At 40.4% G+C, this 144,179-nt stretch overlaps 1 long non-coding RNA gene across 1 annotated transcript; it reads right to left on the bottom strand.

Annotated features, from left to right (window-relative positions):
* Positions 1–3,024: 3,024 nt before the first annotated feature.
* On the bottom strand, positions 3,025–114,805 carry LOC132407571 (uncharacterized). The gene is made up of 8 exons (XR_009516516.1): positions 114,795–114,805; positions 112,464–113,037; positions 96,752–96,873; positions 82,132–82,220; positions 65,613–65,716; positions 61,465–61,500; positions 56,498–56,538; positions 3,025–3,132 (listed from the first exon to the last, which is right to left on the bottom strand). It is a non-coding gene; the product is annotated as an uncharacterized LOC132407571 (long non-coding RNA).
* Between the last annotated feature and the right edge of the window lie 29,374 nt (positions 114,806–144,179).

Raw genomic sequence — 144,179 nt, forward strand, 5'->3', positions numbered from 1 at the left:
ATTGCATTTAGTTTATTCAAATAATCTGTACAGACTTCCTTTGGAACTTTCTATACAAATTGTGGCAACCCTAAATAGGTCATTTACATGATACATTCAGGAATGACAGCTTTAAAATCACAATTATCATTCTCCAAATATACTCCAAGGTACATACCTTGACTTATAAAATTACTTCAATTCTTACACTGTTAAGCATCTAAATCTTGATATTCTCTATCCAACGTCGTGTGAACACTTCAACCAGGAATGATTGAAATGGTTCAAAAATGTGGTTCACTACCACCTTTTGAGAGGTCAGTGAGGGTTGGCCAAGAAATGTTGACCTTGTCAACAATGCTTACAACTTGGAAAACAACTTATGCAATGTCAACATTGGAATTCTTGCACAAATTGCTTCTGTCAGCTCCTTTCCTTGGATCATTAACATAATTTATTTTTTGATTCATTCATGGGGTGTGACCGTCTGGCAAGGATGGTGGATCTGGGAATTCTGCAGCTATGTCTGTAACTAAGAATGCTTGCCACTTTATGCCAAAGCTGCAGGGAACAAAACAGATTGTCAAATCTAATTTAGCTAACCAATCTCTGTGCTGGACAACCAATAATCAGAATATATATATATATAATATTAGAGAAATAATTAGGCTCAATGAGATTTAGAGACTTAGAATCATACAGCTTGCCCAACAAGCCCACAGCCCCAATTACACCCATGTAACTAATTAACCTATAAACCCATATGTTTTTGGAATGTGGGAGGACCTGGAACAAACAGAGGAAACCCATGTGTTCATGGGGAGAAAGTGCAAACTTCTTATAAACAGGGGCAGGAATTGAACCTGGGTTACTGGCACTTCAGTAGCATTATGCTAACCATTATGATACCATATCACCTCTTGAGTTGAATCAATAAATAGTGCATTAATATGCTTTATCCTGAACTATCCCATCTAAAGGAGTGGCTTTGTAGGAGTAAAGAGACAATTGGCTGACAAATGAGTAAATAAATTATGTTTTTATACTATATACTGAGAAGTTACAGGTTATTTATGAAAATTATCAGCTAAAATTCACGACTTCATAGAACATAAAACTACACTGGCTACGAATTCTATTCCACAGAATAATGTGCTTTTGCAGTTAATGGTGCTTTGTTGCACGAAGCAAGATGTGGAAGAAGCCATCGATCAAAATTGTACGCCTCAGGCAACCTGCTGCAAAATGTGAATTCTCTGACCTTAAGCAAGAACTAAAAATGCAGATCATTGCTGGATATATATCAAAGTAACTTTGATGATTTGGTCCTTGGAAAAGGGTATTGAACTATGCGGGCTGTTTAAGATCGCTGTCACTTTCAGAGACCAGAACAAATGAAGTAGAAAGACAACAAGAAACTGCTACAAGTATTACCCAAGTAGAAAATGATCACCAGGACAGAACTTTTTTGCTTAAAACCTCCCGAGAACATCTGCCATAATCAGCAAGATAGACAGAACTCAAGACTGAGCTTTTATTGTGGCTGTTAACCCAACAAAGCAGGATGCATTATACACTTCAGGGGAACCATGTACTGTCCATCATTGCAAACTCAAACTACTGTAAAAAAAAATGTCATTTGGCAAATCAGTGCATTCTCACTTATCAAGGTTTATAGTGAGTGTTGAAGCCAAGACAGTGACCTGCAACAGTTTTCACAATCCATAATACACATTTGTTATTCAATACATTTGTCAGAGTAGTCAGCCGCTGGTTGAAGCAAATTTTTTCAAACTGTGAATCTGTGTACTTGTCAATAGAAGTGTCAATGCAAAAGGTGAATAATCCTCCAACATTATCACCCTACTCCAAAACAACAAGAATATGTCAGGAGACACAAGAGACTGTAGATACTGGAATTTGGAGTAAAAAAAACCAAAACACTGGAGGAATTCAGTGGTCAGTCAGCATCTGTGGAGGAAAATGGACAGTCAGCATTTCTTAGCAAGACCATGTATCGGGATATTTTCTTATGAATTTGACCATACTGGAAATCATAAATGATATTCACATTTAAGGCTGATATTCTGACTTCTCTCAAGTCCCAGGTGACAGTAATAATCTTTTGTGTTTTAGTATGGCTGTCTACATTAGGGGGAGGGGAGATTTGATACAGGTTTATAAAATTATGAGAGGCATAGACAGAGTCAGTATCTTTTTCCTCAGGGTTGAAATGTCTAGTACTAAATGACATGTATTTAAGATGACAAAGGCAAAGTTCAAAAGAGATGTGCGGGACATGTTTTTTATACAGCGGTGTGGGTACCTAAAATGTGCTGGCAGGGATAGTAGTGGTGGCTGATACAATAATGGCCTTTAAGAACTTTTTGATAGGCACCTAAATGTGCAGAGAAAGGATAGATACAGACTTTATACAGACAGAAGTGATTGGCTTAATTTGGTATCATTACAAGAATTAGAATAATACACAATATCATGGACTAAATGATCTATTCCTGAGCTGTACTGTTCTATGTTCTACTTTGGTGTGATCCTATAGTCTTGCTATCTAGTAAACATTCGCTTCTGAAACCCTTCATCAGAACTTCTGATCTTTGTCACTTCTGATAAAGGCTTTTGACCAGTCAGATTGAATTTTTCTCCTTCCACAAATGCTGTCAAACTTGCTGAGCTCTTCACGCACTTTCTGTTTCATTTCAAATAATAAAAGAATAATTCTATTTCAGCCACAAAATTTTGTGAATTTTAGAAATATTCATACTATATATTGTGTATGTGTATCATGCAACAAATGAAGACAAACACAGACAGTGAAAGAAGATGCATAATAATAATTTTGAAAAAACATTAAGATACAGCTATTGCCACTGTGTATATAAATTACTTGGCAAGAGCCAGTGACAGCTTTCAAAGACCCATTTGTGAAACATCATGCTGTGTGCTTCACCAGATTATATCCATAATCTCATTACAAAAACTAATCGAGTCAGAATCAACAATACCGAATCAAACAACTACACAGACCCCAAGTTATGGGGGAGGAGAGGGGCTGCACTTCCCGAAGACCACCTGTATGCAAGGTGTCACATAATGCAACGTCACATCATCTGCACATGCATCAAAGAATGAGAGCTGAAAGAAAAGATAGATTTCATATGAGTAAATTTTACTCATCTCAGATCTTCCGTTGGTAGTGATTTACAAATTCCACAAGCATGAATTTCCATTTTACAACCTGCATACTAAAATAAGAGCAAGTAAAAAAAAAATGAAAAAATTACTCAACAGTGACCGTTCGAAGATCTTTAACTGACTTAGATTGAGATCATATATCAGTTGTGTCAATATTACCCCATTGCTCTGGAGGGTTCCCATTTCCTTCTGATAAGTAATCTCTTACATAATTTAAAGATATTGGAAAGATGTAAATTTGGGATGACATTTTAATGCAACTGAAGTGTGTGATCATTGCAACTTTTTCAATACCAACATGACTCCCCCATTGCATCAGGCTTAATGATATGCATTACCTAAAACTCCTCCACAGTAGATGCACAAACAATTATATCGGTGAATTCTACACCCACAATCCAGCACCCTCCCATTGCTGCCGGGGATTGAATTGACACATTGTTATTAGATTCATCCTTGCATTTCAGTAGGTGCTACATTTGGGGTGTTCCTTTCAACAGAATACTAAGAGTGCCCAGGACAGCTTTAGGGAGCGGTGACTCAGAAAGTTAGCATCCATTATTAAGGACCTCCAGCACCGAGGGCAGGTCCTTTTCTCATTGTTACCATCAGGTAGGAGGTACAGAAGCCTGAAGGCACACACTCAGTGATTCAGGAACAGCTTCTTTCCCTCTGCCATCCGATTTCAAATGGACATTGAATCTTTGGACACTATCTCACTTTTTCTCAATATACAATATTTCTGTTTTTGCACATTTAAAAAAATCTATTCAATATATGTAATATAGTTACATGTTTATTTTGTATTATTTTAAAATTTTTATTTATTAAGCATTGCATTGAACTGCTGCTACGAAGTTAACAAATTTCACATCACATGCCGGTGATAATAAACCTGATTCTTACTCTGATTCCTCTCTTCAAAACTTTGGCATGAGCAGCAGAAATCCAATCAGAGACTATTTTTTTTATTTTGTATCATATTTTGTTTTCCACTTCCGAAGTTGAAAACCCTTTCAAATTTTAGACAAGTTCCTATGAAATTCAGATGTACAATACAGTGGGGATTCAAGAGAGATATACAGGCCAAAATGCTTAACAGTTCATTGAGTGGTTTCAGGCTGAAGGTAAACTTTTTTCTTGACGGGATCAAGACATTTATCTCAATGGTCTTTACTGCAAAAGCATTTTGAAAGTTCCACTATAAATTGTGCATGAATTTCTAAATTGATGTGGCTTTATTCAGGAAAATCTAAAAGATGATCTATTATATATTGCAGCTACCTTGGGAACTTCTAACTGACTTGACTCAGAATAAAAGGCCAACAGTTTGAAACGTCTGTTCCTACATGTTGCCAACGATTTGTATTATCCATCTATTGCAGTGGTTTTCTTATCTCCTTCCTCTTAACTGAATGCTCCAATCAGCTGGAGCCGAGAGCAGAAGATGGGAGTTTACGTGCTATTGAAGTAATGTGTTTTACTTGGCTTTGTTTGAGTATTCCTGGAGATATACTTGAAAACAGAACACAGACTTGAAATGCATGAATGATCACACTTGAGCACAAAGCCAAATAAAACTGACAAACTGTTTTCTGCCCCAAGGTAACCATTCTATTCACTCTATGACAAAGTTTTATCAGGATAGTATATTGCTGTCTTCTTCCTGAATACCCTTTTAATTAGTGCTCCATTTTTCACCAACTGCAATATAAAGCTAATTCCTGTAACAAAACTGTCAAGGGTTTATCTCCAGCAACGTTTCAGTGATTCAGGAATTCACTGCCAGATCTGACTTGACCACAAATTGCACCCTACAGTTTACTGACAAAACTGTGCAGAATTATAGAATTATATATTAATACCCACCTCTTACCTCCATGGGAACTCTTATTTCAACTCCTTTCTGCTGTCTCCTCCATATCATCTTCACCAACTGGGAGGAGTTCATGGGGTCTTTAACAATTTGAGCGAAGCCGTCCTATCAGGTGCCTTTAGCACCGCACAGCATTCCCCATGTCCAGATAACCAAACTCATGCATTAGGTGGTTTTCCACTCTTATTATAGATATCCCTTTTAACTGACCTTTTATCTTCTCATCCTGACTTCTCTTATTCCTTGATTGAGTCATGGAGTCACACAGCACAGAATCTCCAGAAACACAGTCCCTATTCCCAGCTGGTCCATGCAGACCAAAATGCCTATCCATTTGCCTATGTTTGACCCATATCTCTCAGAACCTTTCCTAACAATGTACCAAGAATCTTTTTAATGTTGTCAATGTACTTGCCTTAACCATTTCCTTTGGCAGATATCCAGACCATCGTTGAGTGAAAGAAAATTGCCTCCTCAGCTTCCCCTTAAATTTCTCACCTGTCACCTTAAATCTATGTATTCTAGTTCCTTAATTCTTCAATCTGGGAAAAAGACTGTGTATATTCAGGCTATAAATACTTCTCATACTTTTATACACCTCCTTAAAATCAAGGTATCATCCCACTTGTCTGCATTGGGCCCCCATTCCTCTAAGCTTTTCCTATCCTTGAACTTGTGTTAAGATGGCACCAAGCTGCGCCCTTCAACCGGGTTCAGATTTAGTTGTTGCCTACTTTTTAGTTTGGTAGGGATAGTTTCAGGACAGAGAGGAGAGTTAGGTGTTATGTTAGGTTTAGGGACAGAGATAAGGGGAAGTCAGAGGTCAGAGAAGGGTTAGAGAGAGGGATGTGAAGGAGTTAGGGGTTAGGCCTTCATTCTGTGTACTGTGTTTGAAGGCCAGCTACGTGGACATCACTATTGTACACTGCACTTGCAGGCCAGCAGAATGAACATGGAATGAAGGACATTTAGAATCTCTGCACCTGCTCTGTGCTTGATGGCCAGTGATGAGAACAATGACATAGGTCATCTGTGGATGCCGGCCTGTACCAGATTCAGATGGTTCGACGCAAGCAGGAGGTATGCGGAGGCTCGAGGGCTGTCAGTCAGCACACCCGGAGCTCAGAGTTTTGGGTTCCATTATTAGCTAGTCTGGAATTTGATATCAAAAATCAAAAACCGAAAGTCGATCAGAAGTCTGGAAGTTGAAGCATGACGGCGAAACCCTGGAGACTGGAGACCTGTTCTGGAGTTGAAGGTCTGTCTGTGTATATGGATGGATGGGAGCAGAAGGAGTGAGGAAACAGACTTGTTTTTCTTTGTTGTTTTGTTGCTTGATGTGTTCTGTATTGTTCTGCTGAGCATTGTGGGTATGCTATGTTGGCACCAGAAAGTGTGATGACACTTGCAGGCTATCCCCAGCACACCCTTAGGAGTGTTGACAGTTAACATAAACAACACGGTATGTTTTGATGGACATGTGATAAATAAATCTGAATCTTAATCCCTTCAAATGTCTTTTTTCAGGTCCTCTCCTTTCAGCTGAGTCCTCCATTTCTATTTTCACTTTCTCCCTAAAGTTTATGAACATAAAAGGCAGAATCTACAGTAAGACAAAGTTCTCCATCTGTTTTGAAGTGTTTAGCCAGGATGACTACACAACTCAGTTCAGTTCAGTTCAGTTTCAGTTTATTGTCATTTAGAAACCACAAATGTAATGCAGTTAAAAAATGAGACAACATTCCTCCAGAATGATATCACAAAAGCACATGACAAAACAGACTACACCAGAACATCTGTATAAGGTCTGGTAATCCCCAAATCCAGAGTCCGGAGAGGCTGCTGCATATTAATATCGTGCTATCATCTTAGAGCATTCCCCAGAAAGGAGCTCCAAATCTACCAGACAAAACAAGACTACCCAGACACACCAAGTCAAGAGACCAACTCTACCACCCAATAAATCAAAAACTAAAGCTACAAGACCTACACAAACCACATAGTTACATATAGTTATAGTTAACATATAGTTTCAGCAGTGCAGCCAATACCATAATTGATAAAAAAAAAGACCATGGGCACAGTAAAAATAGTCCAAAGATGTTAAAAGACTATAAGTTCGAAATAAATCACCAGACAGTTTCCACAGGTTCTCAGGGTCCCGATAGACTCGTCATCCCGCGCAAGCGGCAGAAGGGAGTACCCCTGCTATGGACCTCCACAGCGCCGGACTCAGCCTCGCAGACTCAGCACACAATGGAAGCGCCCCGACCACAGCAGACTCCGAATCCGTCAGACCTCTGAGCCTCCGACCATCCCCTCCAGCATAGCCTCTCTTAGCACCATCCTCTGCTGAGCGCACTACGGCGCCCCCACCAATGGTCACTGGCAGTGTGACCCTAAGGACTGGTGGCCTGTTCTTCTCAGCAGAGACCCGGACCTCACAACAGCAGCAGCAACAAAGAAGGCCTTCCTGGAGATTTCCAGATGTTCCTCTGTGCTCCCACGTCCATTTTTCATCAGATTAGGATTGTGCACAGCACCCCGCTCAACAAATAACAGATATCAGCTCCGGAGTGGCCGCTGCAAACTGCGTCGCACCGCCTTCTGCCAGTGGCAGAACCATTCATGAGGTTACAGCACAACAGACCAGTACAAGTTCTGTCTCCATTTAAAAAAATACTTTGTCAGCCAGTAAGCTGTATTACCTGGTTTAGCACCTGTCAAACCTCTAGAATTCAGAAATATCCAAACATGATTAAAATCATGAATGAGATCTGATAGACATATAAAGCATAAATATTTCCTTTGAAGCCTAAGGAAATTTGACATGTTTCCATTGAGCCTCACTGATATCTAGAGGTATGTCATTGAAAGCATCCGATCTGGAAGCATCGGAGCTTGGTATGACAATCAGTGTACCCGAGACTGCAGACAGTTGTGGACACTGCTCAGTCCATTATGAAAACCAATCACCATCCATAGAATCTGCCTGCTTCCTGCAGCCAGCATAATCAAAGACACCTCCCACTTGGACATTTCCTCTACTCCATCCTTCCATCTGGCAGAAGATACAAAAGCTTGAAAACATGTACCATCAATCTTCAGAACAGACTATCCCACTGTCATAAGACCTGTGAACAGACATCTCTGATTTTAAGGATGAACTATTTACCTCATGATCTATCTCATCTTTGCCCTTGCAACTCATTGTCAACCCCCACTGCACTTACTCTATAACTGAACAACAGTAACACTATATTCTGCATTCTGTTTTTCCTTCTCCCTTTTACAATCTCAAAGCCCTAATTTCCCCCGTCTCCCCTTCCCTCTTCTTTCATTAGCCTCCAGCTCCCCTTTTACCTCTTCTCTTCTCCACACTCGCCTATCATCTCCTTCTGGTGCCCCTCCTCCTTCCTTTCCTTTCACGGTCGACTATCATTTCCTATCATATTCCTTCTTTTTTAGTAGGCTTGACACTGTAATGGCATTTCACAGATCTCTGTAAAATATCCCTCAGACAAATGCAGCTCATTCAGAACGCTGCTGCTAAAGTCTTCACTAAAACCAAGAAAGTAGAACACATCACTCCAGTTCTCAGATCACTACACTGGCTTCCTGTCCATCAGCGGATTGACTTTAAAACATTACTACTGGTTATAAAGCACTGCTGCAATGCGAAGACCTTTACCCCTTGGATGCAAGAATAGTTATGGTGTTAGAGTGTCATTCATGTGTATTTGGAGAAGATATTGAATTTCAACCTGATGGTCCCAAGGGGAAATAATGGTCTGGTGCTAAAACACATCTTGGACTCCTGCTGCATTATGAACCTTCCCGAGCTATCAGGTGGTACGTGGCAGTCTGCTTTCTGTCCCCAGTGTCAAAGCTGAGCATGGTGAAGCAGTTTTTAGTCCTTTTGCTCCACGTATCTGGAATAACCTTCCAAACAATCTAAAGTCTGCCCCAACTTTTAGATCTTTTAAATCAAGGCTTAAGACTTTTTTTTTCACTGTAGCTTTTAATTAGAATCTCCTGTACTGTAGCTTTTTTTAATCATATCTATTTTTTTTGTGATCTGATTCTCTTATATGTTGTCTCAAAGTTGATGTTTGATTTTTATATCTTGTTCTATATAAAGCACTTTGAATGACCTCATGTTTGAAAAATGCTAAACGAATAAACTTGATTGCTTGTTTCTCCGGCATGTTACCTTTTCTACCCATCACCTCCCAACTTCTTATTTCATCCCTACCTCCCCTCATACCCTGCCTCATTTATCACCTTCTAACTTGTACTCCTTCCTTCTCCCCTCCATCTTTCTATTCTGCTTTCTTGCCCCTTTCTTTCCAGTACTGATGAAGGGTCTTGGCCCAAAGTGCCGACTGCTTATTCACTTCCATTGAAATTAACTGACCTGCTGAGTCCCTCCAGCATTTGTAGGTGTTACCTCAAAGTGCTTATGATCTATATAGATGGCTTGCAAAACTCACTTAATTACTGTATCTTGGTACATGTGACAATAATAACCCAATGCCAATATTATTAAAAAACATTTTAAACAACTAAAACATGAAAATTGTTAACTACTTATACTTAGTTTGCTTCCACACAACAATTGCTCTCCTTTGAAATGCATGGAGTCACTCTTGTGCTGGCCGATCTCAATGACCGCAGTTTCAGCAGGCAGAAGTTTTCACCCTAATGTTGTGATATTGAGACAAGGGTCAGTCTTTCCAATGGAATCTCAAGGAATGCAGTCAAGATACAATCAACAAAGACTACTCAGCAAGCTAGGAACTGATTCATATTCATCCATATGTTTCCTGGAAACTTTTGATTGACTTCTTCCAGTCAGATTTTGGCATCTCTCACCATATCAAGTTGTATTTACTTAAAGTCATGGCTAACAACTTAATGTGGCAGAGGAAAAAGTAAAATTACCTTGTCAACTTGGCTGGAACCTTCTATAATTTGACCAAACCATTCTTCATGTTCAAGTGTAATTGTCATTCAATGGTACAAATGTATACAGCTAAGCAAAACAATAGTCCTCTGGGCCAAGGTTCAAAACACAGGAGCTATAGTCACACACAGCACAAAATACACATACAATAACACCTACAGTCACAAAATAATATTATCACAAGTCCTTGAGTGGCATGACGTCGACTAAATGGTACATGGGATGCTGTCCTGAAGCCACATTTCTACAAGACAAGTGCACATAAGTAACTTTCACCAGCCCTACAACCTTCAGAGATGCAGTGCTGTGCAAAAGTCTTAAGGCACGTATATATAGATAGGGTGCCTAAGACTTTTGCACTGTACTGTATTAATTATATGCATTGCACTGTACTGCTGCTTCAAAAAAATAACAAATTTCATGATATATGTGATAATAAACTTGATTCTGATATGCATCTCTATTGTGGACTGAGAGTGGGAAGAGGTCAGGGAGAGGGGAATCGTGGTTGGGGAAATGGGAAGGGAGAGGAGAGGGAACAGGAAGCACAAGAGTGACATTTCGTAATGATCAATAAACCAATTGTTTGAAATCAAATGACCTTGCCAGGTTTCTCAGGATAGACTGGGTCTGCACCCCGCCACCCCGCCCCGGCACTCCTTCTCTGCCATCTGCTCCACAATCCTTCTGTGATGTCCACCCTCGCCATTCCCAACATCTTCTGCTCCTACCTGATTTGCAAACTTGCTCTCCACTCCACGTTGAAAAATACAGTACCATGCTAAAGTCTTAGGCACCCTAGCAACATACATGTTCCTAAGACTTTGCACAATACTGTACCTCCACATCCCCAAAGCCTCTTCTCTATACCCAGCTTACTTGCATCACATTAGGTAACACTCTCTTTATCCAAATGTCCTGAAATCCTAACAGTCTACCATAAAACTTCGCACCTCTTTAAATCCTAGTTCTCTTGCCAAGCATTTGATCATGTGGCTAGATATCAAATCATGTTTGCCAACTCTCCTGTAAAATGCCATGAGATATTTACAATACAGAGGTGATTATAGAAGTAGATGTTACTATTGTCACAAATTTCAGCTCTACATTACTCTGATTTTATTTTGCTGCTCTTTTCATGAACTTAATATTGACTGGTTAGAGTCGTAATGTAGGGTAGTTTAGAAGGAGCATATTTGAAACTACAATATTTTCCATTCTAAACTAATTTTCATTTTTTACTGTGCCTATACACACAAGGTTATTTGAAATGAAATAATCAGTTTTGCATCACTTCACTTTGTGATTATACAATTCAATGAAAACTGATTCCTTATCATGTTCCATTGATGCGGTAATATATACTACAAAAACATCAGAGTCTGGAGCAATGCCAGCACTTCTATAGGAATATTTTAATCATGTTTGCATTATGTGTGGTTCTCTCCGTAATGCACTTCATTCTCGAACAGTATTCAGGCAATTCCTAAAATGGCCCTTTTGAAAAGGTAGGAGATCTATAATTTTTTTCTGCAAATGAAAATATTTCCCTTCAAGGCAAGCACGTAAGAAGGAGATATTCTATTCCACTTTCTCCGGGGATTGTTATATGGGATATTAAGGAACATATTGTTTCATTCCCTCCTCTTCTCTTGATATTAATGAGTTTTGAATGTCTATATATACTCACACTGAACGTGTTTTTAGCTGTGTTAATGGATTCTTTGACCAGGTTTTCTATTCCCTAATCGAATGGTCTTGAAAATTGTTGCATAAGATCAATATAACTCAAATACATTGCATTTATCAACCTCCTTTGCTCTGTGTTGTCCAATAGGCATAACAAAAGAATCAGGAACATATTACTGCATCATAATATGGAATTCAGTATAAGTAAATGTTAAAGTTAAGAATCATTAATATGTCTAATGCACCCATCAACAATTTGGGAAATGTGGGAGGCTTGGCATTTTCGCATAATATACACATAAAGAAGGAAAATACAGCGCAGTATTCAGACTAACAGCAAAAATTACTTTACAGCATAAGTTACTATTCAAACCTTTGCCTCAATACACCCAGAGTAAAGTTAATGGATTAGAATTTTCCATGCGAATTCTGAGAGAAATTCTGGTAAATGCCATTAAAATGCATGAAAATGTTATTTTACAGTAGTTATGACCAATTAGGAGACAACATGTCTACTTTCAACCATTACTATTCTGTAAAGGTGCAATGTTTATCCCCAAGCATATGTCTTCTCTTCCACATAATATTTATTGAGACAAAATACCATACAAGATTGCCATCCACTATGTTGAGACATATAACATGTGACAGAGCATGTGAAGGCTATTCAGCCTTCTGGTTCATTCCACCATCAATTAAAATCATGGCTAATCTTGGTATAACCTCAACTCCATGTTCTCATATGTGTCCAGTAACCTTTCATCCCTTATTTATCAAGAATATAATAAGTTCTGCCTTAACAATGGACAAAGATGTCACTTACTTTGCTTAGTGAAGAATTTCTAAGGACTTATGACATTCTAAGAGAAAAATAAATCACTTTGTATCTGTTCTAAATTGGTGTATTATTTCTTTTATAAAACATTGACAGTATATATCAGTAATCTAAGAATTAACTATAGTAGATTATATTTGAGTATTTCTAACCAGATGCTTCACTAGGTTGACAAAAATTCTTTGATGTTCTGTCTGGGGTTCACCTGAATTGGTAAAAGATTCACAGATATTCTCAATATTCCTGGATTTCAGTGCTTTAAAAGGGATAGAGAGGGGGGAAAGGGGAACAGGGGTGGCATTACTGGTCAGGGATACTATTACAGCTACAGAAAGGGTGGGTAATGGAGCAGGATCCTCTTTTGAGTAAGTATGGGTAGAAATCAGGAACAGGAAGGGAGCAATTACTCTATTGGGAGTAGTCTATAGGCCTCCTGGTAGCAGCAGAAATACCGAGGAGCAGATTGGGAGGCAGATTTTGGAAAGGTGCAAAAATAACAGGGCTGTTATCATGGGTGACTTTAACTTCCCTAATATTGATTGGCACCTGATTAGTTCCAATTGTCTAGATGGGGCAGAGTTTGTCAGGTGAGTCCAGGGTGGATTCCTGACACAGTGCGTTGACAGGCCGACTAAGGGGAATGCCATACTAGATCTAGTATTAGGTAATGAACCGGGTCAGGTCACAGATCTGTCAGTGGGTGAGCATCTGGGGGACAGTGACCACCGCTCCCTGGCCTTTAACATTATCATGGAATCAGAGAGGACAGGAAAATTTTTAATTGGGGAAGGGCAGATTATGAGGTTATAAGGCTAGAACTTGCAGGTGTGAATTGGGATGATGTTTTTGCAGGGAAATGTACTATGGACACGTGGTCGATGTTTAGGGATCTCTTGGAGGATGTTAGGGATGAATTTTTCCCAGTGAGGAAGATAAAGAATGGTAGGGTGAAGGAACCATGGGTGACAAGTGAGGTGGAAAATCTAGTCAGGTGGAAGAAGGCAGCATATGTGAGGATAAAGAAGCAAGGATCAGATGAGTCTATTGAGGAATGTAGGGGAGCAAGAAAGGAGCTTAAGAAGAGGCTGAGGAGAGCAAGAAGGGGGCATGAGAAGGGCTTGGTGAGCAGGATAAAGGAAAACCTCCAAGGCATTCTTCAATTATGTGAAGAACAAAAGGTTGACAGGAGTGAAGATAGGACCGATTAGAGATAAAGATGGGAAGATGTGCCTGGAGGCTGTGGAAGTGAGCGAGGTCCGCAATGAATACTTCTCTTTGGTATTCACCACCGAGAGGGAACTTGATGATGGTGAGGACAACATGAGTGAGGTTGATGTTCTGGAGCATGTTGATATTAAGGGAGAAGAAGTGTTGGAGTTGTTAAAATACATTGGGATGGATAAGTCCCCGGGGCCCAACAGCATATTCCCCAAGCTGCTCCATGAGGAGAGGGAGAGATTGCTGAGCCTCTGGCTAGGGTCTTTATGTCCTCGTTGTCCACGGGAATGGTACCGGAGGATTGGAGGGAGGCGAATGTTGTCCCCTTGTTCAAAAAAGGTAGTAGGGATAGTCCGGGTAATTATAGACCAGTGAGCCTTACTTCTGTGGTGGGAAAGCTGTTGGAAAAGATTCTTAGAGATAGGATCTGTGGGCATTTAGAGAATCATGGACTGATCAGGGACAGTCAGCATGGCTTTGTGAAGGGCAGATCTTGTCTAACAAGCCCGATAGAGTTCTTTGAGGAGGTGACCAGACATATAGATGAGGGTAATGCAGTGGATGTGATCTACATTGATTTTAATAAGGCACTTGATAAGGTACCACACGGTAGGTTTATTCAGAACGTCAGAAGGCATGGGATGCAGGGAAGTATGGTCAGATGGATTCAGAACTGGCTTGCCTGCAAAATGCAGAGGGTTGTGGTGGAGGGAATACATTCAGATTGGAGGGTTGTGACTAGTAGTGTTCCACAAGGATCGGTTCTGGGACCTCTATTTTTTGTGGTTTTTATTAACGACCTGGATGTGGGGGTAGAAGGGTGGGTTGGCAAGTTTGCAAACGATACAAAGGTTGGTGGTGTTTTGGATAGTGTTGAGGATTGTCGATGATTGCAGGGAGACATTGATAGGATGCAGAAGTGGGCTGAGAAGTGGTAGATGGAGTTCAACCCGGAGAAGTGTGAGGTAGTACACTTTGGAAGGACAAACTCCATGGCAGAGTACACAGTAAATAACAGGATACTTGGGAGTGTGGAGGAGCAGAGTGATCTGGGGGTAAATCCCTGAAAGTTGCCTCACAGGTAGATAGGGTAGTTAAGAAAGCTTATGGAGAGTTAGCTTTCATAAGTCAAGGGACAGATTTTAAGAGTCGCAGGGTAAAGATGCAGCTCTATAAAACTCTGGTTAGGCCACACTTGGAGTACTGCGTCCAGTTCTGGTCGCCTCACTATTGGAAGAATGTAGAAGCATTGGAAAGGATGTTGCCTGGTTTAGAGATTATGCTTTGTGATCAGAGATTAAGGGAGCTAGGGCTTTACTCTCTGGAGAGAAGGAGGATGAGAGGAGACATGATAGAGGTATACAAGATATTAAGAGGAATAGATAAAGTGGACAGCCAGTGCCTCTTCCCCAGGGCACCACTGCTCAATACGAGAGGACATGGCTTTAAGGTAAGGGGGGGGGGGGGGAGTTCAAAGGTGATATTAGAGGAAGGTTTTTTACTTAGAGAGTGGTTGGTGCGTGAAATGCACTGCCTGAGTCAGTGGTGGAGGCAGATACACTAGTGAAATTTAATAGACTACTAGACACGTATATGGAGAATTTAAGGTGGAGGGTTTTGTGGAAGGCAGGGTTTAAGGGTCAGCACTACATTGGTGGCTGAATGGCCTGTACTGTGCTGTATTGTTCTTTGTTCTTATATCAACACACTTATGTAGTGCAGATACAATAATGTATATCCTTTGAGCTTCCTATGGCTATTACTAAAACTAGTGAAATTAATTCCCCAAAGGAATGAGTTCCAACATAGTTTGAACTATTGAATCATAGAAAGAAACGGCAAAGAAACAGGTCCTTCAGACCATCAATTCCATATTAACCTGTGTATTCGCATTTATGTTAATCCCATGATAATCAAATTGTTTGTTTTCCAAATCCTCCACATTCCATTTAACACCCACTCCTCCAGATTCTATGCATTATCTACAAACTGGGAGCAATTTGCAGAGCAGACTGGATGGACCAAATAGCCTAATTCTGCTCCAATACCTCATGGTCTTATGGTCTAACTTACAGTGGTCAATTACCCTCCCAAACTACCTGATATTGTGCTGTGGAGAAAAAAGAAAGCCCATCAGGAAAAACGCACAGAAAAAAGGAAAAATGTGCAAACTTCCACTTGGACAGCACCTGAGGTTAGGATTGAACCCAGGTCCCAGGAACTGTGAGGCAATGGTTCTACCAGCTGTATCACTGTGGTGCTTTTAAACCATTCTCTAAATCCAATAAAAAAGTTGAATTTATTTCAATCTCTTCCTTTATTTTGCTGGAATACTCCAAGTTCCATTTAGTGCTCTGTGACTTTAACCACATCGTTATGATCATCAGAATGTCTTGACTGGCAAATCAGTCAGTGTACTGTATATCCTGAGTAAGTACCCGGCGCTATGAAAGCAGGATTAAACAATGTTTGAGTTCTGGCCAAAATCCAATCGTCCACTTGTTCAATTCTGACCTTGTCAAAGGCTTTCTGAATTCTTGCTTCTCTATTATGTCTATATTGAAATATCTTCCATTATGGGATGTGTCTCACAGGATGCATCTCTCTGGCCAGTGAAGACTGGGGCAAGCTTGTATTTCTTACACACAAAGAAAAGATAATGCACTAAATAAAGTAGATTAAAACCTCAATGGTTTTCTAGCCAAGTGTGCACATCTATTATTTTTATCATTGTATTTATTTTTTCTCTCTTTTTAAGTTCATCATTTGTCCTATTTGCTGTTCATTGATAATATTTCACAGTGCATTTCTGATCAGTCACAGGGCCCTACGACCATAGCTTCCTCTCACATTTCCATAATTATATTGAAACAAACATGACTCTCAGAGATTTTAATATCATGGCAGACCTACCGCCACTCATCAGCTTTCTGTGAATTGAAAGCAATCACTTAATTGCAAGCAGCCCTATAAGGAGGATTGGAGGATTGGGATTAATTGAATTGCTCTTTCCACAAGCATGATAGGTGAAAGACCTCCTACTATGGTTCTGTGATGATGCCACACAGAAAATTTGTGGTGCAATTCATTTATGCATTGTATAATGCCTCTTAGTGTTCTAACCTCTGAGTATATCATCTCAACTATACTTTATGATCACCACTTGATGTCCTTATCAAGCTGAAGTCAATGAAAGACTCTAAGAATTAGCTGGGAAATTATAGGTCACCGGGCCTGATATCAGTTGTGGCTAAACTATTAGAACATATTCAAAGGGACAGGATATATACAAATATATTTGGATAGTCAGGACATGATGAGAGATATTCAACATGCCTTTGGTGCAATAACTTGCATCTAACAAATCTTGCAGAATTTTTTGAGGAGATTACCAGGAAAATTGATGAAGAAAGCATAGTGGACATTTTCTACTTAGACTATCACAAGGCCTTTGACAAATTCCCATTTGGGAGACTGGTCAAGAAGGTTCATTCACTTAGAATTCAGGGTGATGTAGTAAATTAGAATCAACATTGGGGAAAACAGTGTGTGGGAGTAGATGGCTGATTCTCTGACTGGAAGCCTGTGATTAGCGGTATGCCACAAGGATTTGTGTTGGGTTCGTTGATGATGGTAATATATATCAATAACCTGATTGATAATATGTTAAACTAGATTTGTAAATTTTTGGATAACACCAGGACTGGGGAGCATAGTTATCAATGAGCAAAGTTATTAAAGCTTGCAGCGGGATCTGGACCAGATGGAAAGGTTGATTAAAAAATGGCAGATGGACTTTTATGCAGACAAGTACAGGGTGTTGCAATTTCGGAGGACATACACAGTGAATGGTACGGTTTGAATAGCGTGATAGAACAGAGGGATGTGGGAATACAGATCCGTAATTCCTTGAAAGAGGTATCATAGTTAGATAGGGCTGTATTGAGAGCCTTTGGCATATTGGCCTGCATATATCATAGTACTGAGTACTGGAGTTTCAATATTATTTTGAAGTTTTATAAGGCATGGGTGCACCCTAATTTGGAAAATAGTATAACATTTCTGTTCGCTTGCCTTCAGAAAAAGTATCAATTAGTTTGAAATGATACAGAAAATAAATTCAAGAATGTTGCTGAGAGTTGAAGATCTGAGTGAAATGGATGAGTTGAATAGATTTGATTTTATTCTCTGGAGCATAGGAAACTAACAGGAAATATGATAGAGATTTATAAAATTACGAGGGGCTTGACAGGATAAATGCAATCAGGCTATATCCACTGAGGTTGGGTGAGACAACAACTAGAAGTCTTGGGTTAAGGGTGAAAAATTAAATTGAGCATAAGGCAGAAATTGATATGTCCTTTAATGGTGAGGAGGTTAAGGGTTATTGGGAGAAAATGAGAGAATGGAATTGAAAAAAAAATCAGCAATGACTGAATGGCAGAGCATACTCAATAGGAAAAACAAGACCATAAGACTTAGGATCAGAATTAAGCCACTTAGCCCATTGACTCTGTTCCACCATGGCTGAACCAATTTTCCTGTCAGCCCCAATCTCCTACCTTTTCCCCTTATCCCTTCATGCCCTGACCAATCAAGAATAAAATGGCTCATTGTGATCTGAAGGCGAGATCTTGTAGCCTTGCAGTTTTATAATTATTTTCTAGTCAGCATATATACAAATATAACCACAGGGATTCAAGCAAGTCATGAAATAAAGCAATTGCAATATTTACATTCTGGCTGAATGAAATCCCTGTATCCCAAACATACTAAAATGCAGGTACATGCAAGCACACGAGAGATGGAAACAATTAAGCAGCAGATTTAAAAAGCCAACGTGATTTTTAATGTTATTTTTTGTCCAAATTTAGGAATGAACAGCACTGTGACACAGCTCTGAAGGTCTCATTCTGGCACAATCATAAATATTTCTCAATAATATGACTAACAATGATGCTGCAGACATCCAAGGAGTTATTGATGGGTTTACCCTGGTGATTGGAATACATGCAGCAGGAATTCCTGCATAAAATTCCCAAATGGAAAGAAACAGGAATATACAGGCAGTGTGTTCGAAGTAACAATCTGTCACGTGATTCTCAATCGTCTCATATTTTATCAGTAAAATGTGTCTTGTTACTAAATTATTGCATCACAAGACAGGTTTTCATTAATAAAAAGTCAGGTTCACATGAACAATGACACTGGACAAAGTGAGTTAAATTATAGCAAATTGGGTTTATTGGTATTGTAGGGTAATGTAATTGGTGGAAATTTACATAATTCACTGCTATTGACATTGAGTTGGAGTTCACTTTAAGAGGCTGGTCTTATGGCCTGATGTACTTACATAAGGTACTTTTACTGTGCATGGTATTCAGTGTTTGGAATTCAATAAATGAGTTGTTATGTTTTTTTTTAAATTAAACTCCTCTGCTATCTTTATTTGCAAAAACATGCAGTATCACATGATGAAATTCATCAAATTTGCTGCAACTAGTGTCATTGCTCTGTAGAACCAAGTTTTCCAAGGTTTCCTGGATGACCTCGTTAACACACCCAAACTCTCTTTGTTAACACAAATCGGTCACCAAAGACATATAGGACTATTGGTGATGGAAGTGCAAACTTTACAAGATCACTTCAATGTGTAGGTGCTTGGAGTTCAAGATCAGCTATTGCCCTTCTTCTCAAGAATGCTTTGCCCCAAGAGCGGGGGTCAGCAACCCGCGGCTCCGGAGCCACATGTGGCTCTTTTACGTCTGTGCTGCGGCTCCCTGTTGCTTTGGGAAATAATTGGTTGTGGCGACCCTTTTCCTGGCACATCCGAACCGACTCACAATTAGATAGCCTACGGGGGTTTGCGAGCACAGAGCTTTGGAGCCTCTGCGCCATGGGGGGGCAGGTTGAGGGAGGCTTAAAAGTGAGGCTGAAGATTTCGAATAAAGTTTTTTCCTTCGACTGCAGTTACCGACTCCGTGTCGTAATTTTAGCGCTGCGTGTAGCACACCGCTACATGGTCAGTATTTAATTAAAATGTATTTTATGTTAGTTTGTTAGTTTTTGAAATGTAAATCTAAATTTGAAGATTATGGTGATCTTGTACAATCTAAATAAGACTTTGTGGCGACCCATTTCCTGACACATCCGAACCGGCTCACAATTAGCCAGCGTTCAGGCTAAGGGAGATAGCCTACGGGGGTTTGTGAGTACGTGTCTTTTGCAGCATCCGCGCCCATGGGGGGCGGGTTGAGGGAGGCTTAAAAGCAAGGCTGTTTAGTTCGAATAAAGCTATCTTTGACTGCAGTTTACTGACTGCGTGTAGCAACCGCTACAACGTGTTTTTATCGCTGGCTGTCCAGAGGGGAGGTGCTGAAACGCTTTGTCGCGTGTCTGGAAGAAGTGAAAACTTTCCTGGGCAGCAAAGGGCTCACCTTTCCTGAGCTGGAACAGCCAGAGTGGCTGGAAAAGCTACACTTCATGGTAGACATAACAGCGCACCTGAACACGCTGAACACAGCTCTTCAACGGGGTAAGGGCGTACAGCCCTGCACATGTTGGAGGATGTTTTGGCATTCGAGCGCAAGTTGACGTTGCTTGCCAGAGATTTACAGAAAGGCACATTGTCTCACTTCCCCAATTTGAGAGAGTTCAAAAAAGGTCACGACATGATAAATTCGGAGTATTTACATTGGGCAATCATCGCAATGCAAACATCATTTGGGAAACGCTTCTGTGAGTTCAGAGAGGAAAAAAACACATTATCCTTCCTGGTCACTCCCCTAAGCATCGATCCATCCCTACTGAATACGACTGCATTGTCAGGTGTGAGTCAACCTGAACAAGGATGATAAATATTTTAATTGCCTATTATTTTACGTATATTCATATGCTTTCATTGTTCAGTGAAATAGTCCTTTTATTTTTCAGGTTGACAGCTGGCTGACGTTATTTTTGGTTTGCTGCTGGCGGCAAATTTAAGTTTGGCGTTTTTCATAAATACAAGAAGGACTCAAATAGACGTTGAGTATTTTACTTAAAAGTAACCTTCAACCCAACGTCTTTTTTTCGGAGGTCAACATGTTTTTGTTGCATGCAGAAATGTAATTTCGTTTTCTCTACAGGAGTTCATCAATTTCATAAATGCAACACATTATAGTTTGTTTATACATAGCATAAAGGCAAAACAAAACGTTGTATGCAGTGTTATTTCATTTTAAATGTCAAACGGGTTTTGCGGCTCCCAGTGTTTTCTTTTCTTTGGGAAACGGGTCCAAGTGGCTCTTTCAGTGGTAAAGGTTGCTGACCCCTGCCCAAGAGATTTAACATAGCCAAATACAAGCAGCATCAAAGGATAAGAGAGTGAGGAAATTAAACAGAGAAGAGGCTGCTTGTAAGAAAGGGATCTCTGTTTGCATGTAGGTTAAGGTGCTGAAGGAGAAAGTTGAACGTTGGCTTGAAAACATAATAACTCTCTTCCTCCTCATTATTCAATATACTTTAACTTCTTGTAAGTTGCTGTAAATATAGCCTTTCACTAACTGGTATCATTCTTATTTCCTTTCATTACACTTTATTTGCATGTAGGCTGCAAATGCTAGAATTGGGAGTGAAATAAAACAAGTTGCTGGAGGGACTGTAGAGACAAAGGGTTAGTTGACATTCCAGGTTGACAAAGGTTGAGACCCTGCATCAGGACATATTATTTGCATATAGGAATCTACAACATCTTTTCTCATACTGGGTGTGATCATGCTGATAGCCAGATGGCAGGTCTGTATTTGCATCCTGATCTCACAGACCTGGGGGAAGTCATGAATGGCTGCATTCTGATCTCTTGCTCTTTTGATAGAACCACTCTGATGACAAAATGAGCAAAGAACTTTTCACTGGCCCTAAATACCTCTAACAATTGATGACCTTTAGAAACCATAGAAAAGTATTTAGCTGATTTAATATAAACATTAATTTAAAAGTAATAATCAAACTCTCAGCTTTATTGGTTGACTCTGTGGTTAAGAAAGCATACGGTGCATTGGCCTTCGTCAATCATGGGATTGAGTTTAGGAGCCAAGAGGTAATGTTGTAGCTATATAGGACCCTGGTCAGACACCACTTGGAGTACTGTGCTCAGTTCTGGTTGCCTCACTCCAGGAAAAATGTGGAAACCGTAGAAAGGGTGCAGAGGAGATTTACAAGGATGTTGCCTGGATTGGGGAGCATGCCTTATGTGAATAGGTTGAGTGAACTCAGCCTTTTTTCCTTGGAGTGATGGAGGATGAGAGGTGACCTGATAGAGGTGTATAAAATGATGAGAGGCATTGATCATGTGGATAGTCAGAGGCTTTTTTCTCAGGGTGCAAATGGCTAGCATGAGAAGGCACAGTTTTAAGGTGCTTGGAAGCAGGTACAGAGGAGATGTCAGGGGTAAGTTTTTTTACACAGAGAGTGCTGAGTGCGTGGAATGGGCTGCTAGTGACAGTGGTGGAGGCGGATACGATAGGGTATTTTAAGAGACTCCTGGACAGGTACATGGAGCTCAGAAAAATAGAGGGCTATGGGTAACCTAGGTACTTTCTAAGGTAAAAACATGTTCTGCACAGCTTTGTGAGCTGAAGGGCCTGTATAGTGCTGTAGTTTTCTATGTTTCTATGTTTCTATCAGTCTCAACATACTTTCTATTTGAAAGGAGCACAATAAACATAAATGCAGCTGAATCTTTTTTTTCCACTTTAAATTAATTAATATTAATATTTTAATTGATTTACAAACCTTAATGTTCTAAGTGAATGATATTTTTATATTACTTTTTAAATTTTTTTAAAACACTTGTTTGTTTCTACATTTCTCTGATAATTCAAATTACTTAAGCTATGCCAGCAAAGCTTGGAGGGAAGGGGCCCACTTGTGTTGCCTGATACCTATTTACCACTGAAAATCTGGCCTGTTTCACTGAATGGCTGTAGTGTGACTATCATTATGATCCATACAGCTGTAGGGTGCTGCAGAAGACAAGCCTAGTATTCAGGATGAGTCCAGAATGTTCAGACCCCATATCAGGTCTGTCAGTGTTATCCTACACACAGGCTGAGTCCAATTATTTTAGAAAAGACCATAAGAACATGAGACCATCGCACACAGGAGCAGAATTAGACCATTTGGGCTAGTGAGTATGCTCCACCATTCCATCACAGCTGATTTATTAAATGTCTCAACCCCATTCTCCTGCCTTTTCCATGTAAACTTTGACACCCTGACTAAGCACGGTGTTATATACACTCAAAGTGATTTGGCCTCCACAGCAGTCTATAGCAATAAATTTCTCACATTCATTACCTTCTAGCTGAAGAAACTTCCCCTCATCTCTGTTCTAAAAGTGCCCCTCTATTCTGAGGCTGTGTCCTCTGTCCTAGATTCCCCACTATGGGAAACATCTCCACATTTACCCTTTCTAAGCCTTACAATATCTGGTAGGTTTCAATGAGATCCCACCCTCCTTTTTCTGAACCCTTGCAAGCACAGACCTAGAGCCATCAATCGTTCTTCATAAGCTAACCCCTTTATTCCCAGAATCATTCTTCTAAACATCCTTGGGACCTTCTCCAATGTGAACACATCTTTTCTTAGATAAGGGGCCCAAAACTCCTCCTTCCAAGTGTGGTCTGTCCAATGGCTAATAAAGCCTTAGAATTACACCCTTGCTTGTGTATTCAAGCCCTCTCAAAATGAAAGGTAGCATTGTATTTGCCTTCCTTACCACCAAATCAACCTGCAAGTTCATCTTCAGGATCCTGAAGGTTAACTTGCAGCTTGAGTTGATGGTTAGGAAAGCAAATGCAATGTTAACATTCATTTGAGTATAGGAAGCACAATGTGCACAATGCCTAAGAGAAGCAAATATCAGCCTTTACTTTAGAAAACACTAACATCAAAAGCCTTATACTTTCAAGCAGTAAATCAATAGCTATTTATTATCCTCAAGCATGCAATGAAACAGTAACTCAGTACAAGAAAGTGCTTGCAACAGAATTATACACTCACTGTGACCCCTCTACCTTTTCTCAATAAATATTCTCGCAACCTGCAGCAGTAAAATATATAATCTTGTTACTGCCTTATTGTTGTGTATAGGTTTTCCCTTAGCGCAATTTGCCTGCTGTGTTCAGTGTTTCATCACAGCCTCGTATGGAGATACCATTGTTTTTGTTTGGAAAAGTCTACAAACAGTAGTGGATACATCCCAGGTAAAGCCCACCCCATCACTGAGTGCATCTACAAGAAGCATGGTCGCAGGAAAGCAGCGTCCATCGTTTACGAAGCCCACCATGACGGTGAGAGCCCATCATGCTTTCTTATTGCTGCTGACACTAGGAAGGAGGTACAGGAGCCTTAGGTCTGAAAACAACAGGTTAAGGAACAGTTAATATCCCTCAACCATTAGGATCCTGAATCAGAATGGATAACTTCACTTACCCGAACACAGAGCCGAGTCCACAACCTATGGATTCAGTATCAAGAAATCTTCAACTCATGTTTTCACTATAATTTATTACTTACTTACTTATCTATTATTATTATTATTATTATTATTATTATTATTATTATTATTATTATTATTATTATTATTTTGTTTTTCTGTTTATCCTTTTTCCAGTTTGGTTGTTTGTCTGCCTTTATCTGTGTATGGTTTTTCATTGAGTCTATTGTGTTTCTTTGTATTTACTGTTAATGTCTGTAAAAAAATTGAATTTTGGAGTAGTATATGATGGCATACATGTATGCAGATAATGAATTTACTTTGAACTTTGAAGAAATCATTAAAAAATTTCTTTATGCTTAAGTAATATTGATGATGTGAATTGCAATATGATTATTTCTGTCTTTATTAAGGCTTAATTCCAATATTTCAAAAGCATGAGAACTTAAAAGAACACAAGAACAAAGAAACCTTATACTTTATGTTTCTCACAGAACTGCTAAGAACAGGTATCAGTTTTGGAGTCCATTGAGGTTCTTATTTTATATAGTGATAAGGTAGAGGAGGATAAACACATTTAATGTGCAGAGGAAAGATGCCAGTCATTTGACCTTGGAGCTGGATGTAACCATATAACTATATAACAATTACAGCACAGAAACAGGCCATCTTGGCGCTTCTAGTCTGTGCTGAATGCTTACTCTCACCTAATCCCACTTACCTGCACTCAGCCCATAACTCTCCATTGCTTTCCTGTCCATGTACCTATCCAATTTTTTTTTAAATGACAAAATTGAACCTGCCTCTACCACTTCTACTGGAAGCTCGTTCCACATAGCTACCACGCTCTGAGTAAAGAAGTTTCCCCTCATGTTACCCCTTAACTCTCATGTTACCCCTTAACTCTCAACTCATGTCCTCTTGTTTGAATCTCTCCTACTCTCAATGGAAAAAGCCTATCCACATCAATTCTATCTATCCTCCTCATAATTTTAAATACCTCTATCAAGTCCCCCCTCAACCTTCTACGCTCCAAAGATGTAGTATGATGAGAAAAGATGGCCGGAGTCAGCCCAGAGATACAGCAAAAAAAACACAAAAATATCACCTACAGTGTATAAAGAGACTGTGGAAATTAAAAAGGAATTGCCTTGAGGACATTGAAAATTTAATAAAAGCAAGCCATGAGGATGGTCGCAGTTTCTGTGGCAGAACGGGGAAGATTAATGACAAGGGAAAGTGGTGAATATCACTTCTGGCAACAGATTCACTATTTATCCAAATGCCAGTTCCTACTTTTACAGTATGTATGATAACATGAGGATCAGGGTAAACCACTGTGGAGTTTCTTTTGTGGCTGTAAAACTGACAATTCAGAAATTAGATGGAAGGCGAGTCTAATTGAGTTGTAGAACTTTATACAAAGATTTGATATAGCACAGAAAAAGGCTATTTTCATTCTGTAATTTTTTGATGGCATGAAGATATTGCTATCAATCCTACCACTTATTGTTCATTGCTCACTGCCCCTGAGCAGAGAAAACTGCGAAGAGTCAACCCCAATGATGGTCTTGGCTTTTCAGAGCAACAGATGGATTTCCTCCTCAAGAGAACATCAATGTGCCAGATGTTTTTATCCCTTCAACAATAGTTTCTTGATCTTTATTACCAATATTTACCTGTTCAAAATTCACTTAAGTGCTAGAAATTCATTTTCCCATCTATCTTGGTGGCAGTTCTTGAGAATCATGTCCAAGTCCTTAGACTCTGGTCTGATGGTTGAACTGAGAAGCTCAGTCTAATGATATCATTTCATGCATTTGGCTGATCCCATCTATAAAAATAAAAAATCAAGGAACTAAAGGAGAAGGTCCAATGGGCACCTTTCCATATGAATCTGATTTTCCTGTGCTTGGTACATAATCCTCTATTCCTAAGTGATTTGAGTGCTCATTTGGAAACTTCTCAAATGCTGTGAGAGACCCAACTTCAACTACTCTCTCAGGTGAGCATTCCAGGTTTTTTACCACGTTCTAGGTGAAGATGATTGCTCATATTCCTGCTCTAAATTTCTTCTGCCTTACCCTCTACCTTCCTCTACCCTTTATCTTTATCTAATAAGTGAACAAGGTTTCTGCAATCTGCCTTCCCTAAACCCTTCAAAGTTTTATATAACTCAAATCATGCCTCCCTTTATCCTCCTCCATGCCAGATAGAACAGACCCAGCCACTTTAGTCTCTCTTCATTATTGAAACATTCTTTCAGACAACATCCTGGAGTTTTATTTTTCTGCACCCTGTCCAGCACTAGCATATTGTTAGAGCATACTAATGCATGCAGTAACCCAGCTGAGGTCTGACCAAGATTTTATAAACTTTGACTGTAATCTCCTTACTTCAGTATTCAGTGCCCTGGACATCTATAAATATCATCTATAAATTTGCTGACGATACAACATTGTTGGTAGAATCTCAGATGGAGATGAGAGGGCATTCAGAAGAGAGATATGCCAACTAGTGGAGTGGTGTCACAGCAACAACTTTGCAGTTAATATCAGTTAGACAAAAGAGCCAATTATGGACTTCAGGAAGGGTAAGACCAAGGAACACATACCAATCCTCATCAAGGGATCAGAAATAGAGAGAGTAAGCAGTTGCAAGTTCCTGGGTGTCAAGTTCTCTGAGGATCTAACCTGGTCCCAACATATCGATGCAGCTATAAAGAAGGCAAAACAGCATCAATATTTTATTAGGAATTTGAAGAGATTCAGCATGTCAACAAAAACCGCTATAGATCCACCATGGAGAGCATTCTGACAGGCTGCCTCACTGTCTGGAATTGGAGGGGTGGCTACTGCACAGGACCAAAAGAAGCTGCAGAGGGTCTTAAATTTCAGCTCCATCTTGGGTATTAGCCTACAAAGTACCCAGAACATCTTTAAGAAGCAGTGTCTCAGAAAGGCAGTGTCCATTATTAAGAACCTCCAGCACCCAGGGCATGCCTTTTTCTCACTGTTACCATTAGGTAGGAGGTACAGAAGCCTAAAGGTACACACTCAGTGATTCAGGAACAGCTTCTTCCCCTCTACTATCCAATTCCTAAATAGACATTGAAGACGGGAACACTACCTCACTTTTTTAATATATTGTAGTCGCGCTGATATGCAGCGAGTGAAATCAACCACTGAGTCGAGCAGGGTCTGGTTGAACTGTTTACTGTCTCAATCTGCCGCGCTTACGTGCCCGCGCCCAGCATCCACCGCTCTCTGCGGGGTGGAAGTGACATCGGCTTCCGGGCCGAGGTCTGCCCTGCACCAAGAGCCCTCTCGGCTGCCGCTGGCTGCGGACTTGCCCGCGACTGTTGGAGTCGGTTCGCTTGCCGCGTGGGTGAGCCACCACATGACCCCTCCCCAGAACTGGCACTGGGAGGTGCAGAGTCCACAGCCTGCACACTGTCAGTTGGCCGGCCTCGTTGTGGTGGGGGTGGCACCGCAAACGGGCGTGCAAGGTCTAGATGCGCCGGTTTGAGACGGTCAATGGGAAAAGTCTCTTCATGACCGCCGATGTCGAGAACGCAGGTCATCCCATTATAGCGCACCACCTTGTAGGATCCTTCGTATGGTCACTGCGGGGGTGGTCTGTGCGCGCCTCGGCGAACGAAAACTTACTTGCTCTGTTGCAGGTCCTTGGACATGAAAGAGGGTGTTGTCCCGTGATGGGACGTCGGGACTGCAGCAAGTGTTCCAAGCCGCTCCCGGAGTTCAGTTAGGACCGCCGTAGGTGTGTCCTCCTGGCCACGGGATGCTGGCACAGACTCACCGGGAACTGTGAGCGGGACACCTTAAACAAGTTCGGCCAATGATGCGGCCAGGTCCTCCTTGGGTGCTGTGCGGATGCCAAGCAGCACCCAGGGGAGTTTGTCAACCCAGTCTGGCCCTTGGAGGCATGCCGTCAGGGCTGACTTCAGGTGCCTGTGGAAACGTTCCACCGGGCCGTTGGACTGCGGGTGGTAAGCAGTCGATCGGTGGAGCTGGGTTCCGAGGAGTTGTGCCAGTGCAGACCACAAAGCCGATGTGAACTGCACACCCCTTTCTAAAGTGACGTGGGTTGGGAGTGCGAACTGTGCCACCCAGGTGGTAATCAGAGCTCTGGCACATGTCTCAGTGGCCATGTCAGCGAGTGGGACTGCTTCCAATCACCTCGTGAACCTATCCACCATGGTGAACAGGTACCTTGCCCCTCTTGAAACCGGCAGTGGGCCGACGATGTCCACGTGGACATATTCAAACCTCCTATGTGTCAGCTGGAAGGGTTGCAGTGGGGCCTTCATGTACCTCTGGATTTTGGAGGTTTGACAGTGCGTGCATGTCCTGGCCCAGTGCCCGACTCACTTGCGTAGGCCGCGCCACAGAAACTTGTCTGTGATCAGCCAGATGGTCGCCCGGATGGAAGGGCGGGCTAAACTGTGCAAAGGCATCGAAAACACAACGCCTCCAAGCGGTTGGGACAATGGGCTGAGGTTGCCCGGTGGACACCTCGCAAAGGAGCTCATTACCTTCGGGCCCAATGGGTTTGTCTTCGAGGTGGAGTCCTGAGACTGCAGTTCAATATGCCGGCATCTCGCTGTCCAGTCGTTGCACCTTAGCTAACGCCGCATAATCGACCCCCGGAGACAGAGAATGCACTGATTGGACGGAGGGGCGTGACAGCGCATCGGCTACCACATTGCTTTTTGAGGAGATGTGCTTGATCATGGTGGTAAACTCCAAGCTGTACGACAGGTAGCGTTGCTGGCGGTCCAACCACGGGTCTGACACTTCAGCAAACACGAAGGTGAGGGGCTGGTGGTCTGTGAAGACCGTGAACTCCCTCCTTTGCAGGAAATAGCTGAAGTGCCGGATGGCAAGGTACAGGGCCAGCAGCTCCCTGTCGGAAGCACTGTACTTAAGTTCCGAGGGTTGTTGGTGCCGATTGAAAAAAGCGAGCGGCTTCCACTGGCCTTCGATGAGCTGCTCGAGCTCGCCACCAACTGCCGCGTCGGAGGCATCCACAGTGAGGGCAGTGGGGACGTCGACCCGGGGGTGGACCAGGAGTGTGGCATTTGCTAGCATGTTCTTGGCTTGTTCGAAAGCCGCCGTCGCCTCCTCTGTCCAGGTGACCTCTTTGACCTTGCCGGACATCAAGCCGAGAAGAGACAGCATGATCCGTGCCGCTGAGGGCAGGAAACGGTGGTAAAAGTTAACCATCTCAACAAATTTCTGCAGGCCTTTCACAGTGCTGGGTCTGGCGAATTGGCGGATGGCTTCAACTTTTACCGGCAGGGGCACAGCTCCATGGCGGTCGATCCAGTGTCCCAAGAAGTTGATGGTGGGTTGGCTGAACTGGCACTTGGCGGGGTTGATAGCCAGGCCGTAGTTGCTTAGGCGGCGGCAGAGCAGGCGTAAAAGCGCAGGATGTTCCTGGTGGGAGCGGCTGGCGATAAGTATGTCATCCAGGTAGATGAACAGAACATTCAGATCTCACTCTACTGCGTCCATCAGGCGTTGGAATGTCTGTGCCGCGTTTTTGAGCCCGAACGGCATCCTGAGGAACTTGAACAGGCCAAAGGGGGTAATGAGGGCCTTCTTGGGTGCATTGCCTGGGTGGACTGGGATCTGATGATACCCTCAGTCCAGGTCAATCTTCAAAAAGATGCACGCCCCGTGCAGGTTGGCCGTGAAGTCCTGGATGTGTGGTATCAAATAGCAATCGGACGTGGTAGCGTCGTTCAGCCTCCTATACTCGCCGCACGGTCTCCACCCTCCCGCAGACTTGGGCACCATATGGAGTGGGGAGGCCCACGGGCTGTCGGAACGCCACACAATCCCCATCTCCATCTTCTTGAGTTCCTCTTTCGCGAGGCGGAGCTTGTCGGGCGGCATGATAATAGATGGGAACTCCGATAACACTCCGGCAAACTTGTTGCCGGAATACGTGATGGAGTCCAGGTGCGGGGCCGGTAATTTGGCCTCACCGAGGGAGAAAGTCTGTAACGTCTTTGCATCGACCAATCGTCGTCCCTTCAAATCCACGAGCAGGCAGTGCGTGCGGAGGAAGTCCGCCCGCAGCAATGGCTGCGATACTGCAGCCGGCGTAAATGTCCATGTAAAGCGGCTGGAACCGAACTGAAAGGGGTTGGTTCTTGTGCCGTAGGTGCGGATGGTGCCGCTGTTGGCTGCTTTAAGTTTCAGTCCTGTTCCTCTAGTTCGGGTATCGTGGCTCGAGGGGGGTAGGACACTGATTTCCGTCCCCGTGTCCACCAGGAACCTACACCAGGAGTGCTTGTCTCAAATGTAGAGAGGCTATCACAGTGACCAGCCACCATAGCCATCAACAATGGCTGGTTCTGGCGTTTACCTGGAACGAGCAGGGCAGTCGGCAGTGGCAGGCCCTGGAACCCCACCTTTGATGATAAAAACACCAAGACTCAGAAGCGGTGCTGCCCCTTGGTGCAGGTGTTAGGTGCTCCGCTGCTGGTGTGTGGGAGGGCTGGGCTTTCGGCCATGCCTCAGCACTAATTTTGATGGTGGTTCTGCCATTTTGTTTGGCGCGCCAAAGCATGTCTGCGCAGGCAGCCACCCTGCACATGTCACTGAAGTCTTCATCTGCTAGCAGGAGGCAGATGTCTTCTGGCATTTGCTCTGAGAAGATCTGCTCAAAAAGGAGGCAAGGCTTATGGCCGCCTGCCAATGCTAGCATGTCGCTCATCAGGGTTGATGGCGCGTGGCCGCCCAGGCCGTCCATATGCAGTAACCGCACGGCCCGTTCACAGCGGGAGAGGCCAAATGTGCGGATTACCAGGGCCTTGAGTGCCTCGTACCTGTCTGTTGCTGGGGGCTGATGCAGAAAGTCAATAACACGGCCCGCTGTCTCCTGGTCGAGGGCGCCCACCACGTAGTAATACCCGGTGGAGTCTGAGACAATTTGCCTGACCTGGAACTGGGCCTCTGCTTGCTCGAACCAGACCAGGGGTTGAGTGGTCCAGAAGGTTGGCAGTTTAAGTGAAACTGCATTCTGCAGAACCGAGTCGTTCATGCTGGGTCCAAATGCCGTTGGACCGTCAGGGTCACCAATGAAGTCGCGCTGATACGCAACAAGTGAAAGCAACAAACTGAGTCGAGCAGGGTCTGGTTGAACTGCTTTACTGTTTCAATCAGTGCCCACTCCCAGCATCCCCTGCTCTTCGCGGGGCGGAAGTGACGTTGGCTTCCGGGCCGAGGTCTGCCCCGCACTCAGAGCTCTCACAGCGGACTTGCCCGCGACTGTTGGAGTCGGTTCGCTTGCCGCGTGGGCGAGCCACCACAATATATTATTTCTGTTTTTGCACCATTTTTAATCTAGTCAATATGTATATACTGCAATTTATTTATTTATTAAAAATTCTTCTTCTATGTTATGTATTACATTGAACTACTGCTGCTGTTAACAAATTTTGCTACATATACTGGTGATAATAAACCTGGTTCTGATTCTGACAAATGAAGGCAAGTTTCCCACAGTGTCACTGTATTTACCCGTATCATCACTGTCAAAGATCTACAGACTTGAATTTGAACATCTCTCTTTCTCCCCAAGACTCTACCAGACATGGTCTATATCTAAGCCTCATTAGTGCTCCCTAAATACATTGCATACTTTAAGTTCCTTGAACAATTCAATGCTTTTATATCCATATCAAGTTTAAGGTCATATGACGGGAAGGAGAACTCTTCTCACTTGCATGACCATCACTGATTGATCATGTGCAAATTACAACGTATTGTGAAAATATTGGATGACATATTGGCATTTCACAGTGGTAAGAAAGTTAGCACAGAGTTTTACAACATGCTTGAATAGTTGGGGATCTCTGTTTTCATTTTCCTATGCAACTTTCTTTCCTTTTTACTGACTTTATGTTGACTATCATTGGTGCAGGTTTCCACCTGAGTTGTACTATTCCATGTGCTCTGGACTATATGAACAGATTACACCTGAGACACAATGACAACATTTGACTCAGTGCATAGAAATACCAAACAAAACTTCAGGAATGCTGGGCAGTGCAAAGAATGGGAAACCTGATTTCCTTTGCTCACCATTTCTTCAGCTGTCAGTCAATTATATTGACCCCATCACTGAGCATAGAGCATAAAATATTAAACACTACAACACAGAACAGGTCCTTTGGCACATGAGTTCATGCCAACCTTTTAACCTACTCTATGATCAATCTACCTTTCTCACACTCGTACCCTTCCATTCTTCTGTCACAGTCACACTCCATTGCCCCTAGCCTGAGGACCACAGCTAACATTGAAAGCTACCTGTACAGTGCATTGATCATTGCGTGGCTCATTTTTAACTTAATATATTGCCAGAATTATTTTATAATAAAACCTCTGGTTGAAAATAAGCATCATTTTAGCTTATTACCTTCAGCTAAATTGCTGCTGATAATTTAAGTATCGTCGAGTATCTATTTTTATTCTGCTTTTCAATGCATTCATCCAGAACTAATCATAGTTCAAAAATGCTGCCGCTGTTAACTGGACTTCTGCCAGTTCTGTTGAACTTCAGTGAGTTCATGCACTGTACGTTGTTATGTATGTGAGATGGTCTAATACTGATTAACAGTTAAGCTTATGGGTTACTGTGTGAAGCAAAGCAACATTTATGTGATGTATTGATAACTACTTGAAGAATGATGGTTATCTCAGTAGTGCTTTTGGGGCTGGTGGTGCAATTATTAAGACATGGCACTGAAAGACATAATCAACAGTCTTAACTAGTTGCTTGTAATTACCAATTTTCTCTCATTAATATGAACAAATCCTCAAGTCTTGGCTGGGGCGTTCATCTCTTGGGCTAGCTGTTCCAATTTCCTTGTTGTTTAACATGCATCTCATTACCCTACTTTCCCCCCACAAAGAAATGAAACTCGCTCAGTGTTAAGTCAGAAGATTATGTTTTCCAATGTTCAGCCACAGCTCAGCATTTACTAGACTTGCAGCCTCACTTCCAGCCTTACTCCTTTTTCTTCCTTATGACTGCAGACTATTGTACGGGAGTACAGTTCAAAGAAACTTCATTTGGATGCAGTCAATCAAATATTTGATCATTTGTGGCTATGAGGCTGAATCATGTAAATGAGCATAAGATGTTGCATTGCATGGATTGTATCAAATGGGTAAAGGTTAATCGTACTTCACAATCCTGCTCTAATTTAAGGGGCTGTGGAATTTAAGCCTTATGGAGTTGGTATTTTTATTGCCTTTCTATAAGATGCATTTAAAATTTTATTTCACTTCACTGCTTGGAATTTCTAGAATATTATCAGACAGATTTTTTTTTTAAATGATGAAATATCAGACAATTGGTGCTAAAGGCACAGGTAAAATTGCTTTGTAATCTTCAATCAAAAGTCCTGAAAACAAATACACACAAACACTGCTGTTTTATTGTTGCATCATCTTTGACCCATTGTCCTTGCCTTCAATAACTTTGAATCTTAAAAAATGAAACCCTTCCTTAACTACAACATTGATGATATAACAGAGCAAAAAGCTCTGCATGAAGCCTTTATTATTCCTTATCAGTATTTTACAGAAGGAAATAAATACTTGCACCATCTGAACAAAATACAGAACCAAAATAATCACTCACAATAACTCCTTTTGGTATTGTCAGTTATTTACCAGGAAATAGCTGATCAATTTTAGCATCCAAGATAATTTATTTTAAGTGTGAGGCAACAAAAACTCAAGCTAAAATGTATGTAACCTTGAGACCTTTTGAAGCTGGTTTGCATGGATACATTGATCAGATTGACGGAAGTATGTTTATAAGACAGCCAATTAAGGGGACATTTTCAGGTTATATTAAAAATGTTTTAACTCAGTGCAATTTGTGCAACACCAAAAAAAATATGGATAATTTAACCAGGATTCATGATTCACTGTGGATGTGTTAAATCTAGCAGAACGACTGATATTGAAAAAATAATCTTTGTTTTAACATGGATTCAACATTTTTATGAACAGATTGTTCATTGCAGCTACAAAATGTATAAATTGAAATGTCCTATATATTCTAAATTACTTTGCTTTTTTAATAAAACATTATTCTGGAATTATAGGTTAGATAGAATCATTTTAAACCCAGCTGGGTTAATGGTTTGGTAGAGAGTTGGTAATTAGCTTTTGCTCCTCTGCAGATAAGATTATGTTAATTGTGTTAAATAAATCTTAGCCAGCTTACCATGTATGTGTCTGTATATATTTCCAAACAAAAATGTCAAATCTGTGTGTGAGCCTTGATTGCATAAAGAATGGTAGTTTGGTTTTAATATTTGATTCAGTGTAAAACTTTGCTTCCTGAATGCATGGTCTCTGTAGTGAAGCCAAGCAATGAAAAAGTCGTTGTTATGGGAAGATATGAATAGTTTGCAGTTGAATGCTGTTACCTAACTCTTCATATCTTAGATAATTCAGTCAAAGTGATGGACATTACCTCTCAGGTATGAATAACTTGAGCATTTCCATTAGACAGAATCATCCGTCATTCTTGTCCAGCAATGGTATTCACACAAGAGTGCAGCTGAGTCAAAGTCAAAGTCAAACTTATTATTTAATGCATATGTCAATGTATGAAAAGGTGGAGTGAAAATCTTACTTGTAGCAGCATCACAAGCGCATAGCATCATATAAGTAGTATTCATAAAAATAAAATTTAAACATAAAATACACAAATTTTTACAAGAAAACAATTAGAACAAAAAACGAACAAGTCCATTTTAGTGCAAAGCTGTCAAAGTGGTCGTAATGTTGCTAAACTATAGTGATTAAAGTCTTGCGAGCTGGTTAGCAACCGAATGGAAGTAACTATTTCTTCACGTGATGGTGTAGGACTTAAGACCTTCTAGAAGCGGGGCCTCCTGTAGATATTACCAACAGTTGGGACAATGCGCCTTTGATATAGTGAGCAGTTTCCTCTACTCTCTGCAGCTTCTTACATTCCTGCACATTCAAGTTGCCGTACCAAGCTATGATGCCACTAATTAGGATACTTTCAACAGTACATCTGTGAAAGTTTATTAGAATATTTGATGATAAATCAAACCTTCTTAAACTCCTAAGAAATTAAAGGTGCTGGCACACTTCAGTTATGGTTGCATCTAGGTATCTTGCCCTGGATATGTCATACAATATGCTAATGTACAGGAATTTAAAACTGCTGACTCAATGTTTTTAATTTGGTACACACTAACACACTACAGATGCTGAAAATCCAAAGCAACACACACAAAATGCTGTAGGCAGTCAAAAGTCCAGGCCACCTTTCGGGCTGAGACCCTCCATCAAATATATCCTTATGAAGTTGATAATGGCTGTGACATACTTATTTACGTCTTCTGATGAATCCATGAACGCTCCAGTCCATCAATTCAAAGCAATCCAGGTTTCATCCCCCTTCTTCTACATACAGTTCCTATAAAAAATCTTCACCCTACCTTGGAAGTTTTCATGCTTTATTGTTTTACAACATTGAATCATACTGGATTTAATTTGGCTTTTTTGAGACTGATCGACAGAAAAGTCTCTTTTGTGTCAAAGTGAAAGCAATATTCTACAAAGTAGTCTAAATTTATCACAATTATTAAACACAAAATATTTGATTGCATAATTACTCACCCCCTTCAAGTCAGTATTCAGTAGATGCACCTTTGGCTGCAATTACAACCTTGCACCTGTGCGGATAGGTCTCTATCAGCTTTGCACATCTGGACATTGCAATTTTTCCTCATTCTTCTTTACAAAATTGCTCAAGCTCTTTCAGATTGCATGGGAATCGTAAAGTATACAGCCCTTTTCAAGTCCAGCCACAAGTTCCCAATTCGATTGAGATCTGGACTCTGACTCGGCCACTCTAGGACATTCAAACTTCGCTGTTTTGAAGCCGTTCATGTGAAGTTTTGGCATTATGCTTGAGGTCATTGTCTTGCTGGAAAACAAATTGTCTCCCAAGTCACAATTCTGTTGCGGACTGCATCAGGTTTTCCGCCAGAATTTCCCTGTATTTTGCTGCATTAATTTTACACTATACTTTCACAAGCCTTCCAGGGAGTGCTGCGGTGAAGCATCCCACAGCATGATGCAGCCACCACCATGCTTCACGGTAGGGGTGGTGTGTATTTGATGATGTGCCGTGTTAGTCTTAAGCCAATCCTAGTATTTAGTCTGATTGTCAAAAAGCTCAATTTTGGTTTCATCAGACCTAGAAGCTACTTCCAGATGACTTCAGAGTCTCCCACTTGCCTTTTGGGCAAATTCTGGCCAAGATTTCGTGTGAGTTTTTTTTTAACGGTGGATTTCTCTTTGCCACTATCTCATAAACTGAGACCCGGGCTACAGTTGTTGTATGCGTAGTCTCTTCCATTTCAGCCATCAAAGATTGTAATACCTCTAGATTGTCAGAGTCTTTTGGAGGCCTCCTTCACTAGTTCCCTTCCTGCACGGTCACTCAATTTTTGAGGATGGTCTGGTCTGTGCAGATTTACAGCGGTGCCGTATTCTTTTCATTTCTTGATGATTGACTTAACTGTACTCCGTGGATACGCTGTGACTTGAAGATTTACTTATATCCCTTTCCTGACTTGTGCATTTCAATAACCTTTTTGCAGAGTTGCTTGGAGAGTTCTTTTGTTTTCATGGTGTAGTTTTTGGGAGGATACTGACTCACCAGCAGCTGGACCTTGTATTTTTACCACAGTCAATTGAAACACCTTGACTGCTTTGATTATGTGACTTCTAAAATCAATTGGCTGCACCAGTGGTGATTTGGTGTGTCATAGGGGGCAGTCAATTATTTTGTGTTTCATATTTGTAATTAATTTAGATCACTTTGTAGCAATCTGTTTTCACTTTGACACATACATGTCTTTTTCTGTTGATCAGTGTCAAAAAAAGCCAAATTAAATCCATTGTGATTCAATGTTGTAAAATTATAAAACATGAAAGCTTCCATTGTGTGTGGGGGGATGAATACTTCTTATAGGCAGTGTAGTCCTCTATCAGTTCCATGCTCTACAGTCTCTGTCTGCATGTTGGGTGGTTGGAATTACTATAGTGTGGGTAAGGTATGGAGTCATAGGCATCCTTGATAATGTTATCACATAATGCAATGACTTGCATACTCTAGAACAGTTTCTCTGAAGCTCTGTAAGACTATTGAACAGTCCTCTAGTATAAGATGAACTATTGACATGCAGTCTAATTTGTTGTAGTATTGCACCTTATTGTCTCCCTACATTGCACATACTCTGTAAATGTAATACTTTATTTAGCATTTGCTATTTTTTACCTCAATGTACTGATATGATGGTATGATCTGTATGATTATTTCACTGGCATTTCAATTACCTACAGAGGGCCAACTGCTTCATTCTGCATTTACCAGAATGCTCTTGTTTTGATTTAATTTAGAACAAATATTAATTTATTTTATCTTATTATATTCAATATGATTGTTAAAATTATGGTATGAAAATGTATAAAAAGTAACAGTGATTTGTTAGGTTCTGATTATCTTGGTCTGTGGTTCTTCAGAAAAAAAGAATGAGGCCCAAAACTTATTCCTCATGATCATTTATGATGATTTAAAGAACAAAGGAATTGGAAAAGAGACTAGCAAGAGCAGAGCATGGTAGCAATAGCAGAAAACAATAAAGAAAGAGAGAGAGTGAGCCAATGTGCTCTTTTTTCTTATACCAGTTTATTGATTCCATTGGATTTCCACATATAACAGCTATTCCATTCAAATTTGTAGATAGAGTTAACCAATCAGATAGCCCCATTCAAATACTGTGCCATCAAATAAGCTGCCAAAATATGGAACTGTAACCATGAGAAAACACACTGAATAATTGCATATTTATAGGTAATTATATAAAAATGCAAACAAGCATAGGAAAGTTAAACTGCAAGGAAATAACTATTATACTGTCTAATCCAACTTTCACCCCTCCCACTGATAATAAATCACACATTTACAATCATTTATAATAAAGTTCAGAAGCAGAAAAACTTGTGGTATATACTTAATCACAAAAAAAGTGTGGTTAAGTATAAAATAATCAGAAAGCTACCAAAGTTATGGAAATATCAAAGGGCATTCATAGGAATATATCATCGTTATGTAGATTGGTTTTATAAGTAGAAACACATACCGGATTTTGAACTTCTCTAATAACAATAACCCTTATTCAAATAAAAAAATGTAAATAATGATAAAGCATATCAGGATAGCTATTATGACTTGTAATATTGAGAAACCCCAGCTTCCTAGACTTATGAGAATGAATCTAATCAGAGAAATTCCATCGATCAGGTTGAAGTATTTTGGCTGTTTCTTTACAGATGTGATTAGCCAAATCAGTTATGTCTTCCGACTCATCAGGTATGTAAGTACAACATTCCTTGCTTATAATTGCACATGTTCTCCCCTTTGCTGCTGAGCAAAGATCAAAAATTGAATCAATTTTTAAGCGTATGGCACAGATTAGAAGGGCCGAGATGGCCTGTTTCCATACTGTAATTGTTATATGGTTAAGTTTGAAGAACCATCTGATGCATAGTGACTATTTCAAAGCTTGTGATGTATACATTGGCATACCAACAGTTAGAAGCATTAACAACATCAGCAAGTTTATTTGATACTTTCAAGTATTATTATTGGCACATTGTGAGGAGGGAAAGTTGGCAGAAGTATTACATAATATTAGAATTACTTCATGATATCCAGTAGATGTGACTCCGTTTGAAATCTCCTGGCTGGTTCTTGATTTGCTTGCTGTAACTCAGTAGTGTAGGCACTGAGTCAGAGGTTACTAGGACATTAACCATGGTACCTATCAGCTACCTTGTCAGGTACCACTTAGCTAATTTGAAATGGCTGGTGTGCATCCACTTAATTTTACCTTCTACTTTCACCACCAAATTTGTAATTAACAACACTTGATAACCTTCCTATCAAGTTCCCAGTGGTTCTTAATCAGGACGTAATCACCAGGAATTGGTGTGTGTCCTTATTCTGTTGGATTGCTCCAAGCGGTAAAAGCCAGACTTGGATTAATTTCACACAACAGTTAACTGAATTGTCTGCAATATGAGTGTGTTCCTGTGTTTTTTCAACCTAGAAACATACTCAGACAGAAACTCGTCCACCCCAAGGATCCTACACCTGAACATAAACAAAGCAATATTGAATGCACCATCCAATGTAATGAAAATTGCACAGATCTGTATATCAGTGAGAAAAAACAACCACTTCACAAACAGATGGCCCAGCCTAGGAGGGTTAACACCTCAGGTCAAGACTCAACTGTATATCTACACCTAAAGGACAAGGGACACTCCTTTTATGATAACAATGTGCACATGTTGGACAGGAAGGACAGGTGGCTTGAAAGAAGGGTTAAAGAAGCCATCTTTATCAAACTGGAAAATCCATCCTGGAACAGAGGGGGTGGGGTACAACACCACTTACAATGCAGTCCTAACATCTCCACCTCGGTGTCTCCACAAGAGTTCACATTTCCATTCAAGCGAAGATAAGACTAATGACCTTCTCGTTACTGCTATGAATCTTAACAATGCTCATGTGATTGCTATACCTTTAAACAACTCACAGAGTTTATAAGACAGAAAACTACCCATCACAATTTAGAGTGAAGTCTCTCCGATGAATAATGAAACATGTTCTAGAAAACACCACGTCCAGTTGCCTTCAATTTCTACTGCTTGATCAACTGTCTGCCATGATGTGTATATCATGCTCTCAGAGATCAAGTGCTCCTAGACACCTTGTTACTACCTTGAATGGACATAGTTTAGCTTTCTTGTTGACGTTGCTTTGATGCTACGTGAGACCATAGAAAAAGCATGGTATGCCTTCCTCATAATACTTAGACATTGTTTGATGATTGCTGATGACTCTGGATGATGTGGACACTACAAAGATCATTCAGTATTCATCAACCAGCATAATTCCTGACAAACACTCCCACTGAAATGTATTCCTTGGGTCAGGTTCAATGTGACATGGTAATCCCCATCTAGGAATATAGTCCTTGATAAGTATTTTGCTCTGTGTGTGGCAGGAGCTTTCTTCACTCCTCTTGGAAGCCACTCATCTTGGAAAACTTCTTCCACTATTACCAGTACAAAGGAATATCCTTGACACTTTTGCAAAGTAAAGTAGTCTACTTGTACTGTAAAAATAGACCAGGTGTGACAGGAGCACTTAATCGTGGTAGCTTTTCCACTGCTCCAGGATTTGTGTACTGTCATGTCATGCATCTTTCAAATGTTTGTCGAGCTTGTGCCCTGAACTTTAGATTCTACCACCATTAGGAGAATATACTGATTGTCTTTTCCACTCCAATGTGTCCTAGGGAATGTATCTGTCCCGCTAGATAAGGACTACTAGTCCAGGACTAGTGCCATACCTCAATGCTCCATCACTGTTTAATGTCCCATTATTCTCCAACCAAAACCACTTTTCCTGATCGCAGCATTAAGCTTGTATTTGTTCTTGGTACTTCTTTTAATTCTTTGACTTTTTTTTTAAAACTTCTTTTGCTTCTTTTATTTCTTTTACCCCATCCTGTGCTGCCTTTTTAAAATAATTTCATCTGTGAATGCATTTCCACTGCTTTCCACTGTGGCCATTTTCACATTTTAATACAGCCACTTCTGACAGCAGTTGTACAACATTCATGAGTTCTAGTTGGCCACTCTGCAGCCATAAGAAATCCCATTTGTTTCCATAAGTTTCCAAAATCAGGAACAACAATATCAGTGTATATATTAGCTGATCTTCCTTCTGCTACCTTATAGGCTTCAGTCTGAGCTTTCAGTTCTGCCTGTTGTGCAGAGGTACCAGGAGCCATGCTTCCTGATACCAGCACTTTAGTTTCAGAAACAACAGTGCATCCTGCCATTCAAGTCCGTCTCTCAATCATTGAGGAGCCATTATGAACAGAATCAGATCTGAGTTCAATAGAGGCATTTCCATGCAATAATTTTGCATCTTCATGTCATGTTGCTATTCTTGCACAAACATGATCATCAGAAACAGCCATGATAGGTAGCCCGCACTGCTTGGAAATGCAGACTCCATCCCAATTCTACATTATCCAAATTTGCCAGACTAATAACCTCCAGGACTCTGTTGGTCTCCATGTTCTTGAGTTAAAACTGCCATCATGTAGCCATGTTTCATGTTGACATAGAGAGTAAGTGGTTTACTTGTATCAGGGATTCTTAATGCAGGTGCTGTGCACAATGTCACATTTGAAACACTTTCATCTGTTCTTATTAAGAGCCACAGGGCTGTCTGAGCACCTACTGCCCTTTCGGAAATGATTGAGTATTTGGCCAATTTCAACATATGAATCAACCCATACTCTGTTGGAGTTACACAAACCCAGAAATAGTCCGGGTTGCTGGACAGTTGTAAGTTGATTTGCTGACTTACCAGCCTTTGCACGACCTTCAGTGATTTCCTGCTTACCTTGGGAAATTTACTGTCCAACGTAAATTACTTCTTCTTGTTGCAATTGTGCTTATTATAGATTTGCTTTGTGACCTTTGGAGGACAGATAATTAACTAAATAAAACACATCATTTTCACACTGGTCAACAGCATCATATGCAATCAGGACATCAGTGGTGGGTAAGTCACTCAGATGTTGGCTCACAACTATGTGATAGACAGTGGGGGAGTTGTGAAGCCCCTGTGGTAGACATAGCTAAAAGCATTGTTGATTATCATCTGTGAAAGCCAACCACAGTTGACATTCAGGCACCAGTTGTATGGACCAGAATCCATTAGCTGTATAAACAGCTGTAAACCACTTGTGTGTTGGCTTCAGGGTTTTGAAAATAGAGGTGTTAGCATGACAATACATTGATTATCAACGCAGTAATCCACTATCAGTCTCCGTTCATAGATTCCATCTTCAATCCTGTGGGTTTTCACTTCCGTGGTCTTTATTTGGGCTAACTGTGAGATGGCTGCCAATCCTGTTGTTCCATTACTGTTATCCTCACTTGAGTCACTAGAGTCTGCTGTGGAGTCCAATGTCATGTCCATGCTGTAATTCCTCGAAGTTAGGATGGTGCCGTTGTCTCAAAGGACTGCCCACCTGAGGTCCCTGCTGAGCTTTCTCATCCTGCTTCAGTCCGATTTGGAGCTCCGGACAACACACTTTGATTCAATTAATCTTATCAGGTTGTTTTTCACTCATTTAGCCAATGCTAAAATTTGCTGATTTGACTTTTTACTGTCTCTCTCATACTGTTTTTGTAGTTCATCGCATGATTCTTTTCCTTTCCCTGATTGATCAGTTAACTTCTTCACTTGGTTAGTAAACACATACTGTACATTCAATTCTCAAGCTGACCTTGTGTAGCTTAAACTCACATATTCCAGCGTTTTCCTTTCCCACGTGCATACTCTGGACCTGATCGAATGTCTTAATAGACTAAATATTAATGGTATATTTTATCTGAATTTCTTCATTAATCTCATCAAATTTAAATATTTTATTTATTTAAGAGCTGAAACCCTCAGTCATCTGTTCATATGCAACTGAAGATTCAGTAGTAGGTTTCACAGCTTTGGCCATTGTCTTAATTCAACCTCAGATGACACTTAATGTGTATGTACGTTGATGGACTACAATCAAAATGCTATTGACTTGCAATCAAAATATCATTTTAGGATTACAATAGAAATTTTATAGAATTGTGGTCAATATTTTATTTCAGGATTATAATCGTAATTCTGTACGATGGCAATCGGTAATTTTGGTCTGCAAACCGCAATTTTTTCTCACTGGATTGCAATCAAGATGGTTATTTTTTAAGCATTAGATTACAAATTGGAAGTTTTTTTTAAGGTATTCCAATGGTTTGTATAAATTTAATTTCAACACAATGTTAATTTCAGTGCTGGTCTGATTTTTCAAAATAACATTGTATTCCTTTTTCCTTTCACTCTTAATCTTCCACTATGGTGTCTTCCAGATGGTGTATTGAAGTGAGAACTAGGCAGCTTTCTTGGATGATTTGGAAATTAAAGACAAATTTTTTAAGTTTGTGCACCATAAGATTCCACTTTGTCTGGGATTCTTCCAAGTTCTTAAAACTGCGCAACCATCCTTTCAACTATGCCAAAGTTGTTAGAGTCTGATGTTTTTGATCCAAGCTTCTTCAGAAGTCAAGAAAGGCGCTGCTGATGATCATTTATTAAGCACTAACAGAACAAAGGAATTGGGAGAAGAGTGTAGCAGGAGCAGAGCCTAGTAGCAATGACAGGAAAGAACAAAGAAAAAGAGAGAAAGGGACCCAATGTACTCTGTTCTTCATATACCAGTTTGCTAATACCATTGAACTTCCATAGATGACAACATTCCATTCTAATTTGTAGATAAGAGTTAACCAATCAGATAGTCCCTATTTGAGTACTGTAATGCAATATCAAAGAAGCATCCAGAATACAGAAGTACTGTGACCACCGGGAAACAGAGAAAAATTGTGTATGTTCAGGTAATTATATGAAAATACAAATAAGCATAGAAAAGTTAAACTGCAAGGTAATAACAATTTCCTTGTCTATGTATACAGATACATAGCTGCAACAGACACAAAAGAAAGAACGATTATATTTTAAATGGTGCAGGATAGGAGGAGGCTGGGTGTCCTTTTACCTAACATCCAAAGTAAGTACAAAGAAGGGAGGAGATATTTAAAAGAGGCCTGAGAGGGAACTTCTTTACACAAGGGGTATGAGTACCTGGAATGTACTGCCAGAGGAAGTGGTCAAAGCGGCAACACTTGAAACATTTAAGAAGGAATTCAGCAGATTACACAGCATCTATGCAGGGGAATAAACAGTCAATGTTTTGGGCTGAGACATTAATCAGGAATGGGAGGGAAGGGGGAAGAAGTGTGGGAGAAGAAGAAGGATTACAAGCTGGCAGATGATAAGTGAAACCAGTTGAGGGGGATGAAGTGAGAAGTTGGGAGGTTATAGGAAGAAGAGGGAAAGGGATAAAGAAGAAGGAATCCAATAAGCGAGGTTGGTGGACTATGGAATAAAAGGAAGAAGGAGGGGCACCAGATGAAGACAATGGGCAGATGAGTAGAAGTGAAGGGGTAAAAGGGGATGGAAAATGGGGAATGGAAAAAAAAAGAGGAGGAGGGATGAAAAATAACCTGAAGTTTAACAAGTTCATGCCATCAGATTGGAGGCTACCCAGAAAAAATATGATGTTTTGCTTCTCTGACCTGAAGGTGGCCTCATCATGACCATAGAGAAGTCTTTGGGCCAACATGTCAGAATGGGAATGGGGGGTATAATTACAATGTGTGGCCATTCAGAAATCTGGCTTTTGTGGTGGACAGAGTGAATGCACTTGCTGAAGCAATATTTCAATCTATGTCGGGTTGTCCCCCATGTATGGGAAACCACATTGGGAGCAAGATTTGAGCTTGAATCTGTGACTAAAAAAAAAGCAACTGTGTTCACAATTATGCTTAGAACTTGTCCTGTTTTTGCTGCAGCCTTAAAAAAGTCAATACAACAAAATGATGTCATATCTGTCTGAGAAAGAAAAAAAATCAACCAAATAACTAGATACTATTGTCCAACAAATGAAGATTCTACCCCTTAATTTGTTGATGGCACTTCTGCCTCTTTGCCAAAGGTTGTGGATTTAGAAACAATTCCAAGACCTTGGCATGTTTTCATTCAGTTAATGCTCACAATCACCAAATCCATGATGATAAAGCTACTTGTTAAAGATTTTGTGGATGTCACTTAAAACTAGTCCCTGCATATTTGTGATTTCAACAATATCACTGATCTCTTCAAATTAAATGCTCTCTGGGTTAACTTTTGTGTGCAACACCATCAAAACATTGGGTGAGCAACATTTCTTGATTGATCAGAGCATGAAGAGCTACGGGGAGAAAGCAGGAGATTGGGGTTGACAGGAAAATTGGATCAGCCATGGTGAAGTGGTGGAGCAGACATAATGGGCCAAATGGCCTAATTCTGCTTCTATATCATGGTCTATCTCTGGCAACCAAGTATGTCAATAAGTTACCAACAGAAATATTGCTAGATTGCCAAAGATTCAATGTACATTTATTATCAATGTATGTATACAGAATACAACTCTGAGATTTGTCCTCCAACAGGCAGCATGAATCAAAGAATGCCATAGAACCTGTTCAAAGAAAACATCAAACACCCAACATGCAAATGAAAGAACAAATTATGTAAATGGCAAAAAGTGAGTTAACAACACTTGGAATAGCAACGTAAAAGTACGAGTCCAGAGTTCTTTTGTTCAGTTCAGTTCAGTGCTGCAAGCCATTTGCAAGCCGCAGAGCCAGTCTTCGCAACACTCCAGTCCACATCGGTTTCCCTGATCAAACCACTCAAAAAACAGCAAAGAAAGAGCAACATGAACCTCAAAGACCCTCGATATATGTCCACAGCGTCACCAATCAATCCTTACACCATGGAATCTGATTCCTACACCTTCCTCTGACAGCAGCTAGCCAGAGGGAGAGGAAGACCAGTCAAACGCAGGCAGATGCCACCTAACACTCCTCCACACTCTGCTCACATCTTCATTGACTTCAGTCTTGCTCGACATTTCAATCAGAGAGAAGAAAGAGTGGATTGGAAGTGTGGACAACCCACATTCACGCTTCCAGACCACCAGGCATCACACTCTGCTGTCAACCTCATCAAACTCCCTCGGAGACAACAAAGCACCAAATCATTCAATGAGCCCAAGGGCACACCCGCAAAATGTAAATCAAGGGTCCCAATTGCACTCAGCTTAGTAGTAGAATCTAGGTACCATCTTGAAGAACAGACGAAGGGTGGAAAACTGGGACGCAATATTCAATTGCGAGCTACTAATAATCATTTCCAGAATCAAATTGTACATATAGCACTCGCTTTGCCTAGTTGCATGATCGTGGGGTGATAACCCCCGCCCAGCCAAGCCTTAGCACTCTTGTTTGGGTAAATGCTGCGTGTGATGTCCCCTTTGTAAAATCAGCACCCCGAAATAACCAGCAGTGCACAATGTCTGGTTAAATGATTAAGGTTTTATATTTGACTATGGGATTAGTAGGGAAAGAAAATATAAAATAAAAAGGCACCAATAATCTCATTAGAGAGTCCAGTGCACAAATCCTTGGAGCTCACAGACTTTTCTCTTAACTGATCCTCTTTAGATCGTCGCCGGGCTCTGGTCTCCCGCCCTGAGCCCAAGGCCCAGAGGGTCTGGCAACCCACTGTCTCCTCAAGCCGTGTCTTCTCTCTTCATCCTTCTCACGCCTTCTCCCCCGAAGCCCATGCAAGCTAACAGCTTTCACACAGACAGAAAGAATAATATCTCTTCCACTGAATTCCAAAGCCCTATCAGTTATAACCCAAACATGCTACTACAGAGAAGCCACTACCTCCGCAGTTAACATTACAGTGAAGCCATTTTATTAGCCTTAGCAAGTAACATGAAAGAAGAAAACCTACAGAAGTACAGAATTGTATTTTGAAAATGGTATCTGCTGTTTATGATATTTTTCAATGTCATTGACAGTAGATATTCAAAGCAAATAAAATAATAAGATGATTATTTTAATTTGGTCTCACTACCAACCTAGAGCACAAAGTCCTGGATGAGACGGGCACTTTTATCAGGAGGCTGGTAACGAGAAAAGAATAGAACACTTTGAGGTTATAGATAACATTAAATGTAGGTAATCTGCCTCAATAATGCCATTTTAAATCTTAATAGAAAATTACCAATCTGAATTTTTAAACCTGTTTCTCTACCCACAGATGCTACCTGGCCTGCTGAGTAACTCTGGTATTCTTTGCTGTTATTTCAGATCAGCTAAATAATGTGCTTCAAGTAGAGGTTCTGAGTTCAGATATATTCAGCAGACAAACAAGAAGGTGTAGATGAAATGTCACAGTGCAGAATGATTCCTGAAGTGATCAGTAAGAATAGTATTGGCAACAACAAGTAGGTATTGGAAACTGCTGTTGTTGGGGAGGTAACAGCAAGGGAGTAAGAGGTAAGGGAATGTGGGGAGCAGAATGTCCAGGAACTGAACAAGTATTTGTGAACAAAGGGTGGGCACATGCAGAGGATGTCCTTGTATTGCATGCTGTAGATAATTAACTCTCTGAACTGCACAGAATATGGGTCGAGCTAGGATACACCCTTCTGCAAAGAAGATACACCAGGAAGACAAAGCTTTCCTGCTGATGCAAGGTTATATCCAAATTTATGTGCAGTTTTATTTCCAAGATCTGCCACCACTACAGCAAAATTCCCATGTTTGGTATATGACAAATGACTGAACAAATGATTTAAGACAAACGGATTTGTGAGGTCCTAGTTAATTGATTTTCTATGCATCTCGATCCATTTGCTATGTTGTGGTTTCTTTGTGAACCAATTTACAGTGCAGATCCAGAAATAAGTGTGTTGTCAAGGAGATCTCCTCGAGCCTGGCCTTGTCACATAAAGGCTGCCCCACCTTCCAGGAGTCTGACTGACAGATTGGTGCCCTCTTTTTTTCTGTTAGCAATTTTCTCTGATATCATAATCCATTTTTGCAGCTTTTTCAAGCAAACATTGTATTGAATGCCTGGGAACTCTGTACATGAAGGATAACTGTTGAGGTGTATTTCTTACAAGCTACAAACTCAATAGATGAAACATGTCCGAAACTGAAAGTGACTTTAAAACTGTGCAGTCCTGTTTACGAAGACACTTGCCAAATTTACAAGCATTGATGTAAATAAGTTGTGCAGTGTCTTATATTTCTTAGTGTAGTAAAACTGTTAATTCAGTATAATCAGGAATTTGCTGCTGTCAGAGAAGCAAGTTTTCTGAACTATTTGATTATCGATATCGATAGGACTTTTTTAATAGATTTTTAATAAAGCTGTAACAGAGCAAACAGGATAAGTTTCAAGTAGGCTGACCTACAAAACTAGGTGAGTTTAAAGGGAGCCACGGATCAGAAGTTCCAGTGAGTTGAACGTGCAAGTATCACTTTGTGCATATTACTGGGATTTCTAAATGATAGGATAGTGAATTATTTGAGTGGTACTTATTCTCTTAAACTGTTACCGATGTACTGATATGCATAAAAGAATACACTGCCACGTATCAATGAGGTAGCTTATGTACCTGATGGGCAGTCAATACACAATCACAATCAGAATCAGGTTTAATATCACCGGCATATGTCATGAAATTTGAAAAGTTTGCAGCAAGAGTACAATATAATATATTTTATAATAGAAAAAGAAAATTGTGGATTACAGTATGTGTGTGTATATATAAAATAGTTATTTTAAGTAAGTTGCAAACAATATGAAATGATACTTGGAGTTCTGTGTTCAGTTCTGGTCGCCTCACTACAGGAAGGATGTGGAAGCCATAGAAAGGGTGCAGAGGAGATTTACAAGGATGTTGCCTGGATTGGGGAGCATGCCTTATGAGAATAGGTTGAGTGAACTCGGCCTTTTCTCTTTGGAGCGACGGAGGATGAGTGGTGAACTGATAGAAGTGCATAAGATGATGAGAGCCATTGATTGTATCGATAATCAGAGGCTTTTTCCCAGAGCTGAAATTGTTGCCACAAGAGGTCACAGGTTTAAGGTGCTGGGGAGTAGGTACAGAGGAGAAGTCAGGGGTAAGTTTTTTACTCAGAGAGTGGTGAGTGCATGGATTGGGCTGCCAGCAATGGTGGTGGAGGTGGATAGAATAGGGTCTTTTAAGAGACTTTTGGATAGGTACATGGAGCTTAGAAAAATAGAGGGCTATGGATAAGCCTAGTAATTTGTAAGGTAGTAACATGTTCTGCACAACTTTGTCGGCTGTAAGGCCTATATTGTGCTGTAGATTTTTTAAAAAAAATTAAAATGAGGTGAGGAAGTATTCATGGATTCAATGTCCATTCAGAAATTGGATGGCAGAAGGGAAGAAACTGTTCCTGAAAAATTCATCAAGCATCCAACAGCAAAGCAGTCATCAAAACATGGAGACGCAGTTCTTTTAGAAATATTTGCATGTGAGATATAAAAGTTGTTTTACAATGCCCTTCAATAGACATTTGACCAATCAACTGGATTTGCAGTTTTGAACATTTATTCTTTTAAGTATTCAGTTAATCTACTGCATTTAGTGAAGTATATTTAGGATCAAATCCCATGGAGCATCTCCATTTTGTTGATTTGAGTGACCCAAGATTTTAGTTGCCAGTCACTCCAATTTCCTATCCCACTCACTGTTTTCTGCACTGTTACAGTGAGGCCCAATGCACAACTGAGGAACAACAGCTTATCTTCCAAACAGGAACACTGCGACAGTCTGGACTGAATATCATCTTTTCCAAATATACATAGGTGACTTGCTGCTTCTTCCTGTTAGTATCAGAACAGTGTTGTAATTGAACACTTAGCTTTATTCATTAACTCAGCCTAGCCTTCTGGGTATCTCCTCACAGCCTTGTTGCTATCAACACTTAATGCAAACCATGAAATATAATCAGCCCTTGCTTGCCACAATTGGGTCTCACCATATCAGAGATATTTCTTTTGTTCAATCTATTCTTCCCCAACTTTTTCTGTAACTGAAAATAAATTACTTTCTCTCTTTTCCAGTTCTGACAACTTTAAATCTGTTTCTCTTTCCATTGATGGTGCCTGACTTACTGAGTTTCCAGCAATGTCTGGGGTTATAACTATTGAGAGATTCAATGACTCAAAGCACACTTATTACTGAAATGTGTATGCAGTATACAACCCTGAAATTCGTCTTCCCCATGGACAAGCAGGAAACAAAGAAAACAATGGAACTTGTTCAAAGAGAAACATAAAACCTCCCATCCACCACAATGCACAAAAAAATAAGAAAATGGCAAAAAGAGCAAATAAAAACAGAATATAAAGCACAAAATCGAACAAGCCCAGGAGAATCAGTTCAGCATAGTTCAGTTCAATGTAGCACTGTGTCATTTGTTATCAACATGCCGCCCCGATCAAAATAGCAACAAAAAAGGAGTAGCCAGAAACACAACATTACTTGAACTACAGAGTGCATATGGTCGTATCTACATACTTAGCAAGGTCATAAAATAGGGTGCTTTCTGCCTCCCAGTGAACTAATTAATCAAGCACCTCTGACTGTGTTATTCTCTCCACTGATAAGCTGTATAACTCCAAGTATAAAGAATAGGCCAAACAACACACACAAAATGCTGGTGGAACACAGCAGGCCAGGCAGCATCTATTAAGGAGAAGCACCGTCAACGTTTCGGGCTAAGACCCTTTGTCAGGACTAAGTATAAAGAATAGGCCACTGGGTTCCTTGCCTGCTTCGCCACCGATCCAGATCATGGTCAATTCTCTACCTTAGTGACATTTCCTGCCATATCCCTTTATTTCTTCAAAATCCAGAGATCTATATTCAACAGAAGAAAACATTAAACTGGATGTATTATTTGAATCACCCTGCAAAGCAAATTCAGCTATGGAAAATTCACTTGTTGGTCAATTGATTTTGCATAGTCAAACCCATAGTCATCTGTCTGAATTGGGAGATCTGCCCCTCAGATTGGTCAAGCAACAATCTGATATTGTTACCATCCATGGAAGCATATATTCTAGGCAATGTAGTCAACCTCTCCATCACATCCCTGGGTATATATGTTCTACCCACTGTGGATTACAGGAAAGAGGAAGCAGTCCTTGAAGTCCTCAACATTCACTTCAGACCACATTAACTGCTGTGCATTTAATATTTCAATAATATTTGAGTAATCATGTATGTTTATTCATTGATTAAGCATTCTTACTTGTGTAAATAATTAATTATGAGTTACATTAAAAAATACGTTCATTGTATATGCCATTACTCATTCATGTATTACCAGCGCACCTTACTTAAAGATGAAGTACATATATTCTCCGAAGCCATCTTCATTTGAATTAATTTAATGTTCTGTCGTTGGAAAACATAGCATTAGTGATGAGGTGTTTTTTAAAATGAATCCAAGACAGCTACTGACCTGTTGAAGTGAGCAAGATGTTTGAATTAAAAGAAACATTGTAAGAGGAATGGTGAAGCAGCCCAGCATGTGGAGAGATGGTCTTCAGAAGGGAAGACACAATCGAGGATTTGTCTAAAACAACAAGGCCGTAAATGAAGAATTCAGGGATCATAAAGTGTGAGTACGGGGGGATAATAATCATTAATAAAAGCAGAAATAGCGAGCTACATCAGGAAGATTGATGAGTTTGATTACACAACGGATAATTGGCTCATGTACTGAACTAGTGGAACAGTATTTTGAAGCAAATGAGATAGCCAGTGAGAAGCGAGTGCCAATTTTAATAAGTGCATCAGGTTTAAAGGCATACAGTTTGCTTTGAAGTTTGACTGCTTCAACCAAACCAGGAGAAGTAGCCTTTGCTGACTTTGTCAAGTGATGCAGGAACGTTTGGAACCAAAGCCATTACTGATTGCAGAATGCTTTAGATTTCATACACAAACTAAAAGAGAAGGGTGTCCATTTCAGCATATGTGGCTGAAATGAAGAGATTGTCTGAACATTGTCAGTTCAGTGCTGGACTAATGAGACACTAAGAGATTGTTTAGTTTGTGGAATTTTAAAAGAAAGCATTCAAAGATCTCTCCTAACTGAAGCACAACTCCCATTCAAAAGAGCAACTGATATTGTTATTGCAATGGGAATCACAGACAGAGATGCAATTGAGTTGCAGTCAGAATGAAAATTATCATGAACAGAATTTCATCTAAACAGAATCTAGACTGGCCAAACAAATTGTGTTACTGTGGCAGGGGCTCATACACACCAAATAAATGTAGATTAAAAGGCAAAACTTGCAGGAAATGTAACAAAGTAGGACACATGCAAAGAACATGTCGGTCAGCCAAAAATAAATGTTCCGCTCAGGGAAAAGTAAAAGTTAATAGCAGTTTCGAAAAGAGCATTAATCTGCATGCTGTTGATGAAAAATCTGATAAAGATGAGAGAGACATAGGGTTGTGTAGCCTTGAGATTTACAGTGTTAAACACAGCAATAGATAAGCAATATGGCTAACACCAGAAGAGTAAATTAATTAAAATGGAATTAGACTGGTTTGGTTGTTTCAGTCATTCCACAAAATGCGTAAAAACAGAAGGATCGGCATTGTGGAGGCGTAATTGGCTGAAACACCTGCAACTTGGAGATACACCTACCAAATGCATGTCACCTATATTCCCTGCAGTGGAGCCAACTGAAAGTGAATGAAGAAATGTACTGGATGGTGCCACAACTGCCTCCATGCTGATCACCATGAACCATTGTCGAACAGAGGAAAAAGAGGTGCTGGTGCCAACCTCGGTGCCTCTCCTTAGAAGACATATTGAACCAAGGAAGGACCATGGTAGTCTGACTACAACTGTTTTCATGGGGATCGTATCTGAGAAAGTGTCTGATATATCAATCAGACAGTTACTTGTGAAATGCAGCTTTATTTTAAGCAGCAAAAGAGTTCAAGTAGCTTCCGAGAAGTTGCAAGTATTTGGTTTTGTGAGTATAAAGAGCCAGACTCTAGTGTGTGTGCATTAATGTTATTGCATGAATTTTAAGTGGGAGACAGGAAGCTGCTTGTAAAAGTAGATGCAAAGAACAAAGCTCAGTTGGATGAATGGAAGGTGAAAAAGAAATAAGTCAGTGAAGATACAAAAATAGAGTATATGTTGCCTATGAAAACTTTGACAAGGTCCAATGCATGAAGCTGCTAAATAAGAGTCAATGCTGTGCCCATCTACATAATTCTTAGTTTTTGTTCTTGTCACAGTTTCTTAATTTCTTCCATACACTTCCACTCACTGAACCAGTGGCCAATTAACATACCAACCTACCTGTCTTGGGGAGATGGATGGAAAACCACACATTCACTGGAACAGTCCATAACATCCTCAAGCAGCATCAGAGGTCACGATTGAGCCTGGACCTCTGGCGCAGTGAGGCGGTGGCTCCTCTAACAGCACTACTACGCAAACTACTCACATCGCAGAGTTTTGAAAGAAGTGGGCTTAGAGGTAAAAAAAAAATGCTTTGGCATTCATAATCCAAAATGTTATAGATGCAGTGAACTTTGGATTGGATTGATGGATCGTAAATATGAGCTCACTATTTTAGTGAGAAACAAAACAGAGACTTACAAATCTGATTGATGTCAGTGGTAGAGAAAGCAATCAGACCTGATAACGAAAAAAACATAATGAAAACATTTTAAAAAGACTAACAAGATTGAACATGTTCAACATGGATGTGAGAACTTTTTTTGACTAATCTACTGGAATTCTTTAAGGATGATTAAAATAACTAATGAGGGAAACAGTAGATGTGATTTATTTAGATTTTCTGAAAGCTGCATTTAGGTCCCACAAGGAGGTTGTTAAAGGAGGTTTAACATAGAATTGATGACAATATACTGATATAGATTGATGATTGGTTATTGGATAGAAAGCAAAATATGGGCATAAATGACCATCTCATGTTGTCAGGTTATGACGATTGGCATTCTGTAGGGATCTGCATATGGGCCCAAAGTGTTCATAATTAGAATCATTGACTTACATGGCCTGTAATTTCAAGTCAAGTCACTTTTTTATTGTCATTTCGACCATAACTGCTGGTACAGTACTCAGTAAAAATGAGACAATGTTTTTCAAGACCATGGTGTTACATGAAACAGTACAAAAACTAGACTGAACTACATAAAAAAACAACACAGAAAAAAACTACGTTAGACTATGGACCTACCCAGGACTGCATAAAGTGCACAAAACAGTGCAGGTATTTCAATAAATAATAAGCAAGACAATAGGGCAGTCAGGTGTCAGTCCAGGTTTTGGGTATTGAGGAGTCAGATAGCTTGGGGGAAGAAACTGTTACATAGTCTGGTCGTGAGAGCCCAAATGCTTCAGTGCCTTTTCCCAGATGGCAGGACAAAGAAGAGTTTGTATGAAGGGTGCGTGGGGTCCTTCATAATGCTGTTTGCTTTGCAAATGCAGCGTGTAGTGTAAATGTCCATAATGGCGGGAAGAGAGACCCCCGATGATCTTCTCAGCTGACCTCACTATCCGCTGCAGGGTCTTGCGATACAAGATTTGTATTGTTTTGTGGTAGGAGTAGAGTGGAAAAACATCAAATCTCTATAAATTACAAATATAAATATCAGAAAATAAAGATATATTGAGGTGGTATCCATGGATTTATGAACCATTCAGAAATCTGATGGCAGAGGTCAAGAAGCTGTTCTTGAATTTTTGACTGTGGATCTTGAGGCTCCCGTATTTCCTCCCCAAGGGTAATAATGGAAAGAAGTCATGCTCCTGATTATGAGAGTCCTTAGTGCTGGATGCCAACTTCTTGAGACACTGCTTCTTGGTTTTGACTGTGGGGAGGGTACTACCTTTGCTGGAGCTGCGTACAACCCCCTGTAGCCTTCTGTCATACTGTGCATTAGTGCCTCCATATCTCTGTGATGCAACCACTCAGAATGCTCTCCACTGTACATCTACAGAACATTTTAAGAGCCTTTAGTGACATATAGATTCTCTTCAAACCACTAATGAAATAGAGCTGCCAGATGTAGCTTCTTCATGATTAAATTACATCAAGGTGTTGGGCTCAGCATGGATCTCCCAAAATGTTAATTCCCAGGAAACTTCTGCTGCTTGTTCTGTCCACTGATGACCTCTCAATAAGAATTGGTGTGTATATCCCAACTACTCTTTCTGGAATTCCCCAATCAATTCCTTGTCTTGCTGACAGTGAGCATGAGTTTGTTGTTGCAACACCACTCAATCTGCCAATCTATCTCAGCCATGGACACCTCCCTGTCACCATCTGAGATTCTACTAACATCAGTGAATTTACAGGTGGTGCTTGAGTTGTACTCAGCCACACAATCATGAGTGTAGAGCGAGTAGAGCCATGAGCTAACCATGCATCCCTGATCTCAGTATTGGCAGAGAGGATTGGATGTCAGATTTCCAAATTTGGGGATAATAGTAAACAAGGTGAGACTTTGCATATGAAGAACTATGTTAAATGACTTCAAATGGATATGAACAATATCAGTGAGCGTATGAGAATATAACAACTAAAACATAACGTGGAAAAATCTCTACTCACTTTGTGTACAACACAGAATATTAGTGTGTATTAAGAGAAAAATGACGAGAATTTCCTCTTCTAATTAGCTATTTTACTGTCTACCACTTTTCAAAACAAATTAAGATGAAGGAGTTTCAGGGTGCTTGTGACAAACAGTAACTCTGCCTTTTATTGCCATCCTTCATTGTCTTTTAAAATAGAAGTAGCTTCACTAGATGGCATCTCTCTGCTTTAAATATTTCTAGTTTTGCCCCCAAAATGCCTTTTCTGCACTCCTCACTGAACTATTTTTGATCCTTGGCTTGGTAATAATGGAAGAGTGAAGTTTATACCAATCCAAGATGTTACATGATACTGTGCACATTTTAGCTGTTGTTGATGGTTCATAGTGCCTCTTGGATGACTGACTTAGAATTGTCAGATCTATTCCAAGTTGCTGCCATTTAGCACATTTGTAGTGCCACACAGCACGATTGTGGTTGGTTGCCCTTGATGTAAAGATAGGATTTTGCCTCCACGAAGATGGTGCAGGGATCTCTTCTACCAGTTTTGTCAGGTGCAGATGGATCTGCTGCAGGTGGGATGGGGGTGGATTGATGGAATCAAACAGGGTTTACTCCTTGTTGGCTCACTGGCAACCTCACTGGCACTGGATCCATTCTGACACCCACATCCTCCATGTTACTACTATCTTAATCTACGGTGCTGGCACTAAGTTACTCTCAGTGATTCACCTTTCAATCATCCACCCAAAGTACAGGCTTTGGGTCTTGCTACTTTCAGTTCTTGAGCATTGTGGAGAACTAATTCATCAGCTGAAGAAAGGCAGGAGGTGGGAATCAGAAGTAGGTTTCTTTATCCATCTTTGTCCTGATTTCATTAGACTTAATGTTATGGCTTGTAACTTACCTTATTTAGCAGCTTCATGTGTGGCATCTTGTCAAAAGCCTCTGAAAACCCAAGTAAACAACATCAATTGACTCTCTTTTTGACTATCCTGCCTATTACTTCCTCAAAGAATTCGAACAGATTTGTCAAAAAGATTTGCTCTCAAAGAAATCATGCTGACATTAGCCTATTTTATTATGTCCCTCAAGTACCCTGAAACCTAATCTGTAATAATGTTCTGTAACGTCATGTCACTCACTGAAGTCAGACTAGTTGGCCTTTAACTTGCTGCTATTTGCCTTCATCCCTTCTTAAAGACTGGAGTGATGTTTGCAATTTCTCAGCCCTCTGGAACCATTCCAGTATGTAGTGATTATCGAAAGATCACTCCTAATACCTCCACAGTTTCTTCAGCTACTCCTTTCAGAACCCGGGGGTGTAGTCTATCTGGTCCAGGTGATGTCCACTTTCAGGCTTTTCAACTTTCCAAGTACTTTCCCCTTAGTAATAGTGACTGCACTCATGTCTGCTGCCTGACACTTCTGAATTTATGACGTACTGTTGGTTTCTTCCACAATGAGGACTGACACAATATACTTATTCAGTTCATTTGTCATTTCATTGTTTCCCATTACTTCTTCTCCGGCATCATTTTCCAGCGGTCTGAAGTCCACTCAGGCCTCTCTTTTACTCTTTACACCCTCTTTTGTATCAATGACAAGCTTACCTTAATTTCTCATCTTTTCTCTCCTTATTGCTTTTTTAGTTGCCTTCTGTTTTAAAAGCTTTCGAATCTTCTAGTCCCCCAATATTTTTGCTGCATTGTATGCCCTCTCTTGTGTTTTTATACTATCCTTGTCTTCCCTTATCAGCCACAGTTGTCCCATTTCTTATTCAGAATACTTTTTTTGGGATCAGCTGATCCTTTGTCTTCCAAATTACTGCCAGAAACTCCACCATTGCTGTCATTCCTGCTAGTGTCCCCTTCCAATCAACTTTGACCAGCTCCCCTCTTTATTCAACCAGAATATTGATACATCTGATTTTGATTTCTCCCTCTCAAAATGCAGTGTGAATTCTATAATTTTATGATAATTGCTTCTTAAGTCTTCCTTTACCTTAATTTCCATAATCAAATACGGTTCATTACGCAACACCTGATCCAGAATTGTCCTTTCACTAGTGGGCTCAACCACAACCTGTTCTAAAAAAGCACCTCATAGCATTCTACAAACTCCTTCCCCAGCACCAGCCTGAGTTGTACATGACCACAGAAACATTATCCTTTTTACATGCCTTTTCTTCCTCTCATTGTAATGTGAACCCCATATCTTGGCTGTATATAACTCCCATCAGGGCATCTTTTTTGCCCCTTGAATTTTCTCAACTGCACCCGCAAGTATTTCATACCTTTTGATTGTATGTCACTTCTCTCTAAGTATTTTATTTTATTACCAACAAAGCCGCCCTAGCCCCTCTGTCCTCTTGCCTGCACTTTCGATCTGATCTGTATCTGTGGATGTTAAGTTCCCGGCTGTGATCTTTCAACCACACCTCTGAGGCCCACAACATCAACCCTGCTTCTGCTTATGACAAAATATTTGACACTCAAAGCTGGAATTCATCAAAAAAATTAAGTGTGTTAGTATGTAATTATCATAATATGATAGAATTCACACTGCACTTTGAGAGAGAGAAATCATTTACAAGGACAGCTGTGTAAAAAGGGCCCGGAGGATCACTGGGGACCCAAGTCACCCCAACCACAATCTGTTCCAGCTGCTACCATCCAGGAAGTGGTAGTGCAGCAGAAAAGCCAGGAATAACAGGCTCCAGGACAGCTTCTTCCACCAGGACATCAGACTGATGAACTCATGCTGATCTGAGTGTACTCTATATTACACTGACTGTCCTATTTATTATAAATTATTATAAATTACTATGAATGCACATTTAGATGGAGACATAACACAAAGATGTTTACTTCTCATGTGTGTGAAGGATGTAATAAATGAAGTCAATTTAATTCAATTCAATGTGAGTGTGCATTGTGTATATCCATGCAGGTGTTTGTGTATGTGCATACTGTATGTGTGTGTTCATGCCCATGCGTTCATGTTTACTTGTGTACACATCTGCCTGTACAGTTTTCATGCAAACACTAAGGAATTTATTCGACCCAAAGGACCTGAGAGGAGTCCACTGATTGCAATCCCAGTATATGCAGATACATCGGAACCATTACATTTTCAGCTGAAAAAACTGTAGTGCCCTACAAAGAAGTCCCTTCCAGCCTATTTATCTCCTAATTTACATACTGGCAAGCTAAATATAAACACTTACATTTTGGACAAGCTGCTTTAACTGACAATCAATGACACAAACTGTTGGTACAGTCCCAAGATAAAATTGTGTTTATACAGAAAAGATAAATCACACAACATTTTGACAATGGAATAGGCGTGGGCCAATTTAACTAGTTTCTTTTACCGAGTGGAATAATATAAAATATTGTGACAGCTACTCCTAGACTGCATTCAGGAAGATGCTCCCTCTGGTCTACGGGATGCAAGGAAGATGATGGCATATCACAGTGGCAGTGAAGGCGGAAGTAGGCTACTGCAGCAAGGATCATGTGATGGCTGCCCATGCATCAGACTCCCCACATTAAACATAGTCACTCACAGGCGCTCTCCATGAAGGGAGTCCACTCTAACATCCTGATCCCACATTAGCCTCTACAGCCACCCCAGGACCCATCAATAGATAACTTCCTAGAAGATCATACTCGGTTCGAGTGGTCACACTACTACAATGTAAAAAGACTTGACCGCTGACATCCAGTCTGTCATTCAGTCTCCTGAAAGCACATGGAGAATTATGACACCTCAAAAGCAGCAGATATTATGAGTAGGTTGGTGTGCATTGTCCCATAGTTTCAGGGTCATATCTACATTCTATTTGTCATTATCTTTCATTTGTGAAGATGTACATCTTACTGAAGCGGTACCTGTCCATAAGACCATCAGACGCAGGAACAGCATTTGGCTATTCAGCCTATCAAGCTCTCCCCATTCCTTCATGGCTGACTATAATCCCAATCAACTCCATTTTCCTGCCTTCTCCCTGTAAGCTTTGATGGTTTACCAATCAAGAATCTATCAATCTCTGGATGAAGACAGCGCCAGCAAACAACGTGACCAAGAGCAACATCCTCCAAAAGGTTCATGAAACTATTTCTTAGAACCATAGAACATTACAGCACACAAAACGGGCCCTTTGGTCCTTGTTGGCTGTGCCAAACCATTTTTCAGTCTCGTCCCACTGGCCTGCAGCTGGACCATATCCCTCCATATCCTTCTCATCCATGTACCTGTCCAAGTTTTTCTTAAATGTTAAAAGTGAGCCCGCTTTTACCACTTCATCTGGCAGCTCATTCCACACACCCACCACTCTGTGTGAAGAAGCCCCCCCCCCCCCCCCATGTTCCCTTTAAACTTTTCCCCCTTCACTCTTAACCAATGTCCTCTGGTTTTCTTTTCCCTTAGCCTCAGTGGAAAAAGCCTGCTTGCATTCACTCTAACTATACCCATCATAATTTTATATCAAATCTCTCCTCATTCTTCTTTTACATCTTCTTTTATTTCAAATATGATTCTATTATTGTTGGAGTCTGTAATCTACATTTTGGTGATATTTTGGGGCCATTTGAGTAATCTGCCACTTTGCTGTCTCTGAGAGGGTTCTGTGAGGTTTTGAGCAAAGGTGTGTGGCCAAGAAGCCTGGAGATGATCAACTCCATTTCTTGCCAATCTTGTGCATGAAAACATAGAAGAAACCTGAAATCATCAAGGTGAGCAGGTGTTTGGTGCCATTTATCAACCTCTTTCTCACTGTTGCTGGACGAGGGTGTCTGAATGTCTCTCTCTCCTTCCAGCTTGCTGCTCCCAGCGTAAGGTCCATGCATTTGAATGGTCTCTCTCTTTCTCAATGCTGCTGGAGAATGGTGCCAAGACCTGGGTCTTTGACTAGGTTCAATTTATGTGGTTTCTGGTCATTCCTTTTCTTGTTGTTTTGGCTGATTGTGTGTTGATGCGTGGCCTAGTGGATAAGGCATCGGTCTAGTGATCTGAAGGTCACTGGTTCAAGCCTTGGCTGAGGCAGTGTGTTGTGTCCTTGAGCAAGGCACATAGCAACACATTGCTCTGCGACAACACCGGTGCCAAGCTGCTTGGGTCCTAGTGCCCTTCCTTTGGACAACATCAGTGGCATGGAGAGAAGAAGGCTTGCAGCATGGGCAACTGCCGGTCTCCCACACAACCCTGCCCAGGCCTGCGCCCTGGAAACCTTCCAAGGTGCAAATCCATGGTCTCATGAGACTAACATGAGACTTTGATCAGAGCAGCCTACAAGAAATGAACAACACAGTGCTAGATTGCCCTGGACTGAGCTGAACTGAATACGTCTGGAATAATGCAATTTTCTGTTTCATATTTTTGCAGTTTACATGATTTAATTTCTCTTGCGCATTGGGTGGGTTTGCTGTTTTTCTTTGAATGGGTTCCATGGTTTTCTTTGTATCATGGCCACCTGTGGGTAGAAAGATCTCAAGGTTGTATATTTTATACATATCTTGTGAAACCCCCTTTTGCAGGGTGTCTCTGGAAATGCAGCTCGTTAATAGCCGCTGGACTCCGTGGCAAGAAACCCACCTTTCTCAGGCTTTGTACATCTAGGGTTCTGCCAAATCCCTGAGGTTGGGATGTCCTGCCCACCCAAACCCTAGTTTGTGTGAATGTTGTGTGATTTACTGTCCCCAGCAATCACCTGTCGGCAAGAAATGCCAGATCGTACACTGCATACAATTATAAAGAAGTATATTTAAGAATGTTAACTTAAGCAAACAATTACAGGAAAGAAAGTAAAAAAAAAACAAAAGTGGTCCATTATTCTTAAACAGTCAAATGTGCATTGAAGTTACAGCTCACCTTGAACTTGTCTGTCACTCATTTTGGATCCTTGATCTGCATGAAAGCACACACCAACTTCAAATGTTGCTCAAAATCCATCTTAAACAAACAGATCTCCCATGGGAGTATTTTTCCTTCCTCCTTGAAGCCATTCACTTGAAGCACAAAGCACCCTATGCAACAGGTTGGCATCCTCAGCCACCTTCCCTCCTGTCTTTTCTGCACTCTGGTCAACAAAAAAAACCTGCCCACACCAGTGTTCTCCAGAACCTTCTCCCAATTCCACCATCCTGATTAGCTGACACCATATTCCTAAGGTGAACAACAAAGCCTCTTATCTCAACTCAAACCTGAACAGAGGGAAAGCAGAACAGACTGCTCTTACAGAACTGTTACAATGAAATACCTGTAGCAAAATCTTAACCAATGCAATACATTTGATGATAAAGTTTATTTGAACTATACCCAATGATTTGTCCGCCATAGGTGTCTGTGGCAAAGAATTCCGCAGACGTGCCATCCTGTGGCTAAGGAAGTTCCTTCTCACATCTGTTCTAAAGGGCTACATGTCTATTCTGAGGCTATGCCCTCTGGTCCTAGATTCCCCCACAACAGGAAACATCCCCTCCACATTCACTCCATCTAGGTCTATCTTCAGGGGAGGTCTTGAATCTCGTTGATCTGCTTTTTGAAATTACTGATCCATTGACTGGAAAAGAACAAATCAGTTAGTCCCATATCCCAGTGACTGGAGCTTAATCTGCCCCTCTCTCCCACCCATCTCCACAACTATGTGATTCCTTGAACCTGACAAAAAAAAACAAAGTAAACCATTGGTCCAACAAGGGAAACATTAGCCTGGAACATGTTCTTCTAACCCTCTCAAATAATCCAGACTGGTCCAAAAGGTCAAGTTGACAATGTTGTCTTTCATGCTGTTAACTTCTCACCCGCAAGCAAGAATGAGTACAACTCCCTCTTGAAGACTCATAGAAAATAGGCAGATACCATATCAAGCAGAGCGGAATAAAAATGGCCAACAATTTCCTGACATTGACAATTGACCCCGCGAATGATGCTCAATATACATGTACACAAGAAAGACTGCAGATTCTGAAAGTCCAAAGCAATCCACACAAAATGCTGGAGAAATTCAGCAGGCCAGGCAGCATTTAAGGAAATGAATGAACAGTCGACGTTTCTGGCTGAGACCCTTCTTCAGGACTGAGAAGGAAGAGGGTAGACACCAGAGTTAAATAGTGAGGGGAAGGGAAGGAGGCTATCTGGAAGGTGATAGGTGAAGCCAGGTGGGTAGGAAAGGAGATTGGATCATAGGAGAAAGGGAAGGAGGAGGTGATCCAGGGCAAAGAGATAGGCAGGTGAGAAGAGGCAAAAGATCAGAATGGAGAACAGAGGAAGAGGATGGAGAGTATTTTATTTATCAAAAGGAGAAAATGATACTCATACCATCAGGTTGAAGGCTACCCAGATGGAATTTAAGGTGTTGGTCCTCCACCCTGAGGGTGGGCATATCTTGGCACAAGAGGAGGCCATAGACTGACATGTTGCAACGAGAATGGGAATTGGAATTAAAATGGATGGACACTGGGAAGTTCTACTTGTGGCAGATAGAGCAGAGGATGGAGCAACATGCATGTCAAAAAGTGGTGGGGGAATGAATCGAAGATATGCCACTCAATCAACTTGCTAAACAACTGCTCATCAATTCGCAAATTCGATGAGCCTTTTCACTGAGTGGAGCTGTATTACCCATTGAGACTTTGCTTAAAAAATAGGTGGCTGATTAAAGGCAAGATTTTCTTGAGTAAGAATGTATTGCTTTACCAGTGTGTTTGACCTAAATTACTGCAGTTAGAAAGCAAACACAGAAAATGCTGGAAGCGCTCAGCAAATCAAGCGGTATCAACAACAGTGGGGAGAGAAACTGAGTTGATGTTAAAGGCCTAGGATCTTCTAGTAGAATGGTTGTTTTACTTCAGTATCTTTGACCTTTTAAGCATTCCTTTTTAGGGAATGGAAGGAGACCTTTCAGCCCTTCATATGGAGGCTGGCTGCCATCAGTCTCATTCCCCTTCACTCTGTAACTTTTCAGCTGTGTCACCTCTTGGGCCCATCAAATTCCCTTTGATTATTTTTTACCACCACAAGGAATAACCTAAGCAGCCAATTTGCCTATTAGCACATCCTTAAGATGTGAGAGCAGGGGTTCCCAACATGAAATCCACTGACCCCTCAGTTAATGATAAGGCTCCATGGCATAAAAAAGTTTGGGAACCCCTGTGTGGGAGGAAAACCAACAAAGACTCACATTGTCACTGACAGATTGAGCAAACTGCAGATGTATGTAAAGATCGACCCAGACTGTGCCTAAGGAGAGGATCAAGTCTGCATTCCAGGAGTTTTAAGCCTCCTGGCGACTTTAATTTTCTTTTCCTTATTCCCATTTGGCGTTTAATCCCTCATATGCATCTTCTCTTTTAAACAAGTGCAGTAGATTAGTGATCAAAGTGGTGAATGGGAAACGTCTCATTTGAAATAAATAACTCAATTATGCTAAATCAGCTAATAAAATTATATCACATGAAATTAAACCCCTTTGATATAACAACAGCAGTAATTTGGATATATATGGTAATTTTCATGCAATAAAAGACTCTGGAACAAAAAATATAGCTAATGCCTAATGATGTCTATCAGACTTAGTCAATTTATGATATGCTACTCAAAAAAAATACATCCATTAAACCAAGAAACTAAGTGAATAACACAAATGTAAATAACACTGATCACAATTCTGTTAATAATTCTACTGTACTTAGGCAACAAAAGTAGCATATTACCAATAGAAATAAAAGCATCATGATTCACATTAATAATTTATGAACAGGATAGAAGAATAGTGGCCTGAAGAATATCCTGTCATTAAATCAGGAAGGACAATACAATTATCATGATTATCACCATATTTAGATCAGTGCCAACTTTGGAGATTGCCTAACAGAACTGGCAACTTCAGATGACATTGTGAGCCTCTTTCAACCATGACTCTTGCTTACAGATTTTGATGTAATATCTATTAAATAGGCAAGAACAAGAACATTTTAACTAGTAACTAAGAAATTGATCCAAACATGAAGAGGAGAGAAAAAAGCGTAAAAATTCTTTAAATGTACTCTGCATGGAGATACCAAGGACTGCAGATATTGGACTGGTTTCTCGACCAAAAAAACTGCTGGAGAAACTCAGAGGTCAAGCACCATATGATGGAGGGGGGGGGGGGGGGTGGGGGGAGTATTTTTGACATTTCAAGTTGAGATCATGCATCAGTTTCAACCTGAAAAGTCAACACAGATTTTTGTTCCTTTTCATTGTGACTCACTTAGAGACTGGTGTCGTGAGTAAGGCTGGAATTCATGGTTCCCTTTCCTTTCTCTAGGGATCAGGTTCAGTCTGGACCTTTGAATTTGGGTGCTTTCTGTGCTGAATTTGAGTGTCTCTCCATGACTTTGTAAGTTTTCCCTAGTTACTCCTACTTTCACCACACCATTCTATCTGTATCCTGCCCCACATCCTAATTGTGCGCTGGTAGTTTAATTGGCTGTTGTAGGAAGTCTTCTTGCAGATTAATGGGAAAGGGAATCAAAGAGAAGTTGATGAGCTTGTTTGAGAGAGGAGGAACTGCACCATTACACACTAATAAGGCAAGGGGTGTTGGAAATAATGGGATTCACCTCATGCTTCTCCTCAATTATATAATTATAAACTGAATAGGATTATTGCAATTACTCATTTTGTCAACAATCATTGTTCCAGTAGAAGGAAAGAAAACAGATTTCAAGTCACTTGTGTTTCTCAATTCTTCAGAACTGAGCATATCAACAAAGTTATAATTTTGTTGATTCATGTTATTGAGTAGCACATCACATTTATTCCAAATAACAAAGCATTTTTTTCCTTCAATTTCATTTTTGCACCATCAGTTCCCAGAAATTATGCATCAGCATGAAGTCAAAACCAAATATTTCAGGATTAATTTCTTATAAATGATCTTTTCATCCAAATTCCACTCTCTTCTGTTTATCACTTAATGAATAGCTGATTAGTATTATAACACTGATAAATTGATATATTATTATAACATGTACCAAGGTTCAGTGAAAAACTTTGTTTTGCATGCCATCCAGATAGATCATTTCATCACAAGGTGTCTTTGAGCCTGATGGTACATACTTTCAAGACATACTTCCATCTGTCAGGACAAAGAATAGTATAATTAATATAGCATAGATGGAAGAATGTTATGTAATGGATAAATTAAGAGACAAGAATAAAATTGGATTGTAAAACAGGAAAAAGATAAACAAAAAAGTTTAAACTATCACATTTTAAAAATAGATGATAATTAAAACTGGGAAGAATGAAACAGCAAAATGGTTAATTTTCAGTGTAATTGAATTCTATTAGCAGTGAAGGAATCTCTGACAATTAATTAGACATGCATACATTTTAAGTGTATGAAAAGGAAATTAGTTATTTCAGATCAGCCCTCACCTCCTATGCTGAGTTCAGTTTATCGTTACTGCAATATCTTTGCACCATTCAACAACAGTGAGGAGAAGAGCAACCTACCGTTTACACACTGAAAATTGAGCAATGCACCTCAGACAGCAATTTTGGATAACTTTGTGTTTATTCTCCCTGGCCAATTTTCTTAGCCTGCACTTATTGTAGAATTTGTGCATACGTTGAAGTATTAAACCACCTTTATTTTAGTGCAGCAAATTATAAACCTTTGACTTTTCCTTTAGTCTGTATGTTGTTAAATGAAACAAAAAAAAGACACTACACAATGCAATTTAGAGCAACTTTAATCATCAAGGTCAGCAGTGTTTGTTAACCACTTTCAAGATACTATTGAATTACACTTAGCACTGATGCTGTGTGTGTCTTCCTGTAAATGAAGGAATTATTGTCATTGGAATAGCATTTTGTAGCATAAATAATGAAGCAAAATCCAGGAACAGATGTGTGGCAAAATAGCTGGTGGAATAATAATGGCAATAATCAATAAGTTCTCACCTATAAATTTCATTGCTATGTCAAGTCAATTTCATTTCCTGCCTGGCTACAAATTCGTTTTATGACTTTCAATATAATGTCCTTTGGCTTTGATCTTATTTTATTCATGGAAAGATGTAATGTGTCATTTAAAATTCATAGAAAGGCAATTTTTATAACCCAATTTGCTAACAAAGTTCTTGAGGCACTCAATTACTTTCTCAATGATGCTGCTTTGCCTAGAAACTTGCAATAAATACCAAAAGAGTATCCATTTTGTTACACGAATAAGGTTAATCAGAGTGCTATTGATATTATAATAATATTTCTGTAGTCACCACTACTTCTATCTCATCAGAAGTAACACAGTTATTTCAGATGGCAGGTGGAAAGTTAATACAATTCTTATGCTCGTTCGCTCTCTAGCTCCCCAGTTTGCTGAGTGAAACCTTCATAAAGCCAAAAGGGCTACAGAGCACAGTAAAGGCATATTTGATGTGCATGTTGCTGTTTTGAAATTAGAATGTCAGACCTGTGCTTGCCAATTTGTTAATTCATTATCACAATCTGCAATTATATGGTTGATTGTTTCACTTCTAAATACTGTATCTGAATTGGAATCTGCAGATCATCGCATTAGAAGCAAATAGAAATAAGCTACTCAATCCATTGAACCTAGCCTACCATTTGATCAGAGCACAGATGATTGTTTAATCTTCACATCAGACAATTGCATTGTGAGCTGCGTTCACATTTAATTCTTCTTCTTCTTGGGCTCTTAGCTTCCAGTGGAGCAGAGGTCATTGATGTCCTCTTGTTTCCATCATTCAAAGTCTATGATATGGCTGGAATTCATCAGGGTTTCTGTAACCCAGTGTATTCACTATATAGAGGACTGGCCTACACAGCTTCACCAGAACTCTGTTAGCCGACCTTACCTGGTTCCACCTCTCAGAATGGGGACATAGGGTTGGACTTTGAGAGGTGCTCACATTTAATGCTCATCTCTAATTGCCCAGAAGATGATGATGGTAAACTCTATTCTTGTGTTATTGTAATCCCAGAACCATTCATCACAAAAAAAGCACCCCCCTCCCCGGGCTCAAAAAGTCCATGCCATCAACCAGCACTTACTTTTACATTAATTTTACTTTAACTCATTTCACCCTCCTTGCATTCCACTTCTTGCTCCCCTTCTCAGATTCAACCACTCATCTGCAATTTGAAAACAATTTACAGTGGCCAAATCATCTTTCTGACTGGGCATTCTTGTAATGTGGTTGTAAACCAGAGAACCATGCAGTCATAGGGAGAACATGCAAACTCCATGCAGACAGCATCAGAAGTCAAGACTGAAACTGGGCTGCTGAAGCTTAAGGCAAAAGCTCCACTAGCTGTGACACTGTGTCACTCTGGATTTGGGAAGCTTATTAATATTTGGTGACTGTAACATCATGGGACATCTATGGATAGGACTGGAGAATATGAATACATTTCTTTTCCATATGGGTATTAGTACACTAAGTAAGCTATATAATTACAAAGTGGTTTCATGATCATTTGCCATGTAAGACAATAAAAAAAAACTGCAAATGCTGCAAATATGAAATAAAACCAGAAACTCTTCCAAACACCCAGGAAGTGGGGCAGCAGGTGTAGAAGGAGAAACAGTTTTAAGCCCTTTGTCAGAACTGGGGAAGAAAGAAAGTTATGAATGACAGTTATATTTCAATAACAGTGAAGGCAAGAGAGGGATAGGTGGATCAATGGAAAAATCTCTGAAACAATGAGATAATTTAATGATGGCTATTAAAGTACATTAAGCTCTGGGCCTCTACTCACTGGAATTCAGAAGAATGAGGGGTGACCTCACAGAAACCTATAGAATGTTGAAATGCCTCCGTAGAGTGGATTTGGAGAGGATGGTTGCGATGATGGGGGAGTCTAAGACAAGAGCACCCAGCCTCAGAATAGAAGGGTGTGCTTTTGGAAAGGTGTTGAGGAATTTCTTTCGTCAGAGAGTGGTAAATCTATGGAATTCATTGCCACAGGCAGCTGTGGAGGTTAAGCCATTGGGCATATATAAGACAAAGGTTGATAAATTCTTTATTAACCAGGGCATATAGGGATATGGGGAAAAGGCGTGAAATTGGGACTGAGCATGAAAACAGATCAGCCATGGTGAAATGGTGGAGCAGACTCTATGGGCCAAATGGCCTAATTCTATTATCTTATGGTCCTGCGGTCTTAAGTGAGTCTATAGTGCATGCCCAGCATCCATTTGGAACAAGAAAAAGTAAGGAAAGATAATCACAGGAGAAATAGGCAGTTTTGATGCAGAAAACAGAAAGAAAGAATTTGACATGTTGTACAGAAGACTGCAATGTGCTCACATGCTTGAAAAGACATTGTTCCTCAAGCTCAGATTGTGCCTTGTTTGAACAATGCAGGAGGCTACAGACACCGAGGTCAAAACGGGAGTAAGAAGATGAATTAAAGTAGCAGGCAGGCAGAAGTTCATGCTCACTCCTATGGACTGAAGGCAGGTATTCATCAAAGCAAACACTTAATCTGCTTTTAGCTTCTCCTAAAAGCACATTGTGAATACCAAATATTGTATGCTAACTTGGAAGGAGCCAGTTGTACAGATACAAGCCATTACTACTAGCAGTAGATTTAAAGTAATTTGTAAAAGGATTCAGAGGGAGATGAATGATTTTTTTTTGCCTGAGGGTTGCAGTAGTCAGGAGCTTTATTACAGTTAAGCAGTACATGGTTGTGTACTTGATGGCCCTGTGTTCAGCAGGATTGTAGACCAATGCTTGAAGCAGGGATTAAGACCAAAGAGTTTTTTTGATATTCTCACAGACAGGTATTTACAACAATAAATGTCCTCATTTCATATTGTAAATACTTTATTATTCTGCGATAGTCTTTGTCATAAAACATTCAGATAATTGAATGTTAACCACTTGGCATTTTGGATTGCATGTTTCCAGAAGTTGGATCAAACCTCTGGATTACTTTTGCAACAACCAAATCACTATCATACCACGCTGTAGCTGTAAGTTCACACCAAGGGAGAATTCTGCCAGTGGGCATGACCATAAACATACGTACCACAACATTGCACCTTGGCCCCACCATTACATATACAGTACAATGAGGAAAGGATGAACAGGAACGGCATGTGAAGAGCGGGAATGTGCATTGGCTCTCTTTACTCAGTGAGATTTCTCTGCAATTCATTCTCTAACGTGACAGAGCAGGAGCTGGAGATGGAAATTCGCACATCCTTAGAAGCAGGAAGATAACTGGAGCATCTGAAGAAAAGCTAGAGTCACAGACCACAAGAAAATTTTAGTTTTTTTTTACAAAATTGGGTATTTTATTTGCTAATGATACTGATACTGGCATTCTTTAACAAAAATGTCAATTTTATTGAATTAACTAATTCTAGTTTGACTCTGTTGTCAAGGTAGACTTGAAAAATACTCTGTATCATTAATTAGAGACCCAGGATTTCCAGTACAATGTTAAGTCAGTACCTATACAATGGTAATGCTGACTTGCTCTCTCATATCTCCAGTGATCTGGGCTGCATCCAGACCATTGGTACTGTCTGTATGGAGTCTGCACTTCCACTTCGTGAGTCTACAGCTTTCCTTCAGGTGCTTCAGTTTCCTCATGTATCAGAATCAGATTTATTAAAACTGTCATATGTCATTAAATTTGTTGTACAGTGACACCAGTACAATGCAAAATATAAAAAGTGACAATAAAATTATAGAAAGTCATAGAAACGGTGCAGAGGAGATTTACAAGGATGTTGCCTGGATTGGGGAGCATGCCTCATGAGAATAGGTTGAGTGAACTTGGCCTCTTCTCCTTGGAGCGACAGAGGATGAGAGGTGACCTGATAGAGGTGTATAAGATGATGAGAGGCAGTGATCGTGGGGGCAGTCAGAGGCTTTTTCCCAAGGCTGAAATGGTTGCCACAAGAGGAAACAAGTTTAAGGTGCTGGGGAGTATGTACAGAGGAGATGTCAGGGGTAAGTTTTCTACTCAGAGAGTGGTGAGTGCGTGGAATGGGCTGCTGGCAACGGTGGTGGAGGCAGATATGATAGGGTTTTTTTAAAAAGACTTTATCAATGGATAGGTACATGGAGCTTAGAAAAATAGAGTTATAGGTAAGCCTAGTAATTTCTGAGGTAGGGACATGTTTGGCACAACTTTGTGGGCCAAAGGGCCTGTATTGTGCTGTAGGTTTTCTATGTTTCTATGTTAAAAAATAAAATGAATAAATAGTGCAAAGTAGGAGTCACATTCATGAACCATTCAGAAATACGATGGGGAAAGAAAAGAAGCTGTCCCTAAAACATTTAAGGGCGCATCCTGTAACAAGGATTACCTTCAATAATAATGATCAGTTAGGCGCAGCGATAACCTGTATTTACTGATAAGTACCCTTATTCACTCAGTTCACAATTACAGGCATGTACAGAACGGAATACCTTTGCACACACCCATTAGGTTCCCCTGTCACTTCATGAACAGTGAAAGAATAGAAACGGTAATGCCCAGGAAAAATAAGCTACACTAGCCAGGCATTCCTCATGATGCTAACATGATTTACACATGTCCAACATGGAGTCCTCCACGTCCACAGTGGTCGGTCTTGAGAAAGATGTCTTGCCTGTGCTCACAAAATCCATCACTCTTATCCTTATCTGATCAATTTATGATGCTACAATTTCATAGGCTCGAAGTCACCTGACTGACCTGTGCCAGTTTCTCATTGGATGTGAGCCAAAGCCACAAGCAACATTGTTTTATGGCTCTCTCCTCAGCCTTTAGGTGACTTATTTTGTTCTGTCCACCTCAGACTGCTTCAAACTAGTCTAACCAGGTTATCCGAACGCTGGGCCCAGCCAACCAGGTCGCAGGCTGTTCCTTCTGCAAACCTGCCATATTACATATCTGAGTATGGTCTCAGGTTTAGCAGATCATTAGCTCCTGTACCTTCCTTCCTGATGGTGGCAATGAGAAGAGGCTATGTCCTGGATGTTGAAGCTCCACTATGATGGATGCCACCTTCTTGAGGCACCAGTGTCCTCAATGGTAGGGAAGGTTATGACCGAAGATAGCCTGGTTGAGTCTCTGTAGTATCTTTTGATCCTGCGCATTGGAGCTTTATACCTGACACTGATGCAACTAGTCAGAATGCCCTGCACTGAACATTTGGGGAAATTTGCTTGAACCTTTTGGTGACGTACCAGACCTATACCTATACCAAAGACGAACTGGTGTATTGTACTTCATTCATTATTGCATCAGCAAACTGGCCCCACGGTAGATCAGCTTAGATGTTGATCCTCAGGAACTTGAAGCTGCTCACACTTGCTACTGTTGACCCCCCAAAGTGGGTGGCCGAGGGTACTCCCAGCTTCCCTTTCCTGAAGTCCAGAATTAATTCCCTAGTTTTGCTGATGCTGATTGCATGGTTTTTGTAATACCACTCAACTAGATTAATTATATCACTCCTGTATGCCTCCTTGTTACAGAGATTCTATCAACAACAGTGGTTTCAATGTTCCCTCTAAGATGGGCGCGTGTGTTATCAGCGCACAAAGGAATTTAAACTGCACACAAATGTTGTCAGCCTCTACCTTGTTGGCATGTTAACTGTATTTCATGAGTGTACACAACCACATTTTCTTTTCTGGTTTCTGATGCGGATGGTGTTGACAATGTGGAGTTTGTGATGATTTGTCTGTAGATTCTAGAACTGGTTTATTTATATTGTTTTTATTGAAGAAACTATTGATTCACCATGTCGAACTCCAAAGAAGCAAAGGGTGTGAAGTGTTAAAGAACTGCTAGTTCATTTAAAGTGAAATGGATTAAAGAAACAATAGTGACTGTTACACTGATAGCTCATGAGTTCAAGAACAAGCAGCCATGAGAAATATTTGTGTTCAAAACAGAAACTTGTGTAACCTGCATTTATTATCATGATACAAAAGTTGCTGAAGAATTTGCAAGTGGCAACAAATGGAGTGATACAAGAAAACTTAACTTTTTGAAGCATCATTTAGCAAGAAAATCACATGTTTATGGTGTGAAAAAGTCCAGTAAGAAAATCCTTCATTACCCACTACAGGCCTGCTATGTGTGTTTTCTGAGTGCAGATGAATAAGATCATACCCAGGGGAGATCAAGGTTCTTATTGATAGTGTTTTGCGAGCTGATAAAATGAACACCTCTATGTGTAAAATTCAGTGTGTACATGTTGTTGACATTGTGCAAAAAATTGCCTAGCATAAGATTTTTGTGTACCCTAGCCTTTATAAATTAGAGGGAATATTGAGCAGTTTCATTGACAAATTCATAAATGGTGCTGTGTCTAGCCACACAGTCGTAAGCGTAGAGAGAGTAGAACAGTGGGCTCAGTCTGCATCCGAGAGGTGCAAGCTTGTGGAATCCAAGAGAAGGAGATGTTATTTCTGATATGCATTGACTGTGGTCTCTCGATGAGGAAGTTGAAGATCCAGTTGCAGAGGGATTTACTGAGGCCCTGGTTTTGAAGGTTATTGATTAGTTCTGACAGGATGATGGAGCTGAACGCAGAGCGGTAATCAATAACCAGCAGCTTGACGAACAATTCCTGTTTTGGACGTGGTCCAAGACTGAGTGTGACTGTGGTAGTAGACAAATTGCAGTAAGTCCAGGTCCTTGCTCAGGTAGGTGTTATTTCTAGACATGACCAACTTCTCAAAGTACTTCATCACAGTAGCTGTTAGGGCTACCAGAGAATAACTGTTGAGGAAGCTCACCTTGGGTACTTGTATGATTTATGCCCATCTGAAGCAGGTGGGGACCTCTGACTGCAGCACTGAGAGGTTGAAGATGTCCTTGAACGCTCCAGTCAGATGGTCAGCACAGGTTTTCAATACCCTGATAGGAGTACAATTAGAGTCATGTGCCTTGGAAGGATTCATCCTTTTGAGGGATGGTCTGACATTGGCCTTCAAGACAGAAATCACAAGATTGCCAGATGCTGTGAGGATTCACTCAGGTACATAGAGCTCACTGGGGAGTGAAGCATCACAGCCCATTATTGTATCCCAAAGATGCTCAAATTGGTAGGTTAAATGGCCACTCTAAATTGTCCCTGCTCTGCACTGAATGAATTATCTCAACCCAAAACTTTGACAGTCCATCTTCCTCCATAGATACTGCTTGATCAGATAATTCCTCAAGCTATTTGCATTTTGCGTGTGTTAAAGATTAGCCTTATTTGTCAGATGTACATTAAAATATCTAAACATGCAATGAATCATGTAATTTGCATCAACAGCCAGCACAGTCCACAGATGTACAGGGGACTGCCTACAATTATTGCCATGCTTCAGGCCCCAACATAACGTGTTCACAACTTTCCAACAGTGTGGGAGGAAACCAGAGCACCTGGAGGAAACCCATGCAGTTATGGAGAAAATGTTCAAAGCCCAGACAGCAGCAGGAATTGAACTCTAATTACTGCCTCTGTAAAGTGTTGCACTAATCCACTCTGCTTTCCATGTATAGGCTTGATAATAGCAGTCTGAGCCTCCAGTTCAACATCAGTTGGGTGGCTTCTGCATGCGTGCAATGGAGCAGAGGTAGTGTTCTTCAAATGCAACAGTACAGTTTGGCATTTCTCCATTATTTCAATACTGGAAAATGGCCTGTAAACTACAAGAAAATGAATGCTGCCTTTGAATATTAGATATGTTTGGTGCTTTAATATCATTTGAATTACTTCTGTCCATGACTTCTGTCAATTTTATTTTTGCCTCTAGTTTTTTCTCTCCCACTCACCTCTAAAGAGCTCAAAGATGGCCTTGATGTAATACTAATGCAACAAGCACTTAACCTGTTTTAGAACGTGGCATTATTCACTAATTTAGCAAAACATTTATTAACCAACATCCAATTTTAAATATGAGCAAGCATTTAACTTTTTGTCTCATTAAACAGTAAAAAATAAATAAACACTGTATGAAAATAATTCTTCTGGGAAATCAAGGGATGGGAAAGTGATCTCAATTCTTTTATAAGCCACTTTGTTGTTGTAAAGGAATCAATATAATTCACCTCAATCCATCTTGTGAGTAACAAGATTATCAATCATCTTCTCACAATAATCACCCTGTGTTTTAAAGGAAGTCCTTTTGGCCACTTCACCCAACAAAGGTGTCTTAGCTGCTTGGCTTTGCAACCTTGATAGGTAATACACTTAACTCTTTGCCCCTTCTAATGTTACATCCAGGTGAATAACAAAAACTGTTGATTGCCTTTATGCTGACAAAACTAAGATTTTAATAAGAAGGTCTTCCAAATTTTCTCTTCTCAATGCATTTGGTTTGAAATTTCAATGTTTCATTTTAACAACTCATTCAATTCAGTCAACAACTCATAATGTCAGATATAGTATGAATTCATGTCTTTCACCAGACATTGATACAATCTTTGACATTTATTATATACTGGTTTTAGGACAACATTTTTGTAATTTTCTTTCACCCTCTCCATTGTTTTAATGGGGACATCATTGTCATTGTGATTGGCTACAAAGACAAATTAATACCCACAAACAACAAAAGCTGCAGAGAAAATTCACAAGTGTTCCAATAATCTCTCCCAATACCTGAATTCCCTTCTGCTGAAGACAAGTGGATTGATGGATTAATTGCTTGATGTAAACTGCACCTACCATGTAGGGACATGGTAAATTTGGAGGGAATTAGTGAGAATGTGGGATTGGTATAGAATTATTGTAAAACATGATTTATTGTAAAACAGATTTGATGGGCTGAAAGGCCTGCTTCCACTATACCCACAAGAGCATCTAGGACTAAATCTTTGTTACGCTGAAGAATATATCAACAGCTGCACTCTATTTCAAGCCATATTTTATTATGTAATAGAAACACAGAAAATAGGTGCAGGAGTAGGCTATTCGGCCCTTCGAGCCTGCACCGCCATTCAGTATGATCATGGCTGATCATCCAACTCAGAACCCTGTACCTGCTTTCTCTCCATACCCCCTGATCCCTTTAGCCACAAGGGCCATATCTAACCAATCTTCTAAATATAGCCAATGAACCAGCCTCAACTGTTTCCTGTGGCAGAGAATTCCACAGATTCACCACTCTCTGTGTGAAGAAGTTTTTCCTCATCTCGGTCCTAAAAGGCTTCCCCTTTATCCTTAAACTGTAACCCCTCATTCTGGACTTCCCCAACATCGGAAACAATCTTCCTCCATCTAGCCTGTCCAATCCCTTTAGAATTTTATACGTTTCAATAGGATCCCCCCCTCAATCTTCTAAATTCCAGTGAGAATAAGCCTAGATCCAGTCTTTCTTCATATGAAAGTCCTGCCATCCCAGGAATCAATCTGGTGAACCTTCTCTGTTCTCCCTCTATGGCAAGAATGTCTTTCCTCAGATTAGGGGACCAAAACTGCACACAATATTCGAGGTGTGGTTTCACCAAGGCCTTGTACAACTGTAGTAGAACCTCCCTGCTCCTGTACTCAATCCTTTTGCTATGAATGCCAACATAACATTTGCCTTTTTCACCACCTGCTGTATCTGTATGCCCACCTTCAATGATTGGTGTACAATGACACCCAGGTCTCGTTGCACCTCCCCTTTTCCTAATTGACCACTGTTCAGATAATAATCTGTTTTCTTGTTCTTGCAACCAAAGTGGATAACCTCACATTTATCCACATTAAATTGCATCTGCCATGAATTTGCCCACTCACCTAACCTATCCAAGTCACCCTGCATCCTCTTAGCATCCTCCTCACAGCTAACACCACCACCCAGCTTTGTGTCATCTGTACACTTGAAGATGCTGCATTTAATTCTCTCGTCTAAATCATTAATATATATTGTAAACAACTGGGGTCCCAGCACTGAGCCTTGCAGTACCCCACTAGTCACTGCCTGCCATTCTTTAAAGGTCCCATTTACTCCCAGTCTTTGCTTCCTGTCTGCCAACCAATTCTCTGTCCACATCAATGCCATACCCCCAATACCATGTGCTTTAAGTTTGCACACTAATCTCCTGCGTGGGACCTTGTCAAAAGCCTTTTGAAAATCTAAATATACCACATCCACTGGCTCTCCCCTATCCATTCTACTAGTTACATCTTCAAAAATTCTATAAGATTCGTCAGACATGATTTTCCTTTCACAAATCCATGCTGACTTTGCTCGATGATTTCACCTCTTTCCAAATGTGCTGTTATCACATCTTTGATAACCGACTCTAGCATTTTCCCCACCACCAATGTCAGACTAACCGGTCTATAATTCCCCAGTTTCTCTCTCCCTCCTTTTTTAAAATGTGGGGTTACATTAGCCGCCCTCCAAACCTCAGGAACTAATCCAGTATCTAAGGAGTTTTGAAAAATTATCACCAATGCATCCACTATTTCTTGGGCTACTTCCTGAAGCACTCTGGGATGCAGACCATTTGGCCCTGGGGATTTATCTGCCTTTAATCCCTTCAATTTACCTAACACCACTTCCCTACTAACATGTATTTCCCTCAGTTCCTCCATCTCACTAGATCCTCGGCCCCTTACCATTTCCGTAAGATTATTTATGTCCTCCTTCGTGAAGACAGAACCAAACTAGTTATTCAATTGGTCTGCCATGTCTTTGTTCTCTATGATCAATTCACTTGTTTCTGACTGTAAAGGACCTACATTTGTCTTGACCAGTCTTTTTCTTTTCACGTATCTATAAAAGCTTTTACAGTCAGTTTTTATGTTCCCTGCCAGCTTTCTCTCAATCTTTTTTCCCTTTCCTAATTAAGCCCTTTGTCCTCCTCTGCTGGTCTCTGAATTTCTCCCAGTCCTCAGGAGTGCTGCTTTTTTTTGCTAATTTATATGTTTCTTCTTTGGACTTGATACTACCTCTAATTTCCCTTGTCAGCCATGGGTGCACTTCCTTCCCTGGTTTATTCTTTTGCCAAACTGGGATGAACAATTGTTGTAGTTCATCCATGCGAACTTTAAATGCTTGCCGTTGCATATCCACCATCAACCCTTTAAGTATCATTTGCCAGTCTATCTTAGCTAATTCACGTCTCATACCTTCAAAGTTACCCTTCTTTAAGTTCAGAATGTTTGTTTCTGAATTAACTGTCACTCTCCATCTTAATGAAGAATTCCACCATATTATGGTCACTCTTACCCAAGGGGCCTCACACGACAAGATTGCTAATTAACCCTTCCTCATTGCTCAATACCCAATCTAGAATGGCCTGCTCTCTAGTTGGTTCCTCGACATGTTGGTTCAGAAAACCATCCCGCATACATTCCAAGAAATCCTCTTCCTCAGCACCCTTACCAATTTGGTTCATCCAATCTATATGTAGATTGAAGTCACCCATTATAACTACTGTTCCTTTATTGCATGCATTTCTAATTTCCTGTTTAATGCCATCCCCAACCTCACTACTATTGTTAGGTGGCTTGTACACAACTCCCACCAGAGTTTTCTGCCCCTTAGTGTTATGCAGCTCTACCCATATCGATTCCACATCCTCCAGGCTAATGTCCTTCCTTTCTATTGCGTTAATCTCCTCCCTAACCAGCTATGCTACCCCACCTCCTTTTCTTTCCTGTCTATCCCTCCTGAATATTGAATATCCCTGGATGTTGAACTTCCATCCTTGGTCACCCTGGAGCCATGTCTCTGTGATCCCAGCTATATCATATTCATTAATAACTATCTGCATATTCAATTCATCCACCTTGTTATGAATGCTCCTCGCATTGACACACAAAGCCTTCAGGCTTGTTTTTACAACACTCTTAGTCCTTATACAATTATGTTGAAAAGTGGCTCTTTTTGCTTTTTGCCCTGGATTTGCCTGTCTGCCACTTTTACTTTTCACCTTACTACTTTTTGCTTCTACCCTCATTTTACACCCCTCTGTCTCTCCGCACTTGTTCCCACCCCCCTGCCACATTAGTTTAAAGCCTCCTGAACAGCAGTAGCAAACGCTCTCTCTAGGACATTGGTTCCAGTCCAGCCCAGGTGCAGACCGTCCTGTTAATACCGGTCCCACCTCCCCCAGAACTGGTTCCAATGCAGCAGAAATTCAGAAATTTGAATCCCTCCCCTTTGCACCATTTTTCAAGCCAAGTAGTCATCTGAAATATCCTCCTATTTCTACTCTGACTAGCATGTGGCACTGGTGGTAATCCAGAAATTATTACATTTGTGGTCCTACTTTTTAGTTTATCTCCTAACTCCCTAAATTCACCTTGTAGGACCTCATCCCGTTTTTTACCTATATCGTTGGTACCTATGTGCACCACGAACACTGGCTGTTCACCCTCCCATTCCAGAATGTCCTGCAGCTGCCCAGAGACATCCTTGACCCTTGCACCAGGAAGGCAACATATCATCCTGGAGACTCTTTTGCGGCCGCAGAAATGCCTATCTATTCCCCTTACAATCAAATCCCCTATCACTATAGCTCTCCCACTCCTTTTCCTTCCCTCCTGTGCCGCAGAGCCACCCATGGTGCAATGAATTCGGCTGCTGCTGCCTGCCTCTGATGAGCCATCTCCCCCAACAGTATCCAAAACAGTATATCTGTTTAGGAGGGAGATGACCTCAGGGGACTCCTGCACTACCTGTCTACTGCCACGCTGTCTAGTGGCCACACCTTCCATTTCTGCCTGTGTAGCCTTTACCTGTGGTGTGGCCAACTCACTGAACGTGCTATTCACGACTTTCTCAGCGTCATGGATGCACCAGTATAAAACCAAATGCAGCTCCAGATGCTCAATGCAGTCTGCCAGAAGCTGCAGTTGGACACACTTCCTGCACACATAGTCGTCAGGGACACTGGAAGTATCCCTGATTTCCCACATGCTGCAGTTTGAACAAACCAAGGGGCCAATCTCAGCTGCCTCAACTTTTGAAACTTTCTCCTTTGAAAGGAACTTACCCGGCCTTACCTCACTTGGAATGAAGCTCGTCCTCAGCCTCTTCTCATCAAAGCCTCTCGAGTCAAAGCCTCAAATCTCCACTCCTTCACTGGCCGCTTTCCACAGGCCACTCCGCTTGAGGTAACCCTTTATTTATTTGTTTGAGCTTTTCAAACTGCTTGGCCACCTGACCTCGATTGCCCAATCAGTTGCTTTCTGCTGATCTGAGCTATCCAAATCTTGATTGTCTAATCAATGGCTTTCTGCTGAGCTATTCAAATCTTGATTGACTTGATTGCACAGTCCAACTGCCAAAACTGCCAGAATCTCTTGAGTCAAAGCCTCAAATCTCCACTCCTTCACAGGCCCACTCACTCACTGGCCGCTTTCCACAGGCCACTCCGCTTGAGGTAACCCTCTATTTATTTGTTTGAGCTTTTCAAACTGCTTGAGAGAAGAGAATATTGAAAGAAGAGAATGGTCTGGCTTTGCATTTGGATACAGCATTTGGTGGCATTTCTTACTTAAGACTGGAATTTTCCAATTAAGAATTCTGTGACTGATGTGAAATCATTATCAATTCCCATAATGTTATTTAATGTGACAAAATTACATGGATTATATTTAAGATCCGAAAGACTCACAATTGTGATTGCATGGACCACAATATCCTATGCATGAAAAACAAATAAAGAAAAATATTGCTGAAGCTTATTGAAGAATCTTCAACTGAAACTTTACCTCTTCTTTTTTCTCTTTCCACACAGATGCTGCTTAACCCACTAATATTTTCCAACATTTTCTGTTCTTAACTTTGAAGATGATTCCTAATGACTTTTTCTTCAATGAGCCTAATTCCTCGCTCTTATTGATGTAACTGATGGAAATACATTGAAATTTCTTGATTGATTACAGCTCTCAATCTATATTTCAAAGCATTACATACAAGTTTCAAAGCACATGCTTGATTGTAGTGAAGTAGCAAAGGCTTTCTTATCAGATTATTTTGACACAAGTCACATGCCTTTTGCTATTCTTTGACTCAACTCCAAGATCCTTATTTCTTCAGTAACAGGCATCAAGATGTCAATATTATTGTTAAGACCTGGCAAGAAGAGAGCATTGTAATCCACCATACCTAGAATGAACTGAGATAAACAGTCTTTTCCAGATGCATTGCCTTTAAACTTTTCCTTTTTTTTGACTGGTTGCAATCCATTTCCCTCAACTTTCTAGCCTAGGGTAAACTAGAGCTTTTTTTTCCTGTAAAAATACATAATTGCTTTTTTTGAGCTTATGTGTATGCCCTTTCTCAACATTGAAAAATCTATTGTTGATAAAGTGACAATTCAACTGCAATTGTTGTCATGATGTTATTTTGCTTTTCATCACTGTTGCTGGCTGATTTACAAGAGCAATTCTCAAGTGACACAGCAAAATTTCAAGTCACCATATTTATTCATAGATGTTGCATTTTATTTCATTTTTTCACCTTTGTTTCATTTCATCTCTGTATTATTTATCCCCCAGTTGCTGGTTTTAAAGTAATTATTATTTTGACAACTTTGTCCACATCTTATCGCTCATGTTCTCTCGACTCTCTCTGATGCAACTGGACTTGAAATTATGGTGCCATTTCTCACCCTGTGGTGCCACTTGACCCACTGAGTGTTTCCACTGTTATGTTCTTGTTCCATTGCTCACACTAGTTATAAAGTGTGGGCCTCCTCTCCATCCCTCCACATAGTGAAATTTCCTCTTTATGAAGAAAAATCATGCTAGAGTTGCTTTGGATTCACGCATTTGTCTTTAGACTTGTGTGATGAAGAGACATGCCCTTTTTGTGATATTTTAAATATATTATTGTTTTAAAGTAATGTAGATGTGGTGGTTGACTTCTATTACGTCCATATAACGTGTTGCTCCAGCCACACTCATATGCTCAGGAGTTTCCTTTAGTAACTTAGCTTTTCAGTTTTACTCTAGGATTGTAAACAGAAACTGTATTTATATCTTGGAATAGGCAACATTCTTTCATCTTCCTCAATGCTCACTCATTAACATCACAATTCCGCACACAAGTCTCAAGAGAGATTAAGTGTAACTGATTGAATTTCCCATTAAACAAACCAACTGCACAGTCCACTGAACAAGAAGGTGTCATTGGTGCATTGCTAAAAGAGGTCCTTCAGCAAGAAGCATACTCACTGACATTCTTTCCAGGTCTAGTCTTGAGATTCAATTTTGAAACATTTTCTGTTGCATTAAGAATAATGTTTTAGTTCCTCTTTGCTAAGCAAAGGATCCCTTGCTTTCCATATTGTTGAAGTATTTGCAAATGTAGTGCATATTTCAGGATCCATTTCATTCGGAAGAAAGGACTTCTCGAATGCCTGATTGTTATTGTTTTGAACAGGCTCATTTTCCTATCACTATCAATTCCCTTAATGTTATTTGATGTGACAAAAATACATGGATTCTATTTAAAAACTGAAAGACTCGCAGACTCAATTGTATAGACCACAACATTCAGTTCTTGAAAAGAAAATCAAAAAAAAAACTGCTGAAGCTAAATGAAGAATCTTCAAGTGAATATTCACCTCTTTTTTGTGTTTCCATGCAGATGCTGCATGACTGCTGATATTCTCCAGCATTTTCAGTTATTCTTTTTATCGCAGATGCTGGAAATCTGAAATAAGTAACAACAAATGCTGGAATTATTCAGATGTCAGTTTCATTTGTGGAGAGAAAAAGAGAGTGAAATGTCAAAGATATGAAAACAATCTAAAAATATCAGAAAAATTCCCTGTGTCCTTTCCATGCAAAAGAAAATCTTTGACACAAAACTGTCACAACCACGGACTCTGCAGCTGAGTCTGGGAGCCCAAGCAGACAGGCTGCCAAATGAGATTGGCAAAAACACTTGTAAGTTTGCAAGTTCCAGTCAATTAATGTTTCACTGTGTTTGTATTTAACTCCCTTCCTCTCATTTCAGTCTTGTCGGGTCTTGGCCAATGCACAGCAATGTTAATGCTCCCTGCTTACCATGTGCTTGTTCTGGGAAAGAAAATGAGCATTTTGATTGATGCTGTAAAGGAGTGATATTTATTTCATTATAAGTTATTGCTCCTGAGCGGCAGTGCCAGTGTTAGCATTCAGGTTGAGAATTTTACTTAATAGTCCTGTTGGCCTAGCATTTATTATTGTTTCTTTTGTTCTGCACAGTGCTTATTAAACTTCAGAGAACTGTTCATCCACTTCAGTGCCTCTCCCTCTACACTTGGGCCTTAACCGCACACTCTTGTCAGAAAGACTCAACCAACTAAAGTGGACGCAGTGGAGAGAGAACAGCTGATCTCGGCCCTGTATTTTAATGGGCAGGTCAGCAAGGGACTAAGGTCAGAAGAGGCTGGGTTGACAGAAGTGGTTCACGCACTCTGACAACCACTTGCAGAGCGGCAAGCCCAGACCAAACTGAAGTTCATTGGTCATATGGAGGAGAAGCTGAAGTTCATAGAATCTGGGTTGACAGAAATGGCTTGTGCAGTCCGACAATTGTTTACAAGCCCAGTCTAAACAGTGAGAACAGATGTCAACATTCACAGCGATGGTTCAACACCTCACCAGAGATAGCCGGAACCAGGTGGCAACCATTACTGCTCTCACTGATGCAGTTCAGCAGCTCATTACTGACAAACAGAATCAGGTGGCAGCCATTATCAGTCTCACTGCCACAATTCAGTAGCAGCAGCATTCAGCCAGGACAGTTCCACTCCCAGCATCTTGCACATTTTGCTCTGTAACAGTCTTATCAGCATCAGCCACTAATGCCTGATTTTTTTCTGCAGTTTCTGGTTCAGAACCAAGTATTCCTCCACCAGGCAGATATTCTGGTGATCCCTCGAGCTTCAGGAACTTTATTACCCAGGGTGAGCTCATTTTCCTACCTCTATCCTTGTCAAGTCTTAACGGTAGGGTTAGCACAACACTTGACATTACCAGCGGCCCGGGTTCAATTCCGGATCAGTTCAGTAAACTGCCTTACATAGTGAATCTCTTAGATGGACTCCCACTCAGCCTGTTCAACACCCAGTGAGAGCAAAGTTACCCCATAGTACAGACCTTGCAACAATTTATGGTTAAGTTCAAGACAGCGTTTGATTTTCCAATGCATGGCCAAGAGTCAGCCCTTGGGACTGTGCCAATGGAAAGGTAAAGTGAGGGTCTATGCAGTAAAGTCCCACATGCTTGTAGTTGAGACAGTGTGGAATGAGAGATGGTTTATCACTGCTTTCTAGCAAGGGCTGATTGCAAGGGTTCGGCATGAGGTTGCACTGCATCACGACCAGGACAGTATGGATGACCTGATAAATCCGACCATTGAAATTGACAACCAGGCATAGAGAAAAAAATGCCCACTCTTTAGATAATCATCTGTCTTCACCCTCTCCTCCATCACCCCATGAACAGTTTGTGGAGGAGCCTATGCAGATAGGGCACATTCATCTATCTCAGGAGGAACAAGGTTTTGGCTCAACTGCGGTGATCCAGGGCACTTCTGGCCATCATGTCCGACGTGCCCAATAATAGACAATACACATCAGCACAAAGGGGAATTCTGTCGGGTTGATTCTCCTTGCAAGCATTTTCCCCTAACTGTGTGATGCTTTCAGCTTCCTTGTTGTGTGGGACCCGGATCCATGAGTTTCAGGCATTTATTCTCTCTAGGCTAGCCTGCTGATTCAACTGAACTGCTACTGGGGCCTGGTCTTCCTTGGCTGTCTCAACACATCTCACAGATAAATGGGTCCCTAAAGGCACTCCAAGAGTGGGAACAGGCAGGATTGTCTACTTGTCTGGATCCAGATCAAGGCCCTGTCAGAGTATCCACTTCTGTGCCAACTGTTAGTGTTCTGTCTGAATATGCTAACCTTGAGATTTTCATAAGAAGAAGACCATCTCCCTGGCACCAGCTGGCTAAATGACTGTACCACTGAACTCTTGCCTCATGTTAGTCCTCCGTAGGGCCAGTTCCTTTCCCTCTTTCTTCCTGATATGGTGGCCATGGAAGAATGCATGAAGGAGACAATAGACTTAGGATTTTTCTGTCAATCTCGCCATTAGGCCAGGCTTCTATTTTTGTGAGCAAGAAGGATGACACCCTCCATCCTTGCATTGATTATTAGCCCCTCAACTACATCCCATAGAATTGCGACCTTCTTCCCCTGCTTGCTCCTGTGTTTGAACATCTTCAAGAAACAACCATGTTCTCCAAGATAGATCCGTGGAATATTTACATGCTGATTTGCATCTGTGAAGGGGAAAAGTGGAAGACAGCATTCAACACCTCCAATGGCCACTATGAGTACCTTGTGATGCCTCTTGGTCTGGTCTGTGCCTTTGCTGTCTTGCAGGCCATGGTCAATGGTGTGTTCTGGGACATGTTGAATCAATTTGTTTTTTTTTGTATTTGGATTAAATTCTTATGTACTCCCGCTCTCATCAGGAATATATCCATCATGTCCAGAGGGTTCTCAGATTGCTCTTTGAGAATGACCTTTATCCCAAGCCAGAGAAGTTTGATTTCCACAAGGGCCAGGTGTCATTCTTGGGCTATTTCCTTATCCCTTCCAGTGTTCAAAATGGACCCATGTAAAGCTTAGGAAGTCACAGACTAGCCAAAACCATGTACAGTCAAACGAGGGATGTGCTTCATAGGCACTTCATACATTTTATTTTAATCACTGATTTATCAGAAACTCCAGTTTCATCATGGCCCAAATGAATGCATTCTCCAGAAAGACTTCAGTAGGGTTCCTCTGGACATGTGTTCTCAGAGCTAAAGGAATGCTTCACCACTGCCCCAGTGCTGTAACATCCCGTATATTCAGTGTTGAGGTTGATGTAGTCTCAGATCTCAATGTTTTCCTGTGGATAATCGGCTGCACACCTGCGTTTTTCTTTTCCATCGCTTGACTTCAGTCCGATTCAGTCCTGATTAGGGGAACCTCACAACCAGCTGTTTGCCTTACCAGTATGTGCCCCAGGGTGTCAGAATGGGGTTACTCTTCCTGTCTGATTTGCCATCTGGGAATTCAACATACAGTGGAATTTATAAAGAGGCAATTTTGGTGGCCCTTTATGTTCCAGGAACTCCATGACTTCATCTCTGCTTGTCCCACGTACCCAGAACAATACATCACATCTGCCCCCTGTGGATCTATTCTGCCTGCTGCCTGACCCTCATCAGTTCAGCTCCCACCTCTCAGCTGATTTTATCACTGGTCTACTCCCACTGGATGGAATCACTATCATTCTGGGGGTTGTTGACCGGTTCTCCAAAGCTGCCCACTTCATTGACCTCCCTATGCTTCCTTCAATGTGACTTCCACTCTCATAGTTCAGCCCATGTTCAGGCAACATGGACATAATATCCTCTCGAGGAACACAGTTCACATCCAGCCACTACACTTCCTTGACCAAAAGAATGAGGTGGGAGTTCCTGCTGTTGGACAGCTGGTCCAACACAATAAGTGCATGTGAACACAGGCCAGGGTTTCTTTACTATGCACTCAGAAACAATATGCCCAACATGTTAATCAGCTCCACCAACAGGTGAGGGAGTTTCTGGAGATCATCCTTTGAAAGTCAAGAGCCACAATTTGGCCCCGCACTATGTGAGAGCATTCGTCGTGGAGAAGGCTTTCCACGGAGTATCATATAGACTGCGCCTACCATCATCAATGAAGTTCACATGGTATTCCATATTTCTCAGCTTAAGCCAATTACTTCTTTTCCCCCTCTACCCTTAGTCCAGTCACCCACCCCTCCTCTCCTTGCTTGGTAGATGGTTCCCTGCTCTATTCTGAAAATGAGTTTCCTTCTCGTTTTTGCGTTGTCGAGTCTTGACCAAAGCACAGCAATGTCAATGCTCTGTGCTTACCTTTGTCTTTATTCCAAGAAAGAAGACTACCATTTAGATTTTTGTTGTAAAGAAGCAGGCTTATTTGGCATTGTTACTGCTTCCAAGATGCAGTGTCGGTATTAGCTTTCAGTTTAGGAATTTTAGTTAACGGCCCTGTTGGCCTAGTGTTCATTGTTTTTCCTCTTGTTCTGTACAGTTCTGATTGAAATTCAGTGAGCTGCTCATCCACTTCAGTGTCGCTCCCTCTGCACTTGGGCCATAACCACACAAACCTGTCAGAAGCAGTAAAGATTATTCAGCTGGTCTTCAGAGGCTGTCTGACTAGTTGAGCTTTTCAAGAAACTTTTTAAAAAACTTTTATTGCTGGCCAGAAAAAAAAACTACAGATTTAAGAGAAGCATGCATTGATGAATAGAGGTAGCCTGAACTCAGCAACTGACATGATCTGCAACTGGTTTGAATGAAACTGACTTTGGAAAAAACAATAGAAGTGACAGGAGGCCCATATCAAGAGCAATGAGATAATACTGTCTGTAACCTTGAGCTGTATTTTGTGAAGAGGGGATGCAAGCTAGCCAGTTAAGATAGAACAAACAATACTAAAATGCAACAGTGCAGAACTGATGAGAAATAGAGCAACATTGGAGTATTTTGGATGTAGAAATAGTGAAAATTCTAGAGAACAACTGCCACCACAGTGTATGACCTTATGTCGGAGATGTGGAGATTATGTCAGGATCAAGAGGAATGCCTAGCCACGTTAATTTCTATTCCCAGGCTTTGATCTTTCTACTTTGATTGTCTGCTCAGAGATTGTCAGGGAAACCCAGTGGGCCTATGTATGGAGAAATAGTTTTGTGTAAGTTACACGCTTAGTTGGTCAGTGATGTCGTGGCATCTGCACCAGACTTTGAATGAAAGGTCCAGGGTTCGAATTCGACTGGCTCCTTGCACGCTTTCCATCCGTGTTGGTTTACGTGTTGAGCTAACGACTCGGCTTCATTAAAAAACAGACAAAAATGCAAAAGAAATGGCAAGGTTGCTGCCCAGTACTCCACAAGACACGGAAAGGAGAAACAACAAATTGTCTGCTTACTTTTAATGAAACTATGAAGTACATGGCATTAATACAGGTTACCTCTGTGCCTAATCAACATTTGTTCTTGATGGTGAGAGTACTTGCACCAATCACTAACATATGCATGTAGTATTGTGCAGTTATTATTCCTATTAATAATTTTTGTTGCATTTTTGTCTAGTTTCTCAATAACCATCTACCAAGTTCAACCAGCTTCCATGCAATTGCCTGCAAGGCTTGCAGATCCCTTGTCAATGGAAGAGATTTGTCCTCTTTCATAGCCATCAAAGACAGAGAAGAGCTATTAATCTAAAGCATTAACTTTGTGTTTCTTCTGCAATTATTAGCCCTACTCTGCCAAGAATATCTCATTTGTTCGGTATGTGCCATGTCATATGGCATAGGTGATTGTGGTCTTTCCATAACTATGATTGTTCTTGGCTGATTTTTCTACAGAAGTGGTTTGCCATTGCCTTCTTCTGGGGCTGTGCCTTTTTAAGATAGATAACCCCAGTTATTGTCATTACTCTTCAGAGATTTCCACCTGGCGCCAGTGGTTGCATACCCAAGACTTGTTGCTCATGCTCATATGACCATCCACCACCTGTCCCATGGCTTTACATGACCTTGATCAGGGGAGTACACTTTGCCCAAGAATAAGCTGCAGGCTAGTGGAGGGAACGAGCACCTTACACCTTCTTTGGTTGAGATGTATCTCCACCCCATCACTTAAAGAATATCTATATTTTTTTAATCTAAGAAACTGAAACAGAAGAACAGAAATAGTTGCTAATTTGTGCTTATTAAAGTAATAAAGAGTTTTGAAAGTATATCAAGCTAAATGTAACTTCTCCTGTTTGGAAAAGAGCAGCAGTACAAGTGTAGATTAATGCAGAAGAAAGGTTAAAATAATACTTTCCACACAAGGAGCAAAGCTAAGTGGTTGTAGCATACACTATTATTTTTTAAAGTAGGAAAGTGGAGCAGAGGATCCAGAGGATAATGATACTTGAAGAAGATGATGATGATAAGGAGGGAGGATGATACGTGGAATTTGCTTTAGGCTGTAGTGAAATATAATCTGTACATATACGATACCTTCTTCCCATGTTGTAACATGCAATCTAGATTAATTCATGCATGTCAATTTCAAGTCAATTCTTATGCATTGAATTTTGAATCCAGGGACACATTTGTTTTCAATGCTTATCCATATCATGCACTTCATTCACTTTTAATATGCCTTTTGGTTTCTCTTTTCTTTCATATCTTAGATTACTAAAAAAGATAAAAAAACATATCATGGTTTTTGAGAGTACTCGTCATTAATTCCTCTTAGAAGTCTTTGAGGTTTTGTAAAAGCTTTAAGAAGAAACCTGTGTCATTTCTTATCTGTATGTATTTTTATCATGATTCATTTATTCATTAAATAGATAACTTGAGATTAAAAAATCAAGTTCTCATTGTATCAACCGTCATTGTAAAAGATCATATATTCAACAATAAGACTTTTATTTTCAACTCCGAAAAGAGAATAAGGAGAGGAAAAATATATAGGTAGGGGAGCAGGATCATTTTTTATTTTCCACAGTTAGAAAGAGACAGTGCTATACAGCATAGAATAGACACTTCATCTTATATCATTGTGGCTATCTATAAAAATACATTTCCCAACACTCTAATCCAAAAAACTTCTATATCATAGCACTTAAAATGCTCATCCAACTACTTTTTAAGTGTTTTCACAGTACATGTTTGCACCAATCCCCCAGATAGTGCATTCCAGATTTCAACCATCCTGTGGGTGTAAAGTTCTTCAAGGCCTCTATAAATCTGTTACCACTTGCTTGAACCTCTGCCTTCTGATTATAGGCAAATCTGCTCAAGGGGAAAGATTGTCACTCTCACTCTCCACCCTATGCCTCTCTTAATTCTGGTCTTCCTTTATCAGGTTCACCCTGAGTCTTCTCTGTTCCAAGAAAACCAAACTCAACCTATCCAGTCTTTCCCTACATTATAACCCAGGCCACATTCTTGTTTATCCCCTCTGTACTCTCTTCAGTGCAATCACATACTTAACTGGGAGTTTATTTCAAAAAAGAAGGACTGAATGAAGAGATTTCCTCTGAAGAAGAGAATAATTAGATAAAAGAGAATAAATCATGAAGGAATATATCCAAGAAATTGGAGGAGGAAGAGTTAAATCAAGCGATAGAAGTTGAGTGACGTCACATATACACTCAGTGGCCACTTTACTAGGTACACCTGCTAGCTAATGCAAATATCTAATCAGCCAAGGTGACAGTAACTCAAATAACCATATATTACAACAGTGGTGTGCAGAATAGCATCACAGAAAGTGTATCACATCAAACCTTGAAATGGATGGGCTATAGCAGTAGAGACAACAAATGTACACTCAAAGGTATTTTTACTGGAGGTACCTAATAAAGTTGCCACTGAGTGTAGATTAAAATGTCAAATAGATCAAGATTAGTTTTTGTTTAAAAGACTATTGAAGTTAATAAACGGTATGAGTTAGTACAGCACACTGTGATGAATTTGAGTTTCATCTTTTGCAAGCTGGAGATTTGGCTGTGAGAGAAATAATCAAATAGAACAAAGGGTTAGACATTAATTAATGTAAAGAGGAAGAATGGCATTTATATACTGCCTCGCACAACCCAACAATATCTCCACATGCTTTCTCCTTATTCCACCTCTGTCAGCTCAAATGTGTTTGACTTGGACGTGCTGCATTCTCATCATCAGTGAGTACTGATGTCATGAATAAAATAATAAAACATGCACATATTTTCATGGAAAAGGCTGATGCGATGTAATGGAAGGACTGGTAGATTACTTGAAGCAATCGTTAAATAATAATAGGCAATTTAAACTAACTTACTGAAAAATTGAACCCATGGAATAACAATCACCAAATTAGTAGAAAGAATTGTTGCTATTTACAAACTGATTGACTTCCTCATTCCTAACAGCTTAGTTATTTACTTGCCTGTTTATTCACATTATGTCCAAATATGCTGAACCCATTACAAAATTCAGCTGAACTACTTCTATCCAATGCAACAGTCAATGTCTGTCAGTCAGTCAGCAGTCAATGCGTGATGGTCAGTCATTTTACTGGCACAAATCCCTTCTCTTAGAAGCAGATAAATTGCAATATGTGTGGACAGCAGTGCCTCAGCATTACAGTACAATCTATAGCATGACCCACTGATAGCATCTTGCCGTCTTCACACAGCTGTCAATTGCTTCCATTGCTCATTAAGGAATTAGCATAATTTAGCTGTACAAACCCAAAGGTGAAGAATGACACTTATTGAATGGATTTCAGTAGATTAATAGTCTATCTGCTGTTAAGCAAATGGCCATATTTACAAAGATGTCTACATTCTATTGATGCATTATTAGTTAGCCTGACCACTAACATCATCCATGGTTATCAATGATGATTCAGTAAGTGCTGAAGCCTACTTGATGAAATCATTTGCGATCAATTTCTTGCTGTGATACAGGTTCACCATCACATGTTAGACTTAAGGAAGTGAGGACTGGATTTATGTAAATAAGTGAATTCCTTTATGATTGTCACATGTACCAAGATATTGTGTAAACTCTTAACGTACCATTCATAGGGATCTACATTGAGTAGCCACTTTATTAGGTACACACGTACACCAGTTTGTTAATGCAAATATCTAATCAGCCAATCATGTGACAGCAACTTCGAGCATAGAAACATGCAGACATGTTCAAGAGGTTCAGTTGTTGGTCAGCCTGATTATCAGAGTGGGAAGAAATGTGATCTAAATTACTTTGACTGTGGAATGATTATTGGTAACAGACAGGATGGCTTGAGTATCTTAGAGCCTTTTCATATCCTGGTATTTTCAAGCACAATAATCTCTAGGATTTACAGAGAATGGTTCAAGAAACAATATCATACAGTGAGTGGCAGTTCTCTGTGTGAAAAGCCTTGTTAATGAGTGAGGTCAGAGGAAAATGTCCAGACTGGTTCAAGCAGACAGTAACTCACCTAAACATGCATTAAATGGCGGAGTGCAGAAGAACATTTCCGGATGCACAACATGTTGAACCTTGAAGTGGATGGGCTGCATCATCAATGTAGACTTAGTGGCCACTTTATTAGATAAAAGTGGCCACTGAATATATTTATTACTGACTGTGGCAAGAAATGTAGTCAGAGTCCAGGGAGGAGAGGCTGACTTCCATAACGTACTGAGCTGTGTCCACAATTCACTGTAGTTTCTTTCCGTCACAGGCAGAGCAATTACCACATCAAATCATGACGCTTTCAGACAAGATGCTTTGTATGATACATCAATAAAATTTGGTGAGGGACAAGGAGACACGCCAAATTTCTTTCAACTCTTGAAGAAGTAGAGGTGTCTGTGAGCTTCCTTGGCTCTGATGTCAACATGGTTGGACCATACGACAGCCGATTGGTGATGTTCCCTACTCAGAATTTGAAGCTTTCAACTCTCTCAACTTCAGGACTTTTGATGTAAATAGGATCACACTTACCACACCCTCGTGAGGCCAATGAGCAGCTCTTTTGATATGCTTTCATTGAAGGAGATGTTGTTATTTTGACATCATGTCACAAGGCTCCCGATCTCCATCCTGTACTCCAACTTATTGTTACATGAGACACTACAATGGTATCATCTGCAAACTTGTAAATGGAATTACAGCGGGATCTGCCATGTATTCATGAGTGTATAGGAGGTAGGGGGCTAAAGATGCAGCCTTGTGGAGCACCAGTCCTGAGCACAATTCTGGTGGTAGTGATGTTGCCTATGCTTATGGAGGCATCTGTTAGCCAGGAAGCTGAGGATCCAGTTGCAAAGGGAGCTGTTGCATTCTAGGTCTAAGAGTTTGGAGGTGAACTTGCTTGGGTTATAGTACTGAAGGAAGAGTTGTAGTCAATAAGCAATATCCTAACAAAGGTGTCTTTACTGTCAGGATGCTCTAGAGATAAACATAGGCTCAAGGAGATGGCATCTGATTAGACCTGTATCAGAGGTAGGTAAACTGCAGTGGGTTGTGGTTGCCTGGGAGCTTAGAGTTAATACATGCCATGGCCAGCTTCTCAAAGTACTTCATTATTGTGGATGTCAGAGCTACAGAGCAATCGTTATTAGGGCACATACCCTGGTTTCTCTGAGATACTGTGATAATAGTGGTCTTCCTAATGCAGGTGGGAATCTCAGATTGAAGCAGGGAGAGGCTAAAAATATCCCCATCAGTTGGTTGGTGCAAGATCTAAGGCCATGGTCCAGGGTGCCCACTTGTCCAAATGCTTTCAGTGGGTTCACTCTCCTGACCTTACACCCACAATGCTGATGCTGGGTAATTAATGGTAATTAACTCGATATCCCATAACACTTTGTAGCCAATGAAATGCTATAAAGCTGCAACCATGGTTACAGCGTATGTAATAAAGAAGCCAAATTGTTCTCAGCATGGTCCCATTTTATGGTGATGAAATTACCTGATAATCTTTAATAGATTTTGTTTGAATAATAAATATTAGTCAGGCCTCCAGTAGAGCTTTTCCTTAATTATGGGATTATAGAACCACCTACAATTAATGTAAAATAACATCTTATTTAAAAGGTGTATACAGTGCTTAGTCAGTATCAACATACATTATGAACTTAAGCTGTGAGAAATAAACCCACAATCATGTGATCTAAAAATGAGGGTATCCCTACTGGACCAGGTAACCTACAGTACTGGATCGAGATGTCCTTAGCTAAAAACAATGCCTCTTAGTCCCAAATGAGAACTAAAATTGCTGGAAACACCCAGAAGGTCAACCAGCATCTGCGAAAGGGGGAAAGAAAATCAATGTTTCACGTTAAAGACCCTTTGGGTGAGTAGTGAAAATGGTTGTTTTAAGTTAAATAGAAGGTGTTGATGGATGGATAGAAAAAATCTGCAGTAAGGTGAGGCTACAGTTCCTGTGGGAATTGCTGTCACCTTAGATGGGTTAATAGTGGCAGTTCATAGGTGACTACACTTCTTTATCTACTTTGAGACAATGGATCGGGTTATATTGATGGAGAAGAAGAAAGTGAGCCAATATTACAGATGGATGATATACGGCCAAAATGACCAGACATGATACAGATAGATTTACTCTGAATTTTACAAGTTATTGCTCTGAATGTCCATGGTAGATCTGTTCAATCTGTCTGAATGACTTGGAGGAAATACTTTCTTCTTTATAATTCATCTTTCTATTGATCAAAGATGAAGTAGGTGAGAAGGCAGCAACTGGCATGGCAGAATAATGCTTAGCACTATGATTTACGGTACTAGTGATCCGGGTTCAATTCCTGCCACTGCCTGTAAGGGGTTCTCCCCGTGACTGCGTGGGCTTCCCCTGGGTGCTCCAGTTACCTCCCACAACCCAAAGATGTACAGGTTGGTAAGTTAGTTGGTTATTGTATATTGTCCTGTGATTAGTCTAGGATTAAATCAGAGGTTGATGGGTGGTGCAGCTTGAGGGGCCGAAAGGGCCTATTTTGTGCTGTATCTCAATAAATTGAAAATAAGTTCAAAGATCAGCTTCTATTCCTTTTGAAGATGTTTTTGAAGTTATGACTTGGAGAGCTAGGCAGGAACAAGGATCATCTTATCTGGTTGATAATCCTTTCATTATCTCTAACTTCTGATTTCACTAATTGATCTTTGCTTTCTAAATTTGTCTATGATTATTTTTATCGTTAAGCTTTCCTCTCCAGTTGAATTGCAGTATCACTGTGTTGAGTAGAAAAATTCAAATGTTAGAATGTTCCTTCCCAGGATATAAAATGATGAAAATGCATTGTCAATGGATATCTAATATCTCAGATTAGCATCAGGCCTTTTCTCTTGTCACCATTAGTGACTTCCTTGGATCATAATCCTTTCATCAGCTTTCTTGTTAAAGATATATGACTCAGAATGTGCAGACCTGTGTGCGATAAATTGGTTCAAATTGTGTGGGGTGGTTGGAGTCGTAGAGAAATAGAGCATTATAGCACAGAAGCAGGCACTTTGGCCCATCTAGTCCATACTGAACTATTACTCTGCCTAGTTTCATTGACCTGCACCAAGCCCACAGCCCTCCATACACCTCCCATCAATGTATTTATCCAAATTTCTCTTAAATGTGGAAATTGAATCTGCATCCAGCACTTTCACTGGCAGGAATTGTAAGAGATATGTTCACTCTGCATTACTCCCCCCCCCCCAAATTACAGTACAACTCTGACACATCAGTCATTCATGATTTATTATGCATTGCACAGTACTATCGTACTTTTTCCACTGAATCCGATCAATTTAAAGGAAGCGCAGGTGAGTGAAATAAGGGATGGGAAAAGGGAACCTGACGAGTTGAAAGTGAACATGTGAACAGAGCCTTCAGTGAGTGGAAAGGGAAAACAAGACCCAAGGGTCTGGAAATCGAAAGTGAATACGGGAACTGGGAAACCTGTAAATGAAGATGGAGACCAGATGAACCAAAAGGGACTGCAAAAAACATCTGGTGAGCCAGATGCTCAACAGATGGTTTAGTCTGACAGTGGATTTTCAGAATTTTGACCTTACTCAAAATAAGTTGCTTATATTGTGGCAAACTCACCTATATTTTTCACATCACGATGCACTCTAAATTGTTCCAACAATCTGTTAAAGTCTGGCTATCAAACAGAACCATCTTCAGTGCATGGCAAACAAGAGAAAATTGGCAGATGCTGTAAATCCAAGCAATGCTCACAACACGCTGGAGGAACTCAGCAAGCCAGGCAGCATCTATGGGAAAGAGTAAACAGACATTTTGGACTAAGACCCTTCATAAGAGTCTTATTTTTCATAGATGCTGCCTGGCCTACTGAGTTCCTCCTGCATTTTCTGTGTGTTGCTTCAGTACATGGATTAGCTATCAAGCCTTGCTGGTAAGCAATTTAAACACATATCCATAATCTACAGAAGAAAAACATCACACAGCATTTAATATCATGTGTCTACTGACATATCACTGAATGGAATACTCCACAAGCATAATCTGCATGTGGTATTTTAACCCATAACTGAGGTGGTTTAATGTGAATGGTGAAGGGTCTCTGCCCAAAACGTCAACAGCTTACTCTTTTCCACAGATGCTGCCTGGCCTAATGAGTTCCTGCAACATTTTTTGTGTGTGCCTTTGCGTTTCCAGCATGTGCAGATTTTCTTGTGTTTGTGATTTATCAAATGCCTATGACTGAATGAAATTGACTTTCACCATGTTCTCTTGGGGAAAAAATGGTTGCATCAACTTAAATCTTCTCAAGTAGGCAGCCATCTTCAATAAACCTGAACACACATTACACCTTCAAGACTTATCAAGACTTCTCTCCAGAGTATCTTCCCCAAATCATGAAGTTGCTGTGAGGCAGCACTCAAATGATCCAAAGATTTTTTTTTGACTGAAAACAGGATTTCTCCAATGAGGACACACTATGCCCATGTACTCATCCAACTCAAATCACAATTTAATAAGCTGCTCACTATTGCAATGTGTTCTTGTTAAGTCACCCATCCCAATGAAACAGTTCACTTTCAAATAGATTTATTTCATCCTTAATGTTCAAGTTCAAGTTTAATTATCATTCAGCCACACTCATAAATACAGCCATACAAAACAGCATTACCACGGGGCCAAGTTGCAAAGCACAATGCCAACAGCCACATACGGCACAAGGAATTTCTAGCACTTATAAGATAGCAAACACATATAAGAGCAGTAAAACACAGTCATGTAAAAAATATGGTCCAAGTCCCTGAATCAATCAATGTTGCAACAGTCTGCAGTTAAACACAATACAGCATGTCTTTTGCCAAATGAACACTGGGGACTGCACCGACTGCAGCATGGACACTGCACCACGCCCTCTGGCAGTCTGGTAGAGCACCTGGTTCAGCTGTCTCCCCCAAGCAGCTGCAAACAAGTGACACTGCAGCTTGAGGCCTCGTCCTCACTGCAACTGAGGCTGTGTAGCTCCACCGCTGTCTCCCCTTGCCATTTGCCAATAAACAAAAAATTGAACTTGCAACATTCCACACCACCAATGTTTAATATGGTCTTGCGATCACTAGAAAAGTGACTAAGATGATCACTCACTATTAGACTGCATACCTTCTTCACGCATCAACATCTCACAGGCAGCAGCACGGTTCTTCAATTTCTCTACCATCGACCAACTTGCTGATGAGGTAGGCCATTAGTGCTCTAAGTTTTTAATGTCCAACAAGATCCTGCTATCATAAAAATAACATGTTTAGAAAAGGTAATAACACCTTTCAATGACCCACTAGAAGATGCTGCATCCACCCACACCACCATCTTACTGGAAGCTATTAATTTAAGTCAATCACTCAGTAAGCAGGACCTTTGTGAAGTAGAATAGTATTTTCATGTTGCACTTGGGAAATTATACAATTAATTACTCTGCAAAGATCACAAAGTCTGTGTAGATATTTGCATGGATACAGCTTCAGGGATCTCTCTTCCTCCCTAGCCTGGTCAGCTGACATAGCAAAAGTAAATTTACAATCCTCACCATTAAAATCAGCTTTAATTTCAAGCTTTTTTCTGGGAAAAAAATAAATTGCTCTGCTTGCTTTTTGTGGTCAGAATCTGATCTAACATCAATTTGCAGTTTTAAGAGTGGCTCCATATTTTACTTCAAAGGTGCTGGAGTCGTCACAGAAAAGCACACAAAATCACATCTCAGAAACGAGTTTGCATTTGCATTTTCTACCAATATATTTGATCGGGAAAGATAATATGTTCATTTGCTTGATGGTAATATGTACTAACTTGTTATGACATTATGACAATAATAACAAACTATATGTGTGCTGTGAGTGGGACAATGGCACCAGGCATCCTCGCATTCACAGTGAATAGCTCTATGCTCTAATTTGCAAAAATAGTAGTTGAAGCAATGATTGCTTACTTCAAATTGAACTGCTGGGTCCTACATGCAGATATAACCTCCTTTACAATAAATTGCTTAGCCCTACTTAAATGAAAAATGTTGTATCATAACATTAAATATGATATTCTATTAAAATAACATTAACATAATTTTCTGTCAGTCAAAATTATTTTTTAAAAGAATCTGGAAGCTGCATCTATGTAAAAAAAATCCTAAATTTGAACTCCTTTGGTATTCATGTAGAGACTAACTGAATTCATTTTTAAAATGATATTGCAGTAACATTAAATTTAGTAGCTTGTTTTGACAATGAGCTGGCAGACTGAATCTGCAGAGGCCCTATTCCTACTTGAAAACTATCTCTTCCTTTCAAAAGAGAAAACATTTTCCAATACTGACTGTCTGCAGTCACAAGCCATCAGCTATACTTTCAATGTCTGTGGAACTAAAACTCACCCAAGGAAGAAAAGGAAAATAAAGAGGGAGGGACTACAATCTTCTGGAAGAACTGAGTGGGAGGGATGCCTTCCCATCTCTATTCCTCCCACTGACAGAGCTTGACCCACTGAGTTCTTCCAAAAGATTGTGTGTTGCTCCAGTTTCCAGTATCTACAATCTCTTCTATCTCTCTTAAAGTTAAATTAATTAAATAGTGCAAAAAATGGAATAAGAAAAGTAATGAGGTAGTGTTCATGGGTTCAATGTCCATTCTGAAATCTGATGGAGAGAGGAAGAAGCTGTTGCAGATCACTGAGTGTGTGCCTTCAGGGTGCTGTACCTCCTCCCTGATGGTAGCAATGAGAAGAGGGCATGTCTGGGGTAATGGGGGCTTTCTAATGATGGGTGTCACCTTTCTGAGGCATTGCTCCCTGAAGATTTCTTGGATGCTTGGGAAGTTAATGCCCATGATAAAGCAAACTGAATTTACAATTTTCTGTGGCTTATTTTCATCCTGTGCTGGGCAACAGGTATTCCGCACCCCCCCCCCCCCACTCCCCATACCAGATGATGATGCAGATAGATAAAATGCTCTCCATATTATATCTGTAGAAACTTGTGAGTGTCTTTGGTAACATACAAATCTCCTCAAACTCCTAATGAAATCTAGCCACTGTCACGCCTTCTTTGTAACTACATTAATACATTTTGGGTTCAGGTCAGATCCTCAGAGATGCTGACACACAGGAACTTGAAATTGCTCACCTTTCCACTTCTGTTCCCTTGATGAGAAATATTTTCTTGAGGGAAATTACAAGTAGGCTAGACAAGGGAGATGCAGTGGATGTTGTGCATTTGGATTTTCAGAAGGACTTTGACAAGGTGCTGCACATGAGGCTGCTAAACAAGATAAGAGCCCATGGAATTATGGGAAAGTTACATACATGGATGGAACGTTGGCTGATTGGCAGGAAACAGAGAGTGGGAATAAAGGGATCCCATTCTGGTTGGCTGCCGGTTACCAGTGGTGTTCCACAGGGGTCTGTGTTGTGGCCGCTTCTTTGTTTATCAATGATTTGGATTATGGAATAGATAGCTTTGTGGCTAAGTTTGCTGACGATAGATAGAGGGGATAGATAGGGTTGACATGGATAGGCTTTTTCCATTGAGAGTAGGGGATACTCAAACAAAAGGACATGAGTTGAGAGGGGGCAAAAGTTTAGGGGTAACACAAGGGGGAACTTCTTTACCCAGAGAGTGGTAGCTGTGTGGAACGAGCTTCCAGTAGAAGTGGTAGAGGCAGGTTTGATATTGTCACTTAAAGTAAAATTGGATAGGTATATGGACAGGAAAGGAATGGAGTGTTATGGGCTGAGTGCAGGTTGGTGGGACTAGGTGAGAGTAAGCCTTTGGCACAGACTAGAAGGGCCGAGATGGCCTGTTTCTGTGCTGTAATTGTTATATGGTTATATGAGGACTGGTGTGTGTACCTTCATCTTTCTGAAGTCCACAAGAACTTGCTGAAGTTCTTTGGTCTTATTGACGTTGAGTGCAAGGTTGTTGCTGTGACCCCACTCAACCAGTTGATCTATCTTGCTCCTGTATGCCTTCTCATCACCATCTGAAATTCTGCCAACAATATTTGTGTTATCTGCAAATTTATAGATGGCATTTGAGCTGTATCTAGCCACACAGTCATTGGTGTAGAGAGAGTAGAGCAATGGACTAAGCACATGAGCTTGAAGTACACCAGTGTTGATGAGCAACAAGGTGGAGATGGTATTTCCAATCCACACAGATTGTGGTCTTCCAGTGAGGAAGTCAAGGATCCAGTTTCAGAGGGAGGATTTTGGTGGGAATAAGGGATGAAAAAGAGAGCTAGTAAAGAAAATGTATAAACAAATATTTTCTCCAAAATTATTCTTAAACATAGTGAAAGTCTATTCTGACTCAGCAGAAAGCATAGTTGCATTTAACTCTGATGACTGTGTTTTAAGACATATAGGCAAAATTTGGCCTGATGCTCTGCAGAGGGAGACACAATGCAGAGAGAGTCTTGTACTGTCAGAACATTATTCCTCCAATGAGGTTCTGCATCTTCATCCCTCAAATGGATTTATAAAATTCATTAAAATTATTTCAAAAGACAGCTGGAAAATTCTCCACCAATCCTTAGCCAAAATTTACTTCTTAACAAGTACCACTGTCAAAATGAATTAACTAGTCATTCTTCCAGTGTTGTTTGCAACCTCTTGATAAGTATAAATCTAAACTAAACCGTACAAAACAAATTCCTTCACAGATTGACCAAAGTAATTGTAGGACATCCATAGCTATGCAAGGATAGCCACTAACCGGCATATTTTGATCCAGATAGATTGTTTAAAATTGTAACTCATATTTAATAGCAAATATAGCAAAAGATTTCCAAGACTGCCACTCTTACTTACACATCGACAAATCCTATTATGGAAGCATTACTCTAAACTAATTCATGTGCTGGGAACTCCTGCTGCTTTCTAATTTACTGAATGTGTTTGCTCAGCCTTTTGTCTGGGTGGTTTATGGTGCTTACACAGACAGAATGAATCATGATACACAACAACACCCCAAAGTTTTGTCTGACCATTAATCCTCCAAATGTAGTTTGTCACACCAAGTCTTCAAAACATTGCTTTTGATCATATATCTTAAAAAGACAAAAGGTGAATGTGTTTGCCATTTTTAAGTCACACAGAAATATTACCAAAAGAGAAAAAGTAATCAATGAGTTGGGAAAGTATGGCATATTTCCATTCAAACAAGTCTGCCGAAGACTTTGCTACTTCGTGGACTGGTTCATAATGAACAAAGCTTTTTTTTTAAAGTATAGCCACTGCTGTAACTTAAGGAGCATGCAGGTTCCTACAAACAGTTTTGCAACAGTTGCTGATAAATTGCTTTTCAATCTTCTTTTGTTGCTAAACATATGCTCATAAGGCTCAAATAGAATTTCTGCAAATAATTGTGGATTTGTCCAAAATCATGCTATAATTTGGTTTTGGGGAATTTGCATCAATAATTATGCACTGAAACAGGCATTTATATTTCCCAATGGCGCTGTTCTTTTAGTCTCCAACCCTCACCACTCTGGGACTCAACCTGGCTGCCATCGTTGAGACTTTGCCATATTGATCTCTGGAAAAGGAACTGTCCATCCGACTTTGAAAAAATCCAATATGGAAGTTACAGAGAACATAAGGGGAATATAGCAATGTCCTTCATGTAATCATCTGGCCTAATCAAGTCCATTGCCATGAATGGCTACATTACTAGTAAGAGGTGTGGGATGATCAATGATGCAGAATTCACGGCAGGTAGCTGTGACGGGCAAGGTGTCAAAAAGGCTACAATCAGGCAGTGGAGGAACACCCTGTGCATTATAAACAGAGACTCACAGATGATAAAAAAATCTAAAATTTACCATCTCAAAGATCAAAGTTCAAAGTAAGTTTTATTATCAAAGTATATATATATGTCACCATATGCAACCCTGAGATTCATTTTCTTGTGGGCATACTCAACAAATCTACAGAATAGTAATTATAACTGAATCAATGAAAGACCACCCAACTAGAACATTCAAACAGAGTGCCAAAAACAACAAACTGTGCAAATGCAATTATAAATAAATGGCAAGAAATAACAACAATATAAGACGAAGAGTCCTTGAATGCAAGTCAATTAGTTGTTGGAACATTTCAATAAAGGGGCAAGTGAAGTTGAATGAAGTTTTCCTCTATTGTTCAAGAGCCGGATATTTGAGGGGTAGTAACTCTTTTCGAACCTGCTGGTGCGAACCCTAAGGCTCTTGCCCTTCTTTCTGATGGCAGCAGTGAGAAGAGAGCATGATCTGGGTGGTGGGGATCCCTGATGATGGCCACTAATTTCCTATGACAGTGCTAAATGTAGATCTGCTCAATGGTTGGGAGGGCTTTACCCACAATGGTCTGGGCTAAATCCATTATGTTTTATATGATTTTCCATTCACGAGCATTGGGGTTTCCATACCAGGCTGTGATGCAGCCAGTCAATATACTCTCCACCACACATTTATAGAAGTTTATCAACATTTTAGATGTTATCCTGAATTTCCACAAGCTCCCAATGAAGTAGGAGCCCTGGACAGGTCCTCTGAAATAGTACAAATGCAAATTTAAAATTGCTATACAATCAACAGTGTAAAGTGAATAGAGCAGGAAGTAAGCATACAGCTTTGTGGAGCACCTGTGCTAATGGAGCTCATGGAAGAGATGTTGCTGATCTAAATTGACTGGGGTCTACAACTGAGGAAATCCAGGATCCAATTACACAAGGAGGAATCGAGGCCAGCATCTTGGAATTAATTGATTAATTTTAAAGGGATGAATGCTGAGCTGTGTCAATAAAGAGCATCCTGATGTAGGCATCTTTACGGTCCAGATGTTCCAGGATTGTGTGAAGAGCCAATGAGATGGCATCTGCTGTGGACCTCTAGCTCATTGACAATTTCAGTATGCTGTGCTCTCACATTTTTTGTAAATAGTGAACAAAGTTAATATGTTGAAATATAAAGCTCTAATTTACATTGGTAAGGGAAGAAAATAACTCAGAATGTGTGACGACAAGGAGAAAACATCAAAAGTTCAAAACTGAATAGAACAAAGAAATTACCAAATCATTTCTGAATGGACACAATTTAATTCAGAAATGATTGGTACCAATCAAACATGAGTGAAATGCTCGTATGGGTAACTTGAACAAGGAAAAACATACTAATGGAACTAATTTGAAGTGAGGGTTTTTTGAGGTCTGTTTGCGTAATAGCCAAAACTCCTTTACATATTTTTCCTTAAGTATAGTGGTGTTATGCTACTTGAGAAGGCAGAGGGATCATTTGTGGAAGGCCCATTTAGGAAAAAAGTTACTGAGAAGCCCTGAAATATTCAATTTAAAATGACATGACATGAGTAGATTTTGATGATATTGTGCATTGAGTTTAAGGATTTCAATGTGCAAGGAATAACAACCTAAAGCAAATCAAGTTCACCCAGCCTGTCTGAACAATTTTAAGTACATTGATGGGATAATTATGCACACACAGTGTGCTTATCGGGAGCAAGTTACAGCTTGTGATTCAGCTGGGAGCTCAGAGAATTCGACCGTGTAGGTAGGATTTAAGCCTACCTGGTCAATACCTGTGGAGGAGGGGGAACTGCGCAGGCGCGAGTGACGTCAGCGTCGAGCGCGCACTTTAAAAGGCAGGACTTCTTTTCAGAGTGGGCAGCGGAGTCCGTGGAAGCAGAGTCCTGGGCTTTGGCTAAGTTGGAGTCTGTGGAAGCAGAGTCCTGGGCTTAGGCTAAGTGGGCTTCGGAGTAAGGGGTCTTCGGTAAGTCTGTGTGATTGCTCGCTGAGGGGAAGAAGGTAAGGTCGCTAGGTGCTTTTTAGACATTCTATTAATCCAGTTCAGGTATGGGGGAGACAGTCAGAGCAGTGGTGTGCTCCGTATGCAGTATGTGGGACGTCAGGGTCAACACTGTTGTCCCTGATGACCACACCTGCAAGAGGTGCGTCCAGCTGCAGCTCCTATCAGCCCGAGTTAGGGAGTTGGAGCAGGAGCTGGATGAACTATGGATCATTCGGGAGGTGGAGGCAGAGATAGATAGGAGTTATCAGGAGGTAGTCACACCAAAAAACCAAGAAGTAGGCAGATGGGTGACGGTCCAGAGAGGCAGGGGGAGCAGGCAGAGAGAGCAGAGCACCCCTGCGGCCATTCCCATTAACAATAAGTATACCGTACTGGATACTGTTGATGAGGATGACCTACCAGGAATGAGTTGTAGTGGTCCTGCCTCTGGCACAGAGGTTGAACCCTCAACTAGAAAGGGGAGGAGGGAAGAGAAGAGAGCGATAGTTTTAGGGGACTCTATAGTTAGGGGGCCAGATAGGAGATTTTGTGGGGCAGATCGGGAGTCTCGGATGGTATGTTGCCTCCCTGGTGCCAGGGTCCGGGACATCTCAGATCGGGTGCAGACTATTCTTGAGAGTGAGGGCATGAACCCAGATGTAGTGGTCCATGTAGGGACCAATGATGTAGGTAAGGTGAGTGAGGGGGTCCTGCTTAGAGAGTTCAGGGAGTTAGGAGTTAAGCTGAAAGGCAGGACCTCCAGGGTGACAATCTAGGGATTGCTACCTGTGCCACGTGTGAGTGAGGCAAAGAATAGAATGATTATGCACATTAATACGAGGCTGAGAGCATGGTGCAGGAAGGAAGGGTTCAGGTTTTTGGATAATTGGTCTTTGTTTCAGGGATATTGGGATCTGTTTCAAAGGGATGGTCTACATCTGAACCGGAGGGGTACTAACATTCTTGCAGGAGTATTTGCCAGTGCTGCTCGGGGGGGTTTAAACTAGATGTGCAGGGGGCAGGGATCCAGATCCAGAGGGTTAGTCAGAAGGAGCATGGGGTTAAATGTGTAGAAGGTTTGGGTGATCTTGAGAAGGTCATCAAAATTCAGGGTGCAATTTGCCCGATGGAAGTTCAAGGAGCTGGGTTAGGTACAGTAGACAGTGTTTTAAGCAAAGAGAGGAGGAATGGGCTAAGAATTCTATACTTGAATGCGCGTAGTGTCAGAAATAAGACAGATGAGCTTGAAGCTCAGATGAAAATGGGGAACTACGATATTGTTGGGATAACGGAGACATGGCTGCAAGGGGATCAGGCCTGGGAATTGAGTGTACCAGGGTATAAGTGCTATCGTAGAGACAGAAATATGGGAAGAGGGGGTGGGGTGGCCCTGTTGGTGAGGAATGAGATTCAGTCCTTAGCAAGAGGTGACTTGGGAACAGGGGAAGTAGAGTCTGTGTGGATTGAGCTGAGGAACAGTAAGGGTAAAAAGACCCTAATGGGTGTTGTGTACAGGCCCCCAAACAGTAGCGTGGATATTGGGTACAAGTTGATTAGGGAGTTAACATTGGCATGTGCTAAAGGTAATGCAGTCGTTATGGGAGATTTCAACATGCAGGTGGACTGGGAGAATCAGTTAGGTGCTGGACCCCAGGATAGGGAGTTTGTGGAGTGTCTAAGGGATGTATTTTTGGAACAGCTTGTGCTTGAGCCAACCAGGAACGAGGCTATTTTGGACTTGGTGATGTGTAATGCACAGGAATTGATAAGTGATCTTGAAGTAAAGGAGCCATTAGGAAGTAGTGATCATAACATGATAAGTTTTTATCTACAATTTGAGAGGGATAAGGGCAGATCAGAGGTGTCAGTGTTGCAATTAAATAAAGGAGACTACGGAGCCATGAGGGAAGAGCTGGCCAAAGTTAAATGGGCGGATGCCCTGGCAGGAAAGACAGTGGATCAGCAGTGGCAGATATTCTTGGGCATAATACAAAAGATGCAAATGCAGTTCATTCCAATGAGAAGGAAGGATTCAAAGAGGGGGAAGGGGCCACAGTGGTTGACAAAGGAAGTCAGAGATTGTATAGCATTAAAGAAAAAGAAGTATGACAGGGCTAAGATGAGTGGGAATACAGATGATTGGGAAAGTTTTAAGGAACAGCAGATCTTAACTAAAAAAGCAATATGGAGAGAAAAAATCATGTATGAGCTCAGTCTAGCCAGCTATATAAAAGGGGATAGCAAAAGCTTTTTTAGCTATGTGAGGAGAAAGAAGATAGTTAAGAACAATGTTGGCCCCTTGAAGAATGAATTGGGAGAAATTGTTATGGGAAACAGGGAAATGGCAACAGAATTTAATGCATACTTTAGATCTGTCTTCACCAGGGAGGACACAAGCAATCTCCCAGATGTATGGATGGGCCAGGGTCATAAGATATCAGAGGAATTGAGACAGATTGACATTAGGAAAGAAACTGTGATGAGTAGACTGGTAGGACTGAAGGCTAATAAATCCCCGGGTCCAGATGGTCTGCATCCGAGGGTTCTAAAAGAGGTGGCTCAGGAAATTGCGGATGCATTGGTAATCATTTTCCAATATTCCTTAGATTCAGGATCAGTTCCTGAAGATTGGAGAGTGGCTAATGTTGTCCCACTTTTCAAGAAGGGAGGGAAGGAGAAAACGGAGAACTATCGCCCTGTTAGCCTAACGTCAGTCGTGGGGAAGATGCTTGAGTCCATTATTAAGGACGAAATAGTGGCACATCTAGATAGCAGAAATAGGATTAGGCCGAGCCAGCATGGATTTACCAAGGGCAAATCACGCTTGACTAATCTGTTGGAGTTTTTTGAGGGTGTAACAAGGATGTTAGACGAGGGTAAGCCAGTGGATGTTGTGTACCTAGATTTTCAGAAGGCATTCGATAAGGTGCCACATAGGAGATTGGTGAGTAAAATCAGAGCTCATGGCACTAGGGGCGGGGTTTCAACATGGATAGAAAACTGGTTGTCAGATAGAAAGCAAAGGGTAGCAGTGAATGGGGTTTCTCAGACTGGCTGGAGGTGACTAGTGGGGTACCACAGGGCTCTGTATTGGGACCACAGCTCTTTACGATTTATGTCAATGATTTAGATGAGGGCATTGAAAACTATATCAGCAAGTTTGCTGACGATACTAAACTGGGTGGCAGTGTGACATGCGAAGAGGACGTTAGGAGAATACAGGGAGACTTGGATAGGCTGAGTGAGTGGGCAGATACTTGGCAGATGTCATTCAATGTGAATAAATGTGAAGTTATCCACTTTGGAAGCTGGAACAAGAGGGCAGAGTATTGTCTGAACGGTGTCGAGTTAGGTAAGGGAGAAATGCAAAGAGACCTAGGAGTCCTAGTTCACCAGTCAATGAAGGTGAATGAGCAAGTGCAACAGGCAGTGAAGAGGGCAAATGGAATGTTGGCCTTTGTTACAAGGGGAATTGAATACAAGAGCAAGGATGTTCTTTTGCATTTGTACAGGGCCCTGGTGAGACCACACCTGGAATATTGTGTACAGTTTTGGTCTCCAGGTTTAAGGAAGGACATTCTGGCAATTGAGCAAGTGCAGCGTAGATTCATTAGTTTGATTCCTGGGATGGCAGGGCTGTCTTACGCAAAGAGATTGGAGAGACTGGGCTTGTACACGCTGGAATTGAGGAGATTGAGAGGGGATCTGATTGAAACGTTTAAGATAATTAAAGGATTTGATAGGATTGAGGCAGGAAATATGTTCCAGATGTTGGGAGAGTCCAGTACCAGAGGGCATGGATTGAGAATAAGAGGTCAGTTATTTAAAACAGAGTTGAGGAAGAGCTTCTTCTCCCAGAGAGTTGTGGAGGTGTGGAATGCACTGCCTCGGAAGACGGTGGAGGCCAATTCTCTGGATGCTTTCAAGAAGGAGCTGGATAGATATCTGATGGATAGGGGAATCAAGGGATATGGGGACAAGGCAGGGACTGGGTATTGATAGTGAATGATCAGCCATGATCTCAGAATGGCGGTGCAGACTCGAGGGGCCAAATGGTCTACTTCTGCACCTATTGTCTATTATTGTTCAATGCACCAAACCCAGCGACCCTGGAAGCTCAAAAGCCAAGCTGTTTTGTTAGTTTTTTAAGCATTACTCTGCACCCTCAGTCACTAACCAAATGGTCTGATTGAGGTTGGTCATTTATTGTTGAACAGAGATTATTGGCATTCATTAAACCACACCCAAGAAAGAGGTGCAGTCTTCACAAGAGATAGACCAAAATTGAGCAAGGGTATGTTTGTTTTTGATTATGGTGTGTATTAATGTGGCTGCTTCTGATAGAACCATTGCATTTTAGCAATACATATTTCTCAGTGTATCATATAGTCTGACTTAATTTATAAAATTTGGAGTATCGGCTCTGATGTCTTTAGAACACAGTTAGATGTTTTTTCCATATATTAAGAGACCTAGGATATTTTAAAACTTTTTAGCTTTCAAAGTGACAGATTCAAGGTTCTTTTTAAGTTTGCATTTTATTCAGGGCAGCAGAATAAGAACTTAGTTTTCCTTGGCATGTTTTGGGTTCTAACAGGGTCTGGCTTTGCCACCCCAGGCCAGCAACATCTCAGGGTATTTGAAACTTCCTTGCAGGGTATTCCACCTCTGATTGCAGTCTTACGTACACATCTCACATCAGTATTACCTGCCGATACCACATGCTGTGAGACTGGGTAAGAAAGATGTTTGTCCCGAATGTGAATCCTTCAGTGTGTGGATGAACAATGAACATTCACGATCTATATTTACATATAAGGACATCTGTTTTATTGAGCACAGAGGAACAGTTGGAAGACATACTAATTTAGAATTAACACTCATAGGCAGAGAGGATAAATTAGGCACAAGGTTAACCAAGTGTGGCATTTCCAGAACCCAAATCTATGCACACATTAGAATCTGAATGGAGCACAAGCGAAACACTGGGCTGGAGTGTGCTTAGTTTATAGATGTTGATTCAATGATTTATACACTATCGACTCTTAATAATGTCCTACTCTTCATATTCTCCTATGATCTTGAACTTTTTAAACTCTGTAATTCCTTGCAGTTCTGCAAGCTCACCAACCCACGCCATTCCAAATATTTCTGCACTCCAGCCAGAACTCTATTTTATTTAGAGATACAGAGCAGAATAGGCCCCCCGTCCTTTGAGCTGCATTGCACAGCCACACACCAATTTAGTCCTAGCCTAATCACGGGACAATTTACGATGACCAATTAAACTACTAACGCTTTCAGATTGTGGGAGGAAACTGGAGCACCCAGACAAAATCCGCTCACACACAATAAGGAACATACAAACTTGCTTACAGAGGATGCCAGAAATGAACACTGAACTCCCATGCTCCATGCTGTAATAACTTTGTGCTAAATGCTATGCACAAGCATGGCTTCCCCAACTCTAATGAATAAAATCATTCTAATAAATAAAAAAAAATCTCCGCATCTCACCACTAGTCTCCAGTGCAGGTGGTTCCCAACCTAGGTTAATGGTAGTGGTCCATGGCATAAAAAAGGTTGGGAACCCTTGTATCTCTCATGCAACCATGGCCCTCAATCTTCCAAAGGCCATACAAGGCCTACATTCCTTAATGTACCAACAGTTTTCATTCATTTCTCTTGTCATTCATTATATTACAACAGTGTGCAATGCTTCAAAATGTACACTCCTGAAACAAAGCTTCCTTCAATATTCATCAAAAAGCTTGGAAACATTTTTTATGAAGGCTGCTATTCAAAAATAATGTTATTATTAATAAATGATTGATTAAGCCAGAATGGCATTAAATGGAACTGCAATCATTTGATATTATCATATTTTAATGTTGTTAAAAGTTAATATATTTAGTCATTCAGAATGCAGAAGTCAGATGAACAGCGTAATTTTGTTTTGAATATTGCAAGATTTATCATCCAAAATTACACATAAAGAACAGAATTTCTACATTTGGTTCTGGATTTTTTTTCATGATAATGATGCTGCTTAAATCCTTTACATTTATTAGACATGATATGACATCTTCATTAAAATAACAGTGAGAGAATTTCAATTGAATTGTATGAATTCCACTTGCTATTAACATGAAGTTCAATTTCAGCACATTTATTTCTAAATATGTTCACATTGTTGACAATTACTCAGGCTCCTAATGTAATCCCCTACGATTTTGTGTGCTTTGGAAGATTGTTCTCCAAAATATTAAATGTTTAAAGAAAACCATAAAACACTTTAGGGTCCAAATAGCTGCTAACAGCTAAGCAAAGCTTTCAAAGCACATACAAACATTCAGAAATTATCAAAAGTTTTCAAATTATTAAATAAAAGTTTAAAAATGTTTGTTGAAACATTTAATACCCGTAAAGCTGTGGTTTCAACAGTGGGTGATACCGCCCCCTGGAGGAGGTGTGAGTTCTAAAGGGATGATTAAAAATAAAGGGGATGGTGGGGGAGGTGAGAGTTAGAAGCAAGGGGAGAAGCTGAGTAATTACAGGTTTAATTTATGACATTAATTACTTATTATAAGCATTTGATCCTCAACGCCTCATAATTGATTACAATGATCACATAATCATCTCATCCCTTGCTAATCCATCATTCTCTTCGACTTTGTTCAAACCCTATTAGAATTGTTGGAAAAGCAATGTGACACTTCTGCACTTGGCATTTCATGAGAAATCTGGACTGAAGAACATATTACTACTAGGCCTGGCCTGCACATTTTTGCTGTTCACTATTGTAGTACAGTGTTATCTAGAATGATTCACATATTCTAACCACACAGTGAAGCAATTCCTGTGAATTAGGGTGTGGGGTAAAGTTTAGAACCTGCCCTTTCAAGTGGTCTTGACTGCATTCGCTAACCTATGGCCCAACCGAGATATCGGTGCTCCACTTTATGCACCTTCCGCCAGAGAGTCAGGTTTTCCCAGAACTATTACGATGTCATAACTTATCCCATTATTAATCACATTAATTGAGGGTGGACTTAAACAATAGTCGACTGACGGTGAAAATGGCAATAGCAGGCCAAATGAAAACGAAGGTTTGACAATATATTGTGAGTAAAAGTGGCAGCACCTTCCATCACAGTGGCTTCTATGGTGTGAATCAAAGGCATTACTGTCTTTTATAACTGTATTTCTTGCGATCTCAAAATCCTGCTGGACGTTAAGAACTTAAAGTAATGCAGATCTGCCCCCATCAGCAATTTGCTTGTTGATGGAGGAACTGAAAGGGCAGGACTTGGTGCTGATCGCGTTGCTGCCTGTTTCTGAGAGGCATCAGATGCGTCAGTGAGCAAAGATAGTGTGCATTTGAACAATGAGTAACCAACCTAGTCACTTCTTTTTAGATCGCAAGACCCTGTAGGTTATTTATAATGTAGAATGCTGTATGTCTGATTCACTGATTTATTGGTGGAGGTCGGGGTGGATGCTGGGGGACTAGGCCTCAAGACGTGATATTGCCTGTTTACAGTCATACAGGAGAGAGGCATCAGAGTCAGCGCACAGTGCCTCCGGTGTTCGTTCAGTAGAACTCTTTCTACTTCTACGCCGACTCAGGCCTAGCGGGCCAGCTTTGGGCACCATGACAGACTCTCCACTCCTCCCCCTCCCTCATCAGTGTGTTCAGTTCATCTACGTTAGCTGCGCCACTATCTTACAGGAGCGTGTTGACTATAGTCTTGTGAGGGCGCCCAGGGTTCATCCTCCCATGCTTGGACTCCCATGTGATGACTAGGCTGGCAGGTAGCTCAGGGTGGCGTAGACAGTGCCCCGCTAGTTGCAGTCTTCTCGCTTCGATTTTAGTAGTGAGCATCGGTAGGTCGTCATAGAACTCGACGTTCGTCATGTGCTGTTGCCAACTCACGTCAAGAGCCATCCAGAGCATTCGTGTATAGCAATCATCCAGTGACTTTCGCATGGTCTTGGTGAGTGTCCACGTCTCGCATCCTATGTGAGAATGGACTCAATGACTGCTATGAAGATCCTCTTTTTGAGCCCTCTGGTCAGGCTCGACCTCCAGATTTCCTTCATGTCATTCATAGCCCTCCACGCCAGCGCCTTCCTTATCTTTACGTCCTTCTCCAAACTCATCATTCTTGACCCGAGGTATTTGAAGTCTTAGACTTTCTTAATGGTATCATTCTTAGTGGTCTTTAGAGTACATTTGTCACAGTTGAATGCCATGTACTCCGTCTTTTTAGTGTTTAGGTGAAGTCCAAATTTATTGCACTCAATTTCCACTTTTGTCAGTAACTGCTGTGCTTCCTCCATCTGGTCAGAGAGCAGGACTATGTCATCTTCAATATCGAGATCTGTAAGCTTAACAACTCTGACCCTTTTGGTTTGTCCTGGTTTTATAGTAAAACCAAGCTTGTCATGATCTTTGGTAGCTTGATGTAGAGAGTAATCAAGGACAATTATAAAGATGTAGGGTGCCAGAGTGTCTCCTTGCAGCACACCAACACACCAGTAGAAGATAAACTATATTGTGGTCGACATCAGAGTTTTGCAACATTCATGGACTATATATTTTTGTGTAACTGTATTTTATTGATATCTCAGATGTGTTTGCGACTTTATATGTGCCATATGTTGTGTGTGACTGTTGGTACTCTATTTTACCCTTTTTCTGGAGTAACACTGTTTTGTTTGGCTATATTCATGGGTATTCGTGTACAGTTGAATGACAAGTAAACTTCAACTTGAACTTGAGTATCTGAACTATGGATTTATACCAGAACCAAACAACCAACAGCAGCCAACGTGTCTGTCGTGTGAAAAAGATTTTTTCAAATGATGCAAATGAAACCATCAAGGCTCCTTGAACAATTGAAGAGAATACACTCTCATAAAGCAAACAAGAACTTAGATTATTTTCAATAAATAATTAAAGTGAATTCACTCAGTGAACTCTGTTCAAAGACAAATGGATGAAATTTCTGAGAATGTGGAAGTCACATTGTGCAACATACTTCAGACAACAATTGCCCTGCAGGTGGATGAGTCAACTTTGACAGGCAAAGAAACTTTGCTTCTTGGTTATGTTCACTGCATAAAAGAAGAAAAAAAAGATTCAAGAGTTTTTATTTGCAAGGGGACTAGAAACAATTAAGAAGGGTGAGTCAATATTTTGCATTGTTGAGCAATTTTTCAAAGAAAAGGATACTCTGCTCACCAACATTCTTGCTTGAGCAATAGATGGGCAAAATAAATAATAGGAAGCTACCATGGGGTTATTACTGTCTTGAAAAAACTGATGGTTTTCAAAAGAAAACTGCCTGAGACACTTATGCACCTTTTGAAAATGTGATAATATTCTTTGATGAATCGAATGCTTCGTTCTCTAACCAATTCAAGAATATTAGGCATGGCATTGCATATTTTTCAGAATTATTCAGAAGGTTTAATGAAATAAATCTTCAATTGTAAGGAAATAATGTGAATCTTATCAAAGTCAAAACTCTATTTAAGTGGAACATTGCCTATGGAAGAGAAAGAAAGAGTACCTGATGATGTTCTTCAAATATTGTTGCCCACCTGGATGAGCTGCATAAAGACATGTCAGAGAGATTTCAGAATCTCCTCTCGAACCGATTTTGAGATTTGTTAATAAATCCATTCCTGAACATTTTTAATGTGGAGTTAACAGGAAGAATAGAGAAAGAACTGATCTCACTACAAAATAACTTTGAGCCGAAGCTGGGGTTCAAATCAATCATATCAAGACTTGGGTTGCAGAAAAAAGTCTATGAACACTGTTCATTGAAAGCAAACACAAAGTTGGATACATTATTATAGACTCACTTGTTTAATTTTGATTAGTTTATATGTATACCAAAACATAGCAACCACTGTTGAAATGCTTATGTACTAAAAGCAATTAAGATGTTTCTGTAAAATAGAGCAATCCAAAAATATAAATTCCCTTTTTCTTTTCTGTTCAGATGAGTGGAGACAGTTCCTGCATGAACTTTAACCTGTTTGGTTGTTCAAATGATTCCCTAATTCAAATGGTGGAAAATTTCTGAAGTTTCCAGCATGGCATTCCATTAAGAGTCAAAGAATGGGTATCTTCTTGTAAATTTGTGATGAACCGTAAACATTTATGGTAACCCCAAACTTCTTAGGGATTATGTTTATTCTGTTTTTCTCACTCTTCAGGTGTTATCTTATCCCCTGTGTATTTCCAGAATTTAAGTTATGGTGCTGAAGAATGTATTGAAAACAATATGCATTCGTAGTTACGGTTGGAATAAATGGATGAAAGGATGTTGTGACAACTGATGCTGAGGAAATGGTTGAAACGCTAAATGATGATCTGTTGCAGTTTAGGTGATATTTGTAATATAGGATGCACAGTTAATTACTTACAAAACCTCTTCAAGAACAGATGTATTGGAATTAACAAACTGGGAGCTGATATGCCATTATATTAATTTTAGTTTCATGCAGTAACATTAATTTTATTTCATCTGGAGAGTTGTGGAACACTAAGGCACTTGTATGTTTAATTACAATTGTTGTCTGCTCTATAAATAATTACATATTTGCATAATATCACAGACATGAAAATAGTTAATTGACAAATTAATTTAATACATATGTCAAGAGTTGTTGGTAAGCATTTGTTATTTTTTCCAAAGGAAAGCTATATAGTCTGCATATAATGTAAGCGTACCTTTAAGAATTATGGGCACCATGTGATACGACTTTTAATACACTGCTATACCAGCTCCCCTGACTTTAATAAAGGATGTTTGTTTAGTAGTTCTATCTTTGTTACTTGCCTTATTGAAAACTAAAAAAGAAAAGTCAAAAGATATACTACATGAGAATTTTTCCAGCAATAAATGGCAACTTGAAATGACATCGAAGTGGAATGAGTTGATTATAGTATATGTTGCTAAAATGAAAATCTTCCTCTGAAACCAAAATGACTGTTGGTTATTCAATAAATAATAAATTTTATAAATTATTTTATGATATACCTTATTATGTACAATTACATTCAAAATATTTCATTATTTATGAATATGTTCTTACAGGATTTACAATTCAGACTTTCTAAGAATTCAGACTACTTTTTTTTCTAACAAAACCCAAAGGTCTATTCTTTTTCCGTGGATTTATCACAATTCTAATTATCAAGAGTGTTATACAATAAATGCTTTGAGATTACTTTATTTCTAAAATGGCAAACATTTGAACCGGCTTATTTCAGCTCTGGGTTTTCTCATAACTTTAGATATATTAATGCAACTTTCAGTAACCAATAATAATTGATGGAAGCCTATTATACTTACAAACAGGAAAGAACAGACCTGACCTGAAAAAATAAAAGGAGGAAGCTGGTGAAGCTTTAGCAAACTCTGTCAATTATTTTTCTGTCGCTAACTAACATTCACACAGGCAGTATTGTAAGTGAAGTCAGTATAAATAGCTAAACCATGCATGCCATCAGATACATGCACTTGCTTACTGGCAAACCTTTATTGTGAATGCTTAATGACCCTCTTCATCATTATACAGGTTTCAGCAAAACAACATGATTCATTTTAATATCACCCTCCACTACCTCCTGCAGACATACATAAAGAATACATGAAGAGATGATTACCTGAGCAGAGAAATCTGAAAAATGTCGGTGCGGTTCTCAGCCATGACTCATTACCAAGGTTCCTTTTGAGCCCCCTGCTCCGTCCCATTTAAACAATTGAAAATGAGCCAACGATTACTTATCAGTGCTTAATATTATGCTATATTAGATTAAGAAGTGACAACAAAATAGGGACTTGACCAAAGGGTCAGGGAAACTGAAACCCATTACAACAGACCAGAACATCCAGGATCCTAGATGGCTGTTTTGTAAGGCGAGTCACCTCTAAAATGATCATTTGCCATTTTACCATTTGAAGGATAGCAGAATTGGAATAAGTGGCAGTGCTTTATTTAAAGGTCACATGGTCAAACAGAGAAAGGGAATGCAATTATAGTGCAACAGGCAATCAAATCTACAGCCATTGAGAAGGAAGTAAGGCCCAGCAGCAAAATATTTTTTTTTCATATTACTTACTTTAGTCTGCTCTTGCTTTCAATCCCCAGCAGGGAGACAAAATGTCACGCCAACACGGGTGAGATAAATGAGCTTGCATGGGGCATTCTGACCGGATGAGTAAAGCTGAACTCAGAACCAGTAGTGAAAAGCACAAGAAGAAACTGTGCCAAATTAAATGAGTCACCTAATTTTCTAGGTTATAATTCGATATGAGCAAGTTTTAAATATAGTTAACTTCTTAAAGTAGAACAGTAAAGCTCATGTCTCCAGGGATGAACTTCAAATTTTGCAATGGTTATATCATTCAGCATTAATAATGTTGAATACATTAGTAAGACTAAGTACTATTGCAAAGCCTGCTTTTGTACACAACCAGTAAAATATGGAAGATACTTATTCCCTGTTCTCCATGTGCTTTGCTGTAACAGGGCCTTGCCAACTAACTTCGTACTGATGTGCAGCTGAAGATTTGAATAGGCACGTTTATCTAGACTTACCAAGCAAACTAGTCTGTAAAACTGAGGGCATTTGCATTCAAGTGCAAGTCGAATTTTAACCATGTGTTTCGTTTAAATTACTGTCAAACAATGACCCTGGAACTGCAAAGCTTCTTCAAATTGGAATACTTGCTAGTCTGTAGTAGTTGATGTAGATTTTAGTCTGTATATGTATTTTAACCTCTGACTTTAGTTTTATATAATTGTTTATTCTTTATGATTGTTGAACATTGTTATTTTGTGTTGCATGCCACACCAACACACCACAGAAAAATTTTAAAGCATATTTTTCCACATTTACTTTCCTTTTCCTTTCTCTTTTTGGACTTGATTTTATACTGAATTAAATATTGTAAATTATGCTTCCAGTCTGCAGAGAAATCCTGAAATGGGCACAGTTTTGTAATGTATTATTAAGCCCTATCCCTGGCTGTATTGCAAGGCAAACACGAGCTGAGAGCTAACAGCATGTTACATAATTGCTGCGCACAGTTAGTTCTCTTTCCAATGCATTAGTTGCACTAATGGGATCCTACTCTCTTAAAGGAAAAGTACATTGCAACCCAATAAGATCGTGGTTAGATCACACTTGGTGTATTGTGTTCAGTTCTGGTTGTCTCATAATAGGAACAATGAGGAAGCTTTAGAGAGGGTGCAGAGGAGATTAATCAGGATGTTGCCTAGATTAGAGAACATGGTTTATGAAGAAAGGCTGAGCAAATAAGAGATTTTTTCTTCGGAGCAAAGGACCATGAGAGGCAACTTGATAAATGTGTATAAGATAAATAAGAGTGGACACCCTGGGCCTTATCCCAGGGCAACAATGGCTAATATTAAATTATTAAAGGGGAGTTGATGTTCTTGTTGCTATTTGCGTGATTTGTTTTGTTTGTGTATGGGGGGTGTTTGACGTTCTTGTTGCTGTTTGTGTGATTTGGTTTTTTTTGTATGGGGGTGTTTGACATTCTTGTTGCTGTTTGTGTGATTTGTTTTTTTTTTTTGTGTATGGGGGTGTTGATGTTTTACTTTGAACCCCTGTCATGGTTTTCTTTCTTTCATGGCTATCTGGAGAAGATGAATCTCAGAGTTGTATTCTGCATACATACTTTGATAATAAAGGTATCTTTGAACTTTTGAACTGTTGAATCTGTGAAAGGACATACTTGAAGGTGACTAGTGGAAAGTATAGGGGGAGGGTTTGCCAGAGGTAGGCATATTGCACAGAGAGTGATAAGCACATGGAATTTGCTGCCAGGGATAATGATAGATGTGGACACAATGGGGACATATAAGAGATTATTAGATAAGCACATGGATAATAGAAAAATGGAGAGCTGTGTAGAAGGGAATGGTAAGATTGATCTTGAAGTAGGTTAAATGGTTGGCACAACATTGTGGGCCAAACAGCCTGCACTGTGCTCTACTGATTTACATTCTATGTTCTTTAAAGGGATGGTGCATTGTGTTTCCTGCTGGTGCTGAGATTCCTGAGACCCTTCTAAATGTTAACAAGACATGTGCGGAGGGCAAGTGGGTGTTCAGCACCGTCTACCAGCCTCTCGTTCACTGCTGCCAGAGGAAGGTGTCTGTGTGTGATGGTCTCTCTTGCCCTCTCAGTTGCTGCACCTGAAGGAAGGTCCTTGTGTTTGAATGCTGTTGGAGGATGGTGCTGCTTCTGGGCAAGGTTTAATTGACGCGGTTTGTGAACTGGTGGGAACTGAACCTGGATCATCTGTACTGTAAAGATTTGTGCTAACCACTACTCTACCACACAGAGGGAATGAGAGTAGGCTATCTCTGTTTAAGGAACCTGAGGGCCTTCTTTGAGTAGCAACATGCTGGGAATGGCAATGGTCATTAGAATGTGTTTTTGGATTCTGTTTGCTCCTGTTTTTTGGTTTTCTATTTTGGGTGACTTTGAAACAGGGTAGGACAGCCTGCAGATAACAAACATCGAGCTGAACTGAACATACCTGGACTCTTTCGAATGCAAGTTTTGTATTCTGTGTTTTTCACTCTTTTTGTTTTGTTGCTGTTTTTTTTTGTATTGGGTTTTTTTTTGACATTTTTCTTTAAATGGGTTGCATGGGATTTCTTTTTGGTTTCGTAGCTGTCTGTGGGAAAGGCAGATCTCAGGGTTGTACGCTGCTTACATATATTGATAATAAATGTACTTTTAACTTCGAAATATTATGTCATGGAAAGTTTGGACACTGTTTCTTTTGGAACCTGCACTGGAGCATAGAGTAAAAGGAAGAAGGATGAGGTTTCAACATGCTCAGAGAAGCTGGATTCTCTTCAGCAAGGTCGAGGCAGCAAATGTGTTGTTTGAGGGCTCTCTACAATTCAACCTGTGACTCATGATATGGAACCACAGCACATACGAGCATGTTCTCCAGACTGAAACTGTAATCACTGCCATGAATGGGAATGCCTAGTCACCATAGAGCCACCTTTCCCTAAAAACTATGGCTGAAATAAGATAGGTGAAATGAACTGCAGTGGAATGAATAAGTCGCCAATATACTGGGCACCATCCTGAGGAAATCTCTGCCTTTAAGGAACCCATTACTGAAGGATTAAAATAGGTTTTGGTTTAGGAAACAGCCAAGCTCAGCTGAGGTCCCAGAAAGCAAAGAGTATGCTAGCACTGTGGAGAAAGTTGCAATCAATCAACCATAAGCGCTTGATCTGTCGACTTATTTTTCTAATTGAGATACAGCACAGAGTACAATATGCTGTTCCAGCCCTATGAGACATGCTACCCAGCAATCCCCTGATTTAATCCCAGCCAAATCACAGGACAATTTATTATAACCAATTAACCTACCCTGTATTACTCCTTTGGACTGTGGGAGGAAACCAGAGCATCCAGAAGAAAGCCACGTGGTCAAGGGGAGAACATACAAACTCCTTACAGACAGTGGCAGGAATTGAACCTGGGTCATCTTTGTCATAAAGCATTGTGCTCACCACACTGCTATAATGCAGTAGGAATGAGAGGAGGCTGGCTCTTTGGTGAAGGAGCCTCAGCGTCTTCTTTGAGCAGCAGCATGCTGGGAATGGCAATATGCTTCTCTTTTACACTAGCTGCTGCCAGGAAGAGTCAGATGCACAACCGTCAAGAGCTGCAATCACTTTCACAGCCAAATCAACGTTGCAATAGATCCTTTGAGTTCAAGCAGCAGCTGGAGGCTTCAATCACCATTGTTACCATGAGGTGCGAATGTTAAAGCATTAAAGACGACTGAGCTTCAAGTCAGCAAATATGACCATTTGCTACAAGCTCCTCTCTTGACCTGTTCTCTTTTCAGCTGCGTGTTTCACTCTGGAGTGAAGCCACCGCTCTTCCTCCTAATCACGCTTAATATCAAGATGGCTACTTGGGCATCCGTGAGGATAAGCAAATGACTTAGTCACAAATTTTAGCTTAAAATACTTCATCACCAGCCCTATGAGCTTCAGTTATTTGTAGAATTTCAGCAGTAGCCGAAAGAGTCAAATTACATATATTAGCAAAGTATGTATCCTTTATACAACAAAATTTGTCTCCTTACAGGCAGCCATGAAACAAAGAAAGTCAAGAGAACCATTAAAAACAAAAGAAGATTGTCAAACATCCAGTGTGCAGAGAGAGATGAAAAATCAAGTCACACAAATGGTAAAAGCAAGCAAACAGCAGTCAGAACCGAAGTTCACAAAGCCAGGCATCACTGCAGCCGATCTGGAAGTCAACCAGTTGCAGGACACAGCCTCTGCCCAGCACACAGATGAGCAAATCCCACAGAGCAGCGAGCCAAACTCGTCCCTAGTCTCTGACCCCGGCATCCTGACCGTCTCAATCCGGTTCAGCGCTTAAATCATCCACCCACCTGTGAGGAATGATTACTTCCAAAAGAGCACAAGTGAGATCTCTGCTGGAGAGGCAGAACTTGTATTTTCACACTTTGTGTTTCTACCATCCAGCCACCTAAATGCCTTTCCAAGTCATTCACCATTCACGTACACTTTTTCCAATTTGTTGCACTGCATTTTATCTTCACAGCATGGTCCCCTTCACAATGGAGATACCAGATGCAAGGGGGGTGGGGGGGAATCACTTTGCAGAAAACTTGCTTTCAACCCACAGAAGTGACACTGAGCTTTTAGTCAGCTGTCACTCTAATTCAATCACCTCATTCACACCTTTCTGTCTATGGCATTCTGCACTATTACAAGGCCCCAAAATGGGCCATTACTGCACTATTCTATAGACTTGTGCATGCCCACAAGAAAATGAATCTCAGGGTTACATATGGTGACATTTATGTGCTTTGATAAGAAATATTACTTTGAAGTTGTGACTCATAAGTGCACTAAACACTGACAAAGAAAGCCAGGAGTATATCATGATGAAGAATGGTGGTGAAATATCAATTAAACCTGTGTGGTTTCTGATGCAACAAATCCTAAATGTCATGTCTTTGCAAAGATCAGAATTCGCTCAATAGCAGTCATAGAATAGCTGTATTAAATGCTATTTCAACATAAAGGAAACTGCAGTGACTAAGGGTGTGTGTGTGTGTGTGTGTGTGTGTGTGTGTGTGTGTGTGTGTGTGTGTGTGTGTGTGTGTGTGTGTGTGTGTGTGTGTGTGTGTGTGTGTGTGTGTGTGTGTGTGTGTGTGTGTGTGTGTGTATAGCAGACGTGTAACTACCTGCTCTTACTGAGTCCTGTACTGGGAACAAACTAACATCCCTGAGAGTTCGGAATGATCAGTGAGGCAGAGATGTGAGCAATTAGCTCTGATGTTTATTATATAGAAAGGCTGCAATCAGTGATGATACAACCAGTGCAAAATTTCATGCTCTATATAGAGAGTCATGCGGCATAGGAATATGCCCTTTGGCCCCTGTCTATGCTGATGAGCGTCAAGCATCTATTAATATTGCTCTGATTAATCTTGATTCCATCAACTCCCCTCTGGATTCGAAAACCAACTTTCATACCAGCAGCATTTTACAGTGGCCAAATGTCCTACCAACCCACATGTCTTGGGGATGTGGGAGAACACCAAGAACTCACCGATGGAATGTGTAAACTTCACAGAGATAGACGTCAGGATTAAACCTGACCTGCTGTTGTCCCACATCTCTCCCATGGCACTCCACCCTCGCCATTCCCAACCTCCTTTGTTCCAGCCAGATTTATAAGCTTGCTCTCCATTTCACATTAACAAATATACTGCCGTGCAAAAGTCTTAGGCATGATTAAATTAGAGCTGTGAGGCAGTGACTCTCCTTGCTGTGCCATTATGCCACCCAAGCTCTGAGTATAGAAAACTGACGCTGTATGTGTCAAACTGGAGATTATTTAACTGCCATTTCTGTGACATGCATAGTGCAATTTTCTGTGAATATCCAATAGAAGAGGTATATGACATACAAAAGTCACAATTTATGTTGCTAAGGAGGAAAACATGAAGTTGATGATTTTTGACATTACCATGTGAGATATTGACACAAAAAAATTACATGCAGTAAGTTGAATTATAGACATGGAAATGCCAGCGTTTTATTTCACTGTGAGTGAGATTTCACCCAGGTTAATATATAACCATATTTACCTTGTTTCTTTATGCCATTGTAGGTGCCCATTTCAACCTATTGTGCAGCTGATTTGGTAATCCTACTCCTTAATTTATTACCAAATATAATCAAATACACAGAAAATGCTGGAGGAACTCCGGAGGCCAGGCAGCTTCTATGGAAAAGAGTTCAGTCAACGTGTTGGACTGAAACCCTTCAGCAGGGGTGGCTAAAAAAAGATAAGGATTCAAACTAAAAATTGGAGGGAGGGGAGGGAGAAACACAAGGTTATAGGTGAAACTGGGAGGGGAGGGGTGAAAGAAATAGCTGGGAATTTGATTGGTGAAAGAGATACAGGGCTGGAGAAGGGGATTTAATAGGTGAAGGCAGAAGGACATGGACGAGAGAAAAGGGGGAGGAGAACCGGGGGAGGCGATAGGTAGGCAAGGAGATAAGGTGAGAGAGGGAAAAAGGGATGGGGAATGGTGAAGGTGGGGGTGGGGGTGGGGGCATTACGAGAAGTTCGAGAAATTGATGTTCATGTCATCAGGTTGGAGGCTACCCAGACAGATTATAAGGAGTTGTTCCTCAAAACTGAGTGTGACCTCATCACAACAGTAGGAGTGGCTATGGATAGAAATATCGGAATGGAAATGGGAAGTGGAGTTAAAAAGGGTGGCTACTGGGAGGTCCCACTTATTCTGGCTGAGTAGGTGCTCAGCGAAGCAATCTCCCAATCTACGTTAACTCTCACCAATATATAGGAGGCCACACCAGGAGCACCAGGCACAGTATATGACCACAACAGACTCACAGGCGAATTGTCACCTCACCTGAAAGGACAGTTCGGGCCCGGAATGGTAGTGAAGGAGGAGGTGTAGGGGCAGGTGAAGCACTTGTTCTGCTTACAAGCAGATCTGTGGGGAGGGATAAGCGGACAAAGGAGTCGCATAGGGAGCGATCCCTTTGAAAAGCAGAAAGTTGGGGCAGGGGAAGATGAGCTTGATGGTGGGATCCCATTGGAGACGATCAAAGTTGTGGAGAATTAAGTGCTGAATGTGAAGGCTGGTGAGCTGGTAGGTGAGGACAAGAGGAACACTATCCCTGGCAGGGTGGCGGAAGGATGGTGTCAGAGCAGACATGCGTGAAATGGAAGAGATACAGTTCAGAGCAGCCTTAATGGTAAAGGAAGAGAAGTCCCTTTTTTTATAGAAGGAGGACATCTCCTTCATTCTGGAATGATAAACCTCATCCTGAGAGCAGATATGGTGTAGATGGAGGAACTGAAAGTAGGAGATGACATTTTTACAATTAACAGGGAGGGAAGAGGGGTAGTCCTGGTAGTTGTGAGAGTCCATGGGTTTATAATAGACATCAGTAGTTAAGCTGTCTTCAGAGATAGAGATATAGAGTTTGTGAAAGGGGAGGGAGGTGTCAGGAATGGACCAGGTAAATTTGAGGACAGTGGGGAAGTTGGAGGCAAAGTTAACAAAGCCGATGAGCTCAGCATGGGTACAGGAAGTGGCACCAATGTAGATGTTGATGTAGCATAGGAGAAGTGGGGGCATGACACCAATGTAGGCTTGGAATATAGACTGTTCCACATGGCAGACAAAAAGGCAAGCATTATTGGGACCCATGCGAGTGCCCATGGCTAAACCTTTTGATCTAAGGAAGTCTGAGGAGCCAAAGGAGAAATTATTAAGAGGGAGCACTATTTCCACTAGACAGAGGAGAGTGATGGTGGAGGGGAGCTGGTTAAGTCTGGTGTCCAGAAAGAAGTGAAGAGCTTAGAAGCCTTCTGGGTGAAGGATGGAGGTATAAAGGGACTGGACATCCATTGTAAAAATAAGAGATGGGGGGCCAGGGAACTTAAAATCATTGAAAAGATCCAGAGTGTGTGAAGTGTCACGGAATGGACTGCACATCGATTCTCGAACTCCTGGTAACATTAATTTCTCGAACTTCTGGTAATTCCGCACCACCCCCCTTCACCATTCCGCATCCCCTTTTCCCTTTCTCATCTTATCTCCTTGCCTGCCCATCATCTTCCTCTGATGCTCCTGCCCGCTGTTCTTTCTTTCATGGCCTTCTGTCCTCTCCTATAAGATTCCCCCCTTCCTCAGCCCTGTCTCTTTCATGAATCAATTTCCTAGCTCTTTACTTCACTCGTCCCCCTCCTGGTTTCACCTATCACCGTATGTTTCTTCCTCCCCTCCCTCCACCTTTTAACTCTACTCATCTTTTTTTCTCCAGTCCTACTGAAGAGTTTTGGCCCAAAATGTCAACTGTACTCTTTTCCATAGATGCTGCCTGGCCTTCTGAGTTTCTCCAGTGTTTTGTGTGCATTGCTTGGATTTCCATCTTCTGCAAATTTTCCCTTGTTTATAATTAAACATCAATGGATTTAATTGAATTAAGGTTCATATATATAATTTTAATATTAATATTATTTGAACCAGCTATTCTGTATCCACTGTGAAAGAATATCCTTAAAATGAAAGAAAAAAAATTACAAGAAAATCTGTAAAATATTGCCATTTAATTTTGCAGCTGTTAAGGAACAGTTTCATACATTACCCTGAGATGGCTTCTGTGTAGTTGCAGTATGCAGGGTTTTTGGTTCAAAATCACCCATTTGAGGGAAATCTGATTTTGTGCCAAGTGCTGCAAAATATTCTGATTCAAACTGGAGATGTCAAGACTGATTACTAAAGCATAACAAATATCCAGAAACCATTCATTTGAGTTACAATGATGTATAAGGCTGAGTAATGTAAGATAAGCTCCTGAAAAATTCCAAATCCATGAAGTCATTGCCATTTTGTTTTAGTTGAAGATGTGTATTGCTTGCAAAGGTAATGGAAGGAGATTCAACAATAACCTTCAAGGAAAAATTTATATATAGTTAAAACTGAAAAATATATGCTGGGCCGACGGGAACGAATAAAGAGTGAAGCTGTTCTCTCAGAAACCTGGAACAAGCACAATGGGTCAGATTGCCTCCAACTGAACTGCATAATTCCATTATAATATGTATGCATTATGTATTTTTTTTCCAATATTGTATTTTAATCAACTTTTCCTGCCATTGCAAAATAGAATTGCTAAACAGAATTGCGTAGTGGATGCACATCGACAGAGCTTAAAGGATAGAACTGCTTGTAAAGCAGGACCCGAAGGGATGTGAGAACATGAGTCTGGTGTTATTTCTCTGACAGCTGGTTGCTGGTAAATGAACAGCACTGTACATGTTGTTACACAGTAATGGATAGCAATGAGTGGATTATGAGACAGTTACACAAATCTTGCATTGCTGGCTACAGGTCTGCTGATTTCCCCAGTCTGTGGAGAGCCACACTATTTATGCACCTACCTCAGACTCCTGATTGCCATCTAATATTTCATGAATTACAGATTGATTTTCATCATTGGAAAGGTCACTCTTTGCTCTCTATACTTGCCGCAAGCAGTACAGCTCAGAAATGTTGCTTCAGCCGTTGTAGGCCTCAGTAATATGACATTCCATAATGTCAATGGGTGCCAGTTTTTGCCACCTACAGTACTGTAAACAAGTCTTAGGCAAATACAGTTATATAGCAAGGGTGCCTAAGACTTTTGCACAGTACTGTAATAATTTTATGCATTGCACTGTACTGCTGACTCAAAGAAAAAATGACATACGTGAGTGATGTTAAACCTTATTCAGATATGAGTCTCTTTTGTGGACTTAAAGAATAGGAAGGGGGCAGGAAGAGAGGAATTGTGGTTGGGAAGAGGGGAAGGGAGAGAGGAAGGAGGATGTACCAAAGAGCTATTCTGTAATGATCAATAAACTAATTGCTTGGAATCAATAGACCTTGCCTGGTGCCTCAGGGCCGGCTGTGTCTGCACCCCTCCCCTCCTTGGCGCTCCTTTGCCACCGTCCCTCACCCTTCCCCCAGCACTCCACCCTCACCATTCCCAACATCCTTTTCTCCCACCAGATTTAAAAACTTGCTCTCCACTCCACATTGACAGGTACAATACTGTGAATGTCTGCTGCATAAAACACTGAATGGTTAAAGGACAAATCATTTGAAAAGTGAAATTAAGTTCCCAATGTTATGTTTTTTCCAAAGGGGAAGATGCTAGGAAAAAGTATGTGAGTGGGAGTTGGTGGAGGGGTGATTCAGGCTCTAAGTGGAGAAAGAGGAAAAAGAGTGTCCTTGGCAACAGAACTCATCAACAACAACGATAAGACTCCAGACAGACATACACATTGATCCCGAAGGAAATTTGGTTTCATCACAGTCGCACCAACCGAGAATAGTGAAGAAATATAGCAATATAAAACCACAAATAATTAAATAATAATAAGTTAATCATGCCCCGTGGAAATAAGTCCAGGACCAGCCTATTGGCTCAGGGTGTCTGACACTCCAAGGGAGGAGTTGTAAAGTTTGATGGTCACAGGTAGGAATGACTTCCTATGACGCTCAGTGTTGCATCTTAGTGGAATGAGTCTCTGGCTGAACGTACTCCTGTGCCTAACCAGTACATTATGGAGTGGATGGGAGTCATTGTCCAAGATGGCATGCAACTTGGACAGCATCCTCTTTTCAGACACCACCATCAGAGAGTCCAGTTCCACCCCTACAACATCACTGGCCTTATGAATGAGTTTGTTGATTCTGTTGGTGTCTGCTACCCTCAGCCTGCTGCCCCAGCACACAACAGCAAACATGATAGCACGAGCCACCACAGACTTGTAGAACATCCTCAGCATCGTCCGGCAGATGTTAAAGGTCCTCAGTCTCCTCAGGACGCAGAGACGGCTCTGACCCTTCTTGTAGACAGCCTCAGTGTTCTTTGACCAGTCCAGTTTATTGTCAATTCATATCCCCAGGTACTTGTAATCCTCCACCATGTCCACACTGACTCCTTGGATGGAAACTGTGGTCACCGGTGCCTTAACCCTCCTCAGGTCCACCACCAGCTCATTCATCTTTTTCACATTAAGCTGCAGTTGATTCTGCTCACACCAGCTGATAGAGCAGCTATCAGAGCAGCTGATAGAGTTGTGCAAGAACATATTGGATCTCATTGTGTACAAAACTGAAGAGATAATTGTGGACCTTAAGAAGGTGCAGACAGACTACTCTTCAATACACATACATGGCAAGTAGAGAGAGTTAGCATATCCAAGTTCCTGGGAGTGCACTTATTGGATATTCTCACCTGCTCACTCACTCAACTCTTTGATCAAGAAATGGCAGCTTCTGAGAAGACTGTGGTGAGTGATATCCCCCCCCCCCACCCCCACCTACCAATTCTTACAAGAGCACCATTGAAGATGTTCTATTTATTGTCTGGAACGGTAATTGGAAGTCATTTGACTGCAAGTCTCTGCGAAGGATTACAAGGACTGCTTAGAGGATCTTGGTTCTCTCTTCCACCCATCAGATATTTATCAGGAGTGCTGTATATACGGAGCTCTCAGCATTATCATTGATTCCTCCTTCCACCCAAGAATCTCTCTTTGACTCCCCTACCATCAGGTAGGAGATATCACAGCATTAGGAAAAAAAACTGTGAGGACTGAGAAACAGCTTCTTTCCCCAATTCGTAAGTCTACCGAATTCCCTTCCAACACCCAGGTCTCATCATGTATGAAGTGCCAGTAGTATTATACCGATTACTTTTTAACTTGTGTCATTAATGCACCTTATTATTTGTTAATTTATTTGTAGTAATATTACTTCATGCATTACATGTGTCAGTTATATACACTGTGTTGTGCCCTTTGGTACGGGGATCTTAGTTTCGTTTGGAGGTATACATGTGTACAAATGAATGGCAATAAACCAAACCTGGACTTGAACCTTTTAGATGTTTAGGAATGAAATATATCTTGGGCAGTACTGCAAAACAATTGATCATAAACCAGCATCCTGTTTTACGCTATTGCCGATTATCTTCATCATTAGCTCAGTTGATAGTATTTCTCACCCAGTAGCACCTTCAGCTTCACACCTCAAAGTAACGTAGAGCAGCCTAAATGTATAGTATACATATAATTAGTGAATCACTTTGAATTTGAGAAGCCATCAACATTATTCTGCACAGATTTCTTTTCCAGAGAACTTGCTCAAACTGAGGGATAAACACTCTTTGAGTGATTCTCCAGTTATCATGGGTGATGACAGTTCTTTCCTTAATAGAATGAACTTATTTCAAAAACAAACATAATTCTGAAATCACATTTCAGCATCTTTGCCAAAATTCCACGTATAACATTCTAAGGGAGTGCTGTGATATTGGTGACACAAATTTTCACTTAAGGATATCAAATTAAGATTTATTTCCTACAATTGAATGCAGTAATCATATGGCTTTATTCAAAGAGGTGGAAAGGCACTTCCTAATTTCCTAGCCAGTATTTATCTCTCAAAGTTCAAAGTACATTTATTATCGAAGTATACATACTATATACAACCTTGAGTTTTGTCTCCTTACAAGTAGCCACAAAACAAAGAAGCCCAATAGAATCTTAAAAAAAAAGACCATCAAACACTGAATGAGCAGAAAAAGAAACAAAATTGCGCAAACAACTATTTATAAAGAAATTATCTGGGGATCAAATAACACTGTGCTGGACCTTAGTGGGGGCAAATTGGCTACTGAGTTACTTGCACTACAAATGGAACAACTCTTGAAGGTTTTAATTTGCTGCAAAGATGGGCCTCATCTAACTGTCCCTGGAGTCAGAAGCACAAACACCAAATACTAAGGTTCTACTTGCCCCTAGTAATGGGGATGATGGTCTTGGCCTTTTTACCATACAATAATCCATTCAATTAGACATTGACACAACAACTGGCCTTCATGGGAAATTTCAAACAGAGAAACATCTTCACCCATTGGTCCTCCACGTTCTGGTTATCACAAAACATCCACAAGGGTCTATCGGAGAAGGAGACTGTGATTCCTGTGAGAAAGTTGCCATACCAGGCTGTCAAAGTCATTTGGCAGAATGTCTCATCTTTAGACCACACAAACAATTACCAACACTTTGCTTGGCTGGTGGTGAGAGGGGCCTTTCCCATCAACTAGTTCCCAAACAGCTGGAATCTTACTTCCAGTGAATGTTGCCCTCAAGATGAGGGTGAGATGCTTGTCCACCTCTGTGTGTGCAATGCATTTGCCTTGAAAGGGATGTAAAAATCTTTGCTGAGGTTTGTCCTAAGCAGTTGCATAGCAGAGTACTCTGTGATCTATAGACTTCACCTGGGAAGCACACTGAGACAAACATCTACAGCTTTTTGAAGATCATTAACTCCTCGACAGGTGCACTTTGGTTGGCTCAAGACATATTGGTTTTCCAGCGTATGAAAATGCCCACAAACAAATGCTGTCAGTTAAGTCATTCCATGATCCAGGAGTTATGAGGCAACCATACAACCTACTATGCCTCTGGGCTTAGTTATCTTCAGATCTTGAGAATTGTTATTTAAATTCAAGGCTTTGAGGCAGCACTATGGTATACAGCTCTAGTGACGCAGTCTATGTCTGTGATTTTGTAGGGTTCCTTGGAGTTTCCAGTTTACCTAACTCTCCAAAACACCACAGACTAATAGGTCTTTTGGGTGAGGTTAATTTCTTGAAGTTTGTGAAATGAATGAGAGACTCAGTGGGGAATAGAGGGGGATGTAGAGAAAATATGCTGGGACAATCTGTGTAAATAGGCACTGGGTGGTAGTTGTGGAATCCATGGGTAAAATAATCTGTCTCCATTATCCTAAGATCTCTATGAGTTATTTTGTTCTCTTTTACTGAGTTGTCCACATTAAACTGGAAGCTTTGTGAATAGATTCATTGTTGATGTGCTCTTATCCTGCGGGACTATCTCTAAGGTAGCCTTTAACTGAGACAAGTACAATGAGCTTTTGATAGGTGTGTTTTTGAAGAGACCACTGATTAAAAACCTAAGAAAATCAGTCATATTTTGTGCAATCAGAGTGCATCATTGAAATTCCACAGGACTATATCATTGTACTGATAAAATTGTCTTCAGCCCACAAGTGGTTGGAACACAGGCAAAATTGTTAGGTCCTTGACAAATTATTGGTTTTAATGGCAAATCAGAAGCATAATAGGTGGCAAGCATAACTGTTCAAAATGCTTATAGAAACATAGAAACATAGAAAATAGGTGCAGGAGTAGGCCCTTCGGCCCTTCGAGCCTGCACCGCCATTCAGTATGATCATGGCTGATCATCCAACTCAGAACCCTGAACCTGCTTTCTCTCCATACCCCCTGATCCCTTTAGCCACAAGGGCCATATCTAACTTCCTCTTAAATATAGTCAATGAACTGGCCTCAACTGTTTCCTGTGGCAGAGAATTCCACAGATTCACCACTATCTGTGTGAAGAAGTTTTTCCTCATCTCAGTCCTAAAAGGCTTCCCCTTTATCCTTAAACTGTGACCCCTCATTCTGGACTTCCCCAACATCGGAAACAATCTTCCTCCATCTAGACTGTCCAACCCCTTTAGAATTTTATACGTTTCAATAGGATCCCCCCTCAATCTTCTAAATTCCAGCGAGTATAAGCCTTGTCGATCCAGTCTTTCTTCATATGAAAGTCCTGCCATCCCAGGAATCAACCTGGTGAATCTTCTCTGTACTCCCTTTATGGCAAGAATGTCTTTCCTCAGATTAGGGGACCAAAACTGCACACAATATTCTAGGTGCGGTCTCACCAAGGCCTTGTACAACTGCAGTAGAACCTCCCTGCTCCTGTACTCAAATCCTTTTGCTATGAATGCCAACATACCATTTGCCTTTTTCACCGCCTGCTGTACCTGCATGCTCACCTTCAATGACTGGTCCATGAACAGTACATTTGGATTGATGAAGTCCCATTTAGACAGACAATTGTAATGTGTCTTTAAGCATGGAGCCTACTGTGTTCACTCCCTATTTAAATTGCGGTTTGATTGGACAGCAAAGTCATGTGGCATGCCTGCTTCTCAAACTATATAACACCGCCATAGACTGCTTCATAGGTATCAAGTCTGATACTAAGCCACAACATATAAATTTACGGTCCCCTCGCTTCTTTGGTTGTTTATGCTGCATCTCAATGGATTGCAAACACGTTATAGTGACCAATGTGAATTGATATCAACTCGGGCAGTGAGGATGACATAGTAATATTATTAACTTGTCGACTTTTGGTAATCACTCATCTGAGGTTTCAACTGCTGCTATGGGAACTGATAAAGAGATATACAACTTACCTCCTGCCAAGGCAACAGCTTCCACAGCAGACTGGTTGCAATTAATTCCTGCAACAGTGAGAAATGGATCCTCTTTTTGTATTAATTATGTTCTAAATGAATCTCTATAATATTTAGTTCAGTTCAGTTTGAAGCCCATGTATCAGGATATGAAATATCCCTGACATCATTATTCATAACATCTGTCATGCTAACTGAAATTATTCATTTGATTAACAAGTTGTTGCCAATTTTCATTAACATGAGCAGTAGTTTACTGTTGGAACATTCAACTTAGTGGCCCATGTTAACCTAAAAATGGGAGAGAGAATCAGCCTAATTAGAGACACCACTGAGTGAATGGTTATCTGCAATGTCACAGCAATGACTACTGGGTGGAAAATGTGCGGACAAAATAATGCTGAAAATGCGCCTTTTCAGATAAATAGCTGGCAAAATCTCTCTGAGCATATGAAATGTTAAAATATTGATTAAAAACATGATGAGGGGCCTGGTAAAATTATAGAAATTAACATCATAGAATGAAACTTTGTGCTTATGCCTCTTCTTTGGAAGAGTTTTCCAGTTCAGACAGATCCCCAGTGTTTTTTTTTCATATCACAGAACATCAGTCCTTTTCACATACTGATTCAATTGCCCTTTGAATGTTCCCATGGAATCTATTTTCAGCAGCCACTGACATAGTTCTTTCTAAAGCTTATCAACAGTTTCTTTGTAGAAAAAAGAAGTATTCTCCTTTCCTCTCCGGTAGTTCTATCAATTACTTTAAATCTGTGACCCTAGTTCTTGTTTATTAGGTCTTGTCAGTTATTTGCCTGTAGCAAAATGTACAAAGCTATTGGCACAGGTGGGAGTGAGGTAATGGGAGGAATAGGACATGCGCATTTGTGATACTCCAGACAATCTGGTCTGTGGCAGGCTGGCTACACAGAATGCCCTTCTCCTGCTTTGAGGAATGGTGGCTCATATTCTGCTTGGGCAGTCTCAAACCTGACAACATGAACATCTAAATTCTCAAACTTCTGGCAATCACTGCCCCTCTGCTCCTTTTTTTCATCTCTATCTCTTTCCTAATCCAGCTGGCCTCACCTCCAAAGTTCTTTTCCCTCCTCCGTTTGCCCATCACCCACACTCACATATCCCTGGTTTGCCTTCCCACCTGCCTCCCCTTATTCCATGCTCCACCCACTTCTCCTATCAGATTCCATCATCTAAAGCCTTTTGTCACTCCTACCTATCACCTCCAGCTCCCAAATTGACTCCTGTTTCTCCTTCCCTTATTTGCCTGTCACTTTACTCCCCACCATCTCACTAGATTCACCAAGTTGTTTATTGCCATTTGCACAAGTATGTACAGTTCAAAGAAAAGCTGACAGCAACACAAGCATATTTCATCAGATAAGCTGCATTCACAAAAAAAAACGTTAGACCTAGTATAAACAAGAAAGGTTTTTGCAATGTCCTGCCCATCTGTTGCTCTACCCCTTCCTTCCACCCTTCTCTACCAGCTTCTCCATCTTAATTTCAATCCAGATCAAGCGACTGTCTATTTTCCTCTCCAGATGCTGGCTGACCATTGAGTTCCCCCAGCGCTTTGTGAGATTGCCCTGGTTATCAGATTAGAAGATGTTGTGATCTGTATCGCTCCTATCAAAGTTCAGCAAGCCACTAACCAAAGTGGATTTCTTTTTCCATAGTGAGGCCTTATGGAAAGTAGAGAATCAACATCTCTCTATGGTCATGTTATAACCTTCTAGATTAAGCAATAAGTTTTCCAGCTTCAAGTAAACTAGTATTTCATTGTGCTCCAATAACTAACTTATGTTCCTTTCACAGCTTGTTCCTATTAATACTTCCCTAATGGTTAGGACTCGTGCTTCTTATCACCTGATCTTTCTTACCAATTTCCACATGGTCTTTTGGCTTACAACTCACTCCTCCTCACCTGCTCCATTTTAAACACTACAAATCCTCCATTCTTCCTCTTAGTTCTGAAGGAGAGTCCTCACCCAAAACATTAACAAATTTCCCTTGACTGATTGAGTTCCTCTAGCATGTTCTGCTTTAGTTTCAGTTTCCAGTATTTGCATTTTTATTTGCTTTCCTTGTTTTTATTTTCAATCTTTCTTAATGGAGGCATTGAGCATTACAGGCAGTTCTGCACAATGAGTACATGAGGTTCCATGAAGGGTCAGAGGAGGTTTGCAGATCATTCTGGGAAGGAAAGGATTAGCATATGAGGAGTGTTTGATGGCCCTAGGCCAGTTTTCCCTGGAGTTTAGAAGAATTTAGGAAGGATCACATTGAAACCTACTGAATATTGAAAGACCTAGACAGAGTGGATGTGGAGAAGATATTTCCTGTAGTGGGTGAGTCTAAGACCAGAGGGCACAGTCTGAGAAGGGATATCCGTTTAGAATAGCGAGAGGAAGGAATTTCTTTAGCAAGAGGGTGGTGAATCTGTTGAATTCATTGCCATGGATGGCTGTGGAGGCTAAGTCATTAAAGAAGAGGTTGATATGTTCTTGGTTAGTCAGAGCATCAAAGGTTACATGGAGAATGTAGGAAAATAGGGTTGAATCAGCCATAACAGAATGGTGGAGACTTGATAGGCCGAGTGGCCTAATTATGCACTTGTGCCTTATGTTCTTAATCCACCAGCCTGTAGATAATTCCTACATCAGTTCCATGTTCTACCCCCCACTTTCCTATCATCTCTTCCCAGATTTGTTTCCACCCTCAGAGGCAATTTACAGTGGCCAGTTATCCTACCATCCAGTACATCTCAGGGATGTGGGAAGAAATCCAAACATTCACCGAGAGAATGTGGGTTTTCGACAGAGACAGCACCCAAGGGCAGGTTTGAACCTAAGTCACTGGAGATGTGAGGCAGTGGGTGTATCTGCTGTGCCTTTGAAATGAAGCCTCTCCACTTCTCTATTTTACCTGTTACGCAATGCCCTGTCTAACTATTCACCTTCTCACCTCCTCATTCCAGATTACTGTTATCGCAGCTGGCTGTGCACTTTTGAACCAGGATACAAAGCACAGAGTCTGATTGGAAGTTTATTTTTTTATTTTATTTATTTTAGTTTAGTGACACAGCACAAAGTAGGCCCTTCCAACCCTTCGGGCCACACCAGCCCAGCAATCCAACAACCCAAATAACCCTAACCTAAACGCTTCTCAATGACCAATTAACCTACCCAGTATGTCTTTGGACTGTGGGAGGAAACCTGAGAATCTGGAGGAAACCTACGTATTTCCACAGGGTGTACAGAGACTCCTTACTGAGAGTGCCAGAATTGAACTCCCAACTCTGGAACACTCTGAGCTGTAACAGCATTGTGCTAACTGCTGTGCTACCATGGCATCCCCAGTGAGAAAAAAAAGAAGCGTTACTGAATTTATTCATGAGCTGAAGACTTTGTTATCAGGGCTAAAATATATTGATCATCTTTGACATCACTACATATGTTGGTGGCAATTTTATCATTGAACTGTGCAGTGATGAAACATTGGGACCTGGCAATAGTGACTGTAAAAAGCTGAGCTTCCCTTTCCCTTCCATAAACATCTCAGATTCATTGCAAAAAACATCAACACCCAGCTGTAGTAGCTACAGTTAGTGACTAATGAGGTGTTCCTACAGTCTAGCAAGATGAGCAATTATCCAATTAGCATCTACACAGGTAAGAAAGGGCGGGAGGATCAATTAATGTGTTTCTCAAACTCTGCATTGCTATTAGTATCAATGACAATAACATTCTCATTCATGAGATGGAATAGGTATACACAACATTAAATTAGAGAAGGAATCAATATCTTGAAATGAAGCCAGTTCTTAGCAGGAATTTATTTGCCCAAGAAGTAGAATAAATATGCTCAAACCCATTATTGTCATTCAGGTCTATTTTATCAATACCAACTATCTTCTGGCAGAGCACAAGCAAAGTAGATGCACCCAACACCTCTTAATGTAAGGACACAGTTGTGCAAATGTAGCTTGTCCCACTGTACATGATAGCAGCTCGTGAAATATAGAAGGTCATTAGAGTTGCCATGCCAAAGATTTGTTTTGGGCAATTTCTCCATTGCTTTTAAATATTAATGCACAAAGCCTGGAATGGATTGTTGTGTCAAGAGACTGTCACCCAAAATATTCACGTTACTTGCTCCACATGCAAGTGCTTGGTGGAAGAAACAGTACCTGCAGAGGAACTGTTAATATTCATGCTGCAATACGCACTAGAGATATCAAACTGAGACATCCATAAAAATGAAAGAAATATAATAATCACATACTAATGAATAAGTAAAGCTGTTCCAATATAAAGTAAATGGAGCCCTTAACATGCTATAAATTTGAAATTGTCATTAATGCAAATGGCCGAAGGCTATCAAATTTTGGCCATGCACTTAGAATGCATTCGGAATAGCATGTGGGAAATTTCCCTAGAGCACTTACTCATGGAAATAACCAGAGCGCAGACTATTTTGGATGTCATATTACGTAGCTGGTTAATTAAAAATTTCATTTAAGAGATCTGTAAGAAAATATAACCAGAATATGACAAATTTTTACAAAGAGCAACACACTGAGGTCATGAATTGAAGTATTCATTTTAAATAGATTGTTACAACAGTTTGAGGAATAAGTAGCTAATGTAGAAAGATGAATTAAAGTTTTCTGATTGAAGATATAGTGGCAAATAATTCTCGACAAATATATGCATATTGTATGCATCCCATTAAAAACTAAAAATCCCAAGTAAAAACTACCTATACATGTTGAAGTAAATAATTTTAAGAATTTAAAGATTAAAGGAACATAATAAATAAAACTGCAGTGGAAATTTAAACTTTAGAATTTGTTTTGGCATTCAATAAGATCATGGCTGACACTGTGTTTCATTTTAGATTGTTTCCCTCAGTGTCCAAGCCTTGATTAGGCAGTAACTGAGAATCTAGACAGAGAACTCCAAAAACTCCACCAGCCCCTTTTCTGTTTTAGCCAAAGAGTTAAGGATCATTTCAGATGTTAATACAGTTTTAGATTAAAATTGATAGATTTATAATTATGTCAAGAATGACGAGCCTAATGATTGGGAGAGAATTGGCATGAGACAATCCATAAGCAAATTAAAAATATGCTGGAAATGCCAATAAACTGGGAGAGAGAATTTTTTGTCCAGATTCCTTTGGATTACAGGTAATCCTATATATTTGCTAGATATGAAAGAAGGGAGAACTAAAATGAGAAATACAGATCAGAATTTGAAATAGATTTATTATTACTGACTTACATGTATATGATGCAAATTTCTTGTATTATTGCGGCAGTACGGGGCAAAAAAAATGCCATTAATTATATAAATAAATAGTGCAAAAATATATAATAATGAGGTATTCATGGACCATTCAGAATCTGCTAGCAAAGAGCAAAAAACTGTTTCTGAATTAGAAATGTAGGCCTTCAGGCTCCTGTGCCCCTCTCCCTAAAGATATTAATGAGAAATGGGCACGGTGAAGGCCTTTACGGATAGATACTTTGATTAGTAAGTATTGATTCTTAAAGATTTTCCTTATGATAGGAAGGGTGGCGCTTGTGATGGAGATGACTAGTTAACCTTGTGATCCTGTCCATTGGAGCCTTCATACTAAGTTGTGATGCAACTTGTCACAATATTCGCTGACATACATCTAACAAAACTTCTAAGAGTCTTTGCCTGACATCTGAATCTCTTCAAACTTCTAATGAAGTATAGAGACTGGCATGCCTTCTTTGTGATTACATCAATGTTTTGACCCCAGGGTAGATCCATGTGTCGTTGATGTACAGAAACGTGAAGCTTCTGACCCTTTCCTCACTGACTTCTCAATAAGGATTGATGTGTGGTCCCCTGACTCCCCTATACTGAAGTTCACTAGCCAGTTCCTTAGTCTTGCTGATGTTAAGTGTGAAGTTTTTGTTGTACCTCATCATTAGTGCAACTTATTGATGAGTTTTATGTAAGTGGTATAAAATTCAACAAACCTATTAGAATGTTGAAGGATATAACCACGGTTAGTAAAGGAATAATTAAAGTATATCTGGATTTTCAAAATACATTTGTCAGAATAGCAGCAAAGTAAGAATTGCAGATAATGCTTTGGTGATGAGAGAGGAATGGTTGGAAGACTGAGGATAATCTGACAATAAATTGATATCTACTGTTTAGTACCCTTTTGGTGTCACAATGTTGAGTACTGAAGCCATAGCCCATGGAAATCTTTTCTTAAAATTTCTACAATGCAGCATGTCCTAAGGAACATCCAGACATTGGATTATTATTTTATTTATAGGTACAACACAGTAACAGACGTTTCTGGCCCAATAAGCCCACACCTTCAAATTGCACCCGTTAATTTACTAGCCTGTATGGTTTGGAAGTTACTTACTGCTCAGTAGAGCTCGATCTCCTGTAGTGTAGCTCCCTCTTGGACAGATTTCCTCCTTGTGTATCTATTGAGTGCAACGCCTTCACAGTTTTCAGATGTAATATTGAAATTCTTAAGGCTGATATTGATGTTGAGACATATTGATGTTGTATAGTGGATGTTGTTATAATGGTGGTAAATGAGACACAAAAAGTCAACATATAGATCCAACAATCATTCAGGAGGGAAATAATATTTGGGGCATGATTGCAAGGATGTTAGCCAACAAGAGTCGGGACACATTGATAAAGGTACAGTATTTTGGTGAAACCACACTTGAAATACCATATGAAGTTCATGGTCTCCAAGTTTTCTTGTAACAGCTGCTTATGGAGATTCACAAAATGGCTTCTTGGACCCTTTTTCCAGACTGGAAAGGAAAGGGAAAGATGCTAGAATAAAAGGGTGAATAGGGGAGGAGGAGAAGTAGGATAGCTAGAAGGTGATATGTGAAGCAGGTTGACATATATCTACCTACTGTACTGCCCAGGTGAGGCTAAACACAAACTGAAAGAGCAGGACCTTATATTCCACCTGGGCAGTCTACAGCTAGGTTGTCTGATCATTGAATTCTTCAGTTTCAGGTAAAATGTTCCTCTGTCCTTTTACGTCCTCATTCTGATCTACCCAGCACCTATCATCCTGCTTCTTTTTCCTCCCCCCATCCTCTATATCTTCCCATCACTCACACTTTGGATACTGCTTCCATCTGCCCTCTCCACCTTCTTCACTTGATTCCATGCTCCACCTTCTTATCAAATCAGATTCCATCATCCTTTGTTGCCTCCACCCATCACCTCCCAGCTTCCATCATTATTTTTATTCTCTTATCTTCCACCTGCCTTTAACCCTTCTTGAACTGGTTTCACATCTTAATTTCTAGTTCCTCCCCCTCCCCTCAACTTTTTATACTGGCTATATCTCTTCTATCTTTCATTCCAGATGAAGGATCTTCATCTGATCTGTCATCTGCCCGATTTACCTCCATTTACTTAATTTACTGCCCATTAAGTTGCTGAAGTTTTGGAGTGAAATGTAGGTCCTCCATCTCTGTCTGTCCATAACATCGGACACATATATAGGATTATTTATAGTGTAACAGTTTTTCTTGATCAGCTTGTTATCCCTGAGCTGAACCCCGAACCTGGAGGACCAGTGGACCACTCTTAGTCTGGCATCTACCCTTTGACTTGACCCTACCAAGAAACAAAGCACAAAGCCCTGACTCCAGCCAACATAACTTTCCAGATCATTGAGGCACGCAAACCTCCAAACCCTATGACAAGGTTGTGATCCTCCACTGACCCAAGGAATTCCTCCAAAATCTTGATTTTTTTCTCTCTCCAGTTTCCAGCATCTATAATCTCTTGTCTTTCTAATTTAAGAGTATGCCCATATTTTGAGTCACATGTTCTACAGATGCTCCCAAAATTCCCACTTACTACAACATACTTTAATATTACTAGAATGATAAAAATTGGCAGTCACAAATTTTAATAGAAATCAGATTGATATAGAACAAAACCATTGAACCACGATTAATCTTGCAGGACACATAAAGCACCTTTGATTGATTGGCTTATCTTGCACAACACTTACTGGCTTTAGCTGTCAGCATGATATGCACCTTTTGTTTGCAAGATCAGGCAAACAATCTGGCAAGTGAAGAGAGCATTTTCCCAGTACGAAGATATCATCTACAAAAATGTTCCTTGATTAAACTTTAGCTGTAAAGTATGGCCAGAAACATTGCCCCTAATTTTCATGACTTAAAATCTGGTAAACAACCTTTTGAAATGTTGGAAAACCCGAATATTCTCAGTAAAGTTTCATCACATAGGTCATTTCTGTATTTCATTGCTACACACGCAAAATGCTGGAGGAACTCAGCAGGTCAGGCAGCATCTATGAAATTTAACAAACAGTCAATGTTTCAGGCCAAGATTCTTCTTCAGGACTGAGAAGGAAGTGAGGAGATACCTGAATTAAAAGGTGAGGGAGGGGAAAGAGGCTAGCTGGAAAGTGATAGGTGAAGCTAGGTTGGTGGGAAAGGCTGGAGAAGAAAGAATCTAATAGGAGAGGAGAGTGAACAATAGGAGAAAGGGAAGGAGGAGATGACCCGAGGGAAGTATTAGGCAGGTGAGAAGAAGTAAAATGTCAGAGTGAGGAACGGGGTGGGGGGGATTGATTTTGTTCACCAAAAGGAGAAGTCGATATTCATAACATCAGGTCGGAGGGGACCCAGACTGAATATAAGGCGTTGTTCCTCCACCCTGAGGGTAGCCTTATCTTGGCACAAGAGGCAGCCATGGATTGACACACCAGAATGGAAATGTATTTCATTTACTGTTTTAAGCACTGGTTCCTGTAATCTTGCTATGTATTTTATTATGGTACTCACTCACGTAAAACTGAAACACAGGGCCAGGATTGTGTGCTTTAAAAGACAGACAAGAAATAACAAAAACCATCTAAACATCATCTAAAACAGGAATGGAAAGTTATTGAAGAATAATTCTTTATTAAGATAAAATAACCAAGAATGACAAATTTGAAGTGGTTTAAAAATACAATAGAAAAACATGGTGTTTAAAAGGTTCAGTCTACTCAAAATTTATATTACTCCATTTGTCATTCTGTACGTTGACCTTACTCTTAAAAAATCTAAAAGCACCAAAAACCTTTTATTCCTTTGATGACTGGTCATTCCTATAATAATATACTGTATATGGAGAGCTATTCACCATATTGATTTTGCAGCCTGCAAGCAACTTAACTCTTATAATGAAGTTGGATGGCAAAATTATAACCCAGTTTTGGTACAAGAACTTCCAGGTCAAAGGGGATCTGTCACAACATGATAGATCTTCATAAATCCAGAAAAAAATGCTTGTTCTTTTTCTTTGTCTGGATTTTTTACATCATTATATTTTCTCTCAGGTATCATCAACAAGACTACCTGGTTATCCAGTTTCATCACTTTTATTATCAATTTCTTTGTTTTCATGATTTGCTAGAAACATTACATTTAGCAAATAGCATCATTTTTACACATTTGATTTCATGGATCATTAAGGCTTGGCAAATGGAGCTTCAGAACCAAACCATAACGCACACTTCATTGTACTGCATAACACATCAACCACACTCTATTAGAACTCAGGGGAAATAGTCCATCTGGAATACAAAGTGATTTTTCTCCATTCACATTATTTTATTTCATGAAGCCTCTTTCTTCAGCTCATAAAGCCACTGCTTAGTCTAATGAAATGTTAAATTTGTGCATGCATGCAGTAAAATTTTTACTGCACAGGATATATACAATTCAAACCTCTTTCCTGAATTGCGTATTATTTCATATACATAAAATTCAGCCCAGCTTTTATTAAGTTGGCACACTTTGTGTCAAATGATCTTTCCTCAACCCCCAAATCATGACTTTCCCGGTTTGATGAATGCACTAAAGTAAATATAATTTCAATAAATGCATATTGAAAAGAGTCTGAGAAAATGGTTTGAGAATTATGCAGTGACTGCAATGGAACAGAAGATGAGATAGACTTGTGGTCAATTTTGTTATATCTTATTTGAGCCCGTAATTATCATTCCAAGAAATATGTTTTGAAATACGTGGATCAGCTTATTTGTTCATTCAAACGAATAATAGATTTCCATCAGCCTCAGTATAATCTAATAGTCAAAGGCTAACACATTTAACTCACACTTGAGATGAAGTTAATTTAAACTTCTTACCAACATTGCAAGCTGATTTTGACCACTTTTTTCAGCAGTAGACCATACTGGCTCATTCTTTCACAAATATGTCATACCTTCAGGAAAGTGACCAACATTAATACATTAATGTGCTTTTCTTAAGTTGACCTTGACAGAAGGAAATCTGTGATATTTTGCAAAGAAGCTGACTTGACTTTATGTTGTAGTCATACAATTCTTTTCATTAAATACAAATTAATATTAATAAATAAAGTGTCTCTGCCCAGAACAAGAAACAATGAAGAAACATGCGGTGATTTTTAAGAAGGTAACTAAGAAGACTAACGAAGGCAGGATAGATTTTAGTAAAGTACTTAACAAGGTACACTGATCCAAAAGTGAATGTACATGGGATCCATGGTGAGATGACTAATTGGATCCAAAGTTGCCTTTGTAATAGTTGGTGTTGGCTTGCCAAGGAAGGATGCTTTTCAGATTGATACCCTGTGACCAGTGGTGTACTGCAGTGATAGGTGTGCAATCCCTTTTGCCTTTGAATGTATTTTAACAAATTAACTCTGATTGTAAGAGGTATGATTAATAAATCTCTGGATGAGACAAAGGTTGGTGGTATTTCAGATAGAGAGGAAGGTTGTGTAAGGCTATAGTAGGATATAGCTCAGTTGGAAAGTTAGATAGAGCATAGACAGATAGAAATCAGGATCAACAAGTGTGACACAATACATTTGGAGAAGTCAGATGGGATAGGATATATGCAGTAAATGTTGAGTGTAAAGGAATCTTGAATCTTGGTTCCCTGGAAATGGAAACACAGAAAGTGAAGGCAAGTGGCTTTCAATGGTCAGGGCATGAAACACGAAACTTGAGATGTTATACTGGTATGAAATATAGGTTAGACAGCACAGATTATCTTCTGCAGTTCTGATAGCCACATGTATAAGTGATGTGGTGGTGTTGAAAGAATTCTGAGATGAGTCAGCTGGATAATGCGTGCATTGGAAGACTTTTGATAAGGAGAAAGATAGGATCCATTGGACTTGAGTTTCCTGGAGCAAAGGGGTTGAAAAAATGTTTTTAAATGTGTGATAGGATGATTGCTCTGGATCTTTTTCCCTTGGTTAGAGAAATCAAAAAGCAATAGTAATAGGTATAAAGTGAAAGGAAGGAGTTTTAAAGGGGGGTTGAAGGGAAATGTTTTTAAACAGAGAGTAGCACATGACTGGAACTTGATGGCAAAGGAAGTGGTGGGATCAGATACAAGCACTATGTTTAAGAGACATTAAAGTAAGCACTTGAGTAGGCAAGGCAGAGAAGAATACCTTTGGCCAATCTGGACATTGAAAGTTTGGAGAGGAGTGGACTTCAATCAGGTCCAGTGCCCAAGGATATAAGGTAGAAGTAGGTCATGACAGTGTAATAGTGCTTTGACCAGTGGCCAATGGGTGTTTAGGATTGATTAGTAAGAGCAATTTAAAGGAAATCAGGAGCACGCACAGCAGTCATCATCTGAGTGGACATAGTCAGAGTGATGATCGTAAGGCTTTAGTTCTTCGAGGCCTCAGTGAAAGGCTTCTCAGAGAAAGCAAAGGAAAGAAAAACACATTTTTTTTCCTTTTCTTTATATCTGCTCAGCTAGGACAGTAGAGATGTCAAGCAGGATAGTGCAATGCTCCTCTTGAGGGATGTTGGAAGGCAGGGGGACACCCAGTGTACTTGACCACTACAACTGCATCGAGCTACAGCTTCGATCAAACTGCATTAAGGAGTTGTATCTGGAGCTGGATGAACTCCAGATCATTCAGGAGCCAGAAGGGCTGATAGGCAGGACATATAGAGATATAATTACACCCAAGGTGCAGGACACAAGAAACTGGGTGACAGTCCAGAAGGGGAAAGGAGATAAGGAGCAAGTGCAGTATCCCTGTGGCCATCGCCCTCAATGACAGGTGGAATATTGTTTGGGGGGGGGATGATCTAACAGAGGAAAGTCACAGTGGTTGGGTCTCTTGCATGGAGCCTGCCACTGACTCATAAGAGAAGGAGGGAGAAGAGGTACACTGTACTGATATAGGATCCATTAGTCAGGGGAACGGACAGGAGGTTCTGTGGGCGAGAATCACATTCCTGGATTATATGTGGCTTCCCGGGTTCAATGGTCCAGGATACCTTGGATCAAGTCTTTTGCATTCTTAAGTGGGGGGGGGGGGGTGAACAGCTAGAAGTCGTGGTCCATGTAAGAACCAATGACATAGGTAGAATGAATGATGAGGTTTTGCAAAAAGAGTTAGATGCCAAGTTAAATGGCAGGACCCCTACAGTTGTGATCTCAGGATTGCTGCCCATGCCATGCTCTAGTGAGGCTAGAATTGGTAAGATTATACAGTTTAATACTTGGCTGAGGAGTTGGTGTTGTAGGGAAGGCATAGGATTTTAGGATCATTGGGCACTTTTCCAGGGAAGTTGGGATCTGTACAGAAAGGAAGGTTTGCACCTGAACTGAACGGGGACTATTATCATAGTAGGAAGACTTGTTAATGCTGTACAGAGAGGTTTAAACTCGAGTTGCAGGGGGTTGGGAATCAGAGTGCCAGAACAGTTAGTGGCGAGCACGTAGTAAGACCTCAGACAAAATTAGGAATCAAAAGTTTGAATGTGTTGTGACAAAATTGAAAAGGATGAATGCAGGACTTGGGATGTTGTATCTGAATGTATGCAGTATATGGACTACGGTACTTGACATTGCAGCACAGTTGCAGATTCGCAGGTATGATGTAGAATTCACTGAATCATAGTTGAAAGATTATGTCTGAAAGTTTAATTTTCAAGGATACACTTTGTAAGGAAAGGATAGGCAGGAAGTTAGATGGGATGGTGTTGTTATGCTGGAAAAAAGTATGAAATCAAATCATTAGAAAGATTGACATAGGGTTGGAAGGTGTTGAATTATTGTGGATAGAGCTAAGAAACTGCTAGGGTGAAAAGATCCTGATGGGAATTATCTACAGACTTCCAAACAACAGGAAAGATTTGGTCTACATATTACAATGGGAGATAGGAAAGGGCAGTTTTACA

This window comes from Hypanus sabinus, chromosome 18, assembly GCF_030144855.1.
Source record: "Hypanus sabinus isolate sHypSab1 chromosome 18, sHypSab1.hap1, whole genome shotgun sequence".
Classification (NCBI taxonomy): Eukaryota; Metazoa; Chordata; class Chondrichthyes; order Myliobatiformes; family Dasyatidae; genus Hypanus; species Hypanus sabinus.